This window comes from Salvelinus namaycush, chromosome 9 (assembly GCF_016432855.1).
Source record: "Salvelinus namaycush isolate Seneca chromosome 9, SaNama_1.0, whole genome shotgun sequence".
Lineage (NCBI taxonomy): Eukaryota > Metazoa > Chordata > Actinopteri > Salmoniformes > Salmonidae > Salvelinus > Salvelinus namaycush.
The window spans coordinates 40,417,841-40,534,731 of NC_052315.1; the positions used below are offsets into that span (position 1 = coordinate 40,417,841).

General features: G+C 42.2%; 4 protein-coding genes across 8 annotated transcripts; 1 reads left to right on the top strand and 3 right to left on the bottom strand.

The window, feature by feature from the left end:
- Positions 1-6,440: 6,440 nt before the first annotated feature.
- Positions 6,441-41,554, bottom strand: LOC120054062 (diphosphoinositol polyphosphate phosphohydrolase 3-beta-like). 3 transcript variants are annotated; one of them, XM_039001430.1, is made up of 6 exons: positions 41,173-41,554; positions 20,210-20,320; positions 15,738-15,782; positions 15,146-15,233; positions 12,395-12,448; positions 6,441-8,242 (listed from the first exon to the last, which is right to left on the bottom strand). In XM_039001430.1, exons 1-6 carry the CDS (start codon positions 41,317-41,319, stop codon positions 8,004-8,006), a joined length of 684 nt encoding a protein of 227 aa, XP_038857358.1. In that variant the 5' UTR covers positions 41,320-41,554; the 3' UTR covers positions 6,441-8,003. The 3 variants fall into 3 exon arrangements, with proteins under 3 accessions (XP_038857358.1, XP_038857359.1, XP_038857360.1); XM_039001431.1 differs by lacking the exon at positions 15,738-15,782; XM_039001432.1 differs by lacking the exon at positions 12,395-12,448.
- Positions 41,555-42,334: 780 nt separating this feature from the next.
- Positions 42,335-65,039, bottom strand: LOC120054064 (ubiquitin-conjugating enzyme E2 N). The gene is made up of 4 exons (XM_039001435.1): positions 64,911-65,039; positions 51,110-51,356; positions 44,217-44,357; positions 42,335-43,691 (listed from the first exon to the last, which is right to left on the bottom strand). Exons 1-4 carry the CDS (start codon positions 64,938-64,940, stop codon positions 43,645-43,647), a joined length of 465 nt encoding a protein of 154 aa, XP_038857363.1. The 5' UTR covers positions 64,941-65,039; the 3' UTR covers positions 42,335-43,644.
- LOC120054063 (complement C1q tumor necrosis factor-related protein 4-like) lies at positions 64,522-71,863 on the top strand. The gene is made up of 3 exons (XM_039001434.1): positions 64,522-64,624; positions 64,750-65,867; positions 70,159-71,863. The coding sequence occupies exons 2-3, from the start codon at positions 65,837-65,839 to the stop codon at positions 71,262-71,264; spliced, it is 1,137 nt and encodes a 378-aa protein (XP_038857362.1). The 5' UTR covers positions 64,522-64,624; positions 64,750-65,836; the 3' UTR covers positions 71,265-71,863.
- A 17,139-nt stretch (positions 71,864-89,002) lies between these two features.
- Positions 89,003-112,944, bottom strand: LOC120054065 (bile acid receptor-like). 3 transcript variants are annotated; one of them, XM_039001437.1, is made up of 10 exons: positions 112,765-112,944; positions 109,124-109,286; positions 103,498-103,875; positions 100,981-101,121; positions 98,145-98,287; positions 92,692-92,790; positions 92,275-92,374; positions 91,303-91,449; positions 90,119-90,232; positions 89,003-89,842 (listed from the first exon to the last, which is right to left on the bottom strand). In XM_039001437.1, the coding sequence occupies exons 2-10, from the start codon at positions 109,218-109,220 to the stop codon at positions 89,604-89,606; spliced, it is 1,458 nt and encodes a 485-aa protein (XP_038857365.1). In that variant the 5' UTR covers positions 109,221-109,286; positions 112,765-112,944; the 3' UTR covers positions 89,003-89,603. The 3 variants fall into 3 exon arrangements, with proteins under 3 accessions (XP_038857365.1, XP_038857366.1, XP_038857364.1); XM_039001438.1 differs by having other exon boundaries at positions 92,692-92,787; positions 109,124-109,307; XM_039001436.1 differs by having other exon boundaries at positions 109,124-109,307.
- Positions 112,945-116,891: the final 3,947 nt, after the last annotated feature.

Below are 116,891 nucleotides of genomic sequence, written 5' to 3' on the forward strand. Positions count from 1 at the left end.
TTTGTTTTGCTCCACCAAGATTTACATGCTAAAATCGCCACTGTATGTACGTATATATGACTTGTGTCCTTGGCACAATAAAGTTATATTATATTCTACTCAATCCGTAGGCTTCGTTGATGCCATTCAGACTGTCTTGAAGTCGATACAACCCAAAACATTGCCTCTTTATTCTCTAAATATTGCCCCTTTTTAAAGTACCATTATGCACCACCTATCGCCGTTTATTTATTTTTTCTCTTCACTTGGCCCTAATACTCTTCTGTATTTTGCTATTAGTCAGCGTTCAGCAGGGTTTTTTATGGCTGTTCAAACGCACACATTTTTTTCTTGAGGCTTGACAAAGTTCGGTAGCCGAAGTCTACGCCCCTTCGTTGGTGATCAACCTGATCTCAGAGCATTTTCTATTATTCTGTACGTATATCTGAGACAATCCATTTAGTATAATATGTTACGTTTGGTATAGGTACATAAGACCGATGGTTACTTAAAGTGAACGTCTAGCAACCCAAAAGTTGTGATTTCGACAACGACACGGACAACTTTAGCATTTTAGCTAATTAGCAACTTTTCAACTACTTGAATTGTTATTCGTAACATATATGAAATGGGTGATGGACATCCACAAATTAATACATATGAAACGTAACATATCATACTAAATTAAGTGTTTCAGATTTTCATACAGAATAATACAAAATGTTCTGAGACCAGGTTGCGGTGATTGGTCAACAGTAGGGATTCTTTGATGAAGTGGCAACAGCAGACAAGAGATCCCGGGGGTCTGTCGTGGCATTTTCCTGTATTACCAAATGAGGAGAGTTACAAACCACACACCAGTCAGAGTTATACTTAAACTTCATATTTAATGAGCTTTAAGCTTTAGCCTTTGACTTTCAACAATTCACTATCTATAATGAATTTTGAGAGTCCCAACATAATGGCAACTGAGATCTTTTATAGCAAAGATCCACCCCCCTAGTCGACATGACAAACCACAGATAATAGGAACTGTTCACAAATAAAGACTTTTACTTGAGAGAGGAGCATCCCATAGCCAGATAGCATTCGCTATAAATTTTCGTTCAGTTTGGTCTCTAAGACGAGGTTCTAATCTCGTTCCTGGTACTTCATAGTACAAAAACACTAACTCATCCAATGGAATATATCAATTGTCAACTCTAGATACTCCCATCTCAAGTAAACCCCCTCTTGACCCCACTCCTGGACAAGCTCACTGAGGGGAGTGAGCCTCTAGGTCATACACTATCTCAAGATAAGTGCAACATCCGAGGGGACATACAATGGTTCCAGACCATTTCCAATGGGAAAAGAAGGGAGTGACTGGCGCACAGACATTGTGGAGACAAGTAATTGGTTCCCCATTAATCACGCCATCCCTTCACATGGTTTAAGAATAGGTAAAGACACATTCACATATGAAGACAATGTTCCATTCTGTCCTCTTCCCTTTCTGATATTCTGCATAGCACCAGGGACATGTGAAAGACAAGCCTGACCTCTCCCCTCTCTGGGCCCCAAATGACTGAGCTCTAGCTGAGAAGGGAAAAGTGCAACTGCCAACACTATAGTCCAAAGGGATACATTCTAATGACAAGTATCTCACATAAGCATATTATATGAATAAAACATCTTATTTATCTATGTTACCCAACTAATTCTGATTCATCCGCCACAGGTCGTCCCCAGAATTCTTAATTGTTTCCATTTTACGCATTTCCTGCAATTCTGCATAGTGACATTACTTATTATCCCTCTCTTGAGGGGTTTATGGAGGGGTATTTTGAAAACACATTATAAGTGGAAGGCAGGGCCGGTGTTATGGGTGGGCCCTAGGGGCCCTGGCCTGTCCTACTGTACCTCCTTGCCTGTCCATATAAAATATTGAAATGTTGATTATTGAAATGGTAATTATTTTACCGACACGCGTGCCGACAGAAAGAAGCATCAATCTCAGATAAAGTATCGGAGCAAACAAACAGCGCCCCTCTGTCTCCGTAAGTGTAGATCAGGTATCCGATACTGTCTGCACAAACTTTTTCTGGCCAGACCGCATCAGAAATATGGGCTACATATAGTAAGACAGAGGTGCAGTGCTTTAGCAGAGAGGAAGAGGCGAAGCGAGAGGGCTCACTCTCACAAAATCTGTCATGAATAAGCCCAATGCGTTTCTATGGGCATAATATGATTGTCGCCTGTATCCCCGCCTTTGGGACAACTACTCGCATTGCTAGGGCAGAGACATGAGCATCTCGTCATTATATACAGATTTCTGGTTTCAGCAACTTGTGAATTAGAAAGGAAAATTGGCAGTTGCACAGTGTTCGGATGCTGGCTTCCCCTAAAGTAAATGTATGTTTTGCCAAAATTATATTATTACTCCTGTTTAAATAAATTAATTCAAAATACTTTACCAGAGAGCTTGACTTAGCCACAGAGGATCATTAGTTTATTTTCAAAAAATAGCTGTGGATTGTTTCAAATCACAAGTGCATAGGCAAATGCCTATTTGGGAAGCCTGCAACTTGGGCAGCGTATTGGAAAAAGGCCTAGCTGATTATTGAGTTGCGCTGATAGTGAAAAGCATCTAAAATGTGTGAAGATAATGTGTCTTGAGTATAATTTAATGTTGAGACAAGAAAAAGGGGAGGAGTGTGTGGTGAAGATATGGGGGTCTCACTCAGCTCTCCAGAATGTGCTCAGCTGTCTCCTGCCACTTCTTGCACATTCATTGTTTAATTGTGTGAATTGTTTTCGCTTTGATGGTTTATTTTTATAGATTCCCCATTACATATGTAACCAGTAAACCTAGTAAATGTACTGTTAATCCCCGTCATTGGGTTCGGTTCCATTAATTTCTGTTAATGCGTGTATTCGTCATTTACTGTTCTCATTCTCTGAGTGGAAACGTTGTTTGCAGAGTTCACAACCTGTGAGAAACAAGTTTTGGTTTATTTCATAACCATCGTTTAGGAGTTTTGTCAATTGTTTCATTGTCCTTTGTTTGGAGTGCTCCATGTGAGCAATGAGCATGTGTGTGGTTTCTCTTTCCTGATAATGTTGAGGGAGCGCAGGCACCTGAGCACGCCAACCTGCTGAGTTGATACAATGTTGCACTTCACTAGGGATAGCTCATGTCAAGACAGATAGAAAGGAAGGCAGACAGGCGGAATATTGAGATTAATGCGATTGAAAGAACCTACATTTTCATCAGGATATTTTCTACAGTTTTTATTTGTCAGCTTTAGGCCCATGTATTTTACTTAGTTGATGATGGAAGTTATAGGCCTACTGCTGCATTGGCCTTTAGGCTATCTCTGAGTTCCATTCCCTCATTTCTTTAGCCACCAGTGGATCAAGGTGTATCAATGTGTCCATATGGCAAAGGTTGGTACTCTTGCATTAGTTAAAATTTTAACTTTTAGATTTGTATAATTTTAATTACGTTTTTTTTAATGAAACTGTTCCACGAAAATGCGCATATAAAAATAATCATAACTGGCATGCAGATACAGTGCATTCGGAAAGTATTCAGACCCCTTGACTTTTTCAAAATGTTATTACTTTACAGACTTATTCTAAAACTGATTACATTGTTTTTTCCCCTCATCCACCTACCCTCATACCCTAGAATGAAAAAGCAAAAACAGGTTTTTAGGCATTTTTGCAAATGTATATAAAAAAAAACGTACATATCACATTTACATGATATTGCAAGCACGCGCACACAGGACAGGAAAAAAAGGAAAATAACTGGGCCACCTATAAAAATCAAATGCCCTTCCAACTGATTTGTTCTGGCGCCAGCCCTGGTGGAAGGATACGTAGAAGGCCCCGCAACTAACAAGGCCCCGCAACTAACTTCCTAACTTATTGCATTTCAACACATTTTGTCATGGGGAAGAGAGAAACGTGTAGTTTTATAATTCTATTCTACACATTTTGTCATGAGTCTGAGAGAAAATGTTGCAGTTTTAAAGCTAATTTCCTGCAATTCTTCACATTTTGCCATGGGGCAGAGAGAGAAATGTGCTGTTTTATAGCCCATGCTATTGTTCACATTTTGCCATTAGGATGAGAGAACATTTTGTAGTTTTAAAGTAACTGTCCAGTGAAAATATCACTTTTAAAAGTTGTTATTCTATTAACTCATACCCAAATAATGTTGTTGACTCATCTATACTCAAAAACCCCACCTCAAACTTATCTCAATCAGACCGTTTAAAAATGCTTGTTATTTCCTCATAGAGGATGATGTCATCCTCCTGAAGATGATGAGCTGTCCAATCAGCAGTCTACTCATATGAATATTTTTAATGATCGGTATACACCATTCTGTTGTTGGGGTTTTCCCACACAATTTCAACACAGAATACCTGCTTTTTAACATACTTAATTCAAATAAGAAGATGAGTAGGAGGCCAGTACGTTGCAACAAACTTTAGTTAACTATTCATAGAATATATTTATGAAAGAATACATATCGGAGCAGTCAGCGTTGCACATCGGGGCACACAACTGCAACGTGTTTTGACTTCTAGTCTTCCTTCTTTTGTAAATATGTTATGTTAATAGTTCACTAAAGTTTATTGAAGCATACTGGCCGCCTACTCTTCTTCTTTCTTGGATTACCTGTCATTTAGGGGCTTACCTTCCCACTGCCCTTATCTCACCTAACATACTTAATTAAACATTTTTAGAAGGAAAACTATTTCACTCATATTTCATAGAAATTTGGAAACACTGGACAGTTACTTTAAAGGTTGACTTTGGGCAAAAACACAAAAATAACAGCTTTAAACTGTGTAACTGATCAATGCACAATCATACCAGGCCCTTAATGCTTAAATAGAAAAAGGATGAATAAGATATTTGGCTACAAAGTGCCATGTCTTACTGATCTCTACAGTTACTGGCAAGCTACAGTGGCTTGCTTAGCTAACAAACTAGCTACGTCGGTCGCGGTGCGCATGACCAGAATGACACATCGATGAGCATTCGAAGGCGCACCCCATTTATGTTAGAAAATTGAGAAAGAGGACTTGGATTGTTTTTCGTGTGCAAAGTGGACCGTTAAAGCAAATTTCCTGCAATTCTACACATTTTGCTATTGCTTATGACGTGTTCATATGCTATCTGGGGGGCCCCGGACTGGTTCTAAATATTGGAGGGGGACATGCCCCACCATCCCCCGTGGCAATTTCGCCTATGGTATGCGGACATCTTTAAAGGGAGACTCAGCAAAATGATGTTGCCAAAAGCAGCACCGCAGATATTGAGATGAGCGAGATGCAAGACTTCGCTCTCACACAGTCACACACAGTCTATGCGCAAGCGCACAGATTTGATTCATTGCTGTTAAATCGTGGGAAACACGGGACCAAAACAGGGGAGAAGTTTACCCTCGCGCTTCACCACTCTTAGCTGCTGCGGAAATGTACCCACTGTTTTGTTTACTTTGTCCATCTATGTCATATCGCTGAGTCTACCTTTAACTCCTTTGGGGAAGTTTGTAATGTACTATGATGGCGAGTGTCAAAGATACTATAAGAAAGGATAAAGTTGGGTTTTTGAGCTAGTGCTCAATTGACTCCCATTCACTCCTTGAAAGAGTGCACTCCTTGACCCAGAATGCACCACGCAGACCATTGACTCACTGGACACCATCCAACTCTGACACCAATTTAGCAAATGGTGGGAGTGAGCAAGCATCACAATGTGGCCGTCACTCATTATTACACAACAGCTCCCCTGTTTATTAACCTTTTGCTTTCTTGAACACAACCCTTTCATGACCCTGCTGAGGTAATAGTTGTGATAGGCTCTAAAATTTGCGGGAGGTGGTACATGAGTACGATTGACAGATGGTGGAAAAAGAAAGGGAAATGAGTGGACTTCCTGGGATTTTGGAAAATACCTTGAGAATTAGTCATGTCTAAATGAAGTGCAAAATGAATTAAAAAGCAAGGCTAAAATCAAAATTTTCCCTACCAGTAATATTAGTACCGCAAAGATCCTTGGAATTTGCTGACTGAAAAGCTCAGACAAAATCAAAAAGTGATCACAAGACACATTATGTGCTAATAAGGAAGGCAAATTCAAGTCAGACCAGCCCCTGCCCAGACAGAAACTATAATGCTTGTAGACATGCCAGACCACTGCATTCCTTGATAGCACTTCGCCTTTCTTCTGCCACCATTCTTATAGTAGACTCTTGGTGGTCTATAGAATGCAGGTCTATAGAATGGAATATCTTACAATGAGAGCAATGCCTCTGAAGGATTGTTGACGTTTGAAAACTTGGGTATGTTACATTTGACTAAAACATTTAATAACACACAAGCTATAATCATCTACTTTGAGAAACTCAATCATCAAAAACATAGTCCAGTTTTGATATTTAAATATAGTATCTTTATTTAAGAACGAGAGTGAAGGGCAGAGAACACATTATGGGTACACATTTGTGTACACATGCAGTTGTGTAATCCTCAATCACTTTGATTGGAAAGATAAAATAACACGTGCTATTTTAATGTCTTTACTAGACTTTATGTAATAGCATCAGTTTTTGTTCCTTTCAGTTACATGTCAAAGCCAGAGCTGACTGTGTCCTTCTTTGAATTTGGTGAGTTGATCACTATATGTTCTTGTGTATGCTCTGTCCTGTTTAATTCCTCCAAATTCTAATGATATAGGGGGGAAGAGTCCCCTTGAAAAACAAATCATATTTCTCAATAATAATGTACATATCAAACATTTACCATTAACAAAATGGAGTCGTTTTGGCAACACTTGCTAAATCCTCACATACATTCTAAATACAATGCAAACGCATCATAGTCTCCTTGACAATCAGCACAAGGCACAATCCCTCAAACCCTCAAATCTGTTTCTCCTCCAGCAAAAAAAAATAGCCTGGTCAAGCAGACTGACCGATGTACTCACATTTAGTTTTTTTTCAATTGTCAAGTGAAACAAAATGTGAGCTATCACACAATCAGGCTGGTTTCACCAGGCTAGTAAAAGTATCTGTGCTAAAATGATCTGTTTTCCCTCCCAGTGCCCACATTCACATCTTATGAATTTGACACACATTACACAGGTTACTATGGCTGTTAAGGCACTTGATAGGACTCTATTCTGTGTTCCGTTTGAAAGACATGTCAGTCACAGGCCTTTATGCTTTCACTAGTCAATCATGCAGGCCCACACAGAAAAATATGTAAGTTATATTATAGCCCTCCCAGAAAAATATCAATGTAACTTGGAATATGTTCCCACTTAAAACATTTTCCCACTCAAAACATATTTGTTAAAACAATTATTGGGTTATATTCCATATATTCTAAAAATAAATATGTACAAATATTTTGTTCTTGTGCAATACTGTGTGGTTGTAGATAAGCAAACAGTCTTTTAAATTATCCAGTTTCTAGGCCAAAGCTGCTCTTTCAAACTCACTATGTAAACTAGAAAACAGCTCGTAAGGACATGGAAATGGTGCTACTTATTACTATACAACTATAAGCAGTAGGACAACAATCAAAATGGGCAACTAAAAATGGGCAACTGTCTAGTGGTTTAGACATTTTCCCAAATAAGTTATTTACTTGTTCAACAGGAGATATCTCTATGAAATGTACTTTGGTAGTGAAGAGTTAAAGTTATGAGACTCACTTAAACTACGCAGCAATTGGGGTTTTGGCATAAAGGACATGAGCCTTTCTAGAGCGAACACTACCTTCTATTGGCCTAGCAGAGCTACTTCCCGCAGAAAGCAGTTCACCAAAGGGCTGCATTGACCAAAGAACGTAGTAGACTGACTTTATGGAATCAAAATGTAGAATAAGAATAACTTGAAACAAAAGGGTGGTAGAAAGCCAAACAAGACCACAAGGAGTTGGCAAGATGGCAGAAACAGACTGGCACCTAGGCTAGGTCCTCTTATGATGCTGGTTCCTTTGATTGCGATGTCTTTCCTATCTGTTGACCAAGGGTGGTCCTCTATCTGTCCCCTGTGTGGAGGTGACGTAGTGAGGGGCTTTGTCGTCCGTCAGGGGGGAGACCCAGGTGTTGCCATTGGTGGGGTCACAACAGGTAGAGCTGCAGGTGGGGTTACAGGTGACTGTGAGTCGGCGCAGGTACTCCGCATGGACAGGCTTGTGGCACTGCAACACCTGGATAGCCTCGTCGATCTTGAACCACTTCCGTTTCCTACCTGAAATAGGTAGCACAGAGAGAGAGAGAGGTCAGATGAGGGCTGTATTAAAGACCCAATGCAGCCTTTTTTATCATGATATCAAAACAAAACATGATATCAAAAGTACCTTACTGTGATTGAAAACAAACAAAACAGCTTTATTTTTTATTTGGGGGTAGATCAGCTTTAATATTGCAGATATATAACCCTACCATCCCTCCCCTATATGGAGTAAACTAATAGACAACAACACTTAGGCATCTACTTCCAGCTTATACATACTATACACATTTTACAGACACAGTATATTTTACAATAGTTACATTTTCCTTGTTTTTAGTCCCATCCTTCAGCTAACCTCAACCCATCCCATCTATCTCTGAACACCATACAGTTTTGATTTCTATTTGCCATATATTTTTAAAATGTGCTGTGATGTTTTACAAAAGTTTGGAACCTTTCTATTCTCATAGTTTCTACGGATTGTAAATTATTATTATTTTTTGCTAAGAGTGTTATTATATTATTGATGGATTGACTATGACTTTTAAATAACCCAGCAGTGCTATTTGCAGAGTTAGCATCAGGTAAGATGCTGCAATTCTTCAGCCATTCCTAAATCTGTTACCAAAAACAAGCTACATTTGAATAGTACCAAAACAAATTCTCTAATGATTCTGCCTCTTCACAGTAAAATATGCAGAGCTGGGATGGTTGTATCGCCCATATATACAGTGCATTCCGAAAGTAATCAGACCCCTTCAGCACATTTTGTTACGTTATAGACTTATTCTAAAATGGATTAAATAAATAAAAAATCCTCATCAACCTACACACACCCCATAATGACAAAGCGGAAACAGGTTTTTATAAAATGTTTGCAAATCTATAAAAAAGCAGAAATACCTTTTTTACATAAGTATTCAGACCTTTGCTTTGAGACTTGAAAATTGAGCTCAGTTACATCCTGTTTCCATTGATCATCCTTGAGATGTTTCTACAACTTGATTGGAGTCCACCTGTGGTAAATTCAATTGATAGGACATGATTTGGAAAGGCACACACCTGTCTATGTAAGGTCCCACAGTTGACAGTGCATGTCAGAGCGAAAAACCAAGCCATGAGGTCGAAGGAATTGTCCGTAGAGCTCAGAGACAGGATTGTGTCGGGGCACAGATCTAGGGAAGGGTACCAACATTGTTTTGCAGCATTGAAGGTCCCCAAGAACACGGTGGCCTCCATTATTCTTAAATGGAAGAAGTTTGGAATCACCAAGACTCTTCCTAGAGCTGGCCACCCAGCCAAACTGAGCAATTGGGTGAGAAGGGCCTTGGTCAGGGAGGTGAACAAGAACCCGATGGTCACTCTGTCATAGCTCCAAAGATCCTCTGTGGAGATGGAAAAACCTTCCAGAAGTACAACGATCTCTGCACCACTCCACCAATCAGCCCTTTATGGTAGAGTGGCCAGATGGAAGCCACTCCCCAGTAAAAGGCCCATGACAAAAAGTCAAGGGGTTTGAATACTTTCCGAATGCACTGTATATAACATTCTATTGGTTGCAATAATTTTGTATAATAACTTAAATTGAAAAACTAAGTTTTGAATCCAGCGTTGTTTTGTGTATCAGTTCATAAACCATATGTCATGGAACCAATCAGGCTTTTATGGTAGAGTGGCCAGATGGAAGCCGCTCTTCAGTAAAAGGCACATGACAGTCCGCTTGGAGTTTGCCAAAAGGCACCTAAAGGACTCTCAGACCATGAGAAATAAGATTCTCTGGTCTGATGAAACCAAGATTGAACTCTGGCCTGAATGCCAAGCACCACATCTGGAGGAAACCTGGCACCATCCCTACGGTGAAGCATGGTGGTGGCAGCATCATGCTGTGGGGATGTTTTTCAGCTGTGGGGATATTTTTTCAGCTCCAGAACGCTCAGGACCTCAGACTGGGGTGAAGTTTCACCTTCCAACACTACAATGACCCTAAGCACACAGCCAAGACAATGCTGGAGTGGCTTCGGGACAAGACTGAATGTCCTTGAGGGGCCCAGCCAAAGCCCGGACTTGAACCGGATCGAACATCTCTGGAGAGACCTGAAAATAGCTGTGCAGGGACACTCCTCATCCAACCTGACAGAGCTTGAGAGGATCTGCAGAGAAGAAGTGGAGAAACTCCCCAAATACAGGTGTGCCAAGCTTGTAGCGTCATACCCAAGAAGACTCATGGCTGTAATCACTGTCAAAGGTGCTTCACAAAGTACTGAGTAAAGGGTATGAATCATTATGTAAATGTGATCAAATATACATTTGCAAAAATGTCTAAAACCCCTTTTTTTTACATTAAGGGGTACTGTGTGTAGATTGATGAGGGGGAAAAAACAATTAAATTAATTTTAGAATAAGGCTGTAATGTAACAAAATGTGGAAAAAGTCAAGGGGTTTGAATATTTTATGAATGCCCTGTATATAACCATTAATTGGTTGCAAGAATTCTGTATAATAACTTAAATTGAAGAACTAAGTTTTGAATCCAGCGTTGTTTTGTGTATCAGTTCATGAACCATATGTCATGGAACCGGTACATCGAAAATCTTTTCCCAACTATTTTGCAATCTATATGGCACAGCTAGCAATTTTTTGGTCCTTAAATGGAACTGGTATACTTTTTTAAATTAATCAGAATTTTCTTCAACCAATTTTGGTCTTTAGTGCAGGGCCGACAGACAAGTTCCTCACTTTCTCCCCCTTCCATTTGCCTCTTCCATTTTTGCGCTAATGCCGCAATTAGTTGGTTGTAATTTTGAGTAGAGCAATGCCTCCCATCAAGGCAAAGGGTGGCTACTTTGAAGAATCTCAAATATAAAATATATTTTGATTTGTTTAACACTTTTTTGGTTACTACATGATTCCATATGTGTTATTTCATAGTTTTGATGTCTTCAAGATTATTCAAACATTTCTAAAAAACAGTTTTTGCTTTTTCATTATGGGGTGTTTGTAGATTAATGATGGGGATAAAAACAATTTAATCAATTTTAGAATAAGGCAAAATAAGGCAAAATGTGGAAAAAGGCAAGGGGTCTGAAAATTTTCCGAATGCACTGTATGTGCTTCTTGTTGGACTTCCCCATACAAACATTTATTTGAAAACAGTGGCTAAACCTCTGTAGTCCTTTACACATTATCCCCACCCCTAAACACCAATCAGCTCTGAAAAAAATGTACATTAATGCTGCTGAATGTTGTGAACTTTAGTAGGATTGGACATTTCTGTCATTCCTCCTGTGGTGTTTATGAAGCTATCACCTCGGCTTCCAACCAAAGCCTCTGTATAATGCGTTCCCATAAAAACCATCTGTCCGGTTAACTATCAGTTTACGTTATTTATACATCTCTTAAAAAACACTTTCTCCTGCCGTCCAATTGCTACACATATATTATCATTCAAGTATTTTGCGAAAGGCCCTCCAAAGTGCCCTCTGACATTAAAATGGGATACTGAGGGGGAGTAGTGTGTGTGTGTGGGGGGGGGATACACTGACCTCTGAGGTAGCGCTAGCGCTAGCCCTGGAGGAGAAGGTGAGTGTAACTGTAAGACAAGCCCACAAATGTAGAGCCTGATCGGGCACAGTCACAGGCCTTGTATAGGGCAAGAGAGGACAGAGGGAGGGGCCACAGCGCAGTGACTGGAAAACAACTGTGCACAGCAAATATGCTGAAAGTGGCAATTTTAGGCCCTTTTTAGAGCTACTATATACGCGTCTCCTGTAAGATCTTATGGCCCGTGAACCGTACATGACACAGAACATCTTGGTGTCATTATACTCCGTATAGTGTACTCTAACATATGGAGTATGTCTACATTCTGAAATACACATTTTCCAATTAATTTATTTAACATATTAATATTCTTTATGTTAAATAAAAGAATGTGAAAATGTGTATTTCAGAATCTAGACGTACTCAATATGTTAGAGCACACTATAAGGAGTATAATGACACCAAGATGTTCTGTGTCATGTACGGTTCACGGGTCATAAGATCTTACAAACTTGCCACTTTCATCACGATTTTCTCTAAAATGTTTGTGATACAAATGTAAAAAGCATGTCAAATGTAACTCCTCTCAATTAAGTATGTGAGAATTGGCAGAACAATCTGACATACCAAAAATATTTCCTGCTCCCGTTGGTGTGGAATCGCCCCACTGGCTACCGCCTCCTAAACAAATGATGGTGATAATTTTTCAATTACAGTGCTGTGTAAAATGTGTCTAGTTAGTGTGGTGTTTTCTCCTGTACAATATCTACTTGACAGTCATTTGCACAGATACCACATAGTTACAGAACATGGAAATTGTCTTCATGGAAATATTACACATATACAAGTAACTTAAAAAAAAACACATCATCTCATTATAATTTGATACAATTTTATTTACCTTATATAGATATACAAACTAAGTTTCAAAACATAAGTGAACATTAAATACTGTACAGTCGTGGCCAAAAGTTTTGAAAATGACACAAATATTATTTTATTATTATTATTTTCACAAAGTCTGCTGCGTCAGTTTGTATGATGGCAATTTGCATATACTCCAGAATGTTATGAAGAGTGATCCCTCTTTCTCAAAGTCCCTCTTTGCCATGCAAATGAACTGAATCCCCCAAAAACATTTCCACTGCATTTCAGCCCTGCCACAAAAGGACCAGCTGACATCATGTCAGTGATTATCAACACAGGTGTGAGTGTTGACGAGGACAAGGCTGGAGATCACTCTATCATGCTGATTGAGTTCGAATAACAGACTGGATGCTTCAAAAGGAGGGTGGTACTTGGAATCATTGTTCTTCCTCTGTCAACTATGGTTACCTGCAAAGAAACACGTGCCGTCATCATTGCTTTGCACAAAAAGGGCTTCACAGGCAAAGATATTGCTGCCAGTAAGATTGCACCTAAATCAACCATATATCGGATCATCAAGAACTTCAAGGAGAGCGGTTCAATTGTTGTGAAGGCTTCAGGGCGCCCAAGAAAGTCCAGCAAGTGCCAGGACTGTCTCCTAAAGTTGATTCAGCTGCGGGATCGGGGCACCACTAGTACAGAGCTTGCTCAGGAATGGCAGCAGACAGGTGTGAGTGCATCTGCACGCACAGTGAGGTGAAGTGTTTTGGAGGATGGCCTGGTGTCAAGGGCAGCAAAGACGCCACTTCTCTCCATGAAAAACATCAGGAACAGACTGATATTCTGCAAAAGGTACAGGGATAAAGTAATTTTCTCTGATGAATCCCCTTTCCGATTGTTTGGGGCATCCGGCAAAAAGTTTGTCCGGAGAAGACAAGGTGAGCGCTACCATCAGTCCTGTGTCATGACAACAGTAAAGCATCCTGAGACCATTCATGTGTGGGGTTGCTTCTCAGCCAAGGGAGTGGGCTCACTCACAATTTTGTCTAAGAACACAGCCATGAATAAAGAATGGCACCAACACATCCTCCGAGAGCAACTTCTCCCAACCATCCAGGAACAGTTTGGTGACGAACAATGCCTTTTCCAGCATGATGGAGCACCTTGCCATAAGGCAAAAGTGATAATAAGTGGCTCGGGGAACAAAACATGGATATTTTGGGTCCATTGCCAGGAAACTCCCCAGACCTTAATCCCATTGAGAACTTGTGGTCAATCCTCAAGAGGCGGGTGGACAAACAAAAACCCACAAATTCTGACAAACTCCAAGCATTGATTATGCAAGAATGGGCTGCCATCAGTCAGGATGTGGCCCAGAAGTTAATTGACAGCATGCCAGGGCAGATTGCAGAGGTCTTGAATAAGAAGGGTCAACACTGCAAATATTGACTCTTTGCATCAACTTTATTGAATTGTCAATAAAAGTCTTTGACACTTATGAAATGCTTGTAATTATGCTTCAGTATTCCATAGTAACATCTGACAATAATATCTAAAAACACTGAAGCAGCAAACTTTGTGAAAATTAATATTTGTGTCATTCTTAAAAATTTTGGCCACGACTGTATTTTCAAACCATTCTTCAAATGTTATTTTGAATTCCAGCTAGACGCAGACATTATTGAAGTTCAACAGGTGTTTGACAACTATTACTGTAGACATGTACAGACATGGACGTGTCCCTCTGGGCCAGTATCTTAATTGACAACAGAGACCTTGTCAGTCTGTCAGTCTTAATTACCCTCTCAGGGTTTACTAGAGGTCTCCTACTAACTGAACAGAGTTCAGCCTCTATATGAAGCCCTATCATCCTAACATGAAAGTGTTCAATTTCTTTAACCTATTAACCTTGTACCTATTTAATAAATCCATAGTAATTTTACCAATCTAAAGAATTAGTTTTTTGATACAACATGAGTACTACTGTATGCATGAACCCCTCCAAAGAGCAACTCCAACTTACACACTCCAAGCAGTATTCGTGCGTTGGTCTTTTCATGATATAAATAACGTACTGGAATCTACTTTAATACACTCTCTATTAATAGAATTAGCAAATATTATATGATAATGATTTTCATTAAGTACCCTGGAGGTAAACTAAAAGTCCTCAAACCTAATTTCACAGCCCTGGCTGCTTAGGAGATCAAAACCCTTTTGTTTCGTGAGGCACAAGTGTGTTTGTGTGTTGCAATGTTTTGATGTCAACATCACAGACTGGGAGAGAGCAAGGCCAGGGTCCAGGGTGTGAGAGAAACAGGAGGGGGGAAAGAAAGATGTAGTGTTGTAGGAAGAAAAGATTGTTTGTCTAAATTTCTCAAGAAAAGTTCCCAGTTTCCCACCAATTGTGTCGGAGAGGAAATGCTTAGACGAAAGACATGCATGAAGGTCTAAAGAGATGTGGGAAAATCGTGCTCCCTAACCAGATGTCATCATACAGTAGAAGCCTACCGATGTTGACAGAATCCTCCCAGTCCTCCAAGGTCTCTGTCACAGTCAGGACATAGACGTACGTTCTGTGTTTCCTGTCCTGGTTGTGCTAAAAGACAGACAAACAGACAGACTGCTTCAAATCATAATAATACCCTTTCAGTCTTGGAAGTGTTTCTGTATTACATGCAGGGCTTTTAAGTGTTGTGTTCAAACTTTTTCACCGGGAACCCCATTGTTTTGCCAGAATTTCTGGCAACCCTACCCCAGCCCAAATCTAATGACACAACCTTAAAATACATTTTTACATCAACAAATAACCTGATTCATTTATTTTTATCTCTCTTATCAAAAATAACCCAAATACATTTACTCAATAATCTGTACTTCTGTACTCTTTTTGTCTTTTGTTGGTCACCCCCCCCCCCCCACAAATGTAAAAAAAAATATTATGTGGCTACAGTCCTCACGGGTTTGAACTTTGAAAACCACTTTTGTGAGGTTTAAGGAATTGGGCTTAATAATAATGTTGTAATGAGAGCAATGTTTTGATATGATGTGATACATGCATTATGATGTACAGTGCTATGACATGATGGTTTGTGAGGCTTACTTCGAAAACCCCCAGTAGCCTGCCAAGCTTTCCCTTTACACCAGCCTGGACAGTGACACAGACATACAGATAACAACAAAGGACAGTCAGCTAGTATATAAACACCAGAATAACACCAATACATTCCCAAGACAGAAACACTTTTAAAAGTTACGTTACAGGACTAGCATGTAGTGCACAGAAAGCTGTACTATACTGTTAAATTACCTTCAGCAAGACAATTCATTTCAGAAAACCGAATCAAATTCTCCTAAATGTAAGTGTAGCATATGGGGATGTGTGAAACTCCCTCCTCAGCCTGAAGTGTCCCCACTTACGCTGCCGAATAGCTAGTTTTTTGGTGGCACGACTGGGTAAGACCTTTTAGGAGATGGTCACGTGCTTACGAGGCTGAGGTCCTGAGTTCAAGGCTCGGTATGAGCTGAATCAGGGGGAAGTGGTATTCGCTAAGCAAGCAGTGTAACGTCCATTAAAATGGGACCGTGACCCATATTTTCAGTTGCGCTCAGCTCAACGCTGGGGTCGCTGTGGAGTGAGTTTCGGGGGTGAATGTAGCAGATGGGGGGGGATCTGTGAAAGTCACTCCACAGCCTGAAGTGTCCCCACTTGCGCTGCAGGATAGCTAGCTTTTCTGTGGCGCGACTGGGTAAGACGCTTCAAGAGGGTGTGTTTGCGAGGCAGATATCCTGGGTTTAAGCCTTGGTAGCGGCTGAATCAGGGGAAAGTGGTACTCACTAAGCAAAAACAAATACATTTCTTTATGATAGAGTCATTTATCACAAATTAAAACAACTAAAAAATAATCCATATATCATGATATTCACAAGCAAGAAATGTGCTCGTTTTGGTAAAGCACATATCCCATCTGGACAAGAGGAATACCCATGTAAGAATGCTGTTCATTGACTACAGCTCAGCATTCAACACGATAGTACCCTCCAAGCTCATCATTAAGCTTGAGACCCTGGGTCTCAACCCCATCCTGTGTAATTGGGTCCTGTAGTTCCTGACGGGCCGCCCCCAGGTGGTGAAGGTAGGAAACAACATCTCCACTTCGCTGACCCTCAACACTGGGGCCCCACAAGGGTGCGTGCTCAGACCCCTCCTGTACTCCCTGCTCACCCATGACTGCGTGGCCATGCACGCCTCCAACTCAATCATCAAGTTTGCAGATGACACAACAGTAGTGGGCTTGATTACCAACAACGATGAGACAGTCTACAGGGAGGAGGTCAGGGCACTCGGAGTGTGGTGTCAGGAAAACAACCTCTCACTCAACGTCAACAAAACAAAAGGAGATGATCGTGGACTTCAGGAAACAGCAGAGGGAACCCTTTCCCTATCCATGTCGAAGGGGACAGCAGTGGAGAAGGTGGAATGTTATGTTCTTCGGCATACACATCATAGACAAACTGAAATGGTCCACCCACACAGACAGTGTGATGAAGAAGGCGCAACAGCACCTCTTCAACCTCAGGAAGATTAAGAAATTTGGCTTGTCACCAAAAACTCTCACAAACTTTTATAGATTTTTACAATTTAGAGCATCCTGTCGGGCTGTATCACCACCTGGTACGGCAACTGCACCGCCCACAACCGCAAGGCTCTCCAGAAGGTGGTGCGGTCTACACAACGCATCACCGGGGCAAACAACCTGCCCTCCAGGACACCTACAGCACCTGAAGGCCAAAAAGATCAAAAGGACAACAGCCACCCGAGTCACTGACTGTTCAGACTTGAAATCATTGGCCACTTTAATAAATGGATAACTAGTTACTTTAATAATGCCACTTTAATAATGTTTACATATCTTACATTACTCATCACAAATGTCTATACTGTATTCTATACCATCTATTGCATCTTGCCTATGCCGCTCCGTCATTGTTCATCAATATATTTATATGTATATATTCTTATCCCATCCCTTTACTTGCATTTGTGCGTATTAGGTAGTTGTTGTGGAATTGTTAGATTACTTGTTAGATATTACTGCACTGTCGGAACTAGAAGCACAAGCATTTTGCCACACTCACAATAACATCTGCTAACCATGTGTATTTGACCAATAAAATTTGATTTGATATTTTCCCCAACTAATGACGACAGGTTTGACAGTACTCTACCCTCACCCCCTGCAAAAGCCGGATTGGAACATCGACTGACTGTGGGATATTTTCATGCCGAGACGGAATTCCAGCAGATCAACGTGACTAGCCAAAGGGGACAGCGTGTCTCTGCTCCCATAGAACTCAGTCTCAGCATTGTCCATGAAGAGGACTGTTCTGGGTTGGCCCGTCTCAAGAGAGGATCCCCAGGACTGAAGAGCACAGCAGTTTGGTCCGGAAAATAAAAACGCGTCCAAGAACACAGGCTAATGATCATAGCTATAATGTTACCCTGGTTCCAGATCTGTTTGTGCTATCTTGTCAACTCTATTGCTGTCATTCATCACGCCAAACAGAGATGTAGTGGAGAGGGTAGACGCATGTAAACGGCCTTTACGCAATTGTTTTATTTTGCACAAGCATTTACCCACCTTTTGTGGAAAGATTCATTGAAAGTATAGAGAGCTTTACTTTACTCATTGCAAACGGTGATCAGCGGTTACCCACTTTTTTTTTTAACACTACATCACCGATGCCAAACAATGACACGTTAGGGATGGAGTTGGCAAGACAACACAAACAGATTGGTGACCAGGCTGATATATAGGCCTAATGTCAAACAGAATGTTTGTGGAAGAAAGCAGATTAAATTAAATGGCGGATAAGAAACATTATGGAGGTGGGTGACATTTAGCCGTGGAGCAAGTTCAAAACTCATCATACCGTTCATGAGAATATCCTACGGTCCAATAAGATATCACGGATTGTGATGTATGCATGAGAAAAAATATTAAAAGATTCTTGTGACCTGGCCGCTGAATGTTTTGGGAGCCTGACAACAACTGGCAGCATTCCAGGACTGGAGCCCATGGCTCTGGTCACATGATCCTGTGGAAGAGCCATAATTCAGGTTTAGGTTCCTGTACCCCTCCCGGGTCCCACTGGCTGGGGCTAGGTTACCAGGACCACCGGCTCATATGACACAGGCCTCTACCAGCACACTTCAGCTCTATGATGGGATAATTCCAATATGTTTTGGGGGAATTGTAAAATATTTTGTAATGTAATAAAAGTAAGTAAACTGCCCATGGTTGAAATACAAAGATAATACTTGAGGGTAAAAAACAAATCCACATTTTTGACAAACATGGGCTCAACAGGGCTCAAATCAAAATCAAATCAAAATGTATTTGTCACATGCGCCGATTCCAACAGGTATAGATAGACCTTACACTGAAATGCTTACTTACAAGCAAACAATGCAGTTAAGAAAAATAAGTGTTAAGTAAAAAATAGATAAGTAAAAAATACAAATAACAAATCATTAAAAGAGCAGCAGTATAACAGTAGCGAGGCTATACCCAGGGGGTACCGGTATAGAGTCAATGTGCGGTGGCACAGGTTAGTCGAGGTAATTGAGGTTATATGTACATGTAGGTAGAGTTAAAGTGACTATGCATAGATAATAACCAGAGAGTAGCAGCAGCGTAAAAGAGGGTGGAGGAGGACAATGCAAATAGTCTGGGTAGCCATTTGATTAGCTGTTCAGGAGTGGCTTGGGGGTAGAAGATGTTAAAAAGCCTTTAGGACTTAGACTTGGCGCTCCGGTACAGCTTGCCGTGCGGTAGCAGAGAGAACAGTCTATAACTAGGGTGGCTGGAGTCTTTGACAATTTTAGGGCCTTCCTCTGACACCGCCTGGTATAGAGGTCCTGGATGGCAGGAAGCTTGGCCCCAGTGATGTACTGGGCTATACTGTACGCACTACCCTCTGTAGTGGCTTGAGGTGTTTAGCCATCAAGAGGGAACACATGATAAAACTGAATTATGTTGCAATAATCATAAGATTGAAAAAAAAAACTGACACTCAAGTGCAAATTAAACCTCCATTAAACTTCCATGATGTCTTCTTTGGAGTGGATGTGTTGAACTTGACAGAAGAGTGAATGGACAAATTGAGTTATTAGCTCCCAACAGCCTGTGTTGGTGTGGAACTCATTTAACTCTATTCAGGGTCATGTCTCTCTCAGGACGAGAAGGACGTGGGTAACTGGACACTGTCTCTAAATGTCACCGCTCCATTCCTCACAGCTGTCAACACGTCACCCTGGGGCAGAGCATGGCAGAACACACATGGAGTCCGTGAACAAGTCCTGTCATTCTTTTCACTTAACCACTAAACCATTAGCTCAACTGGCTGTCTGTGCAGTCTATAACATGCTCAATCTAGAACGTTTAGAACCAAGGTCTCCCCTTCAACCTAAGTCTACAAGGGCTATTCATTTATCTAGGAAACTGTTCCTCTAACTTGGTGCATTACAGATAGATGATTAGGATAATAACATTTCTATGGGGGGGTTCTCACCTCTTCATACACCTCTCTGACTGCAGCTCCACATGGCTCCTCCTCAGGCTCCATCCCTCCTCCTGGGACAATCCACTGGTCTGGGTGCCGACTGCTGCTCACCAGCAACACCTGCAAAGGCCAAAGGGTAAAGTAAGCCAATGATACTCAAATAGTAGGCCACATCTGTCCCACAAGCCTCTAGTTTCTGGCCAGTGGAGTTACCTAACTACACTATCTCACAGTCCAAAAAAGGTGCATGAATTGAGGGATAAACTGGATGTGTGGGAGTTTAAACATATTCCCCCTTACTAGCAATGACTTTGCTGATAGCTACTTTGAGAAAACATTTACTTTCTATGACTGATGTGTGGTTGTCCCACCTAGCTATCTTAAAATGAATGCACTAACTGTAAATCAAATCAAATGTATTGGTCACATACACATGTTTAGCAGATGTTATTGCGGGTGTAGCGAAATGCTTGTGCTTCTAGCTCCGACAGTGCAGTAATATATAACAAGTAATATCTAACAGTTTCACAACATATACCCAAAATACACGTAAATCTATGTAAGGAATGGATTAAGAATATATACACTACCGTTCAAAAGTTTGGGGTCACTTAGAAATGTTCTTGTTTTTGAAAGAAACAATTTTTGTCCATTAAAATAACATCAAATTGATCATAAATTCAGTGTAGGCATTGTTAATGTTGTAAATGACTATTGTAGCCGGAAAAGGCAGATTTTTAATTGAATATCTATAGTTGAAGTCGGAAGTTTACATACACCTTAGGAAAATACATTTAAACTCAGTTTTTCACAATTCCTGACATTTAATCCTCATAAAAATTCCCTGTCTTAGGTCAGTTAGGATCACCACTTTATTTTAAGAATGGGAAATGTCTGAATAATAGTTGAGAATTATTTATTTCAGCTTTTATTTCTTTCATCACATTCCCAGTGGGTCAGAAGTTAACATACTCAATTAGTATTTGGTAGCATTGCCTTTAAATTGTTTAACTTGGGTCAAACGTTTCGGGTAGCCTTCCACAAGCTTCCCACAATAAGTCGGGTGAATTTTGGCCCATTCCTCCTGACAGAGCTGGTGTAACTGAGTCAGGTTTGTAGGCCTCCTTGCTCGAACACTCTTTTTCAGTTCTGCCCACAATTTTTCTATGGGATTGAGGTCAGGGCTTTGTGATGGCCATTCCAATACCTTGACTTTGTTGTCCTTAAGTCATTTTGCCACAAATTTGGAAGTATGCTTGGGGTCATTGTCCATTTGGAAGACCCATTTGCGACCAAGCTTTAACTTCCTGACTGATGTCTTGAGATGCTGCTTCAATATATCCACATAATTTTCCTTCCTCATGATGCCATCTACTGTGTGAAGTGCACCAGTCCCTCCTGCAGCAAAGCACCCCCACAACATGATGATTGATTGCACCAGATATTATTTAGGGGGTTCATAGCCCCTTTTTTAAACAAGTATTTTATTTTATTTCACTTCACCAATTTGGACTATTTTGAATATGTCCATTACATGAAATCTAAATAAAAATCCATTTAAATTACAGGCTGTAATGCAACAAAATAGGAAACACGCCAAGGGGGATGAATACTTTTGCAAGGCACTGTATATTAACCAACACACTGATCAGCAGTACAGCCTTCAACTGGGTATCTGACCATTGATATATACAGTATGTCGTATAGTATATCTGACACCAGCAGCAGTACCTTCCAGGGTGAGGGGGGTCCGTGATGGGCAAAGCTGCCAGCAGAAGAACCCCCAGCTCAGCTCTGTGCCAATCACATGCCCACCCATGCCCAGGTCTATAACCATGGCATTTAACAACAGGTGGCAGATGGTAGCAGGGTACAGGTAAGGGGATCTACCCACAGTGTCTGGATCCCACATTAATATATTTCTGGTCAAACAGATGGAAAATGGGTCTTAGAAAACATCTACCAGAAAGTCTTAAAAGGAATTAGAAATACACTGACTATACAAAACATTAAGGACATCTGCTCTTTCCATGACAGACTGACCAGGTGACTGCAGGTGAAAGCTATGATCCTTTACTGATGTCACTTGTTAAATCCACTTCAATCAGTGTAGGGGAGGAGACAGGTTAAAGGATTTTTAAGCCTTGAGACAATTGAAATTGGAATGTGTGCCATTCAGAGGGTGGATGGGCGAGACAAAATATTTGAACAGGGTATGGTCGTAGGTGCCAGGCGCACCGGTTTGTGTCAAGAACTGCAACGCTGCTGGGTTTTTCAGGCTCAACAGTTTCCCGTGTGTATCAAGAATGGTCCACCACCCAAAGGACATCCAGCCAACTTGACACAACTTTGGGAAGCATTGGAGTCAACATGGGCCAGCATCCCTGTGGAACGCTTTCGAGTCCATTCTAAGACGAATTGAGGCTGTTCTGAGGGCAAAAGGCAGTGGTGCAACTCAATATTAGGAAGGTGTTCCTAATGCTTGGAATACTCAGTCTACATCAAAACAGAATAATGTTGAAGACCCCTGCCAACTAACATCAACCCTTATATTTAGTTCTAGAGAAATTGTTCTGCCTTCTGTAAGTTTAAGAAACATTGCCTTGAAATTCCATTCACAAAAACCCCCATATTTTTTTGATATTTTCTAATCACTCTGCCTCATGATAGAGGACAATGAAAGTTCACAGAAGTAACAAGTAAAAGGTAGGCCTATCAACTAGTTAGTGTCAGTTCAGTAAAGAAAAGTAGAGTATAGTTAAGTACAGTACAATAGAGTTCAGTACACAGTAAAGCCCACTAGAGTTGAGCGCCCTCTGCATTGTACTGTACTCTACTTTACTGTGTTGTACTATACTCTACTGAGCTCTACTGTGCTGTACGTTGATGTCCAAACCTGTGAAACATAGACGTGTATGATTGGTTCAGATTTGATCCGGTCTGGACAAACCAAATTAGGTATTGTTTTGGGGGCAGAGCGCATTAAATATATGAATATGTTTGATTGTCACACACAGGATAGGTGCAGTGAAATGTGTTGATTTACAGGGTCAGCCATAGAAGTACGGTGCCCCTGGAGCAGATTAGGTTTAAGTGCCTTGCCCAAAGGCACAAATAATAGCCCGTGTGTAGAATAATACCCAAATATGTAAAGGAGGTTATTGCATATTTATAATTTTGAATACCTATTTAGGATACATCGCCATGTTAATAATGACATTCATATCCCTAATTATGCATTTGTGTAGTACAGATCAGGGACACATGGTGAGATTCCATTACCTGATGTAAATCCACTTCACTTCCTGTAGCTCCATAACCCAAATAGATTTTTTCTAAGTTTGTGTGTCATGTCATAGCTCACACCCCATTCTTCCTGTAGATCTCGTTTTTGGAAAACGTGGACACAAAAAACCGAAGGAGATTTTAACAAAATTCTGTTACCGAACTTAGCATCTGCACAGTTCTTCCAATAAAAGTGTTTTTGTTAAATTGTTAAAAGTAGGCCTTGTACATAGTTGGATGATTTGTTAAACTTTAAAATCAATGGTTTTTGTCTCAGCGCAATTCCATTACTGTAGAATTGCCCTTATATAGAATAACCCGCAATCTAGGTGTTATCGGGCGACCAAAATAGACCCAGTAAACATTGGAAAGATTAAACTGTGAATTGGCAAACTTTAAGATTACAACCCAAAGGATCACAAGGAGTGACTGTTTATAGGCTGGGATTATTGAAGTAAATACTTATCATGCAACAGGGTGTGTAACACTACCTTTGAGAATTGGCACAGAAAGAGGAGTCTCACCCACAGTAACTATGTTTAAATACACAGCCCAAGATGTTTGGAGAAACATTGGCAGCAGCACTCCTACACCCAACTCCAAAGCATACACTCTGTCAAGAATTCACATGAACACAAGGCAGAACACACAAACACACACTCTCTCTCTCTCTCTCTCTGGTGCACACTCACAACCAAACAGGTTTTGCAAAAGCACTGGATCAGCAGTTGCCTTTCTGCATGAAAACCACAACAGTTTAGCAGAGCAGCTGAATAACTCTGACCAGTGACCAGTCCTGATCCAACATACCAGTGTGAGGGCCTTGTCAAGAAGTTTCAGTGGTGAGAAAACCATAAACAAGCTCACGTTACTGCATCTACTTATGACGCTGGCATCCACTCATTTCGCTATGTTCCATGCTGTTCCACTTGAACTGAAACAATGGTGAGTGCAGCTTTCAGTCTGGCTTAACCAGGCTACCTACTAATGGTACACCAGCTCAACTTGGCAGAGTGATTCAATTGAATTCATTGCATAGATTTTCATCATAGCCTTCGTTAATGCAAAACATTGTGGCTGGGACTGTTTTTCCTCCTGATAGTCAAATGCTATGCATCGTTATTTAACACCAAACTGTCTCTGTGTCTCTTTTAAAGAAGTTAAAAATCCATTCTATGGGGGAAGTTACAAATCTAATGTACCCATCTCTGAATGAAAATGGCTCCTCAGATGCATGTATGACAGATATTTCTTACAGAATGGAGATCTATGCCACTGAGGGGGCATTTCCTGTGTTCACACCTCCTCATTGTATTACTGTGAGTAATATACGCACTCTGTCACCCTGCAAACTTACAAACACATCTCAGCTAAGGTTAAGTTCAGTGAAGTTCGGGGAAGGAATCTGAGGATCCTGTTGTCTGGATCCAACAACAACACTAACTTCCTCCTCTTGTCTAGAGCCTGTTCCCAGAACTGTTCCTGTCCACCTGGTCTGCTGGGCCGTATTCATGAGGCCACAACGTAGCAAAACCTTTTGTAGCGAAGACCAAAAATTAGCATTTCTCATTCGACAACTTTAGTCCCTCCCCGTTTCAGTCAGTTTTCTTACATTTGGTAACTAATGAATATGACCTCTGGCCTCATCTCTGGAGAGTTTACTGACATCTTGGGGAAGGGATTGTAAAGCAGGCATGCAGACTGGCTGGATAGCCTACCACAGAGAGTGTGAAACACCAGACAGGAAATCAAAGACAATATAACCCACTAGAGATGAGTACCATAGCTTACAAGAGAAAGAATGGGTGAGAGAGTGAGTCTGTGTGTAATAGAGAGAGAGAGAGCGAGAGAGAGAAGAGGGGGGAGATAGAGAGAACAAGTAAAAGAGAGCCTAGGTGAGAGAGGGAAGAGGTGGGAAAGTGAATCTGAGGGGGGGGGGGGTCATTCCATGTCATTTCAGCAAGCCATGAAATCCGTCATCTCAGATTGTTCTGAAAGTTAGAAACAGATAAGATAAGCATTCCAGAAACATTATTTTGTTTAAATATAATTTGATCTCTGAGAAATTAAGCTAATTGATTGCACCCAAATTGGGAAGGAATCTGAGGATCCTGTTGTCTGGATCCAACAACAACACTAACTTCCTCCTCTTGTCTAGAGCCTGTTCCCAGAACTGTTCCTGTCCACCTGGTCTGCTGGGCCGTATTCATGAGGGCACAACGTAGCAAAACCTTTTGTAGCGAAGACCAAAAATTAGCATTTCTCATTCGACAACTTTAGTTCCTCCCCGTTTCAGTCAGTTTTCTTACATTTGGTAACTAATGAATATGACCTCTGGCCTCATCTCTGGAGAGTTTACTGACATCTTGTCCATCCTTGTCCATTCATGTCCATCCTTCATCCTGGTATTACCAGGTTCGGAACAATAGATGGTGCTGTTCTTGCTATTAGGTGATTGTTTTTGAGGAATCATGACAGCAATCCATGCTTTAATTTGCAGGTGAAGACCGTCGTTAAGAGGGCACAACAACACCTTTTCCCCCTCAGGAGACTGAAAAGATTTGGCATGGGTCCCCAGACCTTCAAAAGGTTCTACAGCTGCACCATCGAGAGCATCCTGACCGGTTGCATCACTGCCTGGTATGGAAACTGATCGGCATCTCACCGTATTTTCTTAACTCTTTCTTGAACTGCACTGTTGGTTAAGGGCTTGTAAGTAAGTATTTCACGGTAAGGTCTACATTTGTTGTATTTGGCGCATGTGACAAATAAAGTTTGATTTGATGCACACTTATTCACACAATACACACACATCCTTATAATCACAAACACACACACACACACACACACACACGTTATAGAGACATTGAACCACTGGACACTTCCCGTTTCACACTGTGCATTTAAATACCGTATTCCCGACATAGCTCATTCTAATATTTATATTACTGTACATTCTATTTTAGTTACACTGTTTATACACACCGCCTATTTATTTAAATAAAGGGTTCTTGATATACAGGGCCTTCAGAAAGTATTTACAACCCTTGACATTTTCCACATTAGTATCGCAATACTACGATACCAGATTTTCAAAAAAAGAAAACACGACTAAACTTTATGCAAAATTGTAGGTGCTACAGCTTGCAAAATAAACAATTGTGACTCTAGGTGAAAACATAATGCTTTTTGTTTATAACATTAGGACTGTTTTCCTCAAGAAATTCAAATCGGCTTCCTTGCCACGATACTTCAGAGTGTCGCGATACTCATGACAACCCTACATTAAACAGGATGAAGAAGCAATACTCCGAGCCGCAGCGCCATACTACTTGTCAAACATACAGAACTGATACTACTGTGCCTTCGGAAAGTATTCAGACCCCTTGACTTTTTGCACATTTTGTTACGTTACAGACTTATTTTAAAGTTGCTGAAATAAAAAAAATCCTCAGCAATCTACACATAATAACCCATAATGACAGAGCGAAAACAGATTTAGAAATTTTTGCAAATGTATATAAAAAACTAAAACAGAAATACCTTATTTACATAAGTATTCGGACCCTTTGCTATGAGACTCAAAATTTAACTCAGGTGCATCCTGTTTCCATTGATCATCCTTGAGATGTTTCTTCAACTTGATTGGACATGATTTGGAAAGACACACACCTGTCTATATCAAGGACCCACAGTACACAGTACATGTCAGAGCAAAAACCAAGCCATGAGGTCGAAGGAATTGTCCGTAGAGCTCTGAGACAGGATTGTGTCGAGGCACAGATCTGGGGAAGGGTACCAAAAAATTCTACAGGATTGAAGGTCCCCAAGAACACAATGGCCTCCATCATTCTTAAATGGAAGAGTTTGGAACCACCAAGAATCTTCCTAGAGCTGGCCGCCCGGCCAGACGGAGCAATCGGAGGAGAAGGGCCTTGGTCAGGGAGGTAACCAAGAACCCGATGGTCACTCTGACAGAGCTCTAGAGTTCCTCTGTGGAGATAGGAGAACCTTCCAGATGGACAACCATCTCTGCAGCACTCTACCAATCATGCCTTTATGGTAGAGTGGCCATATGGAAGTCACTCCTCAGTAAAAGCTTGTAGATTGCCAAAAGGCACCTAAAGAACTCTGACCATGAACAACAAGATTCTTTGGTCTGATGAAACCAACATTGAACTCTTTGGCCTGAATGCCAAGTGTCACGTCTGGAGGAAACCTGGCACCATTCCTACAGTGAAGCATGGTGGTGGCAGCATCATGCTGCCGGGATGTTTTTCAGCGGCAGGGACTGGGAGACTAGTCAGGATCGAGGGAAAGATGAACGTAGCAAAGTACAGAGATCCTTGATGAAAACCTGCTCCAGAGCACTCAGGACCTCCGACTGGGGCGAAGGTTCAACCTTCCAAAAGGACAATGACCCTAAGCACACAGCCAAGATATGGCAGGAGTGGCTTCGGGACAAGTCTCTGAGTGTCCTTGAGTGGCCCAGCCAGAGCCCGGGCTTGAACCCGATCGAACAGCTCTGGAGAGACCTGAAAATAGCTGTGCAGCGTCGCTCCTCATCCAACCTGACAGAGCTTGAGAGGATCTGCAGAGAAGAATGGGAGACACTCCCCAAATACAGGTGTGCCAAGCTTGTAGCGTCATACCCAAGAAGACTCGAGGCTGTAATCGCTGCCAAAGGTGCTTCAACAAAGTACTGAGTAAATGGTCTGAATACTTATGTAAATGTGATATTTTGTGCTTTTTATTTTTTATAAATTAGCAAAAAATTACAACCTGTTTCTGCTTTGTCATTATGGGGTATTGTGTGAAGATTGATGACGGGGAAAAAACAATTTAATCAATTTTAGAAGGCTGTAACGTAACAAAATGTTAAAAAGGTCAAGGTACAACATTGTTAGGCAAAGGTTGGGTCCAAATCGGCTGTTAAGTACAATATTTATTAAATATTATATGAATCCTCTAAATAGAAAACTGGCAATTTGGATGATCAATTAGCTTAATTTCTCAGATATCAAATTCTATTTCAACAAAATGTTGCAGGAATGCTAATCTTATGTTTTAACAACAGGAACAATCTGAGATGGTGGGTGTCAAATCCTCATTCTTGTGCTTTTTGAGATAGAATGACCCAGGGGACAGCTATTGCCTCTGCTCAGCGTTTCTATAAATTGCACTTGATAGGGTGTTTAGCACATAGTGTAACACTCATCCCTCGCCCCCCCCCCCCCCCCCGGCTCTCCCAATCACATGCAGGCCTGAGAGATGGAGTCTTGTCACCAAGCAGAGCAGTCATTATCCAAGATGCCCCCTCTCTTACCACTTCAGTCCCATGTTAAGTCCTAAACAGTGTGTGTGTGTACTGCATACAGGAAACCTTTGACTTTGTGGTGCCTCAGCATAGAGTTAGTAATCACATGAATACATGTGGTGACCAGTAGCATTGCGTGAGTGTAACCGATGTGAAATGGCTAGCTAGTTAGCGGTGGTGCGCGCTAATAGCGTTTCAATCGGTGACGTCACTCGCTCTGAGACCTCAAAGTAGTTGTTCCCCTTGCTCTGCAAGGGCCGTGGCTTTTGTGGCGCGATGAGTAATGATGCTTTGAAGGTGACTGTTGTCGATGTGTGCAGAGGGTCCCTGGTTCGAGCCCAGGTAGGGGAGAGGAGAGGAAGCTAAACTGTTACAAAATGGGCAAAATCACTGAGGAAGTTAAGCCAAGCCGGTAAAATAGCCATATTACAACCTGTTACGTCGTTTGCGCTGTAACGCATTCGTTCATAAACCACCGTGATATACAATAAGGCAGTGACAATAAAAAGTCTACAGTGGCTGAATAAATTCAACTACACATACGTTCGTTTCATCACAAAGTCGGAGAGCAACATCTGTCCGGCGAAGTGTATTAATGTGATTACAGTTATATCACCTGCAGCATGGTCAAGCAAGTTCATGTTGACAGTTTACTAAACAACTACTGATTTAGAACAAAGGCATTACCAAGTCAGCACAAAGACAACAGGAGCACTGCCGCTGCTATTTCAGCACCATATCAACTTAAACATTTAAACATCGTCAAATCAATTCTTAGTTTAATATACTGAAAACCAACTTAAAGATACCAAAAACTATTTAGTCCAATCAATGTTGCTAAATACCATGTGGCTGTCCATGGTACTGATTTCTGTGTGTGTGTGCGCAAGTAAAACCAAACATTTTGACGCACCCTACTTGTAGACTGGTTGAATGCCAATGCCATCCTCCTGTCATTCATGTTGGCAAAACGGTCTATGGCTCTGTCATGCAGTACACTTTTAGTTTTTGTTGTCATAGGCTACCTAGCTAAAATGCTTGCTAGCCTAACTTCCTCGCATGGACAAAAATGAACCAGCTAAGTTAGCTACATATTGAACTTCAATCGTTTCAGGCCAGTGGCACAACATATTAATTTATAGTTAGATCAGAATCGTCGTCATAATCATTGGCCTGAGAATTAAGTCCAAATCCCCATCTCCCTCCATGGCTTAGGAAAGGGACGATTTATCAAGCTAGCTACTGCAGGACATCAACACAAGCAGATCAGAAACTAAAATGACATTATGCTTAGGAAATGATTTGATTGGTATGAAGCCAAATCTAAACTGGCCTGCCTTGGGGGGCATTTTGCTGCACCAGGACATTCCACAGTTGAGCTCAGCTCAACGCTGATTGGCTAATTCTTTCATAATTCTTTAATCAAGGGAGGCCAAATGCTTGCTGGCATCAATCAATCAAATGCTACGGCAGCAACATGTTATACTATATTGGTCCAGACGGCATCAGATACATGGGCTAGACATACTGAGACAGAGGGGTGCCGTTTCCCTCGCTTAGATGATTTATCCGGTGAGATTCAGACACTTGCGAATTGACCGAAATGTTTTTTTAATGTTTTATTGGTGAAATATTTTGAGAAACCTGGAGTCCCTTGGCATCCATGAATACACGCCACTGGTGGTGACTGTATTCTATTGGGGTTGTGCCGCATAGCATCATAGGCGTTCTATATTGTAGACCGAGCACGTTCTAGATCAGTGGTCACCAACCTTTTCTGAGTCAAGATCACTTTCTGAGTCAAAATGCAAGACGAGATCTACTGCTCTGATTTTTCTTTGAACACGACTTAAAAAACATAAGCCTATTCAACATTAACTTATTAAAAACAGTACTGTAGCAATGGAGGTTTGTGCAGTAGGCTATAGGCCCAATACATTAATACCGCATATTGGATTTGCTTGAATTGCCCTGCCAATGCATTTTTTTAAATTATTCTGCTGCATTGCTGGTTGTAGCGCGAGTGGGAGTGGTAGGAAAGAATGAGCATTTTATGGCTTATAAAAGTATTGACAGTGCTGAGTAAAAACATGAACTCACTCATGAAAACAGCAGCTCTTTGCTGTATTTGTTGACAGTCTCTCTAGTTATGGTTTTAAAAGTTTTGAAATCTCAACTTTGCTTTACCTTTATTTCACGCCTGCTACGTTACTGCAGACACGGTATTCTGAGCCATCCGATTGGCCAGCGCTGGGACTATAGTGCACTTTACTTGCTCTCTGGGCCCCGGAAAGGAAGAGTTTGTACCTTCAGACACATGAAATGGTTCAAAATGGGAACACTTCACCTACCTGGCACGCAGGGCAGCTGAAATCAGGGGCAACTACCTCCAACAGCGCGAGACTAATAAATAAAAATAGGAGCGCAAGGCTTTATCGTTGTTTTTTTTACAGAAATTTTGGCTATCGATAAGGAATGCGATCGACCAGTGGGTGACTACTGTTCTAGATAAACGGTTGCACTAATTCCCGTCCGACGTATGTATCATCATTAGTGGATTGTTATATAGACCTAACAAAAGATGGGCGACGAATAAGTCTGAATCTACAGTGACTATTTTGTTTTTAATAATGCGTCGTTACGAAATGGTCCCCTAAAGTCGTCAGGGCGTTGTGTCATGGTTCCCTGGAGGTTTTGTCTAGTTCCCTGTTGGTCCCTGGGACATCCCCGAGGATGTTTTGGGGATGTTCTTGGAACATTGTGCCCTTGAGGCTTTGTCTAGTTTCCGGTTTGTCCGGGGGATGTCCCCGAGGACGTTTTTAGGACTTTCTTGGTCCCCTGAACGTTCTTGGGATGTTGTCTCTGACCTCTGGAGGTTTTTGTCTATTTCCCGGTTTGTCACTGGGACGTCCCCTGATGGTCGCAAAGAAACATTCCCCTTCTTGGTTTACGGCATTATGATCTGTCTGCTACGCCACCATGTCTGTATCAATGGCCTATTCCTACACTTTACAGTTCAAAGTAAATCTCAGCTCTGTTAAAAATAAATTATATCAGTGATTCAAAAAATACCCCAACAACATTAGACAACTATACTGAAAACAAACTCAAATTGCTGAAATAAGTGAATGAAATCAGTGAGAGAATAGTCATGTTAACTGATCGCTAAAATAGCAGTGCAGATGGCACTCTTTTGCTAAGAGCAGAGGTGCGTGGCCGCTGCTACTCTAACCTGGTGGTCCCAGCGCGCACGACCCACGTGGAGTTCCAGGTCTCCGGCAGCCTCTGGAACTGCCGATCTGCGGCCAACAAGGCAGAGTTCATCTCAGCCTATGCCTCCCTCCAGTCCCTCGACTTCTTGGCACTGACGGAAACATGGATTACCACTGATAACACTGCTACTCCTACTGCTCTCTCCTCGTCTGCCCACGTGTTCTCGCACACCCCGAGAGCTTCTGGTCAGCGGGGTGGTGGCACTGGGATCCTCATCTCTCCCAAGTGGACATTCTCTCTTTCTCCCCTGACCCATCTGTCTATCGCCTCCTTTGAATTCCATGCTGTCACAGTTACCAGCCCTTTCAAGCTTAACATCCTTATCATTTATCGCCCTCCAGGTTCCCTTGGAGAGTTCATCAATGAGCTTGACGCCCTGATAAGTTCCTTTCCTGAGGATGGCTCACCTCTCACAGTTCTGGGTGACTTTAACCTCCCCACGTCTACCTTTGACTCATTCCTCTCTGCCTCCTTCTTTCCACTCCTCTCCTCTTTTGACCTCACCCTCTCACCTTCCCCCCCCTACTCACAAGGCAGGCAATACGCTTGACCTCATCTTTACTAGATGCTGTTCTTCCACTAATCTCATTGCAACTCCCCTCCAAGTCTCCGACCACTACCTTGTATCCTTTTCCCTCTCGCTCTCATCCAACACTTCCCACACTGCCCCTACTCGGATGGTATCGCGCCGTCCCAACCTTCGCTCTCTCTCCCCCGCTACTCTCTCCTCTTCCATCCTATCATCTCTTCCCTCTGCTCAAACCTTCTCCAACCTATCTCCTGATTCTGCCTCCTCAACCCTCCTCTCCTCCCTTTCTGCATCCTTTGACTCTCTATGTCCCCTATCCTCCAGGCCGGCTCGGTCCTCCCCTCCTGCTCCGTGGCTCGACGACTCACTGCGAGCTCACAGAACAGGGCTCCGGGCAGCCGAGCGGAAATGGAGGAAAACTCGCCTCCCTGCGGACCTGGCATCCTTTCACTCCCTCCTCTCTACATTCTCCTCTTCTGTCTCTGCTGCTAAAGCCACTTTCTACCACTCTAAATTCCAAGCATCTGCCTCTAACCCTAGGAAGCTCTTTGCCACCTTCTCCTCCCTCCTGAATCCTCCTCCCCCCTCCTCCCTCTCTGCGGATTACTTCGTCAACCATTTTGAAAAGAAGGTCGACGACATCCGATCCTCGTTTGCTAAGTCAAACGACACCGCTGGTTCTGCTCACCCTGTGCTTTGACCTCTTTCTCCCCTCTCTCTCCAGATGAAATCTCGCGTCTTGTGACGGCCGGCCGCCCAACAACCTGCCCGCTTGACCCTATCCCCTCCTCTCTTCTCCAGACCATTTCCGGAGACCTTCTCCCTTACCTCACCTCGCTCATCAACTCATCCTTGACCGCTGGCTACGTCCCTTCCGTCTTCAAGAGAGCGAGAGTTGCACCCCTTCTGAAAAAACCTACACTCGATCCCTCCGATGTCAACAACTACAGACCAGTATCCCTTCTTTCTTTTCTCTCCAAAACTCTTGAACGTGCCGTCCTTGGCCAGCTCTCCTGCTATCTCTCTCAGAATGACCTTCTTGATCCAAATCAGTCAGGTTTCAAGACTAGTCATTCAACTGAGACTGCTCTTCTCTGTGTCACGGAGGCGCTCCGCACTGCTAAAGCTAACTCTCTCTCCTCTGCTCTCATCCTTCTAGACCTATCGGCTGCCTTTGATACTGTGAACCATCAGATCCTCCTCTCCACCCTCTCCGAGCTGGGCATCTCCGGCGCGGCTCACGCTTGGATTGCGTCCTACCTGACAGGTCGCTCCTACCAGGTGGCGTGGCGAGAATCTGTCTCCGCACCACGTGCTCTCACCACTGGTGTCCCCCAGGGCTCTGTTCTAGGCCCTCTCCTATTCTCGCTATACACCAAGTCACTTGGCTCTGTCATATCCTCACATGGTCTCTCCTATCATTGCTATGCAGACGACACACAATTAATCTTCTCCTTTCCCCCCTCTGATAACCAGGTGGCGAATCGCATCTCTGCATGTCTGGCAGACATATCAGTGTGGATGACGGATCACCACCTCAAGCTGAACCTCGGCAAGACGGAGCTGCTCTTCCTCCCGGGGAAGGACTGCCCGTTCCATGATCTCGCCATCACGGTTGACAACTCCATTGTGTCCTCCTCCCAGAGTGCTAAGAACCTTGGCGTGATCCTGGACAACACCCTGTCGTTCTCAACCAACATCAAGGCGGTGACCCGTTCCTGTAGGTTCATGCTCTACAACATTCGCAGAGTACGACCCTGCCTCACACAGGAAGCGGCGCAGGTCCTAATCCAGGCACTTGTCATCTCCCGTCTGGATTACTGCAAGTCGCTGTTGGCTGGGCTCCCTGCCTGTGCCATTAAACCCCTACAACTCATCCAGAACGCCGCAGCCCGTCTGGTGTTCAACCTTCCCAAGTTCTCTCACGTCACCCCGCTCCTCCGCTCTCTCCACTGGCTTCCAGTTGAAGCTCGCATCCGCTACAAGACCATGGTGCTTGCCTACGGAGCTGTGAGGGGAACGGCACCTCCGTACCTTCAGGCTCTGATCAGGCCCTACACCCAAACAAGGGCACTGCGTTCATCCACCTCTGGCCTGCTCGCCTCCCTACCTCTGAGGAAGTACAGTTCCCGCTCAGCCCAGTCAAAACTGTTCGCTGCTCTGGCACCCCAATGGTGGAACAAACTCCCTCACGACGCCAGGTCAGCGGAGTCAATCACCACCTTCCGGAGACACCTGAAACCCCACCTCTTCAAGGAATACCTAGGATAGGATAAAGTAATCCTTCTAACCCCCCCCCCCCCCTTAAAGAGTTAGATGCACTATTGTAAAGTGGTTGTTCCACTGGATATCATAAGGTGAATGCACCAATTTGTAAGTCGCTCTGGATAAGAGCGTCTGCTAAATGACTTAAATGTAATGTAAATGTGCATTGTAGGTTATGAATGTGTAGGTGACTTCTGAAGTTCTACAGAAAGATTAGAATACCAAGTCCAGAGGTTGTGAGTTCAAATCCCAGGTGGGGACATATTGAAAAGTCAGTACTAAGTGATCATGTCAAATGTAATCATATTGTCACAGATGAAAGATTGTTACACTAATTTAGTAGAACAGCAAACCGCTTACAACCCCCATACCATTTCATTACTTTACTTATAATGGTTTGGGACACCTGGGACCATCACGTCACAGAAACCTCCAGGAGACCATGACATAATGTCCCAAGAACATTCAGGGGACCTTCAGGGGACCATAAACAACATCTCAAGAACGTCCCCGGGACAAACAGGGAACTAGTCAAAACCTCCAGGTGACTATGATACAACGTCCCAAGAACGTTCAGTGGGAACGTAAAGGGACCTAAACAAAGGTACCCCAGAGAATGTTCCCAAAATTTGTCTACATTCAGGCTATTGTTTGTATGTGTATTTCATACTATGTTGAGGTAAAAATCAGAGTATAACGATTGTATGGATGTCAACCCCAACACATGTTCATGTCATCGTTAACAATCCATTGCATTACAGTTAAAAATGACTGACTACCATCAACGACTTCTGTATGCTCGCTATGTTAACCAGCTTATACGAACTTGAGTTAGCATTTAGCAGTCACTTCTTCTAAACTTGAAAAGGGACAATTTCCACATGTTATGCAGCGAAAACAGCCAACTATTTCAAAACCGGACTTAAGTAAGCACATTGTGGGCCTGTTACAATACATAAATGACTGATTTGACAAATATCGCCTTTGTTAGACCAGATTTGTTGAATGTGCGCCAATCTAGACAATGGAATGTCTGCGTTTCATTGACTCCTTTACTGCATAGACCCAGTCGGTATTAGATAGAATGTCGCGGCCCCACCCACCTGTGGGGAAAACAACATGTGGTTACCTACAGTGTAGGTTACCCCACTGTCTCACAGCAAATACTTGGCTTTTTTAAAATGCAGTTTTATTCTTGTCTGCAAAACTACATTGAAGCAAAGTACAACATGTCGAAAGATTACTTTTCAACATAGTTTGCTTCCGAGTGTTCTCACTACTTAAGAAAACATAATATTGTAGGGCTTCCCTCATGCCTCTTTTCATGACAGTGCTAGCAGCCACGAGTGAGTGAGTGCTAGCTACCAGCCACCCGGACACATTGAACGCTGCTGAGCAAGAGAACACAGAGGTGAGTGACAGACAAGGAAGTCAATCTGAATATAGCTGCTTCTAGCTCCTAAGCACCTTTGCAGTATTTAGTTTTGTTGTGTGCTATTTCTTACATTATTACCCCAGAACGTTTTTTGTGTTATTACATACAGCTGGAAATAACTTTTGGATATCAGAGCAGTGGTAACTCACCAGCATTACAACCAGAAATACAACTTTCCGGAATTGGGTCCTTTGTTCCTACCCCCCAGGGCAATTAAAAAAGTATCCCAGAGGCTGCTCCAAGATGCCGCCGGTGGAGAAGTGCTATTCGGAGTGGACTTCTAATCCAACTCAGGAGGCGTGCACCCCATCCACTGCTTCCGAGTATATTACCTGCTAATGTTCAGTCCCTGGACAATAAAGTAGGTCAGGGCGAGGATCTCCTTCCAGAGAGACATCAGGGACTGTAACACCATGTTTCACACAATCATGGCTCTCTCCGGATATACTGTCCCCGTCCACACAGCCAGCTGGGTACTCTGTACATTGTGCATACAGGAATAAAGACCTCTCCAGGAAGAAGAAAGGCGGAGGTGTATGTTTCATGATTAACTACTCATGGTGTGATTGTGATAACTTACAGGAACTCAAGTCATTTTGTTCACCCGACCTAGAACACCTCACAATCAAATGCCGACCGTATTACCTCCCAAGATAATTATCTTCGGTTACACTCACAGCTGTGTATATCCCCCCTCAAGCCAATACCACGACAGCCCACAAGGAACTACAATGGACTTTGTGCAAACTGGAAACCACATATCCTGAGGTTGCATTTCTTGTAGCTGGGAATTTTAACAAAGCAAATTTGAGGAAAACTCTATCGAAGTTCTATCAACACATTGCCTGTTGTACTCGCACTTCAAAAACTCTCAACCATTGTTACTCTCCCTCCGGGATGGCTACAAGGCCCTCCCCTGCCCTCCCTTTGGCCAATCGGAACACGACTCCATTCTGCTCTGCCCTTCCTATAGGCAGAAACTCAAATAGGAAGTACCCATGCTAAGGTCTATTCAATGTTGGTCTGACCAATCGGAATCCATGCTTCAAGATTATTTTTATCACGCGGACTGGGATATGTTCCAGGTTGCCTGGGAGAATAACAATGACATATAGACGGAGACTCAGTTCATCAGGAGGTGTATAGGGGGATGTTGTTCGCACTGTGATTATTAAAACCTACCCAGACCAAAAACCGTGGATAGATGGCAGCATTCGTGCAAAACCATGGCAAGGTAACTGGGAATATGGTTGAATACAAACAGTGTAGTTATTCCCTCCGTTATGCAATCAAACAGGCAAAACGTCAGTATAGAGACAAAGTGGAGTCGCAATTCAACAACTCACACACAAGACGTATGTGGCAAGGTCTACAGACAATCAAGGATTACAAAGGGAACATCGATGTCTTTCTCCCGGACAAGTTAAACACCTACTTCGCCCAATTTGAGGATAACAACGGCCCGCTGTTGTACTGTGGTCTCTCGTTCTCTGTTGCCGACGTTAGATAGACATTTAAGCGTGTTAACCCTTGCAAGGCTGCCGGCCCAGACAGCAGCCCTAGCCACGTCCTCAGAGCATGCGCAGACCAGTTGGCTGGAGTGTTTACAGACACTCCAGCCCAGTCTGCTGTCCCCACTTGCTTCAAGATGTTCACCATTGTTCCTGTACCCAAGAAAGCAAAGGTAACTGACCTAAATGACTATCGCCCCGTAGCACTCACTTCTGTCATCATGAAGTGCTTTGAGAGGCTAGTTAAGGATCATATCACTTCCAACTTACCTGACACCCTAGACCCAATTCAATTTGCATACCGCCCCAATAGATCCACAGATGATGCAATCGCCATCGCACTGCACACTGCCCTATCCCTCCTGGACAAGAGGAATACCTATGTAAGAATGCTGTTCATTGACTATAGCTCAGCCTTCAACACCATAGTACCCTCCAAGGTCATCATTAAGCTCGGGGCCCTGGTGTTACGTTCCCCAGTTTCTGGTTTGTTTTTGAGTGTGTTTCAGGAGATGGCTTCCTGAAGTACTCCCCAACCAGATGATTGGTCGACCCCAGGCTAATTGATGATTGGAGCTGACCCCGCCCCCTCGTCAAGAAGCAGCTGACTCTAATCACCATTGCCACCTGAAGATATAAAAGCCAGTGTTCTGTTCAGAAGAAAAGAGATGAGATCAAGAGAGAGAGAAGATGATGAGAAAGATTAGAGAGAGGGAGATTGAATATTTTGGAGAAAAGGTTAGAGGGAGATTGAATATTTTGGAGAAAAGATTAGAGGGAGATTGAATGTTTTGGAGAAATCATTAGAAAGAGTTCTGTGTTTGTTGCTTTGTCAAAGCTTCTTTAGTGGCCTGAGTTAGTTTACTCAGTTTTGTTGTAAAGTGTTTGTGAAATTGTTAATAATTATTCTGTTTCATTTGTTCCCAGGGGGGAAGGAGAAGGCACTTAGGGAGTGCTTAGGCAAGAGGCCCGAGGGCATACATATACCCGTAGTATATTCAATGTCTAGGCACACTAGGTAAGACCTGGGCGGACCACCCCCTGTATTTTGGTTAGGGCACCAGGTGGTGCTAAGTTAGGTAAGTTAAGTGGGTAGGCAGGTTAGATAGGAGAGGGGGAGCTTTGATATTTACTTTCTTTCCTTTGGTTCCGTCCAGCCCCTTTTCCCCATATTACCGTGTAGGAAATAAATCCTAGTAACGGTAAATTCTGCCTTTGTCGTCCTTTCTCGCACCTACGGTCCATACCTCTTTCGCTTCACGGAGAGTTGAGTTGCAGCAGGGAGTTGCGTTCCCTCTTTTTAGAGGCGTGCGTAACACCTGGGTCTGAACCCCACCCTGTGTAACTGGGTCCTGGACTTCCTGAATGGCTGCAGCCAGGTGGTGAAGGTAGGAAACAACACCTCCACTATGCTGATCCTCAACACAGGGGCCCCACAAGGGTGCCTGCTCAGCCCCCACATGTACTCCCTGTTCACCCATAACTGCGTAGCCACGCACGCCTCCAACTCAATCATCAAGTTTGCAGACGACACAACAGTAGTAGGCCTGATTACCAACAATGACAAGACAGCCTACAGGAAGGAGGTAAGGGACCTGGCGGAGTGGTGCCAGGATAATAAACTCTCCCTCAACATCAACAAAACAAAGGAGCAGATCGTGGATTTCAGGAGACAGCAGAGGGATCTCGCCACTATCCACATCGATGGGACAGCAGTGGAGAAGGTGAAAAACGTCAACTTCCTCGGCGTACACATCACTGACAATCTGAAATTGTCCACCCACACAGACAGTGTGGTGAAGGCAGTGCAACAGCACCTCTTCAACCTCAGGAGGCTGAAGAAATTTGTCTTGGCCTCGAAGACCCTCAAACTTTTACAGATGCACCATTGAGAGCATCTGTCGGGTTGTATCATCATCTGGTACGGCAACTCCATTGCCCGCAACCGCAGGGCTTTAAAGAGGGTAGTGCGGAGGCGAAGTCAGTACAGGTGCATCAAAGCTGGGACCGAGAGACTGAACAACAGCTTCTATCTCAAGGCCATCAGACTTGTTATATAGCCATCACTAGCCAGCTACCACCTGGTTACTCAACCCTTAGAGGCTGCTGCCCTATGTACATAGACATGGAACACTAGTCACGTTGATAATGTTTACACACCGTTTTACTCATTTCATATATACCGTATTCTACTGTCTTTTAGTCAATGCCACTCCGACATTGCTCGTACTAATATTTATATATTTCTTAATTCCTTTAACTTTTCGATGTGTGTATTGTTGTGAAGGTAAATACTACTGCACTGTTGGAGCTAGGAACACAAGAATTTCGCTACACATGCAATAACATCTGCTAAATATGTGTATGTGACCAATAACATTTTATTTGATTTTGATAGCTAGGTTTCCATCCAATTTGTGACAGAATTTCATGCGAATATTCTAAAATCTGCATAAAGCACATTTTCCACCAGAGATGTTTCCATCAAACGGACTTTTTGCTGATAAAAGGCTGTGCATGACGACATAGTGCACATAAAAATTACTTTTGCAGTTACATTTCCAATTACCGATGAAAAAATACAAGTTAAATGGATTTCAATTGTATTTTCAAATCTACTGATGTTTAATTCACGAGCCAGTTAATTCAATCGGAATGAAATGGATGGAAACGTGATTATAGGTCCAAAAAGGTGGTAAACTATATGTCCAAATACAGTAGCCTAATTCCCACTCTGCATCCAATTGGGGATAGTTGTTTTTGCATATTTGTTTATTAAAACCATGGCCCGAGAAAACGCGGCTTGTCAATGAAACGTTGATGTTGAAAAAACTATAAAAGCGTAAGCGGCATCAAAACATGCATTATTCCTCTCTCTGTATCACTGGTAATTACATGACTGCGATGACATACGGACCAGTGTTGTTATGGCCACTTTCTGGCTGAGTCAGAGTGACTGCCAGGATGTACATGAGCTCTCATAAGCATATCCTTTCATAGGTCAGATGTTTGTGCATGTATAGCTTATTCCCATTAAGCTGGACTTCCATGAAACAATAACTGCCTTTCTTTCTCCCTGTATTTCTTACTTTCTCTCTCTTGCGCACACACTGTTTATCAACAGACCTAACCCACCCACCCTGTAAAGCTCCCTCCCATGACATCCCATGATTAATGCCACGTACGAATTTGTCAGAGGTAGACAAAATATATTTATATGGAAAGTTTACTGACGGTTTTCGATATCTGAAAGATACAAAACGTGGTAAAATAGGCCAATATGTTGTGATGCGTCAGTCATGTGAATATCTATACAATGTTTATGGTCGGAAAACTAAACATCTCGACCATCCATACCTCGTCCTCTTTTTCATTCTTGAAACATAAACATGCCGCTCTTCTCTTGAAACCTTCGCCATCATAAATCCTCGTCTGGTTGGGTTTAAACGTCATCATATATTCACAACCTTCGTGCTTCAAGGATATCCGAAAGGTGGAGTGCATAAGGATCCAACCAGATCAAGTCAAGTGCCTACTTGGTCTAGAGAGCAGCAAGAAACTACGCACAAAATCTCAAAATAAACCTTCAGTCAATCAAACTTTAACGTTGTTCATCTATTCATTCCAACAATTAAGCATCGCATTTCCCCGGTGTGTTGATGATTCTGCATAACATCCTGTCTAGTTGCCGCTGTCAAACTGCATGTTCCCTACGCCAACTAGCACCATCTGTGGTCCGTGAGCACCGCATTTTGCTGACCTCACTTCAACGCAGTGACCACATATCAGCGCCAGCCCCTGCGACGTTACATGCCACGATTAGACGTTCAATATCTTGGCGTTTCCCAAACTGAAACATACACGAAACGCCCTCGGTTGTCATAATCCTAGCCTACTCAGTCTAATTTCAAGTTGTTTACGGTACTACGGTTAACTGCAAGTATACCATTTAAAACTTTACATTCTGGCATAAGTGATTCTTCTTGAGGAAAGTCAAGTCCCCATTTCGAGGTCCATAAGGAAAACATCACCGTTTATTTGAGCTAAAGATGCAAGCAAGTAGGCTACTGCACTCAATGCAGTGTTCGCCACCAATACATTTACCTGGTAGCCAGCTCAGTCAAACCTGCACCATTGCACCTAAAATTGTATCGATCTTCACATTACTATATGCTGTCCTATAATGGTGAATCGAGAAACTGAAGCACCTGGCCGTCATACGTGTTTTGCTGTTTTGGATATTGGAATACGTGAGCAAATTCATCTATTTGTATCACCAGGTGGTGCCTGACTTTCACACCATCAATTGAAGTATAGACTAACTAAAAATCTAGGACCAGAGTGAAGATTAAGACTGTCTGGAAATAAGCAAGTGTTACTTTTTTTCTCAACTCATCTGAGGGCAGTCATTGTTCAATCTGACCTGTTGAGTTCAATGTATGCAATTCAATGACAGAATTGAGGATATGCCAGAAGTCCTAACCTACTGTCCTTACTTCAAAAACAAAGGCTTACAATATTTTCTTATTAATCAACAGATTTTATTTACAGAAAAAAAGAATACCGGTGGACTGTTTTCATACCATTCAGAGCAGGTAAACATTTTTCCCCTCAATAGAAATAATGAATATACAGAGAACTGAATAAAGACTTTTCAAACCAAAAACAAATATTGACAAATATTGTTCAGTGATCTCCCCCATTCCCTTACCCCCAATCTCCCCACACAATTCCCCTCAGCACACACTGCCGAACTGACAACTCCAATGCACCCCTCCCTTATTATTTCTGAAATAAATGCCATGGGGAGGAAGTCAACCGTTGTGTCTTGTAACATTAGATTGTGACAAACAGGAAGAACAAGAAGCTAAAAGAGCCATGTAGCCAGAGAGTCAGTAGTAGTAGAGACATGGTTTACATATGTTTGATACATTCCAATGATACTGTCCTCCTATAGCTCCTCCCACCAGCCTCCACTGTAGTAGGCTGATGTCAGGAAAACATTCAAATAAAATAAGACATGAGAATAAAATATATTCCTAAAACTATAGGAAATTATGGAATTCCTGTCCCCGCCATCCCTACCGCTCTCCCACACAAAGGTTCCAAGCCTACGTTAGGGTCTCTACATCGACAACGGTTGCAACAGTTAAACGTGATGATGGCAGGCTCAGATGAATTATTTAGTCATTATATTGTTACTTGTATTTAATGTTCAAGTCAGAGATGTGGTTTAGCAGGAGCTAGGTTGTCGTTTTGCTAGTAGGCCTTCTACAGAGGAATGAGTCCATCCATAGTCTGTCTCAAAGGGTGTGTCTACCTGGGGCTAATCAGCTGCTTTCAATAAACAACCAGCATCACGAGCGACAACAAAGTTAAAAGAAAAGTAAAAAGTTAGGCAATCTTGGACAATAAATCTTACCCTCCCCCACGAAACAAACATGGGATACACTTATTTTTAAATATTTTTTTTTGTACGAAGCTCATTAAAGCGGATGTTGCTGGTTTCCTCCAAAATGAATGGAAAAAGAACCAGGTGGTGAGTCAGATCTGCCGATGCATCTGAACAGTACTGAATTATGACAAAGACGACAAGTAAGGCTTTTCAATTTCTCTTATGATCATTTATATCAAATTCACTGGTCTTTTTTTTAGCTTTTAAAAAAAATATTCCTTAAATGTGTTTTTTTAATTATATTTTTCCCCCCTCCAATATGGTGTCCTTTAAATGCACATGAATTAGAAAGAAGAGGTGGTCTTGGCAGAAGATGAGGAATGTGTGTTCACACTGACTTCCCGCTTGGTTTCTCTCTGCTTTTTTCACCTTTTCTACACTTCTATGTTGTTCTGAGCGTAAAGCCTGGTCCATGTCCGGGCTGCAACACAAAATAAGGGAGAGAGATGAGCTCAGAAAGCAAGTGTAGTGAGTCAGTTATTTATTAGTCTTTTGGTAGAATCCTTGAGGCTTCAAGTTGTAACTTCATCACATGTGTACTTGCTTTGCAGGATAGGCCACAGGGTAAAAAACCCACAATATACAAATTAAATGATTATATCAAAAGAAGTCATGAGTTCATAAGGTGTAGAATCTAAAGTTACCAGTAAGATTGAGCATCAGCACCAATATTAATCAGTGTTTGATTGGCTGAATGGTAGGCTGCATTGAGAAACTGAGCTACTGTGTAAAATTTGAACAAGTTTTTGTTCACTGGGCACCAAACACACAAGAACATGGACTGAAACAGGGAGAAACGACCTGGACTTGTCTAAAAATACAAGTTAATTTCCCCTTTCTGTTGTGTGCCACAACAAACATGACCCAGGCAAGTGGCTGTGGTGAGTGAGTAGGAGTGCACTTTGGAGGAGTTCACTGCTCAGAGCCGGGCTTCATCAAGACTCACCTGTCTCTATGGCTTGAGCTTCATTGGATTTCCATTGCTCCGCAACGTCATTCGCTAGAGGATCATCAGGGTTAGGAGCGCTTAGTAAAGCCTGGATTGATAGCAGGACTGTGCGGATCTGTAAGGCTGGAGACCATTTATCTGCGAAAGGAGATTTTATAAGAAAACAAAAAAGTACAAATGAGGAGGGGGAGAAAGTGAGGGATGAAGGGAGGAGAAAAAGGGGATAGAGGGAGGAAGAGAAGTTTGAGCTATGTACCCATTTTGAGCGATGGGGCATGTCACAGCAATGGGGATATGCGGCTTGAGTGGGAGGTCAAAAGTTGAATCTGAGAGGCCCTTGATCTTTTGGGCGAGATTAAAAAGGAAAATCCCTCATAGCGCTCGCAGGCCAAACATGATTCTAATGCAGTGGGTATATGGCAGGAAACAAGTCCCAGGCCTGTCCCACTAACGAGCCTGAACTCACTGATGTGTATGACAGACATACAGAGAAGCTGCAGTGGTGTGACAGACAGTTAAAGACATCTCATCTCCCCTGTATCTGTTAGGGCTGAGCGATAAGGCCAAAATTTCATATCACAATATTTTTCTAAATGTTGATGCTATTTGATGTTTTTGAATAATACAAGTTCAAAATGTGCTTTGTGAGTTGTGCATGACCCCAGAGTGGCAACACATACATTCTAAGCAATTTCGAAATGGGTCTTTCTCCATTCTGCACTCATTTGAGATCCTTTCCACACTGCCACGTAGGGCTGCACGAGTTGAAAAAAAAAAAAAAATCTAGGTGTTATTTTTAACAAAATACTGCAGTTGTAATTTAACTTTGATCAAAACACTTGGGTGAACTGTTGAAATGATGGAAATAGAATAGTTATTATAATTTTATCCACCTCACGTTTTTAAACACTTAAAACACGTAAGCCAAAAGCGGAAACTATGGACACAACTTCCTCCCTGCTCCCGCATTATCATAATTCATATGCACGCCACAAGAAATTAGCTGATACATCATGACAAAATACACCATATTACTGTCCTGCTAATGTGCCTGGACTTTTAGGCTAAACAGATTGCAGATTGAGAAAAAAGATGAAAAAATACAAATAAAAACACAATATAGGCTACCTATGACTTCGTTGTCTGATCAACTTTTTTATTTTGCTGTGTAAATTAACGAAATATTCACTGCAGTATTAAGCCTAAGATTGAGTTTATGAATTATAGGCTAATATGCATACGCGTCTAACTTAAAGGTGCTGCATGGTCAATCCGACATCTGCATTGGTCGTGCAGCATTTATGGTGATACGGCCTCTGCAAAATTCTGGGCATTCATACTTCCTGCGCTTCTCCGAGCAGCGCAGTGCTATTGGGAAAGGAAGTTGTCAAGGAAGTCAGATTGTGTTAATACAGGACCTCCCGCCCTCACCTACCATCAACCAATCATGTCAATGCAGAGCTATACGGAGCCCTCTGCATTGTTAAAACATTTGAGAGGCGCACGGCAATGCGGTACAGACCTCAATTTGGCCTCTGACTGTCTCCGCAATTGAGTCACAACCTCCATCTGGCGCCTCTGACCACATTTTCGGATCATGCATAAATTGGCTCTTAAATGCTGACTAGACTGGGCGCGTGCATGCGTCTGCCATCATGTGCATGTTGATTTTGTTCATCCACACCAGACACGATCAGGACACAGGTTGAAATATCAAAACGAACTCTGAACCAACTATATTAATTTGGGGACAGGTCGAAAAGCATTAAACATTCATGGCAATTTAGCTAGCTAGGTTGCTGTTGCTAGCTAATTTGTCCTGGGATATAAACATTGGGTTGTTATTTTACCTGAAATGCACAAGTTCCTCTACTTTGACAATTAATCCACAGATAAAAAGAGTAAACAGAATTTGTTTCTAGTAATCTCTCCTCCTTTAGTCTTCTTTGGACTTTATATGCCGGTTGGCAACCAACTTTAAGGTGCATTACCACCACCAACTGGACTGGAGTGTGGATCTCAGTTCATTTTTCAATCACCCACGTGGGTATATGCTCCTAAAAACCAATGAGGAGATGGGAGAGGCGGGACTTGCAGCGCGTCACAAATTGGAACCAAGTTTTTAGCGCCTGGCTACACAGATGCTCGTTTTAACGCCTGGCTAGGCAGACGCTCATTGACCCGCGCAAGCAGTTTGGATGCAATGATTGAATAACATGTACATTTATTTTCCAACGCTCGTGCACGTAACGCGAGCGGTGTGGTCAACATCGGCTTAATCTCGAGCCAGTCTGTCTTCATTGTTCTGTTACGCAAGTGGCCTCTCCGCTGCCACAGCTATTCCTTTTAAATCTTGTGGATTCCCAGGAAAAGACAGACTACAAAAAGCTTGTTGGACACTTAGACATATTTTCTTTAGCCTATTAATAGCCTATTGGAGGACAGATGCACGCTTGCTCTTGCTTGCTGAATGTAACATAGGCTATAGAATTAATGGGCGGGCAGTTGGAAGGAGAAGCCCATATTTTCCTATAGTAGGTCTATCTTAATAGGCCACATCCTGACAAAATAGGCCTATACCATATGAGTGGTCTGCCAATGTACCTATCTGGTCCTTCCAAACTGTCGAGAATAGACCCAAACTGATCCAAATGGTTGCATAACCAGGCCTAGGCTGTTGGCCTATGTAGTGTGGCTTGCGAAATTATTGACACCCCTTGGCATTTGTCCTATTATGTTGCTTTACAACCTGGAATTAAAATAGATTTTTGGGGGGTTTGTATCATTTGATTTACACAACATGACTTCCACTTTGAAGATGTAAAATATTTTTTATTGTGAAGCAAACAAGGAAAAAAAAACTTGAGCATGCATAACTATTCACCCCCTGCCCAAAGTCAATACTTTGCAGAGCCACCTTTTGCAGCAATTACATCTGCAAGTCTCTTGGGGCATGTCTCCATAAGCTTGGCACATCTAGCCACTGGGATTTTATCCCATTCTTCAAGGCAAAACTGCTCCAGCTCCTTCAAGTCGGATGGGTTCCGCTGGTGTACAGCAATCTTTAAGTCATAACACAGATTCTCAATTGGATTGAGGTCTGGGCTTTGACTAGGCCATTCCAAGACATTTATGTTTCCCCTTAAACCACTCGAGTGTTGCTTTAGCAGTATGCTTAGGGTCATTGTCCTGCTAGAAGGTGAACCTCCATCAGTCTCAAATCTCCAGAAGACTGAAACAGGTTTTCCCTCAAGAATTTCCCTGTATTTAGCACCATCCATCATTCCTTCAAGTCTGACCAGTTTCCCACCCCTGCCGATGAAAAATATCCCCACAGCATGATGCTGTGTTCTCGGGAGTGATGAGAGGTGTTGGGTTTGCGCCAGACATAGCGTTTTCCTTGATGGCCAAAAAGCTACATTTTAGTCTCATCTGACCAGAGTACCTTCTTCCATATGTTTGGGGAGTCTCCCACATGCCTTTTGGCAAACACCAAACGTGTTCGCTTCTTTTTTTCTTTAAGCAATGGCTTTTTTTCTGGCCTCCCTGCCGTAAAGCCCAGCTCTGTGGAGTGTACGGCTTAAAGTGGTCCTATGGACAGATACTCCAATCTCCGCAATGGAGCTTTGCAGCTCCTTCAAGATTATCTTTGGTCTCTTTCTTGCCTCGCTAATTAATGCCCTCCTTGCCTGGTGCATGAGTTTTGGTGGGCAGCCCTCTCTTGGTAGGTTTGTTGTGGTGCCATATTCTTTCAATTTTTGAATAATGGATTTAAATGGTGCTCCGTGGGATGTTCAAAGTTTCTGATATTATTTTATAACCCAACCTTGAGCTGTACTTCTCCACAACTTTGTCCCTGATCTGTTTGGAGAGCTCCTTGGTCTTCATGGTGCCGCTTACTTGGTGGTGCCCTTTGCTTAGTGGTGTTGCAGACTGTGGGGGCTTTCAGAACAGGTATATATATACTGAGATCATGTGACACTTAAATAAAGTCCACCTGTGTGCAATCTAACTAATTATGTGACTTTGAAGGTAATTGGTTGCACTAGATCTTATTTAGGGGCTTCATAGCAAAAAGGGTGAATACATATGCACCCACCACTTTTCAGTTTTTTTTGTTGAATTTTTTGAAACAACAAAATCACCAATTTGGACTATTTTGTGTATGTCCATTACATGAAATCCAGATAAAAATCCATTTAAATTACAGGTTGAAATGCAACTTAATAGGAAAAACGCCACGGGAGGTGAATACTTTTGCAAGGCACTGTAGTTATTTCGGCATGAAACAAAACAGGATGTGTGAGTAGTTATTCAAATGTGCCTACATCACCGCAATTTTAAATAATTGTATACTCACTTGATAACAATAATAAATTCCTCATTGCACTGTGTTGTTGTAGCCCAGGTATAATCATTTTCTTGTCTAAAAACATAGGCCTAGTCAATAGTGGAGATTTGCGTGCCCGGTGACCACAGAGCGCAGCCTGGAGGAACGCACTACAGATCTGCCATTTCTTGGATTTTGACAGGTAAATATTAAGCCTTTAGCCTTAATATTTAGCTAATGAATGGTCTAATGTCTAGCAAATATTTAGCTCCTTACTTCGGCTACACATTTCTAGGCTCTCTCTTCCAGCTGCTCCCAGGCCAACAGGCTATAGGCTACGCAAGCCTCTCCGCAATAGGCATTCCTCTTCTCGTGAAATCTCAGGAAAAGCTATAGGCTACAAAACCTATAGGACATTTATTTAGATCATTTTTATACTAGGCCTAATTGCCTATTCGGGGAATGAGGCAGGCTTGCTAATTGCTGAATGTATAACAGGCCTACAGCATAGAATATGCTAGTCGAGGAGAAAAAATGCATTGGTGTGATCACTTTTGGCCAGTTACGATAATTATTGCACTGATGCATTACAAATAGTTGCACAGGACATACAGAGATGAGCACAGTGAAAACAAAGACCCAAAGGAACTGACAACCATTAGAAAAATTGAAATCACTTGCAACGAAGCAATGACATGCTGTAAAAGATGTGCAGGCTAAATGGCGTTTGTTGTTGAATTGCTACATTTAAATACAAGTTACTAGATTATTTTTCATTAGGCCTACATGTACATTGAAGTATTATTTGCAGTTGTCACTATGAAAAATGAACACATCCTGAAAGCACTGAATGGTCTGAACCAGCTAGAGAACTCATGAATGGTCTTGTGTTAACACTTGATTAATAGGCAGCGTGCAGAAGGATGTGTTGATCAGTGGATTGACAGGTGTAGGACTGTAGAACAATAAACCTTCCTCTAGTGTGGATGCCTTTATAGTTATGTAGCATATAGTATTTCATTATAGTTACCTTTATAGTTATTGGCTTGGTGGATGGATGACACAACACAACTAACGTTATCATCACAACAGAAATAGCCTACTAGTAAGTCTAGCTAACGTTAGCGAACTTGAATGAAATAAATATAAAAATATCACATACTTATTTACTTGACTTTTATACTCTTTCTTAATTTGACTTAATTTACTCTTTCAAATAATTGACTCTGGCAAGTTTTCCACCGGCAGGCTTCTGTAGGGAAGTAAAGTGGAAGTCAAATCCCTGACTTCCTGTTGTTTGACTGTGCCCATAGCAACGTTCGAAAATGAGGTAGATAGTATATAATAGCAGGCACTTTGAATACAGTGCTGTTAGACATGATAAAGAATGAAAAACCCAGGGAGGCGTTATTGTGATAGGGTAGGAACTCATTGGTCAGGGTAGGAACTCATTGGTCAGTGTTTCCTAGGGGACCCTATAATCTTCGGCTACATTAAATGTTTTCTATTAGCTACTTCATGTAGCTAACATTCATGCTTAGCCTATTCCTCTTTTATTTAGAAGATACTTTTGCACCCCCCCCCCCCCAAAAAAAATGTGGATTTATGTATCAGGCTGTATTAGCTAGCTACGTTAGCTCTGACTCAGTACATTTATTTGTTAGATAGCCAGCTAACTAGCTATAAACATTAGCGGCTAAAACGATTTGTTAGCCACAACTTGCTAAGAAAAGACAAACTAGCTGTTTGCAGACAGTAAGATACACAAACTAAGTGTAACTATAGAACCCTTGTGGATTTATACTAAGAAGCAAAGCAAAAAATCTGCATCGTTGTCATCAACATGTTGTTGCATGGTCTGCATTGACCATGCAGACTGAATACAAGTGGGGGAGCAACAACTGCCGCCCTTCTGCGCTGCTTGAGTGGCAGGGGGCGGGGCTTAATCTGTGTGTGTGGAAAGCAGCATGGAGAGAGCGAGACAACGTGCAACTGCAGCCCGAGATTTTTTTCCCCCGCCTCCCAGAGTCCTCCTTACTAGCTAGCAGAGTTGACACCGATAGACAGCGTCCTTTGCTACCGCCTGCCAAACACTTGCCCTCACCGCCGTTAACAGAACTGCGGGAAAACAGTGTCCGACAGGCGGCGGCAAAGGACACTATAAACCGTTCGCCACCAGACTGAACATTGCGCTCCATGTTGAACTTTTATTTATTTATTTTTTACAAGGAGCATGTGTGCGCCTACGTTGAACAATGTAGGAGCGCACAAAGAAAAACATTTTTAGTTGTAGTAATGGTGCAAGCATGACTGTCATAAATCTGTGCTCAGTGTATTCTCAGTGGCACTAAGAGGCCTGGGTGATTTTTTTCCTAGGCACATAGGCGCTCCTAAATAACAATTCCAGGTCGCACAGCAAAATATTTAGTTGCATATGCAAGTAAAATGGCCCACTGTTGATTAACTTAACCTGAACTGAAACAACAGTGAAACAGCAAAATCTGTTTGGATGTCAGGCTACCATGTCGGTGTAAAATGACGCAAGTCAAGCACCCCTTACCTTTCAATATGTCTAGACATATTCTTCCCAGCTTGTCTACGTTGGGGTGGTATATTTTGGTCATAAAGCGTACTTTTGGAGCTGCCATGGGGTATTCCTCGGGAAGAAAGAGTTCAAGTTTAAACGTGCCACCTTCAAAGGGCGAGTCCTGGGGCCCGGCGATGACCACATGGAAGTAGCGGGCGTTACCTTCGTCAGGCTCCGCCTTGATGCCTGGGACAGGCTCCGCCATCAAGCGCTGAGTCTCCTGACAAACGACAGAAATACAAACAGCGTTAGGCCTAAATGCAAATCTTGTGGTGGTAACCATTGTTCAGCAGGCACATTTGTACGATTGTTCCACTGCTTACTCATCCCTTACAATACTAAGAAAATCCACCACAAAATTCAAATTTTAGTGTTAGGACTGATCAACCTTTCAAAGACATTGCCTACAGCCCAAAACATCTAACCTATCCTGGCCCACGCCTCCTACTAGACCGCTAGCAGTGCGTCACTACGCTTAGTGGCTCTATAGTTGGCTGCAATACAGTCTAAAGCAGAATATCAGGCAGCTAAGTCTACAAATGTTTGTTTTCCGATGCAAAACTTTCCAAAATGTTTTCCTAATGAATACAACCCAGGTGACAACTAGGGCTGACTTTCCCCATCAATGTGGAGGCGTCACCGGCTGGAGCACCCTTATGTATTAAAATATATATATATAATAAATTCAATCTTCAGTGGTTGATTGAAGAGTACATCTTGTAGGCTGACTAGCTCATCATGGAAGGCAACTTCCCCCAGGCTCAGGGCTGTGACCAGGGCATAAAATGTACCTTTCGGTCCACCAGCCAATGTGGCAAGTAGATTTAAAATTGACCAGCCACTCAGATTTTTTAACAGCCAAAATCTTTTGGTGCACAAAGATTACACCAACAAAACATAAAAACAACAGATGCGCATGCTCTGTAATGTTTTGAAAACAATATATGTATTACTAGTAAGAACTAACGTGGTATATCGAATAATAAATGTTTCTGTGACCTGAGTCTTTTAACCAAAATGTCACGAGACAAAAATCTTCACCTGCCCCTTTAAGGCCGGGAGGTTACCGTGGTAGCGCGACTGGAGTCATGTTTCTACCTGTGAGATTGAGTCTGACAAGCAGCAGCGTTGTCTTCTCTTACCTAGCATTTGAAACTCAGAAACAGAAAAACAACCTAGTTTATGAACAAAATGTAAATAGGCAAGAAACAAAGTCTCACTTCAGTAGACTTTCGTTTCAAGTAAATTAGACCAACTTTTATACCATTGCACAGCTCTTTAAGTGCGCACAGCCACCAGCCAGGCAGTGTTTCCAGCGCGAGGTGGGATAGGCTATATAGGATTCGTAGTTTGACTTTGTGCGATTCATTTACCAGCTATGAAACAAAAACGGCGGAACTACTTTGAAAACTGCTAGTGCAGCATTTATTTTACTGTAAACGTGATCATACTTGACTATTTTTATTTAAAAAATACGAGTGGAAATGCTCACACTGTGGAGCCCTGACCCCCGCCAACGTGGCTGGTGAAGTAAACATTTTACACGCCAATGACAAAATCGACAGGTGGTGGGTGTTAATTTTAGGCCCTGGCTGTGACCTGGAGAAAAACACCGTTCTCAACATGACTGAGCATAAGCAATCTGATACGGCCTTATGGTAATGCAAGAGGCAGGGTGACACCTGTGACAGGTGCAGCAACAAAGATGGACTTTTACAGACCTAGGCCTATTCCTCTTCACTCGCCTACTAATTTTCCCATTGTAGCCTAAAATACCAATACAGTGCATTAGGGAAATATTCAGACCCTTGACATTTTCCACATTTTGTTACCTTACAGCCTTATTAAAAAATGCACCAAATATTTTTCCCCTCATCCATCTACAAACAATACCCCAAAATGACAAAGCAAAAACCATTTAGAAATTCTTGCAAATGTATAAAAATAAAACACCTTGTTTACATATGTATTCAGACCTTTGCTATGAGACTCGAAATTGCGCTCACGTGCATCCTGTTTCCATTGATCATCCTTGAGATGTTTCTACAACTTGATTTACCACCTGTTGTAAATTCAATTAATGTTACATGATTTGGAAAGGCACACACCTGTCTATATAAGGTCCCACAGTTGACAGTGCATGTCAGAGAAAAAACCTGGGGAAGGGTACAAAAAAATGTCTGCAGCATTGAAGGTCCCCAAGAACACAGTGGCCTCCATCATTCTTAAAAAATAGAAGTTTGAAACTACAAAGACTCTTCCTAGAGCTGTCCACCCGGCCAAACTGAGCATTCGGGGGAGAAGGGCCTTGGTCAGGGAGGTGACCAAGAACCCGATGGTCACTCTGATATGGCTCCAGAATTCTTCTGTGGAGATGGGACAAGAAACCTGGCACCATCCCTACGGGGAAGCATGGTGGTGGTAGCATCATGCTGTGGGGATGTTTTTCAGCGGCAGGGACTGGGGGACTAGTCAGGATCAAGGGAAAGATGAACGGAGCAAAGTACAGAAAGATCCTTGAGCGCTCTGGAGAAGGTTCCAAGGACTGGTGCGAAGGTTCACCTTCCAACAGGACAACGACCCTAAGCACACAGCCAAGACAACAAAGGAGTGGCTTCGGGACAAGTCTCTGAATGTCTTTGAGTGGCCCAGCCAGAGCCCGGACTTGAACCCGATCAAACATCTCCGGAGAGACCTCAAAATAGCTGTGCAGCGACACTCCCCATTCAAACTGACAGAGCTTGAGAGGATCTGCAGAGAAGAATGAGAGAACCTCCCCAAATACAGGTGTGCCAAGCTTGTAGCGTCATACCCAAGAAGACTCAAGGCTGCGATCAATGCCAACGGTGCGTCAACAAAGTACTGAGTAAAGGGTCTGAATACTTATGTAAATATGATATTTCCGTTTGCAGAAATTTCTACAAAACTGTTTTTGCTTTGTCATTATGGGGTATTGTGTGTAGATTGAGGCCACTGTGTTCTTGGGGACCTTCAATGCTGCAGACATTTTTTTGTACCCTTCCCCAGATCTGCGCCTCGACACAATCCTGTCTCAGAGCTCTACGGACAATTCCCTCGACCTATTATTAGCTAACTAGCCTGCTATAGTAGGCCACTTTGTAGGCTAACTCAAGTTGGTAGCTAGCTAGCTAACTTTACACTGTTTAGCTAAGTGAATTAAATGTAATCAGCTAGCTAAAAAGGAAGTTAGCTATCTTGATGTAATCATTGTAAATTTAAAACAGTCTCCAAATGCATTAGATAACAGCCATGGAAGAGGGTGAAAATGCAGCTCCAGCTGTCAGTAAAGGGAGCGTATAGGCTACTGGATAGCCTAGGCAAGGGTTTCTCAAACCCGGTCCTGGGGCACGTTTTGGTTTTTGCCTTAGCACTACACAGCTGATTCAAATAACCAACTCATCCTCAAGCTTTTATTATTTGAATCAGCTGTGTAGTGCTAGGGCAAAAAACTAAACGTGAACCCAGGGGGCCCCCAGGACCGAGTTTGGGAAACCATGCGGCTGCCTAGGCTAGCTACTGGATAGGGCAGGTAACTTTGTGGGAGGACATTATGAAAATATTCTCTAGTTCCAGTCCCTAGAGGGGAAAACTTTGAGGACAGATATTAGCAACATAATATAACAGTGCTGTATAATGAAGCATGTTTCTTTGTGATGTTTTCTTTCCTCCGATATGAAAAGCTGCGACAGCCTGTTTGCAGATGAAGAGAGGTCCTAATGAATATCCCAAGAAAGCTTGGGTATATCCTATATTCCATGGGTTATATGTGTAGGCCTACCTACGTTAGCAAACATTGTATACAAAAATACAGTTCATCACACACAATGTATAAACCTATTACAATTTGAGCATGCCAAACCTGCTGGAGGTCCTCAATGTGCAGGGTTCTGTTTCAGCCCAGCAATAACACACCTGATTCAACTTATCAGGTCTAATGAGTTGATAATCAAGTGTGCTATTGCTGGGCTGGAATAGAAGTCTGCTCACCCAGTAGATAGGGATCAGTGGAGCAAGGTTGGCTACCACTGGTATGGAGTTTTTGTTCACCTGAAATGATGCTTCAGTAATAATAGTGTACTTGTTACTACTCAATGTTCTATTGTTGTTTAGACTACATACGAGTTAACTTATTTGTACATTTTGAAGTGATGAAGTGTTGATTCTTTGATGCGTTTAAAATGTTTTAATTGTTAAACTACTATTCAAATTGAACTAGTGTCAATGATGATCACAATCCTGCAATAAAGAGGGTAAGGGGTTCTGTCTCTAATGTGCAGGTGTTGTATTCTCAAAAATGAAAATGTCCTTGATGTCTAGTTGTAAGATCTCCAATTTGATTAATTTAATTTTCATGCTCTCTCATTATATCAGCTACAGTACCAGTCAAAAGTTGACACCTACTCATTCAAGGTCTTTTCTTTATTTTTTACATAGTAGAATAATAGTGAAGACATGAAAACTATGAAACAACACATACGGAATCATGTAGCAACCAAAAGTGTTAAATAAAAATACATTTTATATTTGAGATTCTTCAGTAGCCACCCTTTGCCTTGATGACAGCTTTGCACACTCTTGGCATTCTCTCAACCAGCTTCATGAGGTAGACGCCTGGAATGCATTTCAATTAACAGGTGTACCTTGTTAAAAGTTCATTTGTAGAATTTATTTCCTTCTTAATGCGTTTGAGCCCATCAGTTGTGTTGTGACAAGGTAGGGGTGGTATACAGAAGATAGCCCTATTTGGTAAAAGACCAAGTCCATATTATTGCAAGAACAGCTTAAATAAGCAAAGAGAAACGACAGTCCATCATTACTTTACGACATGAAGGTCAGTCAATCCGTAAAATTACAAGAACTTGGAAAGTCTCTTCAAGTACAGTCGCAAAAACCATCAAGCGCTATGATGAAACTGGCTCTCATGAGGACCGCCACAGGAATGGAAGACCCAGAGTTACCACTGCTGCAGAGGACAAATTCATTAAAATAACTGCACCTCAGATTGCAGCCCAAATAAAAGTAAGACGCATCTCAACATAAACTGTTCAGAAGAGAGTGCAAAAAAAACGGTACTAAAAGGACACCAATAAGAAGAGATACTTGCTTGGGCCAAGAAACACGAGCAATGGACAAATAGACCGGTGGAAATCTGTCTGACGAGTCCAAATTTGAGATTTTTGGTTCAATCCATTGTGTCTTTGTGAGAAGCAGAGTAGGCGAACAAATGATCTCCGCATGTGTGGTTCCTACCATGAAGCATGGAGGAGGTGGTGTGATGTGTTTTGGACAATGATCCAAAACACACCTCCAGGCTGTGAAAGGGCTATTTGACCAAGAAGGAGAGTGATGGAGTGCTGCATCAGATGACCTGGCCTCCACAATCACCCGACCTCAACCCAACTGAGATGGTTTGGGATGAGTTGGACAGCAGAGTGAAGGAAAAGCAGCCAACAAGTGCTCAGCATATATGTGGGAACTCCTTCAAGCTGGTTGAGAGAATCAAGGCAAAGAATGGCTACTATGAATATCAAATATAACATTTATTTGGATTTGTTTAACACTTTTTTGGTTACTACATGATTCCATGTGTTATTTCATAGTTTTGATGTCTTCACTATTGTTGTACAATGTAGAAAATACAATACCCTCAACCTCTCCCATCTATTTCTGATGCCCATCCAGGTTGATTTTTATTTGCCATATATTTTTAACTGTGCTGTTTCACAAAAGTTCTTAACTTACATACATTTTACAGACACAGTATATTTTACATTTGTTATCTTGTTGTTATTAGTCCCACCCTTCAGTTTCATTCAACCCCTCCCATCCATCGCTTAACACCATCCATATTGGATTTCTATTTGCCATAGATTGTGCTGTGCTGTGATGCTTCACAAAAGTTCTGAACCTTTCTATTCTCATTTTATACAGATTGTAAATTAGAGAAATATTTTTGCTAAAAGTATTATATTATTGATCGGTTGACTATGACTTTTCAAATCACCCAGTATTGCTATCTGCAGCGTTAGCTCCAGGTAAATGTTGCAATTCTTTATCCATTCCTGGACCTGTGACCAAAAACAAGCTACATATGGACAGTACCAAAACAAATTATCTAATGACTCAGTCTCTTCACAGCAAAACCTGCAGAACTGGGAAGGTTATAACCCCCATATAACATTCTATTGGTTGCAAGAATTTTGTAAAATAATTTAGAAAAATTCAAAGTTTTGAATCTGGCGTCGTTTTGCTTATCAGTTCATAAACCATGTGCCATGGGATCGGTACATCGAAAAACTATTGCCAACTATTTTGCAATCTATACGGCACAGCTGTACATTTTTTGGTCCTTAAATTAAAATGGTTTATTTTTATATTCATCACACTTTTCTTTAACCAATTTTGGTCTTCAATGCAGGGCCGACAGACAAGTTCCTTAATTTTTCCCCCTCCCACAGAAACCGGGTTTATGTGAAAAGTTACATACACAGCTGGAAAATATGGACACGGACAACGTGACAGTGCGCACCAAGGAAGAGGCGCCACGGACAGACAGAGCTGAAATTTCACTACTTGACATGTGAACAAGGAAGAGACTGAACAAATGAACAACGAAACAGCACAGCAAGTAAGTGAAAGATATAGGTTTTGATTATGTTTTACTGGTAATGGGGACATAGGTAAATGCCAACAAAATAACTTTTTGGTCAGTGTGGTGTGTGTGTGTGTAACCTTCACTTCACTAGGCAAGTCAGTTAACACTTCTTATGGCTGCAGGGGCAGTATTGAGTAGCTTGGATGAAAGGTGCACAGAGGTGCCCAGAGTAAACTGCCTGCTCCTCAGTCCCAGTTGCTAATATATGCATATTATTATTCATATTGGATAGCAAACACTCTGAAGTTTCTAAAACTATTTGAATGATGTCTGTGAGTATAACAGAACTCATATGGCAGGCAAAAACCTGAGAAAAAGTCCAAACAGGAAGTGGGAATTCTGAGGTTGGTCGATTTTCAACACAGCCCCTACAGAACACACAGTGGGATATGGATGAGTTTGCACTTGCTACGGCTTCCACTAGATGTCAACAGTCTGTAGAACCTTGTCTGATGCCTCTACTATGTATTGGGGCCGAAGGAGACAGGAAATAGTCAGGTCTACCATGACCTGGCCATGCTCTGACCATGCGCGTTCACATGAGAGGGAGCTCTGTTCCATCGCACATCTGAAGTCAATGTAATTCTCCGGTTGGAACGTTACTGAAGATTTATGTTAAAAACATCCTAAAGATTGATTCAATACATCGTTTGACATGTTTCTACTGACTGTTACGGAACTTTTTGACATTTCGTCAGCTTTTAGTGAACGCGCTTTCTGACTTTGGATTTGTTTACCAAACACACAAACAAAAATAGCTATTTGGACATAAATGATGGACATTACCGAACAAAATGAAAATTTCTTGTGGGAGTCCTGGGAGTGCATTCTGACGAAGATTAGCAAAGGTAAGTGAAGATTTGTAATGCTTTTTATGAATTTTGTTGACTGCACAATTTGGCGGGTAACTGTATGGCTTCCTTTTGTGGCTGAACGCTGTTCTCAGATTATTGAATATTGTGCTTTTGCCTTAAAGCTTTTTGAAATCTGACACAGCGGTTGCATTAAAAACAAGTGTATCTTTAATTCTATGTAAAACATGTATCTTTCATCAAAGTTCATGCTGAGTATTTATGTTATTTGACGTGGCTCTCTGCAATTTCTCCGGATATTTTGGAGGCATTTCTTTACATGGCACCAATGTAAACTGAGGTTTTTGGATATAAATATGAGCTTTTTCGAACAAAACATATATGTATTGTGTAACATGAAGTCATATGAGTGTCATCTGATGAAGATCAAAGGTTAGTGATTAATTTTATCTCTATTTGTGCTTTTTGTGACTCCTGTCTTTGGCTGGAAAAATGGCTGTTTTTCTGTGATTGTGCGGTGACCTAACATAATCGTTTGTGGTGCTTTCGCTGAAAAGCATATTTGAAATCGGACACTGTGGTGGGATTAACAACAAGATTACCTTTAAAATGGTATAAGATCCATGTATGTTTGAGGAATTTAATTATGAGATTTCTGTTGTTTGAATTTGGCGCCCTGCACTTTCACTGGCTGTTGTCATATCATCCCGTTAGCGGGATTGCAGCCATAAGAAGTTAAGAACAAATTCTTATTTACAATGACGGCCAAACCCGGCAAATTGTGCATCGCCCTATGGGACTCCCAATCAAGGCCGGATGTGACAGAACCTGGATTCGATCCAAGGACTGTAGTGACGCCTCTTGCACTGAGATGCATTGCCTTAGACCGCTGCGTCCGTGTGTGTGTGTGTTAACTATACTAGAATGCTGTAAAAAGGCCACAAATATTTAAAATGTTGGCGTTGTTTTTTTGGCAAGGAAAATATCAGATATCGAACAAAAATGTCATATTGGTGCGTCCCTAGTTACTATACATATAACTTTAACCCATTTCATAAGAGATTCTCCAAAATGTAAATATTCCAGGCATTTATATATAAACTCCAGTCATACTTTATCAAAGGCCTTTTCAAAGTCAGCTATGAATACCAGGCCTGGTTTCCCAGTTTTTCATATTGTTCTATTGTTTCCAGTACTTGCCTTATATCTCCAATGTATCGTCCATGTAAAAAACCTGTCTGATTAGGATTAATAATGTCCGACAATACCTTTTTAATTCTATGCGCTAAGCATTTTGCTAGAATTTTTGTATCACAACAGTGTAAGAGGCCTCCAATTTTGTAAATGGACTGGATCTTTATCTTTACCACTTGGATAATGTTTCAGTTATAATGAATTCAGACCTTCTTGTTGTGTGTATGATAAACTACCATTTATATAGGAGTGGTTTAAACATGCTAATAATGGTCCTCTGAGTATATCAAAAAATATTTGGTATACCTCCACTGGTATGCAATCCAGCCCCGGAGTTTTCCCAGACTTAAAGGCTTTAATTGCATCAATAAGTTCCTCCTCTGTAATTTGGCCTTCCATGAGTCTTTCTGTACAGATGTTAATTTTACATTATTCATAGAAAAAAAATACATACAATTAGCTTTGGATAGTGGAGATGGAGACAAACAAAAACATATGCCTTAAGTACTTTACTTACTCTTTCAAAATACTGTTTGGTGAATCATGGGTGACTCCGTTATTTGGAACAAGCTTCAGTTAATTATTTTTCATAGCATTTCCATGATTAAAAAATAATTGCATTTTATCTTCATATTCATATTACTCTTGATCTTTTTTTGAATACGTTCCTACATTTCTTTTTCCTCTAACTTATTCTGAGCCTCTATGGTACAGTTTTTATTGCTATCCATCTGTACTGTTAGTCCTTCCATTTCCTTTGACCTCATACAGTGGCTTGCGAAAGTATTCACCCCCTTGGCATTTTTCCTATTGTTTTGCCTTACAACCTGGAATTAAAATAGATTTTTTGTGGATTTGTATCATTTGACTTACACAACATGCCTACCACTTTGAAGATGCAAAATATTTTTTATTGTGAAACAAACAAGAAATAAGACAAAAAAACAGAACTTGAGCGTGCATAACTATTCACCCCTCCAAAGTCAATACTTTGTAGAAACACCTTTTGCAGCAATTACAGCTGCAAGTCTCTTGGGGTATGTCTCTATAAGCTTGGCACATCTAGCCACTGGGATTTTTGTCCATTCTTAAAGTGGTCTTATGGACAGATACTCCAGTCTCCGCTGTGGAGCTTTGCAGCTCCTTCAAGATTATCTTTGGTCTCTTTGTTACCTCTCTGATTAATGCCCTCCTTGCCTGGTATGTGAGTTTTGGTGGGCCGCCCTCTCTTGGCAGGTTTGTTGTGGTGCCATATTCTTTCCATTTTTTAATAATGAATTTAAATGGTGCTCAGTGGGATGTTCAAAGTTTCTGATATTTTTTAATAACCCAACCCTGATCTGTACTTCTCCAGGACTTTGTCCCTGACCTGTTTGGAGACGACCTTGGTCTTCATGGTGCCGCTTGCTTGGTTGTGCCCCTTGCTTACTGGTGTTGCAGACTCTGGGGCCTTTTGGAACAGGTGTATATATACATTGAGATCATGTGACACTTCAATTGCACACAGGAGGACTTTAATTAGGTGACTTCTGAAGGTAATTGGTTGCAACAGATCTTATTTAGGGGCTTCATAGCAAAAGGGTGAATACATATGTATGCACCTCTTCAGTTTATTTCACTTGACCAATTTTGACTATTTTGTGAATGCCCATCACATGAAATCCAAATAAATTACAGGTTGTAATGCAACAAAATAGGAAAAACGCCAAGGGAATGAATACTTTTGCAAGGCACTGTAGCTGACACCCCATTCTTTCTGCAGACATCTTTGAATCTTAATTTGGAGCAGATATTTAAGAGGTTTTGCAAAACCTTATCACATAAATCCTTGAGGGAGATTTTAATGTAATTCCGTTACCTAAGTATGTAACGGCAAAGTTCTTCCACTAAATTAGTTTTTGTAATTTTTTCCGTGGACATTTTTTAAAGTAGTTCTTGTGCATGGAGTTGTATGGTTTGTTAAACTTTGAAATCAATGTTTTTTGTTTGGCATAGATTTTAAGGTAAAAAAAACTTAGTCAAAGCGTAATTCCATTACAGTGGTATTGCCCTAAAGCTACAGATAGCTTTGAGAGAAAGACAACTAAGAGGAACAAAAAGAGTGGAATATCATCAACCACTGTACATGCTGCTGTTTTTTCTTTTTCCTGAATGCACCTCCGAGCGAGATTCCTGAAATGTTTCAGATAACCCACAGACAAAAACACACAGTCCAAACACAGACAAGAGAGGCTCCCGGACCAGTAGCACACTCACAGGGGCTCAGGGGGCCAAGCTCACTGAGAACAGTTCCCAGAACTTCCCAGCCCTCCCGTCTTTTCCAACCACCTCCAACCAATGTTACCATCATACGTGTTCCCTCTTACTCAACCCCTTTCACCACCTGTGTGAATGTCCCTTTCTCTGTTAGCATAATAGCATTGATTCAATGACAACTACCAATGACAGAGGACATGAACTTGGGAATACGAAGCACAGCCCAGCATCCCCTATGTGGGGCACAATGTTTTTGGAGGTGCTCGAGATTAGAAAGTTGAAACGAATTGTAGGATAGAGGCCAACTAGTAACAACTGTTTTATAGTTTAAATATACTAGCTACAAGGCATTCTTGAATCCACAATGTAGCCTAGACTGTTTCAGCACAGAGAGCCATCAACTTGACAGGGGATAATGAAAACAAGGCGCTGTGGTCCACAGACCGAGCAGATGCTGGGTAGAGACAGTCATGACTTCATTGATCTGTGAATGAGTGAAGACAGTCAACCCATGCAAACAAACTGCCTAGCCTGGAAGGAGAGACCGGAGAACAACTAGGCTAGTGAGTGAGAACAAAACAATAATTCTAAACACACAAAGTGATAGTACAATAGCTTAAGCTCATTGTATATAACTAATAGTATGATGTTCACCTCTGCACCAATCTTACAACTCTCTCCTGACCTGATCTTTATGCTACACTAGCTTCAGGAGTGACAATTGCTGTGTGACAATTTCTCCAAATGCACTGGGAACATGCTGGAAGTAAGGAACCTCTAGTATATTGGTGCATCTAGGCCTAATCCCTTACTCATGTGTATGTCAAATTAAATTAACTATTGATGTCCCACTTCTCGTGTCAGCATAGCTAGCTAAACTAAAATATTTGCTGTGTCTTGGCCTATAGCCCTGACAGCTGTGGTGTGACATGACGAGCTAGCTATCTTTCTAATCAGATCTTTCGTAATGATATACTGTCAAATGTCTATATACACCACATATTAATATTCTGGATTCTGACTCATGCTCACTATAATATATCTACTCTGGATTGTTCATTTGACCAGTTCAGTCATTTCTTGATTTGTTGTTCTGATTATTTGTGTAATGGTATTGTATTTGCAAGACATTCTACTGCAGTGTTGGAGCTAGCTAGTGGGTAAATCCATGTGAATTCAATTACTTTTTAGGGTTTCCACCCACTCTGCCCAGAGTAAGTGAAAACATGCTTTGGTGATGAAATTTATAAAATACATTATATGTAGACCAATATGCTTATTCTGTATTGATCCGAGCGGTCTTTAACATTTCATTACCAGTATATCCAAAAAGTAGAATTTCGTAATCTAATACATCCAAAATAAGCACAGAGCTCTGTTGACAGAGTGGTGCAGCTTTCTCGCAGTAACTTGAGGATTTTACATGTTGTGGTGGTCGTTTTCAAAGTTGTTACCACATGTCACAAAAAGCAAAATTAGCATGACACAATTTGAATTAAACGTATGCATTAATATGAAAAGTGTATACTAAAATATGAAAATACTACATGTCATGTCTCAAAATCGATATCTATCTTACCTCTATATTGTTTAATGTCCTGCAGATTCGAGAAGATGAGTTCAACTAGAAAGTGAACCGGTCAGGTAGCCTTCATTCTGGCACAGAATCAAGCCTAGTTGACACACTGCTGTGTAATTTTACTTATTTTTGACCACTTTTCTCTCTGGCCTCCACTGATTTAGTCACCCTAATTTTGGCCATTGTACAAGGGTAAAAACTCCAATAACATTTGAACAGCTTATGAGAGAGACATGGGGCTTGGATGAGTTGGTTTTCTTCAAAGAGTATCTACACAATTTACACGTTTTGACAACACCCCTTTTGATTTGAACGAAACCTCCCACACATATTTGCCCATTGTAGAAGCTCAGAACGGGACCTTTTGTACGAAAATAAGAGCTTGCTGTCAAAAAGTGACTGAATTCAAATTAACTTACCCTACATAGCTAAGAATTGCACCTGCAATAACACCTGCAAATCTGTCTGTGTACGAGACCAATAAACTTTTATTTGAAGTGATGACTGGTAAGGGGAATCGTACCGTCCATTTCAATTAAGATCATAACACTGAGATCCCGCTAATGCCCTGGCCTCTGCCTATATCATCACTTACCGTAGCTAACTAACTTCGCAACAGAGGCCTAACGGGAAATATTTGTCACACAATGGTAACGTTCTAAATGCTAACTCAATAGCCTGCTAAATTGACCCTTTAATACTTAAGGACTAAGTATCTTTATACTAATGAGCAATTTAGCCCAAAGTAAAGATTGCAACCGTTTATATTGTGGCAGTTACGGGAGTAGCCTGTCTGACATTCATTGCAACACACATGTACGGCTAGCTATAGAGTTTGCTAGTTAGTGTTTGCTAGCTATAGTGTTAGCTAGCTATTTGGAAAGGGCGGAATGGGTGACTGGCTGGCTAACGTTTAAGATAACTAGCTAGCAAGCTAACGTTATATTGATTGCAAACTCTCTCAGACTCTGGTCAGTATACTACATTCACTGTGTATAGTGTATTAACGAATAAACAACCACACAAAAGCCACATTTCTTTGCCATCTTTTACAGGCGTGGGTGTATTTTTAACCCACCTTTATTCCGTTTATTAGGAACAGGGTCGAAACGGAAGTAACTTCGCAGCTGCGGCAAATGCAAGCTAAGTCAATTACGAACAGTGTGGAGCATTTTAGGATTAGCTAGCTAGGACATCATGAATCTGTCATAGACAACAACAATAGTATGTGTAATTCGTAAAGCACTGAATAGTTACCTTAATGATCCTACGGGGCAGTCCTGCCATCTTGTTTTTAATGAGGGGTTTAGCTGTGACTCTTCTCTTTCGTTTGCATTGACAGCGAAAGGCGCGCACACACCTCTTCCGGTGTTCTGCTCATTTTGCGTCATGGGACCATCCTGAAAGTGTAACATAAATAAATGTAGCTAGTTTGGAAAATGTACTTTTATTATGGTCAATGGGTATGATACGTGACAGTGATTGATTGGACATATCCCCATCTTAAAGTCAGTGATGTTTGTGTAAACATCTGTGATTTATTTCGTTTCATGTTAGTCTTACTGTTGCTGTGAAATAGACATAGGTAGGCTTTGGATCCATCACACAGGCACACTGTCCCTTGATCAATTTCAAAATGTTAATAATTTCTTGGTAAGGTGGCAATCGAAAGGGCTATATGATTTAATTTTAATTTTCAAAATGTCTGGCCTACATGGGTTTCACAATTATTTTGTACATCTATTTCTGAGAGGCCTATGATATGACCAATGCATTGTGCATGTGGTGCTCTATAATTTACAACCAATCAATCAATCAATCAATCAATCAAATGTATTTATAAAGCCCTTTTTACATCAGCCGATGTCACAAAGTGCTATACAGAAACCCAGCCTAAAACCCCAAACAGCAAGCAATGCAGATGTAGAAGGACTTGCTTTTGTTGCTTTTAAAGATTATAAACAGAACACAGTGAACTAGCTGTTCTGTTCCCTCATGAGACTAAACAAACCTGTGTATTTCCTCCCCTCAATGGTAAACTACCGGACCAGATCAGGATGCAGGGATCAGCATTGTACAATGGGACCCGTGGAGCTCCACCTCTTGGAGCTCCACGGGTCCCATTGAAAAGGCTGACTAGAGAGAAGGCTGACTAGAGAGAAGGTGACCAGCTGACTACAGGCATGCACACTCTGTACCAGCACATGAGAACAGGTAGGACACACACTCTATAGAGATGTATTTCTCTGCCATAAGCTGTCAGGTCAATTACAGGCTGAAGATGTAGAGCAGAGAATTACATGTGTTCCAATACAGAAATGATTAGATTTTGTGAGATGAATTGTGAGAGGTAAGAGCTATGGGATTGTTGCTGTTGAAATCTGTAAGAATCCTAACTAAATCTGATCTCATTCAAATTTGAATTGTTATGATATTATTTTGATTGCCATATTTTAAAATGAGTGATTCCTCATGAAACCAGGAGAAAAAAATACCATTATTTTGGGGATTGTTATGAAAATTAAACCATAGAATAGTCCTTTGGATGAATTATTGTTGACATATATTTGACATTTGTATCTAAAAGCATAATTGAGAAAATATTTATCAAAGTTGCCATATTTATGACATTTTGGCCTTACCCAGGCCTCCTGTAAGACTCCATAATGTTTCATCTGTAGGTGCTACAAAGCAAAAATATGTGTGTCATATGAAGCTTTACCGCTTGCTTTGTAATATGACCTGTTTTTTGATTTCAATAATTGTACCTTTAGATAGAAATGTCAAATATTTGTCAACAATCCTCCAAAGGACCATTTTATGGATTACATTTCGTGAGAATTGGTATTGGTATTTTTCTGTCCTGGTTGTGTGAGCTAAGTGTTTCCATATCGTTAAATAGAAGAACAAAGTTTGACTTCTGGATTTTGAGTTTTACATTATGGCAGTTGATAAAAATGGCCTCTTTTGCCAACTCACTGTTCTGTTCTCTCAGCATAGCTTTAAAATAGTTGAACACATTTAAACTCACAGCTTTCATAACAGTGCTTAGGAATTAACATTACAAGCAACAATGGTAGACATATGAAAATAACCATGTTAAAAATCTCTGGGTTATAAGCCTGTAATTACTGATGTTAATGTACAGTATATTTTATTTACTAGGTGCCGGTTTTCTGCTCATTTAGTGCAAGAGCAGCTGTACAGCATATGATTGGGATCTCTGGTATTTTGGGAGATTTTGTCATTTAAAGTAAAACATTTGATAAAAATGTTTTACAAAAAAATTAAGGAAACTCATTAAAAAATATATTTATTCTGTGTTCCTATCTTGAGTGAGATAGGCCTACTGTTTATATTCTTATACTCAGTTAGTTCCAACACATTTGATGAATGCTAATGGCATGTTTTAGAGCAGGTATTCCTGAGGCGGCAGGTAGCCTAGTGATTAGAGCATTGGGCCAGTAACCGAAAGGTTGCTGGATTGAATCCCTGAGCTGATAAGGTACAAATCTGTTGTTCTGCCCTTGAACAAGGCAGTTAACACACTGTTCCCCGGTAGGTTGTCATTGTAAATAAGAATTAGTTCTTAAATGACTTGCCTAGTTAAATAAAGGTAAAAAATATATATAATTAAACTTCGTAAACTGGAGTACGTGTACCCCCAGGGTTATGCACAATTCCATTGGGGGTATGCCAAATTAAAAAGTACAAAAATGATTCACATTTTCAAACAATCCATTTATATTCGGGTGAGGTTTTTTTCTCGCCTGAGTAGCCTCGTTTCACTGCCAAAAATCAAATTAAACTATCTAGTGTTCAGCAAAATAACAACACAATGTCAAATACAGGTAGCCTAGTCAAGTAGTTAACATTTAATCACATTAACCGTTACTCTCTCGCGGGAATTCCACTAACAGTCCGTAGATAGCCAAACGTAGCTGCTGCTCATGTTGGTATCTGTACTGATGGCGCAAAAGCCACGACAGGGAGACATAGTGGAGTGGTAACGCGTGTGCAATCAGTTGCTCTCGACCCCACTTGGGTACACTGCAGCATCCAATGAGAGGTTCTTGCTGCCAAGGGAATGCCTGACAGCTTGAAAGACGTTTTGGACACTACAGTGAAAATGGTTAACTTTGTTAAAGCAAGGCCCCTGAACTCTCATGTATTTTCTGCACTATGCAAAGATATGGGCAGCGACCATGTAACGCTTTTACAACATACAGAAGTGCGCTGGTTAGCAAGGGGCAAAGTATTGACACGTTTTTTTAAATTGAGAGACGAGCTTAAAGTCTTCTTTACTGACCATCATTTTCACTTGGCTGACCGCTTGCATGATGATTTCTCACACGACTGGTCTATCTGGGTGATGTTTTTTCTCGCCTGAATGATCTGAATTTAGGATTACAGGGACTATATTCAATGTGCGGGGCAAAATTGAGGCTATGATTAAGCAGTTGGAGCTCTTCTCTGTCTGCATTAACAAGGACAACACACAGGGCATTCCATTATTGTATGATTTTTTGTGTGTAAATTAACTCAAGCTTACCGACAATGTTGAATGTGATATAGCGAAGCACCTGAGTGAGTTGGGTGTGCAATTACACAGGTACTTTCCCCGAAACGGATGACACAAACAACTGGATTCGTTATCCCTTTCATGCCCTGCCTCCAGTCCACTTACCGATATCTGAACAAGAGAGCCTCATCGAAATTGCAAGAAGCAGTTCTGTGAAAATTTAATTTAATCAGAAGCCACTGCCAGATTTCTGGATTGGGCTGCGCTCAGAGTATCCTGCCTTGGCAAATCGCACTGTTAAGACACTGATCCCCTTTGCAACCACGTACCTATGTGAGAGTGGATTCTCGGCCCTCACTAGCATGAAAAGTAAATACAGGCACTGTGTGTGGAAAATAATTTAAGACTGAGACTCTCTCCAATGCAACCCAACATTGCAGAGTTATGTGCATCCTTTCAAGCACACCCTTCTCATTAACCTGTGGTGAGTCATTCACAATTTTCGATGAACAAATAAGGTTTTATATGTAAGATGGTTAAATAAAGAGCAAAATGATTGATCATTATTATATTATTATTTGTGCCCTGGTCCTATAAGAGCTTTTTGTCACTTCCCACGAGCCGGGTTGAGACAACACACTCATTCTTATGTTTAATAAACATATCGTATAATGTGTGTGTGTGGCAGGCTTATAATGATGGCAAAAAACAACATTTGAGAGTGCGCTGACCCTGGTGCTAGAGGGGGTATGCAGCTGGAGGTTGAATGTTTGTAGGGGTACAGGACTATAAAAAGTTTGGGAACCACAGTTTTAGAGGATGTCAAATGATCCATAAAACAGGCTTAATTCATGAGTTAAGCCATAACTTATTCAAGCTGGGATGCGAACTCCCCACCCTTTCAACCTTGCACTATGAATTTACCAGAGCTCTATCAACAGGTTAGAAAGAACACAAAAAGAGAACATCAATTAATTATAGCAAGCTGGTGAAATACCTGCTTAGGACCTGAAATGACAACTCACTTCAAGATTTCAGCAGTGCGTTTTATAACAGTCTAATCAGGATTAAAAAATATATACATGATATATCATATATAAATTGTTTTACATAATGATAAAGTATTGATGTTTGTTGTCCTAAAACAATCTCATTCCCCAAATTGACCCCCAACCTATCCCTTCCATGGTCACACTGTGATCTTTCGTCGACCAATTGTCCACCATGTCGAAGGGCTTTATAGAGAAAAAAAAATTCCCTTCCCTGCCCCACCTTGCCCCCCTTCCAAATGTTCCATTGTCTGGGCACACAGGAACAGATGAACCAGGGTCTAATCTAGTACTTTTTCTCAGTGCACAGAGAGAACAGACAATACCAGCTGAATTAGAGGGGCTGTTGCTTCCACAGGGCATCTGATTTGAGGAGCGGGATCTGTCCTGACAGGGCTCAACCAGAATTCCTAACCCACTCATATAGTATTTTAGCCAGCCCATCACACAATGACACATTGCACAATCTTAGCCCATAACACACAGGTTGCTTGCATTGGCCCATATTCGATTCGTCCTGTTAACCTTTACTTTTTTAACATTGAAAAAATGAAATTAAAAATGTTTACATTGTACAGGTGTGAAATGCTGTGCAGTAAGGAAACTTTTTTGCCCAAAATCCTACAACCCTTAGAAAATCTATCTTTTCAAATGAACAAAACTTTCTTCAAAAACAACCTACAACAGTTCTATTTATACCCTGGCTGTTCTATTCTGTGTTTGCTTCAGACAACTTTTGTCATTGTAACAATGTAGCTTTGTTTATAGAATTTTTTTTTTACATAAAAACACAAATAAACAAAGCTACATTGTTACAATGACAAAAGTTGTCTGAAGCAAACACAGAATAGAACAGCCAGGGTATAAATAGAACTGTTGTAGGTTGTGTTCGAAGAAAGTGAGATATTTTTACACTGTTGTTTATCTCTCCTAGTTGAGGTGGCACCATGTAGCAATCCCTGGCGCATGGCCTGTCTACTGGGCATTTTCAACTTCCTGGGGTCGGTCACACCCCTCCATGTGGCTCCCGTGATGACTGGCCTCCGCTCCGCCTTTTCAGCCACGCGGACCAATAGCATCCTGGGAGGCACTCAGAAGGCTGTGACCTTCAACAAGCTCCTAGTCAATACAGGGAGTGATTTCAACCCAGACACAGGCCACTTCCGCTGCAGAATCCCTGGAGCCTATTACTTGTCCTTCACGTTGGGGAAATATCCCAAGAAGATGTTGTCTGTCATACTGGTGAAGAATGGGCAGGAGGTGCAGGCTATAGCCTATGACGATTACAAAAAGAAAGGGAGGAAGGTCCAGAGTCAAAGTGTCATGATCAGCCTGAGGGCCATGGACACAGTGTGGCTGATGCTGCAGGACAGTCCTCAGTATGCTCTATACAGCAACGCTGGACCTTACATCACCTTCACCGGTTATCTGGTGTACCCCGACATCTCCGCCACTGGCTATCTCAACAACCACCTATCCTTGTCAGGGCAGCCCTACCCCAACTCCAACTGTCCCCCTCCTGGAGACCACAGATACGGCTGGAGCGGTAATGCTGAGGCCCCTGTGGAGCCTCGCTCTGCCTTCTCCGTGGCCAGGACATCCCCGGTCCTGGGGGAGAATGGTGGCGGGCACCAGGAGAAGGAGCCTCTGACCTTTGATGTGGAGTACGTCAACATTGGAGGGCACTTTAATAAGACGTCGGGCCGCTTCACCTGCCGCTACCCTGGTGCTTACTACTTTGCCTTCACTGTGGGGAAGCACCCGCGCAGGGCAGTGTCCGTCAAGCTGATGACAGGCCACGGCGAGGTGCAGGCCATGGTGTTTGACGAGGATAAGTCCAGGAGGAGGGAGATGCAGAGCCAGAGTTTGCTGCTGTCGCTGCATAGGGGGGACAACGTGTGGCTCTACAGCCAGCAGGACGAGCGCTACGCCGTCTACAGCAACCAGGGACGCTACACCACCTTCTCAGGCTTCCTGGTCTACCCAGACGTTGAGCCCACCACCACCACCAGCCAGGACCTGGACAGAACTCACTTCTGAGGGCTCGGAGTTCTTCAAAACACACTGGACCCTCCTTGAAATGTACATTGTGCTATGGTTACAAAATCTAATTTGTGAAAGTGTGAATGTAAGTGCTAAGTTACACTATGCTTCATAGGCTTTGTTTAGAACCGCTGTAGTCAGCTTCTGTTTCTCTTTATTACCACATTTTCTGTGGATAAGTGGGTCATTTTATGTTTTGTTTTTGGCTGCGTTTAAACCAACGTTATAGGTTATATGTTAGTATATGATGCTGGATCATTAGGATTCTTTGGATACCTCATGTTTTTTTTCTATCATTCACCAAAAACTATGGGTTACAATAAGTAGAGCTTTCCTATGTAATCTTTATATATACAGACTTGCTTAGGGACATAATTATTTATCCTTACTGAGCAGATGTTTTTGCAAAGACTCAGCAAAACTCAGAAAACCATTTCATCATTTAACTTGTGTTAAATGCATTGAGTAGACTACTATGTAAATACTGCATAGTTTGCCTGAATGACTGTATGGAGTTAGATAACCTGAATGTGATGTAGTTATGAATGTTTGATCTATTCTGAATGCATAGTGAAAGAATATTCATTAAAGGAGAAGTTTACCCAAAATCCAGAAACTCCCAAGTGTATTCCATACATTGAAACTAGTTCAGTGGAGTTTGCCCTCTCCCCCTCTCTCTCCCTGTAGGTCAAGTGACTTGTGACATTGATGGATGCAGGCCTCGCTATGCTCTGTTGCCAGTGAATTCATGATTCATAAATCTGCGAAGTGTGGACAAATTTGTTGTTTTATTGAAGGCGTATGGCCGAATGAGCTATTTGTTTTGAGTCAGGAAATGTGTACTTTTCCACGTAAAACATTTGCGATTATTTTACATAATTATTTTATGTAGCCGACTGCCACAGTGCATGTGCGCTCTCGGGGGGAATCCCTGCTAAGTAGAAATGGCACTGTATGCCCTTATTGACAGATGCACGTTTTTTTGGCGCAGAAATGAAGACAACGTTACACATTAGTTATACAAAGTAAACAACAATCTACAAATATGTCTGACGACAAAAACTTGCGAGTGATGAAGAAAACTACTGGAGAGGTGCCCATGGTGTCGTCGAGTATTCGGACGAAGAATTGAGGCAAATTGAGCTTAAGATGGCCACTGCTGCTTTACATGCTGACCAGACCGGACACGTCGCGTGCTCGAGCATTGCAAAATAAATTTAGAAATCCATGTTATTCAATTATTGCACCCACACTGCTCGCGCGCCTACGAGTGTCTGCGTTGCCAAGGGCTAAAATAGAAGTCATTCCTATTTCTGACGCAGATCATGCTGCAAGTCCTGCCTCTCCCATCTCCTCATTGGTTTATAGAAGCAGGTACCCACATGCCATCTCCTCATTGGTTATACCCACGTGGGTGATTGAAAGACGAACTGTTTTGCCGGTCATCGTGGTAATACTATGAAAGTTTAGATGCCAATCACCATATAAGTTCAAAGATGAAAAAGCCTGGAAGGAGGAGAGATGACTAGAAACGATTCGGTTGACCGTTTTATGTGTGGATTAATTGTCGGAGTAGAGGACCTTGTGATTTCAGGTAAAATAACAACTCAATGTTTATATCCCAGGACAAATTAGCTAGCAACAGCAAGCAAGCTAAATAGGACAAATTAGCTAGCAAATGCAAGCTAGCTAGCTAAATTTCCATACATGTTTAATGCTTTTCGACCTGTCCCCAAATTAATGTAATTGGTTCAGAGTTTGTTTTGATATTTTAACCTGCGTGTCATGATCGCATTTGGTGTGGGGGTACAGAATAAATGTATGCACGATGGCACACGCGTGCAGCCGGTTTGGGTTCTGTGTTAGCCGTCGAAGCCGCAGCAGTAGCTGGACCACAGCCCCAACCATCCTCAGGATCATCACAGACTGACTGGTGGTGTAATTGTGGCAATTGCGCTCCAATGCTGCGAAGGAGGAATGTTTGTTCTGCGGATCATTTGAATATGAAACTACAATTCTTATAGAAATGGAGGAACATAATTATGGTAAAGAGCAGTTAGTTTGCTTTTGTGACCACAGGGATATTGCTGCCCAGATTAACTCTGGTGTCCTGGAAACATTTATCCTTATTCCAAAAACAAATTGGAGACGCACCACTGTTCCATCTGGGACAAATGGACAGTTATCTAATGAGTAAGTAGCTAAACTTTACTTTCCTGAATGATCGCTTCTCTTAAACCTTTATGAATGGGAATATTAGTGGGTTTTATGTTTTGACATTAGCTCAAAACACTGTATTGCCTATGTTTATATATCACAGTGTTTTTGGGATATTCTATTCTGCAATATAAGGTGATACAATGTCTATTGTCCACTGCCCGTCATAAATACATAGCTATCCTGTAGAGCACCTAGGCCTATACTGTATGTCTACATTATATGGTGCAATGGTAATAACACAATAAGAACACCTTGAACTTCAAGAATCAGGCTGGCAACGGAGCAGAGCAGGCCTCTATTCAGCAACGCCACGTGACCGTTTTTGCAGCTTTTTCAGTACAGCACTACGTTTGTTTATCCCATTTGTAACTCTGTGTTGTTGTTTTTGTCGCACCTCTTTGCTTTATCTTGGCCAGGTCACAGTTGTAAATAAGAACTTTTTCTCAACTGGCCTAACTGGTTAAATAAAGGTGAAATAAAACAAACATAAAAGGGAGAGAGAGGAGAGAGAGAGGGAAAACCCCACTGATCTATTTTCAATGTATGGAATCACTTGGGAGTTTCTGGATTTAGGTCAACTTCTCCTTTAAGGAGCAGTTCCATGATTCAAAGCTCATCCATGGGATCCAAAAAGTCATGGCTGAAACTGATCAATGTGTGATTTAAACTTCTCTTGTATAAGAAATAAAAAATGTACAGTCATGTTATTCAATATTTGTATTATTCTACCTCCCACACAGTACATTGAGCAGAAAACATACTATTAAAGGCCAACTTGCAAGATTCTCAGAAACGTGACATTTTAACCCAGTGTCAGTGAGTCACAAATATGTGTTCTATAAGAGCGTATCATTGTTGATCCTAAGTAGTTGACTTCATATGCAGTTTGTTCAATTTGAGCAGGCACTCCTTGAAGGCTCATAGACTTTAGCAAAGCCAGGACGCTCTTGAAAAAGAGATTTTAAATCTCAATGAGCCCTTCCTGGTTAAATAAAGGTTAAATAAAAAAATAATTTAAAAAAGCACTTTCTTTCTTTGCTTGACATGCAGCAAACAGCTAATGCTCGTTCTGAATTCAGCTAGCAGTACTTACTTTGTCCTCTTCATCCCAGGTGTGGACATAATGCTGCAACAAGGAGGCTCAGGAAAAAAACTATATACTTGGAGTCGAGGTCTTATTGGATCCGAAAATTGAGATATGAACCGAATTGGATCCATTCAATTCCATAAATGATCTGGTCATTTTAAAAATATATATACAGTACCAGTCAAAAGTTTGGACACACCTACTCATTCCAGGATTTTCCTTTAAAAAAAAACATTTTCTACATTGTATAATAATAGTGAAGACATCAAAACTATGAAATAACACATATGGAATCATGTAGTAACCAAAAAGGTGTTAAATAAATCAAAATATATTTTAGATTTGAGATTCTTCAAAGTAGCCAACCTTTGCATTGATGACAGCTTCGCACACTCTTGGCATTCTCTCAACCAGCTTCATGAGGTAGTCACCTGGAATGCATTTCAATTAACTTCTAATGCAACCGCTGTGTTAGATTTTTAAAATTAACGTTACAACGACATACAGCGTGCGTTAAAGCGAGACCGCACCGAAATTAATGGCGGAATAGGAGTTTTACATTTTTCAACAGAACAACGAATTAACATCATAAATAGTTCTTACTTTTTGATGAGCTTTCATCAGAATCTTGGGCAAGTTGTCCTTTGTCCAAAAGAATCGTTGCTCGGTTGTAGATTGTCGCCTTCAACTTTGGAATTAGCAGTAAACATTAGCCATGTGGCCCAGACGTGCCCAACTCACTATAACGCAGCACAAAGAAATATCCGAAAATCGCAATATACTGATATAAACTGATATAACTCGGTTTAAAATAACAACATTATGATGTCTTTAACACCTATATCGAATAAAATCAGAGCCGGATATATCTAAGGCCTATAACGGGAGCTTCCCAGAACGCCATCCTGAGGTCTGTCTTGCGTCATGGCGAATGATGAAAAGAGTGCACCCCACGTTCCCAGACCCTTTATATGGCCTCAGATCTGCCTAGCAACTCCATTCCAATTCTCACTATTTGCTGACATCTAGGGGAAGGCGTATGCAGTGCATCTCGACCAATAGAAGACATGCAAATTAATAAACTGACCCCAGAACAGCCTGCCTGATTTCAGATTTCTCACTTCCTCACAAGAAGTTTGCTCCAACTTGAGTTCTGTTTTACTCACAGATAAAATTCAAACGGTTTTAGAAACTAGAGAGTGTTTTCTATCCAATAGTAATAATAATATGCATATTGTACGAGCAAGAATTGAGTACGAGGCAGTTTAATTTGGGAACGAAATTTTTACAAAGTGAAAACAGCACCCCCTATTGAGAAAAGGTTGACAGGTGTGCCTTGTTAAAAAAGTTGATTTGTGGAATTTCTTTCCTTCTTATTGCGTTTGAGCCGATAATTTGTGATCCGTTTCAGGTGTATGTTGCGGGTCACTTCACAGGAGAGCTGTTTGAACATAAACTTTTTTTTAAATCAAAATTTGTTTTTTTGGCAGAATGCCTTCTCGATAATGTGAACTTGCATGTGCCTTAATACAAACGTGTATGCCATCTGTAAATACGAATACAATTGTTAAATTACGAGCCTAGTTGGTTTAGCCACAGAAAAAGTCAGAAACCTTCCCGCTAGCCAACATTGGCTGGAATAAGGAGTGGGCTGGATATGCCGAAAGATGAGTTTGGATTGGTCTGCCATATAGCACACTTCTGTCTATTTGAGCTGGTCAGTATGTCTAGATAATCCTGTCTAACACAGCTTTAAAAAAATATATATAGTGTAGTAAAACTGCATAAGTGTTGCTCTCCACTTCCTGGAGGACCGAGTTTTGAAATCAGTGGAATTTGATTATAATAGCGAAGGAGATGGAGATAGCACCTGTCTCCAGATAACATCTTTAAACTAAGGGCAACCATGGCATCCGACAGGAGGCGGATCCATATATGAATGATGTATATGGGTAAGATAGTCTAGCTAGCTACATTTTCAGATATTACACGTTCCTAATTTTGACAGAAAGTGGTTTCATTTCATGTTAAAGTGTACTGTTAGCTAGCTAGCTAATGTTAGCTGTCTGGCTTGCTAGCTAACGTTACATGTATGATCTTATTATTCATATCTCAGAGCCATTTTCTTGGCTAGCTATAGCCTAATGTTAGCTAGCTAACAGTGAACCTGGTTGGTTAGTTACCTGCAGATTCATGCAGGGTAATAACGTCATGAGTTGGGATTATGGTTAATTGTTTACCAAGCTAGGTAGCTACATGTCTTAACAACAGACCACTATGCAAGTAACCATTTCGGTTGCGTTCGTAAATTCAGTCTGGCCATCTACTTCGATTTCAGAGTTCTCTCGTCTGTATGTGCCAGAGCGCAGAATAACTGATGAATTTATGAATGCTCAACACCCGTTGAATATGGCTGGCGTCAGTAAAATTCTGCAAAAAAGCGCAATTAAATTGTTGCCAGCAGCACAGTTACAGTCACCAACGCTCTGGATAACATGAAAACAGCCTAACCAGCTCTGCTAGGGCAAGTAAAATGGTCAGAGTAGGGTGTTTTCTCATTTGTGTCTGCAAGTAGCTAGCAAGCTAGCCAATGTTAACCAGTTAGCTTGGGTGCTTGACTGCCGTTGTGAGGTCAGAATGTTTGGATCAACCCTACTCATTGGCCAGAGTGTCTAGTGTGCACTCTGAACGCTCCTAGAGCTAATGGACAATCTGACAGCACAGTTGCAGTCACCAACGCTCTGGATAACATAACAGCCTAACCAGCTCTGCTAGGGTGAGTAATGTTCAGTGAGCTGTTCTCTCACTTGTGTCTGAAAGTAGCTAGCAAGTTAGCTTGGCTGCTTGACTGCTGTTGTTAGAACAGAATGTTCGGATCAACCCTTAAAGAGATGGGTGGGGCTAAAGCTTAAGAGGGTGTAAAAGATGCTGAATGTGTGCAGACAAAGAAGGGCTCTCCAGAAGTAGTACCAAAACATTCAAAGGTCATTTTCTCAAAAGTGAGTTTACAAGTTTATCCACGTTCCAAGCAGAATTACTCTCCCATTGTTCCTCAACTGTTGTGTATGAGATACCATTTTGTAGCTCTGAGTCTTTACTTTTATCCAATGTAAAAAACACCATTTCAAAGACCGATTTGAGCGGGCCGGTCACATTTGTGTTGTGACAAGGTAGGGGTGGTATACAGAAGATAGCCCTATTTGGTAAAAGACCAAGTCCATATTAAGACAAGCACAGCTCAAATAAGCAAAGAGAAATGCCAGTCCATCATTACTTTAAGACATGAAGGTCAGTCAATCTGGAAACTTTCAAGAACTTTGAAAGTTTCTTCAAGTGCAGTCGCAAAAACCATCAAGCGCTATAATGAAACTGGCTCTCATGAGGACCGCCACAGGAATGGAATACCCAGAGTTACCTCTGCTGCAGAGGATAAATTCATTAGAGTAACCAGCCTCAGATTGCAGCCCAAATAAATGCTTCACAGACACATCTAAACATCAGCTGTTTAGAGGAGACTGTGTGAATCAGGTCTTCATGGTCGAATTGCTGCAAAGAAATCAGTACTAAAGGACACCAATAATAAGAAGAGATTTGCTTGGGCCAAGAAACACGAACAATGGACATTATGTCACGAATCCCGTTTCCTGAGTCTGTTTTTTGCCTGTGTTCTGTTCTGGAGTGTTTTTTCCGGTGTCCTGGAACGCACCCTGTCTGGTTGCCGGGCGATTTAGCTAGTTGGGAGATCTCAGATTACCCGCACCTGTATCCCATCAGCTATCTGCACACCTGGTCCTGATCATCATCTCTCCTCTTCATAAGCCCGGACCTGACATCCATTCCCTGCCGGATCGTTAGCCATTAACAGTATGTTGTGCCAGCGTATCAGCCTCCAGCTTGATAGAATTTGTTTTGTTGTTTTGTACGTCTTGCTTGCCTTAAACTTACCTCCGTTTGTTCTGTCTTCAGTTATTCACCCGGATCACTTACCCCATTCCTGCCTGGTCGTCGGAGGTTTCCGCTACTCCCTTGGACCCACCTATTCACTCCCATCAACTCACCACCGCTGCCCGCTACGCCACCTGGATATTTCTACCCCTTCATATTCACTTGTAAATAAATACTCACCTTCTTCCTACTCTCCTTGTCCTGGTCTGCTTCTGGGTTCGATTTTGAAAGAACGTGACAGAACGATCCGGCCAAGGATGAACCCAGCGGACCTGGACTCCGTTTGCCATGCCGTTACCCAGCAGGGGAAGATATTGGAACAACACAACACGGCGCTACAGGAGATAGCGGGTTCAGTCCGGAACTTATCTGCTAGCTTGACGAATATCCAGGATCAGCTCAGTTTGCCGGCAGGACATCCACCACCTGTTTCACCCATCTCACCTGCCGATTCTGGAGAGGTTTCCTTCCGTGAGCCCAAGGTTCCGACGCCTGATAAGTACGAGGGGGATTTCGGAAGATGCCGTTCATTTCTTATGCAGTGTGGCTTAGTTTTTGATCTACAGCCCTACTCTTACGCCACAGGTAAGGCTAGGATAGCTTTCGTGATTGAACTGCTGCGTGGTAGAGCTCTGGAATGGGCTTCAGCCGTTTGGGAACGACAGGACACCTGCATGGCTTCATACCAGGAGTTCACGGCGGAGATGAGAAAGCTTTTTGACCATCCAGTCCGAGGTAAGGACGCAGCTAAACGTTTGTTCACTCTTCGCCAAGGAGCTCGCAGTGTGGCAGACTTTATGATCGAATTCAGGACATTGGCTGTGGAGAGTGGTTGGAATGAGGAGTCACTACAAGCGGCTTTTTACCAGGGGTTGTCGGAGCAACTCAAGGACGAGCTGATATCCTATCCAGAGCCTAGTGACCTAGACAGCTTGGTCACTTTATCTATTCGGGTAGATAATAGAGTCCGAGAGAGAAGGAGGGAGAAGCAGTGGGGCCCGTCCAATCAATCAGCAACTCGGTTACCATTCGGTTCAGGAAATGGACCAGAACGTGTTGATCATGATTCCCCACACGGGATTAGTGGAGGGGTCTTGCCACCAGATCCTGAACCAATGCAAGTGGGGCGACACGGGCTAACTAAGGAGGAGCGCCAACGTAGACGTGAGACCAACAGCTGCCTCTACTGTGGTAGCTCGGGACATTACATCTCCGCTTGTCCACAGCGCCCGTTAAACTGCCCGGCTCGCTAGTGGTGGGAGGAATTTTTGCGAGCCAGTTTCAACCTCTCAAGAACCCTGTCAGACCCCGTTTTCCTGCGACCCTTATGAATAAAGATCAGAGCTTAGAGATGAACGCTTTTATCGATTCAGGTGCCGATGGCAGCTTTATTGATGCCGACTTGGTGGAACAGCTGGGGCTTTCCAAGGAGCAATTGCCGGAAGCCATTGAAGCAACCACTCTGAACGGCAGTAGTCTGGCACGGATCACTATGAGGACTGAACCGGTTAAGATGTTGTTGTCGGGGAATCATTCAGAGTTTATCTCCTTCCTCATTCTGTCCTCGCCCCATGTTCCTCTGGTTCTTGGTTACCCCTGGCTGAAGGAACACAATCCCTCGTTTGATTGGGTGACGGGTAAGGAAACTAGTTGGAGCATTGAGTGTCATGCTAACTGCCTTAGGACTGCCTGTTCTCCTGCTGTTCCCAGTCAGGTCAGTGACTCTGCTCCTCCTGATTTGTCCCTGGTTCCAGAAACATATCACGAGTTGGGTGAAGTATTCAGTAAGCAGAAGGCTCTGTCACTTCCTCCCCACCGACCTTATGACTGTGCGATTAATCTGTTCCCTGGAGCTGCCTTTCCCAAGGGACGGTTATACAGTATCTCTCGACCTGAATGTGAAGCCTTGGAGACCTACATCAAGGAATCTCTAGCTGCAGGTCTCATTCGCCCCTCGTCATCACCTCTGGGAGCAGGATTCTTTTTTGTGAGTAAGAAGGATGGCTCTCTTCGACCATGTATTGATTATCGGGGGTTGAATGATATTACGGTCAAGAACAAGTATCCCCTGCCCTTGATGAGCTCTGCTTTCGACTCTTTACAGGGTGCTACGGTTTTTACGAAGCTTGACCTACGTAATGCTTATCATTTGGTTCGGATCAAAGAGGGGGATGAGTGGTTGACTGGGTTCAATACTCCTATGGGACATTTCGAGTACCAGGTGATGCCGTTTGGACTGACCAACGCTCCTGCTGTGTTCCAAAGTATGGTGAATGATGTTCTGAGAGATATGATTGGTATTTTTGTGTTCGTTTACCTGGATGATATCCTCATCTTCTCGAGGGAGCTTTCTAGCCACGTCCAGCATGTCAAGCAGGTCCTGCAGCGGTTATTGGAGAACCGTCTGTTCGTGAAGGCTGAGAAGTGTGATTTTCACGCCCACACGACGTCCTTCCTCGGGTACATCATCTCCAGGGGAGAGATCATGATGGACCAAGAGAAGGTTCGGGCGGTTCGGGATTGGGCCCAGCCCGGTACGAGATTGCAGCTCCAGAGATTCCTGGGGTTTGCGAACTTCTATCGGAGGTTTATCCGTGATTACAGCCGGGTGGCCGTCCCTTTAACTGCCCTGACGTCTTGCACCAGAGATTTCTGTTGGACTCCTGAGGCAGACCGAGCATTTCTGGACTTGAAGAGCCGATTCACCAACGCCCCGATTCTCTCTCAACCTGACACTTCCCGTCAGTTTGTTGTTGAGGTGGACGCGTCTGTGGGGGTGGGCGCCATCCTGTCCCAGCGTAGCTCCACTGACGGTAAACTCCATCCCTGCGCCTTCTACTCTTGTCGTCTTTCTCCAGCTGAAAGAAACTACGATGTGGGTAACCGGGAGCTTCTCGCTGTGAAGCTTGCCTTGGAGGAGTGGCGTCACTGGTTGGAGGGAGCGGAGCAACCGTTTGTGGTCTGGACTGACCACAAGAATCTGGCTTACGTGCAATCGGCTAAACGTCTCAACTCCCGTCAGGCCAGGTGGGCTTTGTTTTTTGGACGCTTCAATTTTTCCCTGACGTTCCGACCTGGGTCGAAGAACGGGAAGGCGGACGCTCTGTCCCGGATGTTCTCCAAGACGGAGGAGAGTGGGGCCAAGACTGAGACGATTCTTCCCCAGAATGTTGTCGTGGGAGCCGTTACATGGAGGATTGAGGAGGATGTGATGGCGGCCCTTCGGACGCAGCCCGGGCCCGGTAACGGTCCACCCGGTCGGTTGTTCGTGCCTGAGTCGGTCCGTTCTGCTGTCCTTCAGTGGGCCCACGCCAGCAAGATAGCTTGTCACCCTGGCGTTGCTCGGACTATGGCGCTACTGCGCAGACGATTTTGGTGGCCTGCCATGGGAGAAGATACCCGGAGGTTTGTTGCCGCTTGTCTTGTTTGTGCGCAGAATAAGAGTACCAATCGGCCCAGCTCTGGGCTTCTTCACCCCCTACCTATTCCCCGGCGACCTTGGTCGCATCTGGCCCTGGACTTTGTCACGGGGTTGCCCTCTTCTGTTGGTAACACGGTTATTCTGACCATTGTGGACAGATTCAGCAAGTTTGCTCACTTTGTCCCCCTCTCCAAGCTGCCTTCTGCCACTGAGACGTCCGAGATCCTGGTTAGGGAGGTTTTCAGGGTCCACGGGTTGCCCTGTGACATTGTTTCTGACCGTGGTCCTCAGTTTACCTCTGCTGTCTGGAGATCCTTCTGTTTGGCCATTGGAGCTACAGTCAGTCTCACTTCTGGATTTCACCCCCAATCTAATGGTCAGGCGGAGAGAGCCAACCAGAAGATGGAGTCCACGCTGCGCTGTCTTGTTTCCTCTGATCCCACCTCTTGGTCCTCTCAATTACCCTGGGTCGAGTATGCCCATAATACTCTCCCTTCATCTGCTACTGGGATGTCTCCCTTCCAGTGCCTGTACGGTTACCAACCTCCCTTGTTTCCTTCTCAGGAGAGGGATCTCTCGGTTCCCTCTGTCCAGACCCACATTCGTTGTTGCCACCGGACCTGGCATAGGGCCAGGAAGGCTCTCCTTAGAGTTTCTGACCGGTATCAGATCCAGGCGAATCGTCGCCGTATTCCTGCCCCCGCTTATACGGTCGGAGATAAGGTTTGGTTGGCTACACGGGATCTTCCTCTACGGACTGAGTCGAGGAAACTGTCACCGAAGTTCATTGGTCCGTTTGTAGTGGAGAGAATCATTAATCCTGTTGTGGTCCGACTCAAGTTGCCTGCAACACTTAGAGTACATCCCACCTTTCATGTCTCCTGCCTCAAGCCGGTTCTCCTCAGTCCTCTGTTGCCCCCTCCTCCTCGTCCTCCTCCTCCTCGGATGATCGGAGGTGGTCCTGTCTACACGGTGCGCCGCATCATGGACTCAAGACGGCGGGGTCGAGGGTTCCAGTATCTAGTGGATTGGGAAGGATATGGTCCAGAGGAGAGGAGTTGGATTCCTCGGCGTCAGATCCTTGACGCTGACCTGCTTCGTGACTTCTACCGCCTCCACCCTGGCGCTCCGGGTAGTCCGCCCGGTGGCGTTCGTCGGAGGGGGGGTACTGTCACGAATCCCGTTTCCTGAGTCTGTTTTTTGCCTGTGTTCTGTTCTGGAGTGTTTTTTCCGGTGTCCTGGAACGCACCCTGTCTGGTTGCCGGGCGATTTAGCTAGTTGGGAGATCTCAGATTACCCGCACCTGTATCCCATCAGCTATCTGCACACCTGGTCCTGATCATCATCTCTCCTCTTCATAAGCCCGGACCTGACATCCATTCCCTGCCGGATCGTTAGCCATTAACAGTATGTTGTGCCAGCGTATCAGCCTCCAGCTTGATAGAATTTGTTTTGTTGTTTTGTACGTCTTGCTTGCCTTAAACTTACCTCCGTTTGTTCTGTCTTCAGTTATTCACCCGGATCACTTACCCCATTCCTGCCTGGTCGTTGGAGGTTTCCGCTACTCCCTTGGACCCACCTATTCACTCCCATCAACTCACCACCGCTGCCCGCTACGCCACCTGGATATTTCTACCCCTTCATATTCACTTGTAAATAAATACTCACCTTCTTCCTACTCTCCTTGTCCTGGTCTGCTTCTGGGTTCGATTTTGAAAGAACGTGACACATTAGACTGGTGGAAATCTGTCCTTTGGTCTGATGAGTCCAAATTTGAGATTTTTGCTTCCAACCGCCATGTCTTTGTGAGACATAGAGTAGGTGAACAGATTATCTCTGCATGTGTGGTTCCCACCCTGAAGCATGGAGGAGGAGGTGTGATTGTGTAGGGGTGCTTTGCTGGTGACACTGTCTGTGATTTATTTTGAATTCAAAGCACACTTAAAATGCATGGCTACCACAGCATTCTGCAGCGATACGCCATCCCATCTGGTTTGCGCTTAGTGGGATAATAACCCTAAACACACCTCCAGGCTGTGTAATGGCTATTTGACCAAGACTGAGAGTGATGGAGTGTTACATCAGATGTCCTGGCCTCCACAATCACCCGAACTCAACCCAACTTAGATGGTTTGGGATGAGTTGGACCGCAGAGTGAAGGAAAAGCAGCCAACAAGTGCTCAGCATATGTGGGAACTCCTTCAAAACTGTTGGAAAAGCATTCCAGATTAAGCTGCTTGAGAGAATGCCAAGAGTGTGCAAAGCTGTCATCAATGCAAAGGGTGGCTACTTTGAAGAATCTAAAATCTAAAATATATTTTGATTTGTTTAACACTTTTTTGGTTACTACATGATTCCATATGTGTTATTTCATAGTTTTCTGTCTTCACTATTATTCTACAATGTAGAAAATAGTAAAAGTAAAGAAAAACCCTTGAATGACTAAGTGTGTCCAAACTACTGTGATAATTACGTTGTTTGTTCTATTATTGAAAGAATGGGGATGGCTGCCGTTTTACGGGCTCCTAACCAATTGTGCTGTTTTGTGTGTTTTAATGCATTGTTTATAACTTATTTTCCACATAATGTTGATGCTACCGTCTCTTATGACCGAAAAGAGCTTCTAGATATCAGAACAGCGATTACTCACCTCGAACTGGACGAAGATTTTTTCTTTAATAATGAGTCTGATGCGAAGGATATAATGTTACTCCCAGACAAGGCCCAAATCCCGTCTGCATGAATAAAAGAGCGAGTCGAGAGTTTCAAGTTCCTTGGTGTCCACATGACAAACAAACTTTCATGGTCCCAACACACCAAGAAAGTCGTGAAGAGGGCACGACAACCTCATTTCCCACTCAAGAGACTGAAAAGATTCGGTATGGGTCCCCAGATCCTCAAAAAGTTCTACAGCTGCACCATCGAGAGCATCCTGACCGGTTGCATCACCACTTGGTATGACAACTGCTCTGTTTCCGACTGTAAGGAAAGGGAAAGGGAAAGGGGGTTGTCTAGTCAGTTGTACACCTGAATGCATTCAGTCGAAATGTGTCTTCCGCATTTAACCCAACACCTCTCAATCAGAGAGGTACGGGGGGGCAGGCGCTACAGAGGGTAGTGCGAACAGCCCAGTAAATCACTTGTGCCAAGCTTCCTGCCATCCAGGACCTATATTCGAGGCGGTGTCAGAAGAAGGCCCCAAAAAATTGTCAAAGACTCCAGTCACCCAAGTCATAGACTGTTCTCTCTGCTACTGCACGGCATGTGGTACCGGAGCGCCAAGTCTAGGTCCAAAAGGCTCCTTAACAGCTTCTACCCACAAGCCATACGACTGCTGAACAATTAATCAAATGGCCACCCAGACTATTTGCATTGACACCCCACACCCCCCTTTGTTTTTACACTGCTGCCACTCACTGTTTGTTATCTATGTCACTTTACCCCTAACATGTACAAATTCCCTCGACTAACCTGTATCCCCGCACATTGACTCGGCACGGTACCCCCTGTCTATAGCCTCATTATTGTTATTTTATTGTGTTACTTTTTATTTATTTATTTTGTATTTAAAAAAATATTTTCTTAACTCTATTTTCTTAAAACTGCGTTGTTGGTTTAGGGCTTGTAAGTAAGAATTTCACAGTAAGGTCTACACGCTACACCTGTAGTATTCAGCGCATGTGACAAATAAATTGGATTTGATTCATAACCTGTTTGTTCATGTGCCTTGCGACCGTAATATCCTGTATAGGCCTAAAGGCCGGGACAATAAGAAGCCACTGTGGCAGAATAAATTCAACCACACCTTTGTTTCATCACAAAAATGGAGACCAACCTTTGTCCGGTGAAGTACACAAAGCATATTGCATGTAACAAACAGTTACATGACCTACAGCATGGTCAAGCAAGTTAATGTTTCTGACATTTTTTGGACCACTAAACAACTTTTGATCTAGAACCACAGAGAGTTACCGCAAGTTGCAAAGAAAACAGAAGCTGCCTCCACTATTCCAGCACCATTTAAACTTCAACATTTCAACATAATCAAATACCCTATGCTTAATTTAATACAGTGACAACTAAAAGATACCAAAAACTATTTAGTCTAAGTATGATGTGGTTGTCCATGTTTCTGATGTCTGTGTATGTACGTCTGTGCGTGCGTGAGCATTCGCGCAAGTAGAAAAAACATGTTGACTCTCCCTACTTGTAGAGAAATGTCACTGCCATTCTCCTCTCGTTCACGTTGAGGAAATCGCTGTCGCTGTATTTTTTGTAGTCTTAGGCTACCTGGCTAAAATGCTTGCTCGTTAGCCTAACTTCCTTCCATGGGCAATATTAGCTAGTTAACATTAGCCTTCTACATCTAGCTACATATTGAACTTTCATTCTCTCAGGCCAGGGACAATGTATGAATTAATGGTAGGATCAGATTCGCCGTTATAATAATTGGCCAGTTAGGATAATTAAGTGAAACCACAAGTCCAAATCCCTATCTCCATCCATGGCTAATTTAGGAAATGGCCAATTTTAGCTAGCTAGCTAGCCACTGGAGGACAACAACACAACGAGATGCAACAATTCAAGTTGTTTCTGTCAATTAAGTATGCTTTCGATGTGATTTGATAGGATGCCAAATCCAAATTGGCTTCCCTTGACAGTTTTTTTTGTGCTCGCTCAGTTTAGCTCAAAGCTGATTGGCTATGATTTTATACTTTTTTTTATCAAGGGAGGCTAAATACTCGCTGGCTTCCCTTGCATTCAATGCTACATTACAGACGGGAACAATGTCATACTCTTTTGGACCAGACAGCATCAGATAGATGGACTACATATACAGAGACAGAGGGGCGCTGTTTCGCTCATTCGAATGCTTTCTCCGGTGAGATACATTCAGCCTCTTGCAAATTGAAGGAAAATTATGAAACACAGAGAGACAAAAGTTGTTTTCTTTTTGGGGGGATTCGTTTTTTAGGGCAGGCTGGCTTCCCTTGGATTCCATGAATACACGCCAGTGACTGTTTGTCTGGATTGTCTGCCTGTCTTGGTGAGAATCTTAAGTTAATAAAATACTAAAATAGTCTTCTTTAGTTTTTCTGCCTATTATTATTCACCTGACTGTCCTCCCCAGCCAGGGTAGGGCAGCACCATACAACATTCCAATGTTATAGTCTTGTGAATCTCTCAGGCATATTTTTTGATTGGAAATGGGAAAAATGGGAAAGATGGACAAACTACATTCTCATTCATATTATTATTTATTATTATTATTTAAAAATTTTGCTCTACAAAAGACACGTAAGCTTAAAGTACACACACTAGTGAGAATTTTTTGGAGAAAAATTGTAATTTGTTTTTACTTTCCGTGGGTTCTCAAATGACCTCCCACAGATCCAGCTTCCACAACTGGAAGGCATTACGTCATTGGCCCTAACCCCACCCCTCCTGTAGGTTAGGTTACCTGGACACAGAGTTGACTACCGTTATCCGTAATCCAGTAGCATTGCTTTGAAGAATGTCACAGTACCGCCAAACTGAAAAATGACACCTATTGTAGATGCAAGACACCCAAGCCAACTTTTAAAAAAATCATTCCAACAAGTCCAGAACGCTGGTGAAGGAGTAGGACATTTTCAAAAGTAGTCGCCTGTGCCATGCTCATTTTACCAAAGAGAGCTTCGCAAATGCAGGTATGGTGGATCGCAACATGCATGAAACATACAGGCTGACAGAAAAAGCAGTACCATCCATTTATCCTTACCAACAGGTAAATATAACATTACCCAGCTAGACCTACTATTTTTGGGAATGGGGTCATCATTCATTCAACACTAGTCAAATGACCGCATATCAAAGCCTGTTATCATGGTTTACAGTAGTTGAATTGTTTATATTTGATGTTGAACTGTTTTATGTACACTGAACAAAAATATAAATGCAACATTCAACAATTTCAAAGTTTTTACTGAGTTACAGTTAATTTAAGGAAATCAGTCATTTGAAATACATTCACCCTAATCTATGGATTTCATATGACTGGGAATACAGATATGCATCTGTTGGTCACAGATACCTTTTAAAAAAAGGTAGGGGTGTGGATCAGAAAACCAGTCAGTATCGGGTGTGACCACCATGTCTCATGCTGTGTGACTTGTAGAGTTGATCAGGCTGTTGATTGTGGCCTGTGGAATGTTGTTCCACTCCTCTTCAATGGCTGTGCGAAGTTTGGATATTGGCGGGAACTGGAACGCGCTGTCGTCTAGAGCGTCCCAAACATGCTCAATGGGTGACATTGTCTGGTGAGTATGCAGGCCAAGGAGGAACATGGACATTTTCAGCTTCCAGGAATTGTGTACACATCCTTGCGACATGGGGCTGTGCATTATGATGCTGAAACATGAGGTGATGGCATGACAATGGGCCTCAGGATCTCACCACAGTTTCTGTGCATTCAAATGGTCATCGATAAAATGCAATTGTGTTCGTTGTCTGTAGCTTATACCTGCCCCTACCATAACCCCACCACCACGATGGAGCACTCTGTTTACAACGTTGATATCAGCAAACCGCTCGCCCACACGACGCCATACATGCTTTCTGTCATCTGGTGAGGACGACGAGCACGCAGATGAGCTTCCCTGAGACGATTTCTGACCATTTGTGTAGAAATTCTTCAGTTGTGCAAACCCACAGTTTCATCATATGTCCGAGTGGCTGCTCTCAGGTGATCCCACAGCTGAAGAAGCCAGATGTGGAGGTCCTGGGTTGGCGTGGTTACACGTGGTCTGTGGTTGTGAGGCCAGTTGGACGTACTACCAAATTCCCTAAAACAATGTTGGAGGCGGCTTATGGTAAAGAAATGAACATTCAACTATCTGGCAACAGCTCTGGTGGACATTACTGCAGTCAGCATGCCAATTACACGCTCCCTTAAATCTTGAGACATCTGTGGCATTGTGTTGTGTGACAAAACTGCACATTTTAGAGTGGCCTTTTATTGTCCATGCACAAGGTTCTTGGCAAAGGAGAAATACTCACTAACAAGGATGTAAGCAAATTGGATATGGAACATTTCTGGGATCTTTTATTTCAGCTTATGAAACATGGGACCAACACTTTACATGTTGCATTTATATTTTTGTTCAGTATATTTATAAACCACAAGAGAGATCGTATGTCAAACTGATCCAGTCCAAACTCCTGTGCCTGTGTCCGAACAATATCATGACTACAAGTGTATTAGTCAGAAGATGAATTGTCAATACTAGGGGTGTTATCAGATTACTTTCTCCAAAATTTGGCAAACATAAGTCCATTATCCCGTTGGGAGATCTTTTCTTTAAATAATGTCTCCAAGTTTCTTTGGTCTGCAACGGGGGGTCACATTCAAGTAGCCCATCACAAAGGCTCACCTGAGCAAAGCCTACACAATATCAATTTCCAACATCTGAAAGCGGTGTCATGTCTTATTGCATCGCAGTCAGAACTTCTGAAATGGTCCGATGTTCAGCTTTCGAAATGATTGCAGCTTCTGAAATGGTCATAAGGTCAGTTTCTGAAATGGTTGCCGTTTCTGAAATGGTCTGAGGAGACAGGTTGAAATGTTTGTTGTCCTCTCCTCTCCCCCATTCATCCATCCATGGATGCAGCCTCTATGTATCGTTCACTGTACGTCCCAGATCTCACAGAGGAGGGGGGTGAACTTGTGGTCGCTCATGCGCCAAGAGGTAAGCATCTCAGCGTGGTGGTGATTGAGGGTTCGCAGTTCGGTCAGCCGTCCCAGGAGACGGGCAAAGTGCTGGGGCTCCAGCGGGTGCTGCATGGCACAGAACCTCCTGAGCACCTCCAGCATAGGCTCCTGTAGCCTCTCCACTGCCTGCTGGTCCTTCAGGTATGGCCGGTCTGTAGAGGAAAATAAATTAAAGGCGAAGTTCAGTATTTTACAACCTAATGACAGATGTTTTTTTACCCTGAAAGTAGTCTATAGGCGAGGAGAAACTGTATTCCATGGTTCAGTCTACAAACTTCAGATAACTTTAACCAACACTAGCTAAAAATTATTAATATGGGCATGCGGGACATCAACTTTAAGTAACATCAAACCAAATAATTGAGTTTATTTCAGTTGATTTGACCATTACATTTTTACTTGTGCCACATGCCCAGCAGGCAGCTCACCTGGTGACAGGATGGTAATGGCGGTGAGAAGGGCGTGTTCTTCCTGCATCATCTGGAGTTCCCCGATGCTTTTGTAGAAGTTGAACATGGGTGTAATGAACGCCTCTGATATTCCTGGAAAAGATGTGGAGATGCGTGTTCAATGCACAACCATTGGATGGCAGTATTTTCCATAGATGGCAGTATAGTCCATACATCACTGAGGGGAATGGGTTAAAACAGGTACAAAGGTGTAAGCATAGATGATGTACTGATACTTCGTATAATTCCCATACATTCCCACTATAATGAACCAAAAGAAGTGATATAAGATTTGAGGTAACATACTGTTGGCGTACACCTTTTACAGATTTCAATTTTAAAAATCCGGAGAGCAGAACTACCCCCACCAAAACAATTCACCCCCTCCAGTCAGATACATCCGAGCCATAAGCTTTCAGAAATGCCAGGAGCGCACAAAGAAGGAGAGAGGGGGACAATAGGGCTCTTGATGTTTAGATAAAGAACAATAGCCTCTTTAGACACCATATCTCTATTTTCCCCTCAGACTGGCCTTTAGCTTGAATATCTCTCCACCAATCCATTCACTCTGGAGTGGTGCCAAGAGACGGAGAGACGCTGTTTATGGAGGATAAATCATTGGCATAGCTCTAACTGATCCAGTCTAGCATCAGAAGGAATCCCTCTTTTACTCCCCTACCACACTGCCTGGCACAATGCCCATACGCGCTCACAACGGAATGAACCCCAACCCGGCGGGCAGTGGTCCGTTTACATGGGTAATCCACACCTGGCCAGGGATCAACAGGTCCGTACACTGCTAGTCTGCCAGAATCCTCGTCAGATAGAGCAGGCCCATCCATTATTCATACCAGACCTGCGTGGCTGCCTGCAGACGGATCTAATCTACAGTACAGTATGGCCATGGGAGTGGTGTGTGTGTGTGTGTGTGTGTGTGTGTGTGTGGTGGATGAGAAGGCCTGAGGCCCTCACAAGGTGATGAGTCAGAGAGGAAGTGTACATGTTCATACAACCACAGATTGTGGTAAAAAACAACAACTTCATGATAATAGTGATGATAACCACCATTTAGTTCTAGTAACAGTAGTATACTTGTTGATGTGTATTGGAGTATTGTCATAGTATTTTCCCTTTAATGCTCCAGATTCCCAGTATGAATGTACCACTCTTGCGGATCCTGTCCTCCAGGACCTCTGTGTGTCCATGGGGTAGCTTCCTGGTAAACACCTGTGCTGAGCGCAGGAACATGGCCTCCACTGCCGAGCCCTTTAACAGAGCTATCTGATCCTCATGGTCCAGGGCAGAGAAACCTGTCAGGGCCGTATCCACACACGCACACAAGCATGCAAACACAGTCAGGAGAGGCTATTGCAGGGAGAAAGGGAAGGATGGATCTCCCCTATGGTTTGTGAGAAGTAAAAAATTATGAAACAGAAAAAAATCCTGCTAGTAAATAAAACTAGGCTAAATAAAGTCACTCAGTAGACGCCTCAACAGAAAGAGATTAGTTAAGGAAGACTTATCTTTCCATTTCAATGCAGTGTAACAGAGGTGGTTTGTGAACTATGCTTCTGTGATGAGTAACCTTGCCTGAGACCTGAAGACTTGTGTTAGCTTCCTGAGTTAATGTCTAGACCTTTGCTCAGTGGACGAACACAGTCTTGTGTCACTGTAATGACCCGGGTCAATACCCGCTCTGACTTATGTTAAGTCAAACAAATTAATTGTTGTTATCATGTTGCTATTGTGCTGGAAATGTTTTATGTTTGTGCTTTTCTAATAACTAATTTCTGTGTTCAATTCACGTGCTTTTCTAATAACCGTTTTCTGTGTTCATGCAAGTGAGGACTGAATCCTCACTATCAGTAGCTGCAGTTTGGCAGGACGCCCAGACAGTACGCCCTTTGTTTTGAGAACGAAATATCTCAGTTTCAAGGTCTCAGCTTAGAGAGAAGAAGACTCGTGAGGTATTGGTCTGTTACATGTTATGAACCAGTATTAGTCGGTCACATGAATTAGACTATTAGTATGGAGTACAAAAGGCCAGAGGTTGACTGATAATTAATAGGAGTATCCTATATTCTACTTCTTTCAAGAGAAAAGATTGGAATGACCATTGTCATAGAAGTCCAGACCTGGAATGTTTTTGGTAAACTCCACCAGCACTTGAACATGACTGGTGGCCATCTCTGTCAAAAGGAGGAAGTTCTCGTCTGCATTGAAATGCTCCTGTAGCTGAAGAAACAACAAGGAGACACAAAAGACAATTACAGAATGTGTGTGAAGTTTTATGACACTGCTGGCTGATAAGGAGAGTTATGCAACTGCATCTAAGCTATGAGGGAGAGAACAGTCTGACTTCTACTGGGATAAAGATCATGTGGTATAAGTCATTGCTGGAGTCTTACTTGGAAATCATCTACTCTGGGATATGTTACAAGGGTCTCTTATGGTGTCTTCCATTAACTACGAATAAGTCTGACTTGTAAAGCATACACGATGGCTTGCTGAAAGACGCATCATTTGCTAGAATTGTAGGAGATATCAAATACCAGTTTTTTGGCCATGTCTTGAGGGATTCGATGTTTCTGGTAAGCTTCTACGATGAAGCTCAAAATAGCCTGCTGCTCTTGACTGAGCTCAACCTTCTCCTGAAAGAAAACCATTAGCAATCAGTTTTGAATTCTATTCTGTATAACACTAAGGCTATTTATGAGTCATACTTTTAAAGTGTCAGTCTTAGCTGTGAGTGATACAATCTGTTGGTGGCAACAGGGCTTTAGAAATGTTGAAATATTCATAGTTAATTTTAACACTGGGCTGTCATTATCATGCTATTCCCATATCCAGTAATCAGTATAGGGCATTTAAAATCAAATCAAATTGTATTTGTCACCCGTTGTATTCGGCGCATGTGTAGACTTTACCGTGAAATGCTTGCTTACGAGCCCATCCCAATTATGCAGAGTTACAAAATAAAAAAATTCATAGTAACACAAGAGGAATAAAATACACAATAATTAAGCTACAGTATATACAGGGAGTACCAGATCAATGTGCAGGGGTAAGAGGTAGTTGAGGTAGATACAGAGTAGCAGCAGCATATGATGAGTGTGAAATTGTGTGTGAATGTGTGTGCATGTGTCGGTATGTGTATATGTTATGTGCATGTGTGTGCGTGCGTGTGCATGCATGTGTGCGTGCGTGTGAATGTGTGTGGGTTTTGTGTGAGAGTGTCAGTGTGGTGTGTGAGTGAGTGTGTGTATATAGTGTGTTTATATAGTCTTGTGAGTGTGCAAGATAGGGTCAAATCAAACCAAGTTGTATTTGTCACATACACATATTTAGCAGATGTTATTGCGGGTGTAGCAAAATGCTTGTGTTCCTAGCTCCAACAGTGCAGTAGTATCTAACAATTCACAGCAATACACACAAATCTAAAAGTAAAAGAATGGAATTAAGAAATCTATAAATATTAGGACGAGCATTGTCGGAGTGGCTTTGACTAAAATACAGTAGAATACAGTACATACATATTAAATGAGTAAAACAGTATGTAAACAATATTAAAGTGACAAGTGTTCCCTTATTAAAGTGACCAGTGATTCTTTGTCTATGTACATAAGGCAGCAGTCTCTAATTTGCAAGGTTGAGTAACTGGGTGGTAGTCCGCTAGTGATGGCTATTTAACAGTTGGATGGTCTTGAGATAGAAGCTGTTTTTCAGCCTCTCGGTCCCAGCATTGATGCACCTGTACTGACCTCGCCCTCTGGATGATAGCTGGTTGAACAGGCCATGGCTTGGGTGATGGATGTCCTTGATGATCTTTTTGGCCTTTCTTTGACATCGGGTGCTGTAGGTGTCCTGGAGCGCAGGCAGTGTGCCCCCGGTGATGCGTTGGGCAGACCGCACCACCCTCTGGAGAACCCTGTGGTTGAGGGCGGTGCAGTTGCCATACCAGGCGGTGATATAGCCCGACAGGATGCTCTCAATTGTGCATCTGTAAAAGTTTGTGAGGGTTTTAGGAGCCGAATTTCTTCAGCCTCCTGATTGAAGAGGCGCTGTTGCGCCTTCTTCACCACATTGTCTGTGGGTGGACCATTTCTGATTGTCAGTGATGTGTACGCCAAGCAACTTGAAGATTTTCACCTTCTCAACTGCGGTCCTGGCGATGTGGATAGGGGCATGCTCCCTCTACTGTCTCCTGAAGTCCACGATCAGCTCCTTCATTTTGTTGACGTGGAGGGAGAGATTATTTTCCTTGCACCACTCCACCTCCTCCCTGTAGGCTGTCGCGTCATTGTTGGTAATCAGGCCGACCACCGTCGTTTCGTCCGAAAACTTGATTGAGTTGGAGACGTGCGTGGCCACGCAGTCGTGGGTGAACAGGGAGTACAGGAGGGGACTAAACAAGTTACCTTTGCTTTCTTGGGTACAGGAACAATGGTGGACATCTTGAAGCAAGTGGGGACAACAGACTGTGTCTGCGACGTGGCTGGTTTTCCCTTTATTATCCGTGATTGTCTGTAGATCCTGCCACATACGTCTTGACTGAGCCATTGAATTGCGACTCCAATTTGTCTCTGTACTGATGTTTTGCCTGGCAATCAGCCTTACGGAGGGAGTAACTCAACTTTGTATTCAACCATATTACAAGTCACCTTGCCGTGGTTAAATGCGATGGTTCGCGCTTTCAGTTTTGCGCGAATGCTGCCATCTATCCACGTTTTTTGGTTTGGGTAGGTTTTAATAGTCACAGTGGGAACAACATCCTCTGTACACTTCCTGATGAACTCAGTCACCGTGTCAATGTAGATAGTCTGTAACAATTAATTAACTATTTAGCTGTTTTATGGCTATTAAGTAGTCTTATGGCTTGGGGGTAGAAACTGTCTCAAAGCCTGTTGGTCGGAGATCCGATGCTCCGGTACCATTTGTCGAACGGTAGCAGAGTGAACAGTCTATGGCTGGGGTGGCTGAAGTCTTGCAATTTTAGGGCATTCCTCTGACACCTCCTGATGTGGAGGTCCTGGACGGCAGGGAGCTTGGCCCCAGTGATGTACTGGATCGTCCGCAACACCCTCTGTAGCGCTTTGAGGGAGAACATTTGAGGATCAGAGAGCCCATGCCAAATATTTTCAGCCCCCTGATGGGGAAGAGGTGCTGTCGTGCCCTCTTCAAGAGGTCAATGTGGACAATGTTAAGTCCTTAGTGATGTGGATGGCAAGGAACTTGAAGCTCTCGACTCGCTCCACTAAAGCCCCGTCAATGTGGATGGGGGCGTGCTCTCCCCTCTTTTTCCTCTAGTCCACGATCAGCTCATTGGTCTTACTGACGTTGAGGGAGAGGGTCTTGTCCAGGCACCACACTGCCAAGTCTCTGACCTTCTCCCTGTAGGTTTTCTAATCGATGACGGTGATCAGGCCTACCATCGAGTCGTGCGTGGCCACGCAGTCATGGGTGAACAAGGAGTACAGGAGGGGACTAAGCACGCACCCCTGAGGGGCCCCCATGTTGAAGGTCAGCGTGGCAGAGGTATTGTTGCCTACCCTTACCACCTGGGGCCGGCCAGTCAGGAAGTCCAGGATCCAGTTACAGAGGGATGTGTTCAGTCCCAGGGTGTCACGCCCTGACCTTAGAGATCCTGTTTATGTCTCTATTTTGGTTTGGTCAGGGCGTGAGTTGGGGTGGGCAGTCTATGTTTTGTGTTTCTATGGTTTTCTATTTCTATCTTTTGGCCAGGTATGGTTCTCATCCAGGGACAGCTGTCTATTGTTGTCTCTGATTGGGAACCATACTTAGGTAGCCATTTTTTTCCACCTGTGTTTGTGGGAAGTTGACTTTGTTTAGGGCACATAGCCTTTGAGCTTCACGGTTTGTTTTGTATTGTTTATTGTTTTGTCGGCGTCATTTCTAAAATAAAGAGAAAATGTACGCTTACCACACTGCACCTTGGTCCTCATCTTTCAACAGCCGTGACACAGGGTCACAAGCTTGGCGATGAGCTTGGAGGGGACTATGATTTTGAACGCTGAGCTGTAGTCTATGAACAGCATTCTCACATAGTTATCTCCCCTCTTGTCCAGGTGTGAGAGGGTAGTGTGAAGTGCAATTGAGATTGCGTCATCTGTGAATCTATTGGGGCGGTACGCGAATTGGAGTGGGTCCAGGGTGTCTGGGATGATGGTGTTGATTTGTCTCATGACCAGCCTTTCAAAGCACTTACAATTGACAGATGTGAGTGCTACAGGGCGATAGTTATTTAGGCAGGTGTCATGACTGTCCTGTGAGGATCCGAATACTAGAAAAATATTCCTAACAGAAAACGTGGGGAATGGTCAGTGGTGATCTAAGTAATAATAATGTCATATGGGTTGTTATTTTGTGATGTCATAATTGTTTTTATAAAGGATATACACTATCCCACCTTAACGTTGTATATTCAAAATTATGAACGTATTTTTGTTAAGTTAGGAATGTGCTTTTAGGATCCATAAGAGAATTTGTCTCTTTTAAACTTTGCACAGTAAGTAGTCACGCCCCGAGTGAGGTGAGAGAGTGTATCAGCCTGACGGAACCATCCCTTTCGACTAGAGTGCATAAAAGGATTGGTAAAGAAATGTACATTTAGACCAGAACATCGCCAGGCTGCAGCTGTGTGTGTAAAGTGGTTTGAACCCTGAATACCAACACGAGATGGAGAAGAAAACTCCCCTCAGACAATCACTGTTACAGCTGTGTAGCTGTCCAAGGAAAGTATCTAGAAAAGCAAATTTAAGTGGGACTATTCTACTACTCATCAAACCAGTGTATTCTGCTACTCTCATCACCCCACTGGTACCATCGACACGGCTGGCTAGCCTATCTTCCAAGGAGTATCTTCCAGAGTGAACAATAGTAGAAGCCGATGGGGAGGACCCCTTTTGGACAATCAGAGCCTTACAAGCGTGCCGCTGAAAGGCCCAACACCCTTCCTAAGGAGGGCTGGTTCCGACAGTGATCCACTGCGAACGAAGGCCTTTAAACGTAAATACATGAATGGTTTCTTACTCCAAACGGGCAGCCGTTCGCGTGCAAAATAATATCGTTTGTGTCTGTCTGTTTTGTTTACACCTGTGTCCTATTAGTTGATTTAGGTGGGTTTATTAACCTCCTGCCTGCTAGTCTTTGTGTGGGATTGTTTGCTGTGGTTACGTCGTTTGGGCGTGTTCCCCCCCATGTTGTTGTTGAGTTGGAACTACTTAATAAACGATTGTGCCACTGGGACTTCCTTGCTCTCCTGCTCCTGATTCCTGCACCTCCCTCCTAGGAGACACGTCTCTTTCTCTCTCTCTCAATCTCTCTCCATGTCATTGTGTAAGAAGCAGCCATATGTTGTGTCAGTCTTGTAGGGACCTTTCCTAATGTATTAAGTGTGTATGTTTATCCTGTGTTATCATTTAGTTAGCTAGTAAATAAATAATTAAACCAATTTGTGTTGTACTGAATCATAAGTAAGGCTGGGTTTTTTTCAGATGCAAGAGGTTACGACTGTTCAGAATGATGATATGATAAGAGGTTGTGATTAATGTGTTGACTGTTTTATGGATGTAATAGGTCATTCTTTAAACAGCTGCTCTCGTGGTGCCCCAAGTTCCTAATGAGTTAATTGTTACATGATTCATTTAATCGGGTAACAATTAAACATAGTTAGTTGATAAGATAAATAACAGTCATCAGATTCATGAAAGTAAAGTCACAACACAGGTTACCTTGGAGTTCTCGGGAATATAGACCATCAAACAAAAGCTACTTTTCTGATAATTTTTTTTTTTTTTTTTTTATAAACAAAAGGTCATTCAGGAAATGGTTCGTTTGTCTTAGTCTATAAACATCTAACACCATTTTCTAGTAAATCATTTTCTAATAAATAATGTTCTGTATTTAGATTCCTTCATTGGGAATCACTGACACAAATTTTGAAGCACAAAAAAACATTCTAAAGAGCAAAAAGGGGAGCTTTTACCTTTGACAGTTTGGTGGTGGAGGTGACCTGTTTGCTGTCTCCGTTGTCTCCCCCCTCTGTCTCGTCCCAAGTGGACTCTCCTGGGGAGGCCTTGGTGTTTTTCCTCAGCCTTTTAGACTTACACTGGATCTCTGTCAGCAGACCTGTGGGCAGTGATGATGGGTTCAAACACAATGTGTTGAAGGAGAATTTCACCCCTACTTGTTCAATAGTGATTCTCTTTGTGAATGCACTGTAGCCAGCCAGAAAAGGCCTGATGCCCAATGATACAGCAGGGCGTTTGATATTTTTTTAAATTGGCTTTATAGTGTAACTATGGGTTTGAGAAAGTTATTAAGCATGTTTTGAACATTAATTCTCACCTAAGGTAAGAGGTTAGCTCAGATGTAAGCTTTAGGGCCTAACTGTACACATGCCAAATAAACCTACCCACCAATCGCCAAATTCTTTTGGGAACAGGCAGAAAAACTTAACATCAATCCACGGAGGCAAAAAGGACAATGTCGGAGTTGAATCCAATAAGAGAAGAGCTGCGAAAGGAGAGTTTAAAATAAAGAGAAGGAGGACCAGAAAAGGAATGGTTTGGTGAAGTGGTAAAAGAGGATGATAGCAGTGCTGCTATATTATGTGTGATGATTGTGAGGCGCTATACAAATTTAACAGTCACAAGACGGGGACTTCCGATCGGCCTATGGCACGTCAAGGGAACTGTAGCCTACTGTTCAGATGGGTTAAATGGAAACTGAAATGTGGACACTGCCTGTAGGTCTATAACCCCTCACATAGCCTTAATATGAACTCCTGCAGAATTAAGCATTTCTTGCTGTAAAATGATACACCAAATGTATGCCAAATTTTGACTCGAGAACAGGAGTGGAGAAATATGATTTCTTTCTTTCAGCATCTTGAGAGAATGTGAATGCTCATTTAGCACCTCTACAGACGGTATCTATCTTTATCAGCATCATAAAAGCTGATAGTATTTCAACCACATTAAATATGCATCCAAGCCGAACTGAAATCTTATCAGAAACATGTTGGGTCGTTTTCACAGCTCTCTATTTCCTTACAACCGGTCAAACTGATGTCATATGCAGATTTTGCATAGAAAATCTTTCCAGTATTTTTTCAGTTATTGCATTTTCTCCCGGGTCCCTAAACATATTTTCTCAGCGAAAGAAGATGAGAGAGAACTTTACCGATGTCAAATAAACTGAAGCATTCATTCTATCGATTTTACATTACTCTGGTGAACAAGGGGTCATTTAATCTTCTAGGGCAACATATAATGACAGAAGAGAAGCTGCACGTATCTAATTATAGACAAGTTGCCTACCAAAGCAGAAATATATCTAAATCAGGCCCAAAAATCGTGCACCCCCTGTCAAAAAATTGTTCTGACGTCTTTGACTGTAGCCCATTTTCTATATTTGCGGTTTAGGGTCGGGTGCAAGCCTCAGATTTTCACTTTTCACATATAGTCGGCCATTTGTGGATGGCTTATTAGCAATTGTGCGCAGGTGTGGGTGAACAAACAGCTGACTCCCCGCACCACAAACAAACCAAAAAATGTTACGTTGGTAAAGAGTTTGTGGTACTGTATACAGTATGTCCAATATACCATGGCTAAGGACTGTATCCAGGCACTCTGCATTGTACGGTACATAAGAACAGCCCTTAGCCATGGTATATTGGCCATATACCACAACCCCTCATGCCTTATTCCTTAATTATACAACTCCTGTATTTTATGCAGTGAGTATGTTAATGGTGAACTCCGTCCTCCTGCTCTCCTTGCCTGATTCTCTAAATACACCCACTAATTGGGTCTCCTTGGTGGTAGGATTAGGCTGTCTTTTTGATCAAGATTTACACCTTAATTTCCCCATTCTTATTTTGTTTCTGCAAAAATACCTTATCTTCTAGTTGACTCTCTCTCTGCCTCTCCCTCCCTTGAATAGCAACAATGGTGAGACCTTTCTGTTGTGAGCGGTATGACACACGGTCCCTCAGTGAAATTCAAAAAAGTTGTCAGAATCCAAAATGAAAGTTCTCTGCTATGATCTGAGAATGTCCCCAGTGCATTGAAAGAAAAGAATTATGATATCATACAGTCTGAATAGATAGTCAGAGGGTCAGGCTCACAGCTAGACACATGTCAATCTGAATCAAATACTGAGAGTGAGTGACTGTTTAACCATGTCATTTATATGGATACATGAATGGTAAATGGATACATGAACAGTAAAATGCAATACTATTGAAGATATGCCCTGCAATTTATTCTATTGGGAAATAGCAGGTGCATTTCTTAAAGGTCCTCTGAGATGTGCCAGTGCTTCAGTTGAATTAAAAGAAAGGGGTTGAATATACATTTTTGTACGGGCGGGTACTATGGTACCATGTACCACAGGTTATTAAAACCGGCAGTGTAGTCTCTCAAGTAATAAATGCACATAGTAGAATATCAAAGAGCTGGTGTTATCACCAAATTAATTTCCTGTCATTGGCAAGATAATCTTTTGCACATAAGAAATAGCAATATGCTTAGCGATGCAGTAGGAGATCTATGCATCTGCAACTACATGGATTGTGGAGTAAAGGCCATCAAGAGGGAAGAAACATGGGGGTTCCTTCAAATGTCATGACCACCTTTCTTGTTGAATCTTTCAGTAATGATGGTTTATGGTTTCCCTTGACTCTTGGTCCCTTTCCTTATCAATAAAACCAGCACCTCACAGACTGTACCATCAAGTGTGACATAATAGGTACAGTATCCCATGATGATAAATGGAGAGATGCCAACAGCTGTTGGCGTGAGTGCTGATATACTCACATTCTGCCAGCATGCCCATCTCCTTGCACTTCCGGAGACGACACTCCTGGCACTTCCTGCGCATGTACATGTCCATCTCACAGGTCCCTTTACTCTTGCACTTGTACACGGCGTTCTTTGTGATGCTCCGTCTGAAGAAGCCTAAAGGCAATGATCAGAACAATTACCCAGTGACCTCAGTCTTTGGTCATATGATGAAATACTAGTGGTATTATGTACTGTAGAGCAAATAACACCACTACAGATGCAGGATCTTAATTTGATCACTCTTTTGTTGCCGAGAATTTGGAGATGAGCTTTGTGATTTAAATAAATTCATTGAAAACCCACACTAACACAGTTATATTGACAGTATTGCACTTTTCATGTAGCCTACTTTTGCCCAACTATCATAACCTAACCACCGATCAAGCAACATTATGGATTAATGTTCAAATCCTGTAGCTGGATTATTTTCCTGTAACAATATAGGTCGAATTAGGATCTGTATGTGGTAGAGGAGGACCATGCCTTGGATCTGATAAGCTGACAAGCCTGATAACCTTACCCTACAAACCCTATGACACGATACAGGTACACGGTCTCCCATAAATAAAACCTCTAATGGAGTGATGGCATTGGTTTGTGGCTGATATATGCCCTTGGTCTTGACCTATTCCCAAGGGGTGCTTTAAACCATTAACATTAACCCCTTTCAAAAGTGCCACACAGTGTACAGTCCAGCTATGCACTCCGTAAGGCAATCAAACAGGCAAAACGTCAGTACAGAAACAAAGTGGAGTCGCAATTCAACTGTTCAGACACGAGACGTATGTGGCAGGGACTCCAGACAATCATGGATTATAAAGGGAAAACCAGCCACGTCATGGACACCGATGCATTCGCCCGCTTCAAGGAAACACAGTGCTCCAGGCCATCACACTGTCAAATAGTCACCACTAGCCGGACTCCGCCCAGTATCCTGCCCTGAACTTCAGAGTCTTGGTGGTTCCAAACTTCTTCCATTTAAGAATCATGGAGGCCACTGTGTTCTTGGGGACCTTCAATGCTGCAGAAAGGTTTTGGTACCCTTCCCCAGATATGTGCCTCGACACAATCCTGTCTCTGAGCTCTACGGACAATTCCTTCGACCTCATGGCTTGGTTTTTGGTCTGACATGCACTGTCAATTGTGGGACCTTATATAGACAGGTGTGTGCTTTTCCAAATCGTGTCCAATCAATTGAATTTACCACAGGTGGACTCCAATCAAGTTGTAGAAACATCTCAAGGATGATCAATGGAAACAGGATGCACCTGAGCTCAATTTCGAGTCTCATAGCAAAGGGTCTGAATAGTTATGTAAATAAAGTATTTCTGTTTTTTATTTTTAATACATTTGCAAATAAAACTAAAAACCTGTTTTAGCTTCGTCATTATGGGTTATTTTGTGTAGATTGATGAGATAAATGTATTATTGTATCCATTTTAGCATAAGGCTATAACGTAATAAAATGTGCAAAAAGTGAAGGGGTCTGAATACTTTCCGAATGCACTGTATATATTTATATTGCGCAGTCTGACATTGCTCATTCTAATATTTCTATACTTCTTAATAATTGTATACATTTTGGGGATTTGCGTGTATTGTTTTGTATTGTTAGGTATTACTGCACTGTTGTGGCTAGAAACATAACATCTGCAACATATGTATACAGCACCAATAACATTTTATTTAATTTTTACACTAACTACCAGTGCGAGAAAGATGCCCCCTAAGAGCCTTATTGGACTGGTTCCATACAGTGGGCACACACTCGATAGCTTGGAACAGCTAATTAGACATTCAAGTGCAAGGAGATGAGTACAACGACACACATTAACATTGCTTAGCTCCGGGTTCCCTACGCCATTATAGAGTGGAACACTTAGAGGGAGCTATATCCGGAGGGTGAACCGACGAGAGACAACCGAACCTCAAACCTACACTCAGATAAGAGGCAGGGGAGCCCAGTGACCGCAACCATAATACCCATTCACCTGAGGATTTACAAGAAATAGAGTACAAATGCTGTCATTAAGAAAGTTAGAGAGGTGTTGTTGTGATTCTTCATGTTGGGTGTCACTGAGCTCGTCATTTTTACATGGAGACGTTCAGTAAAGTCATGCTGCTTACTCCTGACACCAGAGACAATTCATTCATTCATCCTCGTCATGACGAAATATCATACTGATCACCTTCTGGATGTTTGTCATACCAGTGGGCTACACTGTAGGCATCATATAACATTATAGAATCTCCCAACTATATTCAGACTACGATACTGTTCTAGCAATAGCTACGGATCAAAACCAGAAGTGATCAACACAGGCTTTTAGAAGAAGTGAGCCCATCCAAAGAGTGGTTTCTCAAGTGTTGAATGTAGAAGATGCTCTTATTTGGATCTATGTTGTAGAAGACGTTGAAGATCTGTAGTCCGTAACACTTCAATGTCTACAGGTATGATAAAGATGTAGCACACTTAACCACTGCAATTACCTTTACACCCCTCACAGGTGAGAGCGTTATAGTGGTACCCAGATGCCTTGTCCCCACACACCACACACAGCTCCTCCCCTTTGACCCTGCCTGCGTGGGAAGTGTGCCTGGTCCTCTTGCACACCGCAGGCACTATGGCGGATGCCTCTTCCATTTCAACATTATAGCTACCCTCCAGGGGTTCTTTCCTCAGTTCATAAATCTCTGTGGGTGAGTACCACTCCTCAACGCTGTATTGGGGGTAGTAGTGCTGATTGGAGTAGTATGGAGGGGAGGACATGGTGGGCTCCACCAAGGGGTATTGCATGTTGGGATAGTTGGTGAAGGATAAGACCTCTTGGTCCTGAAGCAGAGGGCTCCCTTGCTCTGCCAGAATATCTGAGAGGAGAAAAGAAAGACGCATAGATTAATTTATCGTATCACTGATTAGAAGTGTTGGCTAAAGTCAGCTTGGTTTCAGCATGGTTCAGAAAATCCACAATAGCTACACATTTCACAAGCCAATAACACCTGTACTTTCCCAAGGATAGTGTAGTACGACTGTCAAAATCAATTTCCAGCTGTTACAGTAGTATTAGATAGTGACTTAATCTGAGTATTTAAACATTAACATAACAGGGGATAGTAACCTACATAAACCCAGTCATAAATAACCTCACACTCTTACAGAACACACTGTCACAGCAGATTGACGGGACGGCTTGAGCTTTCCAACAATTCTCCAAAGAGGTGATAGTACTTATCTTATTTATATTTTACATATAATAAAATTTCACAATGCTTTGTCATTAGTATCATAAATTATAATAATGATATTTGTATTATGTGGGCATGAACCCTTGAAGGTTAGACGTCAGCTAGCATTGGAACCATTTCATATCACTTTTATTCATTCAAATACGTTAAGGTTAAAGGAAATACTGGAACACAACAAGCTGCTGGAATGTAGCCGTACAGTTCTATAGGGTTGAGTTCATTCAAACTCATTTTATAATACACATAATCCAAGCTGACACAATAAGATCGACAGGCATGCGATACTGACCTGAAGATCTGTTCTAATCTAGACCATGGCCATCTCAGGGTGTCCCAGCAGACCCAGCACACCCAGGTCTCTCTCTCTTTCTCTGACCACCTGAAAAGTAATCCCCCTCTGCGGCTCTACTCTTACCTGTACTTCTTCTACCTCAGCATACCTCCCTCTATTATCTTTGGCAATGGAACTTCTCCAGAAGAATTCGGTACAGTAGTCTTAGAACAGAACACCTTGGTGCTTGTTTGAGGTATGACTTAGGAGTGCCAAATGGGAGCAAAGGTTGCCATGGCTACTTATTAACCTGACAGACATTTCTGCCCATCATTACAGGTAGTTGGTTCGGTAATGTGCAAAGTCACTTTGACATCTGGCTTGCGTGACTGGCTGCTACTGCCTGAGGTGTAATGTGTGTCAGAGCTGGCCACTGGATCGCCTGATCCCAGATCTGCATGTGCCAACTCTCCTAACAATCATTGTCATGCCATATGTACAGTGGTGACCCGTCATTCACGGCAGGTTATGCAAATCTTTGAGTTAATAAAGTTGCATACAAATATGGTCTCTTTTTTGCATTCTTGAGAAAGGCAGCTTCAAGGTGTTTTAGCCTATCTTAGTGCTTTCTGTGGTGGTGATGGGGCAGCCAGTGGAAAATACAGAGCGTAGGGGTTAGTAATGTACTCTAGTTGCATCGTGATTGGCTCAGAGTTCTATCACTCATGGGGACACTGCGTCACCTCAAAATCTACAAGGAGAGCTCGAAAATTCAAGCCTCTTGGTTGCTGCCATAGATATACATTAGAAGTGCCCATCCAAGAAGGCTCAAGTTCATTGGCCACAGATAAAATGACATTAAAACACATTATATCTACCGTAGCTTTGATTGGACTGATCATGTCAACATCATACTTTCAAAAGCTTAGCTAGCAAGATAGACAAGCAGTCATCATCATGAATCAAGTTGACAATCGACTGGCAAACCCTTTTCAATCCTTGTCATATGAAGACAAATTATAGATAAAACATATCAGTGCTCATCGGTCATTGGACATAAACATTACACAACAAGTTGGAAATCACAAATTCAACAATGAGTGGTTTGGAAGGAATCAGTGGCTAACTGCAAGCGTTGCAAAGCAATCACTAGCCTGCTATTCAGTGGAGTGGCTGTATGGTCCCAAGTCTAAGATTAAGGGTCTCTTTTCCAAGCTTAAAAGGATAAACATTCACATGCAACACCATCGGCCATAAAAGGTTGAATACATTGGCCATGCTGTCAATCCAGCATGACTTCTGCCACGTTTAAAACAACTGGAAACTTGGAACTGGGAAATCTCAGACGTCAGTGTGTTCAAGACAACTCCTACTGGGAAAATACGTTTTGAACGGTCATCCAACTCAGAATTCCAAGTCGGGGACTCTGGCCTCTTTCTAGAGCTCCGACCTGAAGATCACTGACGTCATGATTCGACCTTGTTTCTTTCTGAGTTCCCAGATGTCTAGAAAGCACCAAAAATCCAGAGAAAGACAGACTTTGATGACAAAGTTTGATGACTAAATTTGCCCACGAAGGACCTCCGCGCCACCTTCCTGTTCAAGTGAGCATAGCACAACAAGGTGAGTCCAAAAATGTATTGTATGCTGCTGCATAAATGATGTTATACGCCAGGGAGATATGTATACTGTAGCTAAGAAAGTAATACTAAGTGTATGTCGTGTAGTAATCTGTTGGTAGCACATGTGTCTCACCCTAATCATTTGGTCCCTTTCCTCCTCATAACTTAGCCTACTGTTCTGACTTGGTGGTGCACATGTAGCCTATAGCCTGTTTTAGAGAAATGTCGTCATCGAATATTGTATGAGCTTTCATTGTCTGCTTATAGGCCCCCTTTATTTATCCTACGGTTCTGACTTGGTGTACAGGGAGAATACTGTATGAATGACCCATGTTCTGAATTCTGTCGCTGTACATTTCAAAAGTGCTTAACAAAAAGTTATATTGACTACGTCCATCTTAGCTCGCTCATTAATGTCTTATTACGAATTGCCTCTTATCTGCTCACCGTTCCCTAATGCCATAGTTTGTACATCTCAATTGTCAGTAGAAACTACATTTGTTTAAGCAAGTCAGCCATATCAGCTATGTTTTTTAAAAAGGCAGTAAACGAGGCTGAATTAACTGTTTCGCTGCCAGACAATGATAACCAGGTGTAGCGGTGTTAAGGAATCACTCCATGGTGCTGAAAAGAAAGCTCTGTATCACGAATATCATCGAAGGTGGCACCCCTTCCCGTTCGGGAGGTGCTCGGTGGTCGTCGTCACCGGTCTACTAGCTGCCACCGATCCCTTTTTCCCTTTTCGTTTGGTTTTGTCTAATTGTTTTCACCTGTTCCTTGTTGGGGTTTTGGGGTGGTTGTTATTTAAGTTCGATTAGCCCGCTTGTGTTTGTGCGGGCTTGTTTCTGTATTGTGAGAGGTGTTCTTTATTTATATGGGTTTTCCGCTGTCCGGTTTGATACCAGAGTGTACTTAGGTGGAGTGTATTACGCCTATGTTCGGCGTTACCTTTTGTACCTTTTTTGGTTGGACATTAAAGCGTGTTTTTCCCCGTATCCTCTGCTCTCTGCGCCTGACTCCACACCCATTCACTCTTTGAGCGTTACACTCTGCTGTTGGGACAGCTTTATGTAGGCCCTAACAGCACCGTTTGTCACCGTTATAGTGCAATTAATGTATTGTTTAGTGTTGTGTTGTGTAGTGGCTTTGCTGGCATGCATTACAAAAATAAGCAATTGCCCCACCAAGATATACCTGCAAAATGTGCCATTGCATATGCATATACTGTTACAGTTAAAGTCGGAAGTTTACATACACTTAGGTTGGAGTCATTAAAACTCATTTTCAAGCACTACACAAATTTCTTGTTAACAAATTATAGTTTTGGCAAGTCGGTTAGGACATCTACTTCGTGCATGACACAAGTAATTTTTCCAACAATTGTTTACAGACAGATTATTTCACTTATAATTCACTGTATCACAATTCCAGTCGGACAGAAGTTTACATACACTAAGTTGACTGTGCCTTTAAACAGCTTGGAAAATTCCAGAAAATGATGTCATGGCTTTCGAAGCTTCTGATTGGCTAATTGACATAATTTGAGTCAATTGGAGGTGTACCCGTGGATGTATTTCAAGACCTACCTTCAAACTCAGTGCCTTTTGCTTGATATTATGGGAAAATCAAAAGAAATCGGCCAAGACCTCAGAAAAAAAATTGTAGACCTCCACAGGTCTGATTCATCCTTGGGAGCAATTTCCAAATGCCTGAAGGTACCACGCTTATCTGTACAAACAATAGTACGCAAGGACAAACACCATGGGACCACGCAGCCGTCATACCGCTCAGGAATGAGACGCGTTCTGTCTCCTAGAGATGAACGTACTTTGGTGCGAAAAGTGCAAATCAGTCCCAGAACAACAGCAAAGGATCTTGTGAAGATGCTGGAGGAAACCGGTACAAAAGTATCTATATCCACAGTAAAATGAGATCTATATCGACATAACCTGAAAGGCCACTCAGCAAGTTAGATGCCACTGCTCCAAAACCGCCATAAAAAAGCCAGACTACGGTTTGCAACTGCACATGGGGACAAAGATGGTACTTTTTGGAGAAATATCCTCTGGTCTGATGAAACAAGAATAGAACTGTTCGGCCATAATGACCATTGTTATGTTTGGAGGAAAAAGGGGGAGGCTTGCAAGCCAAAGAACACCATCCCAACTGTGAAGCACAGGGGTGGCAGCATCATGTTGTAGGGGTGCTTTGCTGCAGGAGGGACTGGTGCACTTCACAAAATAGATGGCATCATGAGAAAGGAAATGTATGTGGATATATTGAAGCAACATCTCAAGACATCAGGCAGGAAGTTAAAGCTTGGTTGCAAATGGGTCTTCCAAATGGACAATGACCCCAAGCATACTTCCAAAGTTGTATCAAAATGGCTTAAAGACAACAAAGTCAAGGGATTGGAGTGGCCATCACAAAGCTCTGACCTCAATCCTATAGAAAATTTGTGGGCAGAACTGAAAAAGCATGTGTGAGCAAGGAGGCCTACAAACCTGACTCAGTTACACCAGCTCTGTCAGGAGGAGTGAGCCAAAATTCACCCAACTTATTGTGGGAAGCTTATGGAAGGCTACCCGAAACATTTGACCCAAGTTAAACAATTTAAAGGCAATGCTACCAAATACAAATTGAGTGTATGTAAACTTCTGATCCACTGGGAATGTGATGAAAGAAATAAAAGCTGAAATAAATATTTCGCTCTACTATTATTCTGACATTTCACATTCTTAAAATAAAGTGGTGATCCTAACTGACCTAAAACAGGGAATTTTTACGAGGATTAAATGTCAGGAATTGTGAAAAACTGAGTTTAAATGTATTTGTCTAAGGTGTATGTAAACTTCCGACTTCAACTGCATTTAGTACATTGCATATTATGTATTGCTTGACAAAAATAGTAGGAGGAGTTAGATGAAGCACATATAGTACTGATCTGGGTCCAGGCTAGTCACTGGAAGTTGCTTACCAAAGAAGTGTGAGTTCTCGGACAATGGGAATCCATCGTTGTGTGGGATCTGTAGTGGTCCCACCACATTGACTTCGGGGCCCACCCACTCATTCATTCACAAATCTGGATGGACCTCAGCTCAGAATAAAGATGATGGAAGTAAATTATTTCCAGTCCAATCCTGTAGGAAACCAAGATACACCTAGACATAATGTTAGTGTGAGTTTTACATTTTGTTAAGCAGCTTTGTGATACAGTAGCTTACCTGTTAAATACTTCACAGACAACTCTTTAGCCCTTGCAAAAGTTTTCACACCCCTTGGATTTCTTCCCATTTTATTGTGTTACAAAGTGGGATTAACCAATTACAGTCCAAGCCCTGTCTAGGCCGGATATGTACAGAATAAAAATATTCCAAAACATGCATCTTGTATGCAACAAGGCACTAAAGTAATACTGCAAAAAAACACAACAAAGGAATACACTTTTTGGCTTAAATGCAAAGCCTTGTGTTTGGGACAAATCTAACACAACACTTCACTGAGTAACTGCCTCCTTATTTTCAAGCATGGTGGTGACTGCATCCTGGTATGTGTATGCTTGACATCAGCAAATACAGACAGAGTTTGGGAGAGGAGTTCACCTTTCAGCAGGACAATAACCTACAACACAAATTTACACTGGAGTTGCTTATCAAGAAGACAGTGAATGTTCCTGAGTGGCCAAGTTACAGATGAAATCTGTTTAAATCTGCTAAATTACAGATGAAATACATTTTATGCAATGGGTGGGTCTAATCCTGAATTCTGATTGGTTAAAACCGCATTTCATCCGATGTCTATTGCACAAGTTAACACCGGCTAAATCTATGATGCTAAAATGCCTATTTACTCTGTTCCATCTGACTGCGCAATCCACTGTCTCATCAGCCCAGCCAAGCAACTTATAAACTTGATCTTCACTGTCCCCTTTAGTTTTTCCACATTTTGTTGTGTTACTGCCTGCATTTAATTTGGATGAAATTTAGATTTTATGTCACTCGCCTACACAAAATACCCCATAATGTCAAACAGGAAATATGTTTTTAGAGAATTTTTACAAATGAATAAATAATGTAAGTATTCAAACCCCTTTGTTATGGCAAGCCTAAATAAGTTAAGGAGTAAACATTTGCTTAACAAGTCACATAGTGAGTTGAATTGACTCACTCTATGTGCAATAATAGTGTTTAACCTGATTTTTTAATGACTACCTCATCTATGTACCCCACACATACAATTATCTCAAAGGTCCCTCAGTTGAGCAGCGAATTTCAACCTGTTACAGTATTTATACCTTGACTAATTCAACAATTTGCTGTGTTACAGCCTGAATTCAAAATTGATTACATAAATGTTTTTCTCACCCAGCCATTTTCAAGTCTTGTCATATATTTTTAAGCTGCAACTACTGTAGGCCACTCAGGAACATTCAACTGTCGTCTTGGTAAGCAACTCCAGTGTATATCTGGCCTTGTGTTTTAGGTTATTGTCCTGCTGAAAGGTGAATGTCTCCCAGTGTCTGTTGGAAAGCAGACTGAACCAGGTTTTCCTTTAGGATTTTGCCTGTGCTTAGCTCTATTCCATTTATTTGTATCCTAAAAAAACTCCCTAGTCCTTGCCAATGACAAGCATACCCATAATATGATACAGCCACCACCATGCTTGAAAATATGGTACCCAGTGATATGTTGTGTTGGATTTGCTCGAAACATAACGTTTTTTGGGCTCCCGAGTGGCGCAGCGGTCTAAGACACTGCATCTCAGTGCTTGAGGCGTCACTACAGACACCCTGTTTCGAATCCAGGCTGTATCACAACCGGTCGTGATTGGGAGTCACATAGGGCGGCGCCCAGCAGCGACCGGATTTGGCCCAACATCGTCCGTCATTGTAAATAAGAATTTGTTCTTAACTGACTTGCCTAGTTAAATAAATAATAAAACAATTCTGTTCAGGACATGAAGTTAATCTCTTTGCCACATTTCTACTGTTTTACTTTATTGACTTATTACGAACAGGATGCTTTTGTTTTGGAATATTTTTATTCTGTACTTCTTTTCACTTTGTCATGTAGGTTAGCATTGTGGAGTAACTACAATGTTGTTGATCCAGCCTCAGTTTTCTCCTATTACAGCTATTAAGCTCTGTAACTATTTTAAAGTCTCCTTTGGCCTCATGGTGAAATCCCTGAGCGTTTTCCTTCTACTCCGGCAACTGAGTTAGGAAGGACGCCTGTATCTTTGCAGTGACTGTGTGTATTGATGCACCATCCAAAGTGTAATTAATAACTTCACCATGCTCAAAGGGATATTCAATGTCTGCCTTTTTTATTATTAACCATGTACCAATTAGGTGCCCTTCTTTGCAAGGCATTTGAAAACCTCCCTGGTCTTTGTGGTTGAATCTGTGTTCGAAATTCACTGCTCGACTGAGGGACCTTACAGATAATTGTGTGTGGAGTGCAAAATCATGTTAAACCAGGGTCTCCAACAGGTCGATTGCAAGCTACCAGTAGCTCACAGCCCACCTATGACTAGCTCCCCAAACAATTCTGAAAGTACAATTTTCACATGTTCCACTGCAAATTGTCATTAACACATCTCACAAGTATTAGACACTGCAAGCTCCCAGCTACTATCTAATCAATGCAACGCTGACATTACCCCACCCCCGGTTAGCCACTATTGGCTAATAGCTGCCAATTAATTTCCAGAAATATTGCCCCTGTATGTCTGTGCATGTATTTCTTTCACTTATTTCTGTGTGTAGCCAGCTGATGTGATAACCATCTTGTGGGTTGACAGACAGTAATTTCCCCAAAACCTTCTCAATTTAATGTTAACTGTAAAGTAGGCTTACCTGGTAGAAGTATATCATCAGGAAGTATATAATTTTTATCTATTACTTGGTATTTGCTAACTTTGAATGAGCAACAGCATTACAGAACCATCACTAGACTGGCACATTAGACAGCACATTTCTCACTTGCTAGATTCACAATTAAAGGGCCATATGCACAATTAAAGGGGAATTACATAAAAAATCCTAATTTGTTATTTATCTTCCAGAACTAAAAAAAAATATTCAGATGTGATTTAAGCATTGACATGGACTCAGACTTCTTGTCTTGTGTTATGTGATGTTTCCCTTATTGCTGTAACCATAACCACAATGTACCCAACACAACAAGTCCAAAACAATTATTCTGACGAGTATTCCCTTTAGGTTATATTCTGTATTAAATTAGGTCTGTTCCTGTGCAGTACATTCATAACTAAAGAGATCCTTGAGAGTTGCTAGTCTATTCCTCTGTTATCACAGTAAAATGAACACAGTCATTTCCCCAAACTTTTCCATGGACTTCCTGAATCTGTTACTGACTAACAGCACCCATGGCGACGTTAACTGACACCATCATGCAGTGAGCAGAGAGGAGGTAAATCACCATGTGAACCACTGGTTTTATAAATCGCACCTGACATAGCTTTAATTAATTAGCCAGGGCTGATTTCCCCAGAGATTAAACAACAGCCCACATGAAGACCCCAACAAGGGCCTCCAGGCCAGCTTGTCAGCCCACACAAAGAATCAACCTGTCCCTCTCTATCATTCGTTCTTACCGTATTCTTTCCTGTTGATTTCCCCAGTGTAAGTCCAGTCTAGTCCCAGCCTTCACCCTCTCTCTCTGATCTCCACATTGTAATGTACAGCACCATCAATATTTGCTCATGAGCATCTAGCTGCTCCTGGCTGTCTGGAATTGCAGCGAGAGTATGTGTGACTGGCTGGGGTCATTGAAAAGGGGACAGTGGTTATTAATTAAGCTGTCCATTCCTCTCCATGAACGCACTACCCCTCTTCCCCCTCCTCCCTCCTCCTCCCATCCCCCCAAAATCCTCCTCATTCAGCAAAGCAATCTGGCAGCCATGTGTACTCCCTAACACAGAGAAAACCAGACCAGCACCCCCCCCCCCCCCCCCCCCCACAAGCACAGACACATGCACACAAAAGCGCACACACTAACACACAATCACAGGCAACCTGGTCTTGGATAAGGCACAAGTGATCAAGCAGAGAGCCAACCCATTGGGCAAAAACAGGTCAAATCATTTCAACCAAAGAAATCTATGAGATGACCTTGAATCAACGTGGAAAACTGATTGGATTTGCAAAAATGTATCAACTTAATTAAGGGCATTTTGTTGTTTTTTTCACCCAACTTTTAACCTAAATCCAATGACATGGTGATATTTTCTGTTGATTTCATGTTAAATCCACATTAGTCGAAAACTTAACCAAATATGCATCAAAACTAGATGTTGAACTGAAGTCTGTCCCCGTTCGGGAAGGCATTCATTAGATAGATCATGTTTTTCATAAATCATATCTAACACAAATATTATATGATGGTGTGTTTGTAAGTGAAAGTTTAATCTACACCTCAGCACAATGTCTATAGGCAGCCATTGGGGAATTGCTCTCCTGGCTAGGCCACCTAATTGTCAGGTGTTGCAATATACTGTACATGTAGTATGGCAGCTAGAACACTCTAAATGTTGATGGATTGCAGAGAGAACAGCTAAAGTAGGAAAATATAACAGTATCGGGAAATAGCTATTGTAGTGCTGAAGAAAACTAAGATTTCCTTTGCAGGTAGACAGGTTGGCAGTCTCTATTCTGATAAGGGATCCTCTTCATAAGACATTGTTCTCAGAAGGGCGTCTTGATTTGTGGCCTGGTTTTAGTTTGTTTACCCAATGTGTTACAGTAAGAAGCCATTCACCTCATTGCTTGACCATTCACAACTGGATGTAGTAGGAGGAACGCTTAGATGAGAATAAAGCTGGAAATAGGCCCCAGTGTTTCTATAAGCTTCTATATATCCAAAAACAAGTGTTTAATCATTGATGGGTCTGTTGCTCCATCCAAAGAGGCCCTTCTGAGTCAACAGAACAGACAGTCAATCTGAAATAAACAGGACCTTTGCCATTGGCTGCTGTCTGCTTGTGGACTAAGTAGCTGCTGTGTGTCCGAGGGCTTTGGGGTGGACTGGGTTGTGGTGGCCTCATGAGAAGGACACGTAGTGGGTCTGAGAACCTTGTGACATGTACAGGAGGCTACTGTATTTTCTTCACTATTAAACAGATTGTATTGCTTTCTAGTGGTATTTTTGGTATGGTTACCACTTACCGGTAAGGGTACAATTTCAGTTGATTTATTGTGGTGAACATGTAGTGTGGTCACAATCAATAAACACTACAGAATAAATGGTGCTACATTTTCTTACGTGGGTCACAGCACAGCTCAAAAAACGCAAATGACATTTATTTTTAGCAGTGTACGATAGGCTTTCCCCTCTTACTCAGTGATCACTATTGTCTTTTCACCTTTTAGCTCACATTTGGTTATTGATTGTGAATAGAAAAGCTGACTGTTTACAGTTTTGAACCACCTCCAACTTGTAAAGGGAGAGGAGGAGATAAGTTGATCAAACACTGGGCTTCAAACGGGCAGCAAAGAGCTGCCCAAAGAGCTTCTCAAACAAGCTCTCAAAGACTGTCACAAAAATTCCAATGAATATAAACCAATAACAAGGTCCATAACCTTGAACCCTTCCCAGGCCTATCTGTGAGAACAACTCATTAACATACAATGGCAGATAAAAAGAATATAGCAAGCTGGTCTTTAAGGACCAAATTGTAATTACACAGCATTTACCTCCTCTGGAAATCACTACAACTATAAAAATATAAAGAAAAGGTAATAGACCCTCTTAAAAAGTACATGCTGTCATTCATTATTTTCTATTGATTATATTCATCCTGAGTTACCTCTCGAGCGTGATGGTTCCACTATTAGTAGCCAATTTTAAATCAGGAATTACGATAAACACAGTATTTGCCTGCACAAATGACTGTAAACTAGTGTCCCATGAAGTTGCTAGCTTACTGGTGGATCTAAGTGTTTAGGAACAGAACAGATAAGGTGAAGGATGTTTACTGAGAGATGATGGGAAGCAGAGCGGTCTGTGTAGTTGTTACAATGATTCAGAAAGCTAATTTGAGTAAACACACAGCTTAGTGTTGATTGTAGAACAGCCATTTTGTCTCAAAGTAGTGGCAGATAAAGACAGGCAAACAGTAAGAATATTGTTGTTATCCATGTGTTCAATTACTCATGGCTAATGATGTTTACCTTCAATCCATACATGGAATTTACTGTAAGGCCATGTGGTTTTGTGGGCAGTTTGAGGTCTACAAAAAGTTGGAGTGTATATGATCAGTCCACACAAGCCTGACTGCAGCCCCCCCCCCCCCCCCCCCCCCCCCGGTTTACAATAGGACAAATTGGGGGTTTCAAACTGTAAGATTTATTTTGAGTTAAAGCAATTGACAAATTGCACTTGATGGTGGATTTACCACAAAGAACTTTGAAATGGACGATCAGTGGTAGAATAAAGAACAACTCGGTTCACATTACTCAGTGATCCATAGTTAAGACTTGTTCAGGGTGTCTCTTTTTTTAAACAAACCTCTCAATACAGAATAGACAATATTCAAGTTAAAAGCTGGACAATCTGAAAATAGTAAAGTGCATTTATCAAACAATGGAATGACAAATAATTATATACTGTACATAAAAACTGAAAAATCACTGTCCCATAAGTCCTATAAATAGCATTAATAATTTGATCCCATACACTATATACATCATTTTTTCCATATTTTTTTAATGTTTGAGGAGTAGTCAATCAACCCCTTATTCAGACAATTAAAAAAATGAGTAAATAAACATGAATATCAAATAGATCAATAGTAGATGATTGCATGATGATATGTGACTTCAACCCACTTGGAGAATGTGTGCACAGTTTTACCTTCCACAGTATATTTGTCCTACTGAGAGCTTACAGCTCCATAAGTACACATAGCAATGCTGAAGCTAGTGCATTAAAGGGAAACAATGGTACCAGGGCCTGGTAAGGCATGGACAGCAGGCTGAGAGCTGTGGTAGAGTATTGTCACTAAACAGTAGCAAATTGTTACAAGCAACAATAAAAAAGGCCTATAATTTTAACACTGTGGTCTACTTCAATAATGCTGAAAGCAAACCAGTCACATTCATGATATGCACGTCCCCTTAGTTGCATAGCTGACACAAAACAAAACTATTCACATTCAATTAAAGGTAAGCCATACTCCAGTATGTTTCATCTGCCCATACTGTGCAAAGAACGTTGGTCAGCAGTTGTGGATAATAGCTAGTTTGACGTTATAGTCGGCAACGTTATCACGCTAGCTTACTTTATTATTAGCAACGTTAGCTAGCTCATCTAGCTAGCTAAAATCTCATTGGTTGGATAATTGTTCCGACTTCAGAACTTGAACACAATCGTGTTGTATTTACAACTTCACAAATGGGAAATGAGACTCCAAGGAGCATTTGAAGGCAGCATTATACCAAAGTTGCATACATTTACATTGCTGCAAAAATATACAGTACCAGTCAAAGTTTGGACACACCTACTCATTCAAAGGTTTTTCTTTATTTGTACTATTTTCTATATTGTAAATAAATCCCTGACAGTGTCACCAGCAAAGCACCCACCCCATCATCACAGCTCCTCCTCTATGCTTCATCTATGCTTCATGGTGGGAACCACACATGGGGAGATCCTCCGTTCACCTACTCTGTGTCTCACAAAGCATTTATTTGGGCTGCAATCTGAGGTGCAGTTAACTCTAAT

Excerpts from the sequence above, each read along its gene's own strand:
- LOC120054062 (XM_039001430.1), bottom strand. The coding sequence starts at position 41,319 with ATGCACTCCACCTTTCGGATATCCTTGAAGCACGAAGGTTGTGAATAT. Across the intron at positions 15,234-15,737 it reads GGCTACTGGGGGTTTTCGAA|CACAACCAGGACAGGAAACA; the intron begins GTAAGCCTCACA and ends TCTGTCTTTTAG. Across the intron at positions 12,449-15,145 it reads GGAGGATTCTGTCAACATCG|GAGGCGGTAGCCAGTGGGGC; the intron begins GTAGGCTTCTAC and ends TCATTTGTTTAG.
- LOC120054065 (XM_039001437.1), bottom strand. The coding sequence starts at position 109,220 with ATGAATGAGTGGGTGGGCCCCGAAGTCAATGTGGTGGGACCACTACAG. Across the intron at positions 98,288-100,980 it reads GATGGGCATGCTGGCAGAAT|GTCTGCTGACAGAGATCCAG; the intron begins GTGAGTATATCA and ends CACTGCCCACAG. Across the intron at positions 90,233-91,302 it reads GGACAGGATCCGCAAGAGTG|GAATATCAGAGGCGTTCATT; the intron begins GTACATTCATAC and ends CATCTTTTCCAG.
- LOC120054063 (XM_039001434.1), top strand. The coding sequence starts at position 65,837 with ATGCACACTCTGTACCAGCACATGAGAACAG. Across the intron at positions 65,868-70,158 it reads GTACCAGCACATGAGAACAG|TTGAGGTGGCACCATGTAGC; the intron begins GTAGGACACACA and ends TATCTCTCCTAG.
- LOC120054064 (XM_039001435.1), bottom strand. The coding sequence starts at position 64,940 with ATGGCAGGACTGCCCCGTAGGATCATTAAG. Across the intron at positions 44,358-51,109 it reads ATGTCTAGACATATTGAAAG|ATAAATGGTCTCCAGCCTTA; the intron begins GTAAGGGGTGCT and ends CTCCTTTCGCAG. Across the intron at positions 43,692-44,216 it reads AGCTCAAGCCATAGAGACAG|CCCGGACATGGACCAGGCTT; the intron begins GTGAGTCTTGAT and ends TTTGTGTTGCAG.